The 105,431-nt window shown below is 38.7% G+C and overlaps 3 protein-coding genes across 3 annotated transcripts; all 3 read left to right on the top strand.

Moving 5' to 3' along the window:
• The first annotated feature begins 9,554 nt into the window (after positions 1-9,554).
• Positions 9,555-40,030, top strand: LOC139745414 (tetratricopeptide repeat protein 17-like). The gene is made up of 23 exons (XM_071655804.1): positions 9,555-9,668; positions 11,845-12,104; positions 13,166-13,277; positions 14,383-14,499; positions 15,796-15,905; positions 17,512-17,659; positions 18,341-18,480; positions 19,386-19,543; positions 20,723-20,898; positions 21,171-21,370; positions 23,371-23,545; positions 24,879-24,962; positions 25,392-25,616; positions 29,774-29,941; positions 30,818-30,938; positions 32,331-32,539; positions 33,169-33,346; positions 34,458-34,584; positions 35,896-36,061; positions 36,764-36,838; positions 37,532-37,651; positions 39,119-39,262; positions 39,893-40,030. The coding sequence occupies exons 1-23, from the start codon at positions 9,555-9,557 to the stop codon at positions 40,028-40,030; spliced, it is 3,465 nt and encodes a 1,154-aa protein (XP_071511905.1).
• A 14,680-nt stretch (positions 40,031-54,710) lies between these two features.
• Positions 54,711-56,828, top strand: LOC139745412 (low-density lipoprotein receptor-like). The gene has a single exon (XM_071655803.1). It carries the CDS (start codon positions 54,711-54,713, stop codon positions 56,826-56,828), a length of 2,118 nt encoding a protein of 705 aa, XP_071511904.1.
• An 8,153-nt stretch (positions 56,829-64,981) lies between these two features.
• On the top strand, positions 64,982-92,728 carry LOC139745450 (cholinephosphotransferase 1-like). The gene is made up of 8 exons (XM_071655839.1): positions 64,982-65,353; positions 67,926-68,073; positions 68,796-68,937; positions 77,507-77,591; positions 86,032-86,163; positions 87,289-87,447; positions 88,941-89,066; positions 92,135-92,728. The coding sequence occupies exons 1-8, from the start codon at positions 65,096-65,098 to the stop codon at positions 92,294-92,296; spliced, it is 1,212 nt and encodes a 403-aa protein (XP_071511940.1). The 5' UTR covers positions 64,982-65,095; the 3' UTR covers positions 92,297-92,728.
• The last annotated feature ends 12,703 nt before the right edge of the window (positions 92,729-105,431 follow it).

Raw genomic sequence — 105,431 nt, 5'->3', positions numbered from 1 at the left:
TTTCTTTTAGTGAGGTGAGTTCAGCAGTTATGATTTTCCATTCCTGTATCAAGCATGGTCTCTTCTTTAGCGACTCTACAACGATGTATCGGTTATGACAAGGTAAAATCGGGGATGTCATAATGACATTTCCCTGTATCAGCATGTTTTCCTCAACAATTTACTGTTTACTTTTCTTCTTTGTTTTGTAAGTGTGTACGAGAAATTCAAGGTAAATGGATTGGGGAAGTTATGTGATGCCGAACAGTGTGAATGGCTATTTCTTGAATTCAATATTCCTCTCTGCATTCATTGCAATTTCAATGCATCGTTAACAGGATGTTTAGGCTGGGCAGACCTTTTGAAATATATATGAATAAGTATTAGTCATCACCTGTCGTTACATACGTTCAATGTACTGACACAACTGCAAGAAAATCAAACAAACCGTTCACAATATTTCTTTTTACCCAAGGCATCCATCCTGAACTTTTCAGGTTTCCGAAATGCAGAGGAAAGGACTGTTAAGCTTTCACAAGAAACATTTAATTGTTTCTTCTGTTTCTTTTCTCTGATTGTGGGTGAGATAAAGATAATCTTGTGAGTTTCTCCTAAGCAGAAATCTGAATTGGCAGAGTGTAGTGACCAGGTATATGAGGAATTTAAAACTCTGTGATAGTGAGTAGTGAAGCCAAGTGTTTGCGTTCAAATTTCCATCATAGAGATATTTCTAGCACAGCCGTACATCAACATAAAACATGGAATGGGTAAGTTTCCAGCTATGAATTTGTGTAATCAATGAAGCAGAAAATGTGAGCATATTTGAATGTCAAGCTTTTATTGTGTTTTTCATTGTCATGGTATGATTTAGTTTCACATTTCAAGGTTTACCTTCTGGGCAGTACTGTAATGGAGTTAGAAGCTTTCAGTTTGTGTAACATTATGAGTGAATTATTCTTTTCTATTCCATTCAATTATGTTTCCTTTGGAGCGAGCGGAGAAAACCATATTTTTCTTCCAGAATTGAAATTGAATATTCAATGAAATCATGATTATTCATCCTTTCTGATTCTTCATGCAGTAGTCAGGCATTTTCTTTGCAAAATGTATCATAGTTTGCTTTCCAAATGAGCAGATTCTACTTCAGTCTCGTATTCTGCAATTTAATAAACAAGGTAGCATCAATGTTCTGGGGAAAATGTATACATTCTATCATTGCCGATTGAAATGCATCAACTCTTGGGGCAAACTGTTACTTTATTCCTTTCATACATGCAACACTCATGCTGTACATCTTTGCAGTATTCAGTGTCATCTTTCGACAAATGTTAGGCATTACAGGTATTTACAAAGCATTGAACTGGTGAGTAATTGTGTAGTTGTAACAGACACTTTAGTGTTTTCATTGATGCTAAATGTTTCCTCTCAGATAATATGTGTTCTCTTCATCTTGTTCACGCATTATATGAATATTTTGCCCATATATGTTTACAAATATGCCAACTATTACTTTTGTGAAGTATTTTGTACTGGGGTATTTTTTGGCCTGAAATACTGCAGGTTTCATGGAGAATATTGTTTTTCCCAAAGTGTATTTACTACACATGTATGTTTCTGGAAAAGTAAAAAATGCTGTTTTTCCAACAAAAAAAGGAGGGGGGCTTTCCAGCCCTCAGAATTCTGCGATGCTGTTTACAAGATTTGTATCCATGTACTTACTGGTATCACTGAGTGTACACATAGGTGCCCCCTTGCTATGGGTTCATAATACATTGCATGTGTATGTGAAGAGAATGGTAAGGCTCTTCCATTGATAACCTGTGTGATCATAAGGTGAAAAGTCCATCCTCATATTGGAATATAAGTGACTAGGCTCTTTGTGAATTTTGTGGGATACGACTTTGAAAGCAGGTGGATACAGTGTGTAGAATGTCAGCGCTGATAGAGTACTCAGATACAAATTTGTTGGATTTTTTTCTGTTTTCAGGTGGAGTTGCTGACATCAAAAGATGTACAAAGAATATCGGCTCTAGGGTAGCAAGACTTTGCATATCAATTGACATAGTGAAGAACCTCCTCACTCAATGTTGAATATCACAAAAAGTACTGATTTGAGTTTTAAGACGAGAACAATTATTAATGTAATTCAAAACAATATTTCTGCATTGCTGGCAACGTTATATTTTGTGAAAATTTTGCAAAAGTGAGAAAAGTTTTTGTTCGCTGTCTTGACAATTCATGATCTTGAGATGTGAGGTCTTGTCACTTCAGTGACGATCGGCGACATTTACGTGTTAAAAATTTGGATTAATTATCGGCAAACTTAATCAGAAGTAGTCAAATTTTCATCAGAATAAAAGAGAAATACAATTGTATGTGTACAGGAGAGGAGCCATGTTGTGTGTACGTGTTGTGTCAGCATCGCAAGTGCAGACTCCTGTGTAATCTAATTAATGTAACAATTTGTATGCAGATAAAAAGAAATGGACGAAGCTGAATGGACCACTTTAATATTTCATTCTAATTCCATGCTCGCCCTTATATCACAAGCTGACATACAGTAGCAACACCAGATGCATGCAAATTTGCCTCGATGGTATTGGAGTGAATCGGGTATGTACAGGTGAATTGAGTAGGTTGTTACTAGGTTGTCAAATTTATTTTTTTTTTTAAGCAAATACATTAGTATGAAATGACCTCTCCTGCCAATATACATGTAATGAGTAAATGCTTACATTATTTAAAGTTCACTTGTAGGCCGTGTTGTAAAAATTGGTATACAACATTGGTTTTGTGTCTAATTTTATGTTATACGTCACCTGCATAAATTTGAACACCTGTCTGCACATTCTCTGATAATGAAGATTTTCCGTGTTATTTGTGTGAATTTTAAACTTAGAATAAATCAAGGTTTCCAGTAATCAGTTGTTGGATTTTGTTGATTGCATATTTCTGGGTGTGTGTGTTGTGTGTGTGTGTCTGTCTGTGTGCCTGTGTATGGATACATTCTCTCTTTTGAATGTGGTTGGTTTTTGATGGTATAGTTTTGGTTGAGATGGGGATTCGGATTATAATTTTTTGTGAGATAATCACATATTTGAAATATTAAAGAGCATACAATTTTAAGACAAATTCAAAGTTTATTTGATGGAAATCGGTTTTGAAGTAGCTGAGATATCCAATACAGAATAAAACAAACTGGTCCTAAGAAAAGGTTGGACCACTTTTTAAATGTCTCAAGCTTTTCAAAACTTATGGTTTCCTCAAACAAACTCCGAATTTCTTTTAAAATTGTATTTTCTTAAATATTTCATGTAAATTTCAAGAATGATAAATAGATGAAGAAAATGAATAAGCTGTGGAAAAATGAATAAAACACATACAGTCGAGTGTCAAATACACGAACACACACACACACACACACACTCAAAAACCAGGAGTGAGAGAGAATAGATATGAAGAAGGAGAGAGGAAAAAAAAAAAAAACTTCATTACTAGTAATCACTTTTGAAAGAACTTGGTGGAGAAGCCCAATGCATGTACTTCCAACCATAAAGCAAACTAGTGTGGTGTGTAAATACATTCAGTGGGAGTACATAATTAATATATCCCTGCATATCAACAACCCATATGAATTCAATATTTAAGCCAATTACATAATATACAATATACATGTATAAGGTATTGTTTTGAATTGACCTAGTTTTGAATAGCTGTTCCTACCATCGTAATTTTGTGTGCAGTAGATTGGAAGCGCGCCCTCAAGTGACCGTCAGACGCCTAGATTCTTGCTGAAATCGCCATCAACCAATACTGTTCTAAGTAAAATATGAAGCTGCTGTAGTCTGACAAACAAATCTATGACTTGTACTATGGCAGTTTCATGATACGTTTACCTATATAAAATAATCAGATTTTTATGCCACTGATTATGTAAACAAGTCAGAGCAACGCTTTCTTTTCTCTCTCTCTCTCTCTCTCTCTCCCTCTTTGTGTCTATCTATCTGCCTGTCTTTCTGTCTATCTATTCATTCATTCATTTTTGTTTTTATTTCCGAGAAAAAAATATATATATATACATGGGAAATACAAACGTTAAAATGATGGTATATTCATGTAACATAATATGTCGCATGCTCATTAGAAATACAATCTTGTTTCATAAGGACTTGATGGAAATGAATCTATCTATCTATCTATCTATCTATCTATCCATTCATACATGTTTTATTTTCATTTCCAATATATATATATATATATATATATATATATATATATATATATATATATATATGCGTGGGTAAAACAAACGTTAAAATGATGGTATATTCATGTAACATGATTATATTAGTAATGTCACATAATCTGTAGAAATACGTTGTGAAATGAATCTATCTATTTACCTATCTATCTGTCTATATTCATTCATGTATGTTTTATTTTAATTTCCAAAAAATTATGCATGGGTAATACAAACGTTAAAATGATGGTATAAATGTAACATAATTGTCAATAACCATTCTATCCTTACAACACACACGCAGGCACGCACACGTTTTTTCACGTAATCCATCAGGCTATCATCAACTTAACACCTTTCCTATTTCGTTGTGTTTTTACATTTTTCCTCAGCCAATTTCGTAAAATCGTCATTCATTTTCATCTTATTCAAAAAATTCAAATTCGAATGTTAGAGCTGTGGGGGGGGGGGGGTCACTTTAATTTGGTAAACCTTTTTCTTGTTCATTTTTTCGAATTCTTCTTAGGCACCCAAATTATAATGGCCAGAAGTTTAGATACAGATGTAAGCACTCGATCTCATGTTTAGGCATGACTTTTCATATAATTATCAGGCAAATGGTGCGATGGGCTGAGTAAACAATTAACACGGTATACTAAAAGCACTTTCAGTTTCGTTTTTGAGCGATGAGTTTGTACAATACATTGAGCATTCAATTTCGTCATAGGCAATTAAAGGGTGATTTTGTCCATTTTGTATGCCCTAATCGTTGAATAAACTATACTTGTAAATGCTTAATTTCATCATTATGATCGTCGTATTTTTTTTTAGCTGAATACCTTCCTTTAGGTCAATTTTTTAATATGTGACCTTCATCATAAATCCTTTAAATCATGACCATCACATTGTTTTATTATGTGATATTTGATTTATGTATTTAGATTGTACTTCAATCACGATCACAATAATATTTGTGTTCATCCGATCTTTTTCATCGCTATATTATTCATGTCCATCCATTCAGATGAGATCATCCTTGTCTTTGTGATTTTAGTTTCACGTATTTATTTTCATCATCGATTGTAAATGTTGATCCACATAGAATACAGCTTCGTCCTAACCTGTCACTAGCTAGCACGACATTCCGAAAATTCGAATTCGCGTTAGGTAAACAAGTTCACAATAGGAGAAATTTAAAATAAATCTGCAGCTTCCTATATACTAGTATATAGGCCTTCAAGAAATGTACCTTTTTGAATGGGAAGCTGCAGATTTATTTTAAATTTCTCCTATTGTGAACTTGTTTACCTAACCCGAATTCGAATTTTCGGAATGTCGTGCTAGCTAGTGACAGGTTAGGACGGAGTTATCCATTGCCGAAAATGTACTCAGTGAATAAGAGTGCACATTAAAATGTGAAAAAAAAAAAGTGAGCTCGAAAACGGTGTGTGACCTGTGAACGGCGTTTTTGAATCAGCATTTCAAATCGTTGTTTCTACCTTTCCGATTGAGCATACCCGAAAAATACACTTTATTGTTTCTATAGTCGAATTTAGAATGGAACACCTAGTCTGCGGTACGCTAAGCATCAATTTGAAACAATGTTGACATTTTCATCAAATCAAATTTGATTATCATAAGACATCCTGAGATTAAATCGGTTTCCTACGAACGGTGGTGCTGAAATATGCATTTGTTGTTTTCAAATTCCGAAATTTAAGTCCAAACTCAGGAACGAAATCGGTCCCTTCGACGGCATGCGTACGCCTTGCCGCGACCGGCGAGTACGCGCCATACCCTCATGTATCACGGTACTACTGTTGTGCGTGCGGCGTGCTGAATGTGCACTGTGATACCGCGTACGCTGAATAATATGCATTGCTTTATGTACAACGCGTGCGCTTATTGGCCGCCTGTCGCGTCCAGGAGAGCTCGAGAGAACTTACAGATTTATTTGTCATAAAAATTTCCCTTTTTAAGTAAAAAATCTTGCTGTCATTCACATCAATGTTTGTTTCAGTCCAGATAGTTAGGCCCCTATAATACCCATTTCTAAATAAAAGTAGTGGGTGCTGCTGCCCGAATCACAGTTTAATTGAAAACTAAATAGCAGTTTGCAGTATTTGATACTAATAGCTTTCATAGTGGTCATGGCTTTTTATGGTTTTTCTGTACACTGGTCACTGTTTTCTGCTTATCACAATAAAATAACGCGTTTCTTGATTTTCAAACTTCTTTGTGAGGGAGTTATCTCGATAATCTAGCCGAAAAGTATTGATCACCACCGATTTATGGAGATTCTACGTGTAGATTAGCGGTGCGCCGCCGGCAGGGGAATACCCGCAAATTGGTGCCGTGACACTACTTCGATTCTCTGAGCTGGTATTGCAATTGTAAACTTATGCCTATATTACAGTTAGGTGTTGGGGCCTAGAATTATATGACATGAATGAATATAATGAGTTGTGTGAATAAATGAATGAATGAATGAATGAATGAATGCATGCATGAATGAATGAAGAAAGGAAGAATACTATTATAAAGGAATTTGTGTTTAAAACTTTATACGGGTCGAATGACATTATTTGAAGGGTTTGTTTGCAAAAACCGATAAGTCCATTTTTGACGATTTTGAAGTACGATCTCTGTCATAAAGTATAAAATAATACCTTTTAAATGATAATATTGGTCACTCCATAAAAAGGTATATTTTTAAAGTTGTGGTCAAAAGAAGCAAAATTTGTCTTATTATTCTCTGCATTTTTCTTGACCTTTAATCGCAAATATCTCCATTAATTGGCAAATATGGACTTCTCGGTTTTTGCAAACAAACTCTTCATTTAATCTATGAATGAAGGAATCAACGATAATGGAGAGACGAAAGCTGTTGCAAAGAGTCAGTAAACACATCACATACCAATAAAGGTACATGGTGGCGATCACTGCATGGTTCAGTAGGGCCTATATCTATACAATGTCTCTACCTCCTCGACTTCTCTGACATCCAGAACCAGTGGCGGATCCAGATCTAGAGGGGGGCGCACCGGGCGCGCACCCCCTCTTTATTTGTTGTTAAAACAAAAGAAATAAAAAAACAAAAAAATGAGATGAAACCCGGAAGTAGCACCAAAAAAAAAAATCTTTGTGCCCCCCCCCCCCCTTACGAAATTCCTGGATCCGCCCCTGATAACAGCATCATGTCGCCTATTGCGACTAGTTACAGAACTGTATGTGGCATTAGACCCCTGTTAATATCACATTTAGATCTCAAATTCCGAATTCGAATTCTAATATTATTTTTATTATCATAATAATAGTTCATCGGATCAAAAAAAGAATCCTTTAGTGATTGGTTGAAGAGATTCACGTGATTGTATTTTCAACTATTCCAGAATGTTGGCCTGTTTGACATACCATGGCATTATGTGGGCCTATGTCTATCAATTTTTACAAAACTTTTTATAGCGACAGATTCTGAATAGTACATTTTTGTGAAATGATGTCACAAGGCAATTGTGACGTCACGAAACAATTCTGACAAGCTGCTTTCGTCGGTCACTTTGTGAAATTGTTATACAAATAAAAACAATATTCTTGATATCACTGAGGTCACTGCACAACATTGCACCCACCAGGTGAATTCTCACCTCATATATTTTCTCTTCCTTTTGTCTGAATTTTTAATCCCAAATATAAAACAAATATGCTCTGTTCTCTGCCTGATTTCGGGTTTCTGGTAAAAACTATGGGTCTCGTTGTCATCTCCAAATGCACTAGCTATCTATTTCGGGCCACGGGGGCCTACGCCTCGATCGCCTCGACAGTGAATAGTACTATAAGAATCATTACATTGAAGTCACTTTTGCCCAAGCCTTTAAAGGGGATGGCTAGTCACCGATCAGTGGGAATTCTGGGGGATGATGGTTCCAACCCTTGTGGGATTCATATAAGAGTACATTATATATTTATTGTTGCGTGAAAATTATTTGCTTCAGAATGGTCTCATATTCAAGTAATGTGCAGTTTTATGTTTGTTAGCACGCCTGCGCCCAGGAATTCTCAAGGCAAAGTATTGGTCTGTTTGACACTCCTATAGATATAGGTAAGACTGTTTGGAAAATGATGCCACTATATATGACGACTTTTTCTGGACAGTACTGAGAAATGAGGGTCACCTGGCAATATGACACCTCAAAGCAATTTTGAAATCGTGCGCCCTGCTTCGTACTGTCACTCAGTGAAATTAGTATAATTGTGACATCACAACAGAGCCACATACTAAATGTCGAGTTTTACAGATTAGGCCTATTTATGGTTATCGGTGCCTCGAAAGCCTGTTCTGGGCTGCGCCCTCGGTGAATCATTATTTTGAAATCACCTCGGTGTGCCCATTTATGGTTTGAACCATGCTGAAACTCTCAGGAAATGTGCATTTGTCAACAATGTAATGAAACATAAAGTTCTGTCAATATATAGCAGGCTCCATAGTTCTGAAATCTGCATATATAATAATTCAGTAAATGTACAGTATACCTATGGATAAATGTGCGTGCATTAATATGTGTTTATAGGTGTGTGTGTGTGTGTGTGTGTGTGTGTGTGTGTGTGTGTTAAAATACATTCATCAAATACAATTTGAATGATCGCGTAAGCGCTAAATATGGTACCTTATTTACAGACATGATTACATTTGAAAGTGTTGATTTTAATGTATAAGTTTCAATTTCCAAAATGACATGCTATATTAATATATACAACATGTTATTTCTTTGAGGCACCATCTCCTTTACGCCTGTGACCGTATCATCCTCATCTTTCAAATTAATTTGTAGAGATCTGATAAACAGAAGAAAATTCACACCTTAATCTATTTTCTTGCTTTCAAAGAAATGTTTGTTTTTCTCTAAAAATGTTGCTTTTGTTGTCGTCGTGATCTTCAAGGACACATAGTACTCATTCAATTACTAATAGTAGCTGTGTGGTATAATCAGTAGGCCCTGCATGTAAATGTGAGTTTAGTGGTGAGTTTGTATTGTTTGCTGATTCACGAAGGTCATAGCCAGGCTGTCTGACAGTAGACCTTCACACTAAATAAATAAAAACCCAGCCACCGAGAGCAGTTTTTGTGCAATTAATTAACGTGAGCATGCGCTATGGTTTGATAGGCTGACAACCCCCCCCCCCCCCCCCCCCCCCCCCCATCTACTGCGTGCGCTTGCATAGCATGCATACAAAAAACACCGAACTGCTACAGTTATACACGTACACACAACACACATACAAATCATTCGTTCGATCGCATGTTGTGCATTATGATTATCAATGGGGTGTGAGTATGGCTGCCTCCCTTCGTGTTGGACAGCTATTGGTTGTCTTTTGGCTATCGTTTTCTCCTTGTCAAGCGACTACACACTGGGTTGTAACTGAAGATGGCATGATTACACAGCAGGTATGTTTATCTTGCACGGAATATTTGCGTTCAAAACAAGTTTATAGGTTACTTTCTTCATCTCCACTTGTTGCCGATCCCTGATGTACAATATGTTAGCGGAGCCGCAAAGTACAGTCCCATATATTTAAAAATGTATGAGGTTGTATTTGGTGCACTGAAGCATTGCAAGCTGCAAGGAGCATACACTCTAAACCACTAGAACCTCCATACAGCTAAAATTGAAATTCGCATATTTCATGTACTGCAAGGACTCTCTAAATTAAGATACTAGTATATGGCCAAATCGTGATATCGGTCCCCTCTCGTTCTGCGTGTGCGTCTACACTAACCGCTAACAGTTATTACCGGTACTCAATATTAGATCTAGCTAATGGAGTATGTGCAAAGTCTTGTTATTAATGGAGGTTGAAAAAAGTCCCCGGCTATCACTGGCTATGATGAAATGAATGGCGGTGAATGGAGCTGGAGTGGTGGACTATTTCGGTAATGCCAGATATATTTGATGCCCTAGAGGTGGCTAGGAAAATAATAATGTTTTTACCAGTTTAGATCTAGTGTCTGTGTAACTGCGACCAGCCCCAACGTGCAGCGCAGCGTGTTGGGGCTGTGCCGTTTTCGCATTCAGATCTTAATGTTGTACAAAACGGGTGCCGTTCCGGCGCTATATTTCCTTAATTTTTCAACAAAAACTACTAGGAATACTTACGTGGGTCGATTAAACCTAAATGATTCAAATCGGCGACTGGTTGATGCATTTCGTTACTTATGATGCAGAAAATGTTGCTTTAAATTATAAGGCGAATTATCTTCAGCTCACCGATGCTCACTAACATTGCATGCTAGCCTTTTGTCAAGGCCCTCTTGCTGTAACGGACGAGCGAAGGGACGAGCGAAGCGAGTCGCGCTACATTACTCGGCTGGGCTCTCTACACCATACAGCGAGAGGGCCTCGACAAAAGGCTACGTATTACTCGCTACATGCGTAGATGCTTACTAATGGTTATACACGTTCAAAATGGTAGCACGGCTCTCCCACTAGGGCAGGCCGCTTACTCCTAAAAATTGTGGAAAATTTTGCAGTTTCCAGATAAATTGGTGAAAAGAACCAAGGCAATGGGGTAATGTATATTTCATTTTTTATTGTCACTGTGTTTATGATAGAAATTTACCCATGATTTATTCGTGAAGTCGCCGTATGTGGCAATAGGGAGTTGTTCGTGATTCTCACTTTAGCGAGACTGCGAGGTAGCCGCCAGGACCCCGCCGCATCATGGCGGCGCGGTCTCCAGGGCTAGTGTCTGTGTAGCCCGACCAGACGCCGAGCGAAGCGAAGCATGGCAAAGCACGGCGTCAGACAAGCTCCGCTGTGATCCCCCAATCTTCGGAGACCCCTCGCCTCGAAACACAGCTACAAAACTGTTGAATGCAACTGTTGATGTTGAGCTAAAATGTCTGCATTCTTATTACAAATTTCACAAATTACTCACGTCTCTTGTGTACAGCGACAGGGCTGTGCATAGTTAGTGCCTGTGGTGGTTCTACTTGTACTTTAACAACTCGATACAAGTTGTATTTGCCCTCATTTATGTCAGATTGTATTGTTTAATACACAACATCATCTAGACTAGACTAGTTAGTAGTACTAGTAGTAGAACTCTACTTGACCATTGTTGACTGGAACCCACTAATCATCTTGTCTGACATTATTATCAAATTTATTATGATTATTATTTTTACCATCTAATCATGTTAATACACATGATATTAGTCAACAAATTGGAATGTTTATGTTTTCTATTTCTCTTATTTTATTATACTAAAGAAATATGAATTAATGTTGTTGGTTTGTTTCTTTAGAATAGATGTATAAGCTTTAAACAGTCTTTTTGTCTATTCTGTTCAATGACAATACTCTGTCAATAGATGTTAAATTTACTCATAGAAGCAAAGCAGAGTCAAACTCAAAAACAAACTTGTTGTGTACTATGTAGGTCCTAGATATTGATTAGAACTATTCTTGTCGCATTGGTAATAGTACTTTTTTAACATTTGAGCAGAATTGTAATAACTTGTGAGAGAGGGAATATCCACTGAGGGAGTTAGCTGTTGTGATATCATTCAGAACATTGTCATGTCATTGGTTGATCCTCCCCACCCCACCCCACCCCCATAGTTGGACTCCGTGTTCAACATGAGGGAGCCCTACAACCTCATCGCAATCCTGAACCAAGAGAAGCGCTCCAAGGAGGTCAGCGACCTCGAGGAGGACCTCCGCGTCCAGAAGGCCGACATCGAAGCCAACGAGGACAAGGATACTGACCTCGAGCAGCGCTTCCTGGAGACCGATGAGGACTGTGTGGCAGCTGGACGTCCGCTGTCTGAGTTTGAGTTGTACATCAGTACTGCCCTCTCCCTGGAACAGAAAGGGATCAAGTGAGTGGTCATTGTCATAATTTGTAATACACTTTGTATGCATGGCTTATTTCATCTCAGTTTCATTTTCATTTATCATTTTTACTTACAAACAAGAATTTAGATGTACAAAACATGTCATGCTAAATTCAAAGAAGAAAATGATATACATGGTGAATATACTTATATTTTAAATATATACATGTATATAATCACACAATACAGTGTAGGTTGTGAAGCCAAATGTGTGATACATTGTATTCGCTGAAATCAATAATGTTGAAAATGGACAAGAAGCTAAAAAGCAGGCTTGTAATTATGCATTTCCCTCAGAGCCGCTATCGATATGGTATTTGCTGCATTGGGCACGATTGTCACAAATGGGGATATTTTTTTTTTCTTATGTTACTGTTAAATTGTGTATCTAATTGTGTTTCAGAGCAAGTGAAATTTTTTAGTGTGCAATTTACAGGATCTTCAATTCCCAATATACTCTGGTCTATTAACTCTTGGTGCAATATGGGTTTCATAGCATACACAGGGGCAGTGTCAGTAGTTTGGTTTGCAAGGTCAAGTCATATTAATAGTGAATATTAGACTTCAAATTGAGTGTAAGTTGTCACTTGAAAAGTCTAGTAAGTAGTGTGTGTACTATAGTTTTACATAGGAACCCAGTGCTGTAATCATATGAAATAAGATTTTTAAGATATTATATGTGTATATATTTTTATTTATTCTCATAAGGGACATATATTATTATTATTATTATTATTATTATTATTATTATTATTATTATTATTATTATTATTATTATTATTATTATTATTATTATTGTTGTTGTTGTTGTTGTTGTTGCTATCATTCTTATTATCATTATAAGTAGTAGTAGTATTATCATAATCACCGTCATCATCATCATTATTATCATCATTATCATGATCTTATTTCTAGCTATGAAAGAGTTGAATAGAGATTTATATGATTAAATGTGATTTGAATCTAAAGAGGAAGAAGGAATGGCAAACCAATGTGTGTTGGAATCTCATCTTGATTTTGTCTATTTGTTATTTCTATTTTTGCAGTCCCATGGATTATTTGAAAACAAAGAATGGGGAGGTAAAGAAATTTCGCCAGCCAAACTGTTCCCGAGCGTATGAATTACCCTTCAGCATATTTGCGTATGACCACGTTAAGGTATGTATCAGACCTTGGACCAAAGATCTTATGAAGGGGGGGGGGGGGAAACTGTGGTAAAGTAAAAGAGAGGCTACCTGGAAGGAGTTGTGAATAAAATAGTGATACAGAATAAAAACCATCAATACATACATGTACTCTCAGATCTCTTAAGATATACTGTGTCAATTTGCATCACAAATTAATTTTTTTGTTGTAACAAGACTGATTTTATATTCGATGTTAAAGGACAAGTTCACCTTCATAAACATAAGGATTGAGAGAATGTAGCAATATTAGTAGAACACATCATTGAAAGTTTGAGGAAAATCAGACAATCCGTTCAAAAGTTATGAATTTTTGAAGTTTTTGTGCAGTACCCGCTGTATGAGAAGACTACTGCAGTGTATGAATAACTTAGATGTCACATGCGTACAACAATGTAAGGAAAATATAAAGAGAATTTCACAAAATTCCATCTTTTGAAAAAAGTACACATTCCCCTGACTCGTTACCGATAAATGTTATGGGTAATATTATTCCCCCTGCCTTTAGAAAGAGGCAAGTCAATTGCTCTTTTATTATGCGAAAAAAGTGAAAATATGTTGAATTTTCTTTTATATTTTCTTTATACTGTTGTACGCATATGACTCACAAGCTGTAGTAGTCTCCTCATCCAGCGGTTCCAACACAAAAATTTAAAAAAATTCATAACTTTTGCATCGATTGTCCAATTTTCCTCAAACTTTCACTGATGTGTTTTACTAATATTGTTGCATTTTCTCAATCCTTATGTTTGTGAAGGTGAACTTGTCCTTTAAATGATGTCCATGTTGATATGATTTGCAAATTATGATATGGGCTGTGTGGCTACTGTCAGAGACAGACCTTTTACACTGGCTAATCTGCGTTATGAAAATTCCAATTAATTACAGATATCCATTTTGTGACTATATATTACACATGATCAGAATATATATGCTCTACATTAACTTTTTTTTGCCATTTTTTTTTTTATTAGGGAGAGAGAAATTCCTAGAGTGAAACGTACTTTTTGTTAGTGCAGTTATGAGAAAAGTCACCCACAAAGCTCAAGCTGAACACATCTCACTTCTGTGTCCTCCAGTCTATTCAAGAGCGCCACAATATCAGCAGCTTTCCGGAACCAGAGCTCATGTACCTACTGCCTACTATTGGGAGCTTGGAGAATGGAGGTCACATGATATATAAGGCCATGACGAAGGTGAGTGCCAACATTTTGAGCTTGTCAACCAACAAACAGCAGTACGCCGTACGTGGTGATCATGTGCTTGCTTAACAATTCAGAAACTTCATGTTGTAATAACTTAACTTGTTGAGGATGGGCTGATTTTGCTACAACACGCATTTTTCCCATAGACATTTGCCCGAGTATATTCCGGACTTGTCCTCGATGGGTTGATATACCATTGCACGACATCAGCTCTTGCCCTCTGGCCTAGGGCAAGTGAAATTGTATGCTGGGCAAGTGAGATTTTAAAAGTGCTACAGTTATTTGCTCATTTCTGCAAGTGCAATTTTGACATTGATATGAAAATCAAAACCTCCCCAAATCAATTATTGCATTAGCACTGTTTTGGGGCAAGTGCTTTTGTCTTTGAGGCAAGTGGAAATTAGAAAATTGATGAGTTAACTTCACGATGTGAAAGGAAAGGAAGAGAAAATGTCAGGCAAGGTTTGTACAACTGTAGAATTCTTTACTGTCGGTAGAAATATATGACTTACTATGGTGTATATCCTGAAATAGATTTCCCTATGAAAGTGTACAGTGTCATGATCCTCATCATCTAGATAATGTACAAGCTGTTATTCTAATTAGGGTTTATTTTTCACGAATTTTGCGAATCACTGTTGGACTGCAAATTTAACAACACACAAAAATGTCGCCCATGTGCTGGTATAATAGTGCACTTACGACAGCTTTGTGTCAATTCGCGAAAACAATATCTAGTGAAAATGTCCATGACATCCTCATTCTCGAAATATATACTGTACGTAAAAAAAAAGAAAACAAACATTGTACACATTTATCAACATACAATTGTAATTTTTAATGTCTCATATAAACTGGATGGAACAGAACTGGAAATGTATGGAAGCCTGAGGCATACCAGTCTGACGTCATAAGATAATTATCTTCAGACGTTCGAAGGATTTGTCTTCGGAGGTTGACTATATTTAGTGTCTGTTGTCATGACAAAAATGCAATCTTGTGTCTCTCTGATGAGTCATTGAATGGGAATGGGGTCAACTTGTTTTCCAGTGCCTTAGATCACACATTTTTTTTTTTTTTTTTTTTTTTTGCTTTTATTTCTTACATCTAGTGGAAATAAAACACACATGAAACATATGTGATCTTCTTAAACCACATGTTTGCTCTTCCTTGGCCACGAACGAGCCGGATTATGTAATCTGCGGTGTGTTTGCACAGTGATATCAGAATGTGTTTGTTTTAATACTAACATGATGTCTCCCTATCACATCCGGTGGACTCGTCCAGAACAAGACCTCGTGGGTCCTCTTCAACCTGGCGGCTTACTACTGGAGGGTTAAGGGTCACCCAGAGCAGGTCATTGAATGCTCAAGGAGGGCGCTTCATTTTTCTCCACCGTACGTATCATTTTATGTTATTTCCTTTTTCTGGTTACCCTGTTTGAATTGGATTTATTTATTCAATACTTCATAAAAACCATATAAACAAACAGAAAATACACAACATTGTACAAATACACTACATTCAGATTCATGTCGTCAAGTATATATAGAGTTTCCTCCAATCCTAAAAATTATTCCGTCAATATGATGTGTATCTGCCTCTGTGTACCAGTATATACTTATACAAGGCTCAACACTAGCAGTGGCCCATGGCCACCAGAAATAGATGTTTGGTAACCACTTTTAACCCTATTTTAACTGGGCTATTTGAGACCAAGTTTTTACTGGGGGGGGAGGGGGGGGGTTCAATTTGACCCCCTCTTCAGATCTCGGCCACCGATTGCGCGATCGCTGCAAAGTTTTGCCTGAACATAGAGCCGGATGTCAACTACAAGATTATATGGTCATACAATAGAAAAATTTGATTTTATATTTCTTGATGAATTAATTATGCAAATTTATGCATGAAATCCTATTTTCACCTATAACTCCTTTAAAAAGATTGAAGGATTGCTAAGTTTTTGTGTCAAAGTTCCTCAAGACACATCAAACAATGTTCTTGTAAAAAAAAAGCGCAATCAAAATCAGTTTCTTTTTTTTTATTGTTTTGTTAATTTCCTATGTATTTTGTGTTTTTTCGACCTTTTGTTTTCTATTGTTTTTTTGCCAAAATTTGTTGCAGGCACTTTTTTCAAGCTTATTTACATTAGAATTGATTAATTTCAATGGTTAAAAGTTGAAATAATCTAATTTATATCAATTAAACAAAAAAGCACAATTTGCATTGGATTTGCACACGAAGTCATGAATTTGAGCTGTTTTCGGGTTGACATGCATATGCAAAACATTGCGTAACTTCAGAACGGTGTACCCGGACGTTGCAAATTTGGTCTTAAAATATGCGGGAGACTTCAATTAAAAAAGTCATGAAACGACGCAGCAAAATCTTTGCGCGTTGTGGACTCGTGGTGCGAAATGTCGAGGGGGGGTCAATTTGACCCCCTCCCCCAGTTAGAATAGGGTTAAAGAAGTAATATGTTGTGAGTAATAGTCAGTGAATAGAGTTTCCCTAATCCCTGTAATGCGAATTATGGACTGAGGCACTTTGCTACACCAGAGTGGGTTCCCTAATCAATCTTAAATTAGGTCAAGTTTGGGTATGGATTATTGAATACTGATGACAGAATTTGGCAAGTTTAATAAGAAAAGTGCCTTAGCACTTAAAGGCTTAATATCCACATGCAGTTGTGACCTTCTTTTTTTCTGTTCACTGTAAATATGTAACACTTTACACATTAACAAATATTTTACAATTGATGAAACATGGAAAGAAGCTTACAATATCTTTGAATAAATGATCTGTATACATGAACATAGACAGCTAGAATGATTGAGTGATAGATAGATAGATAGATATTGGTTTTTCTGATCAATCAAACAAATTGTGTGCCATCGGTGTACATTTAGATACAAAACAATACAATAATTCTCTTCATTAAGCACAGTGATTACATAATATCATAAGTCTGCCTGCTTGCTCTCTCTGTCAAATTTCATGCAGGATCCACAAGAATGTTGCGCTGATGAACATCGCGAACGTCCTTCATCGTGGTCATCTCTCCAACGATGCTGCCATCCTGGCCCAAGCTGCTCTCGAAGTCGAAGACGACATCGACATCGTTTACTTCACCTTGGGCAACATCTACGCTGTAAGTGCTGTGAGAATATAGCCCCCTTTCCCTGTGTCCGCAAGCCCCATTTAATATATAATAAGATTTTTAAAAATGTTGTGTACAATTAGACAATCAGAGCAAACACCGAATTGATCAGTGTTTTAAAGGGACTGTACAGTACTGGTTGAGGTGGGAATTCATGTTTTGAACATTCCTAAGTGAGATAATGAGAAACCTCTTATGAAATATGAAAGAGCGTGTAATTTTAAGAAGGACTCAACGTTTATTTGATGAAAATTGGTTTTCAAATGGCTGAGTTATCAAAAAAAGTGATACAAAAGCGTAATGATAAAAGGCGACAGGCCACGCCTTTTTTTAGGATCTCTTTGTTTCACCTTGTTTTTGGATATCTCAGCCATTTCAAAACCGATTTTCATCAAATAACCTTTAAGATACCCCTTAGAATTGCATGCTCTTTGACATCTCATGGAATGGTTCTGAATTTCTTGCAAAACGTTATAAGCTAAATCCTCACCTCGACCAGAACTGTACACACCCTTTGACACTGATCAATTTGGTGCTTATTTATGTTGATGCAGGGCAATTAGTCAATCAGTTGCAATGAAAACTAAGACTTGTTTAGATATATAGCACATACGGTATTCATATATAGGCCTGTAGCCCAGTGAATGTGGTTTCGGTATCCCTACCTTCCAGGCCATCGGAGAATACAACCGCTCTAGCGAGTGTTTTGGACACACAGCTAGGATCAACCCAGCCCTGGGGGCCGCAGAAAAGCGACAACATGCAGTCAAGTGTCACCAGAAGCTGGAGGGCGCCCTCGAGGCTCAACACTCGTAAGTTTTTCAATAGCTTCTCACTCACAGCTGTTCAAACAATTTCTCTTTTAATGTGTCATGTACAGTCTGCCTATAGGAACATGCAGCCAAACAGGCATTTGTCTTCAGCAAGTTCCTTCAATTTTATGGTTTCTTGATGATAATTATACTTAAGCACCTTAGCCTCTTCCAAGTTTGATTCTATCAATGTCAAAAGCTTCATCATTATCCCTTCCCTCTTCCTCATTTGTCCTACTAATCATCATCACCATCACCATCATCAACATCTTTATCATCATCATCATCACCATCACCACCACCATCAACATCATCACCACCGTCATCATCATCATCATCACGATCACCACCACCATCACCATCATCACCACCATTATCATCACCACCATCATCATCACGAACATCAACACCATCATCATCACTACCATCACCATCATCATCACCACCATCACCATCACCATCACCATCACCATCACCATCACCATCACCATCACCATCACCATCACCATCACCATCACCATCACCATCACCATCACCATCACCATCACCATTACCATAACCTTCACCATCACCATCACCACCATTATCACCATCATCATCATCACCATCATTACCATCTTCACTATCATCACCATTATCATCATCATCCTCATCACCATCATCACCATCACCATTACCAACATGCCCATCACCATCACCATCATCACCATCATCATCACCACCACCACCATTCACCATCATCATCACCACCACCATCATCACCATCATCATCATCACCATTATTACCACAACCATGATCATCACAATCACCACCACCATCACAATTATCACCTTCATCATCATCACCATCACCACCATCACCGTCACCACCACCACAATCATCATCATTATCTCACCTGCCACAGGTCCCTGCAACGGACCCTGGCGGAGCTGAAGGACTACCAGACCAAGCAGGAGTACTTTCTGGAGCTGCAGAAGAAGATGTGGAGTCAGCAGCGCAAGGCGGAGGAGCAGTTTGAGGCCAACCTCAGCTACCAGAAACACCGCTTCCTCCAGGAGATGGGTGAGAGGAGAGCTTTGAAATTCATGACAATCATTTCCAGAGAGAGGATAAGATGAGAGGATCAGCGAAACATTCAAATCTTCAGATACGCTTTAGGAGTGGATTAGTAGAGCTTTTAATCTGTTGAAATTGTTGCCTTATACTTTGGCAGGTGTCAATGGTAAAATGTGTAATCACAGAATCAGCTCATTCGCAATGGATCAAGATTAACTGTTCTAGTCTTGCTCTGAATAGTATCTTGCAGAACTGTTCGTGGACCTTAAATTCTACATTGAATCAATTAGCAGCACACCAAAGAAAACAAGTGGTAGCTACTATGATAGATGTTGGAGGTTGAAAAGTTTATTGAGCATGGATTCGGGGAAAAAGGAATAGCAGATAGCAACATGATTACTTGTTTTTCTTTGTTCAGAAAAAAAAACTTTCTTCCCCACGTGAGGCCCGATTCTGTGGTCATCATACAATAATTGTTTAAAGTGTTTATGTGCATTTGTTTCTCATTACACATCATCTGCATCTGCATGATAAAGCCAAAGCAGTGCCATTGTAGTTCTGGTGGTTTCCAATTAAAGTTCAAGGATTCAGATTCCTAGTGTAGATTTCTCTCACCATTTATTTTACTCTCAATCTCTCTCTCAATCTCTGTATTTCTCAATCTCTCTTTATTCATCTATCTTTCTCTTTCTCTCTCTCCTTCTCTCCCTCTTTCCCTGTATATCTCCATCTCACCGCATCTCTCTCTCACTAATCTATCTTCATATCTTTCTATCTATCTATCTACCTATCTATCTATCTTTCTATCTATCTATCTATCCATCTATCTATCTATCTATCTATCTATCTATCTATTCATCTATCTAACTCTTTATCTGTCTATCTGTCCATCTGTCTGTTTTTCTCTGTCTCTTTATCTATCTATCTATCTGTCTATCTATCTATCTATCTATCTGTCTATCTATCTATCTATCTATCTATCTGTTTATCTATCTATCTGTCTATCTATCTGTCTATCTATCTATCTGTGTATCTATCTATCTATCTACCTATCTGTCTGTCTATCTATCTATCTGTCTATCTATCTATCTATCTATCTATCTATCTATCTACCTCTCTACCTCTCTTTCTGTTCATCTCTCTATCTCTCCTGATGATAATATGACATTCTCCTCCTTTATAAAGGTGAGAACCCAAAGTGTGAAGTGAGCCACTTGGGATCAGGGACTCAGTTCTTGATGTGCCGGCGGGACGGCATTCCGGAGTCCGACATCTACGGCCTGCCAGTTGACGAGGAGAAGGAGATCGAAGTGGTGGATGAATCTTTGCTGCAGGATAACTGTGTCGTATTTCCCAATGGGGTAGGTGCTAAATCAGTTTGTACTTTTACCATCTGGGCCTGGCTGCATAAAATTTGCCATGGATAACTTTACAGGTAATGGTAACTAACATACATCACGACTGTTCCATGGCCTCACAAATCCAAGAAATCACTGATGGTTACTATCGATTGCGGAGTTACCATTAATTATACATTTACTATGGTATTATGTAACAGGGTCCTGTTCATAATAACAGCAGCAGCGTACATGTTTATTTATTATTCTGATTAATTTCTTATTTTTTTAATCAGGAAAAGAACTGTCTGAATCTGAGTTTGGAAGGAACCCATGAAGAGATGGAATATGCCCACCCAGTGGATCCTGTCTCTGTCACACCCCTGTCTGGCAGAATGGATCAGCCCAACAATGATGCGTGTAGCAAGTGGACCAGTAGTAACACTAGCTGGAAGGAATACACACAGCAGCTCCTTCCATTGTCAAATAGGGCAAGGTAAGGTCAGGATGGATTGAAGCCAGGTGTGGTAAATCTGAATATAGAGTCAAGAAAAGCATTTCAAGTTTGCATCAATTGTAATAAAGATTCATGTGTCTTAAAAATAGGGCACACGAAAAGTTTTGATATTGTCAGAAGTGGCTGAATCTTTGACAAATTATCTTTAATGCACAGGGCCTCTACCACTTTCACGGCTGTAGTGATAAAGCTTGTCTCAAGGTAGGGAACTCTATAGTGTACTAAAGTGTGGTGTCATAGACATTCATTGCTATGATACTGGTTCTAAACAACCTCACCTGGCCTGAATGTGGTTGCTACCCATGCTTGCAATTGTTTCCAACAAGACTACTGAAGTATACCCAGAGACTCTAACCCCAAGCACCTTCTGATCTGGAGATTCTCCCGCCTGAAACCCCTAGCAAACGGGAGACCCCAAGTTGATGTGCGCAAAGCGCGAAGTTCCTTGCGGCCGGGGTCCAGCTCTATAGGGTTCTAGATGCTCTCTCGTGCTGTCTAAGGCTTATTTTTCAACATACGATGGCAATAAGTGAGAAATCCTTTCCAACGGGAGACACAGAGCCAGGGCAGGAGAAATTCAATCTCAAGCGGGAAGAACGGGAGATTTGGCAAAAATGGGCTTTCGGCGGGAGATCTCCCGTCGAAAGTGGGAGAGTTGGAGTCTCTGCATACCAAAAGAATGTGACATAATCGGTGTGGTTTTCCATTCACCATCAATGGTTTACAGTTCAATGTAATGTTCTACTCTGCAAGACATGTAGCGAGACCTTGAACTTCGTGGATTTTGGTACAAATTTGGATGACCTTCTGCATCTCAGATACGAATCTACGAGATGATTTATAACTGTGACTAAAGAATTTATCTCATACATGTACTGTAAAAGTGGAAATTTTCGCGGTGTTCAAATTTTCGCGCATTTCGCGCAACCAGAAACTAGCACGAAAATAAAAGCAGGCGAATATTTTTGCTTGCCATATGTGCCTGTGCGTGATGTCTTGATTCCGCGGAATGAAAAACACGCGAAACTCTTCCGACCCGGCCAAGTGCGAAAAATGAGTCACGCGAAAATATCCACTTTTACAGTATTTCAATGTTGCTATGGGTAGGAGCAAGCTAGCTCTAAATTTTCAATCCAGCTTTGCTCATGTAGAAAGCAAAATGCATAAATTGATGTGAAGAAAAACATTCTCAAGAAAATTGGCAATGAAGCCCAATATCAAAGGGATGGTACAATTTTAGTTAAGATGGGTTATCTAGATATTAACTTTTTGCAAGAGTATTAGAACTATATGAAATATGAAAGAGTATGCAATTTTAAAAGTAATTTAAAGTTTATGTGATGAAAATCGGTTTTGAAGTGGCTGAGATATCAAAAAACAAAGTAAAACAAAGTGGTCCTAATGGAAGGTGGGTCAGATCTTTTATTAAGATTTCTTTGTTTTGATTTTTCTCAGCCATTGCAAAAGCGATTTTGATAAAAAAAGCTTTGAATTCCTCTTAGAATTGTATGCTTTTTTAAATTTCATATCAAAAGTGGTTTCTAATTTTCTCGCATAAAAAAAGTTTGAAATGTGAAGCCCCATCTCAATCAAAACTAACAGTTTACCACTGGGTGCAGTGATTTCAAAAATGTTTCAGTTATCACATTTGATGCATATGTATAGGTAGGTTGTATCACATTTATATCCTACCATATAAAAATTTTGCAATAAAACCTGAAATATAAGAAGATATCACTAATTTATCTCATTAAACCATGACCATTGAGGATTTATTCCAGAAACAGTTTTATTTCATGTATAACTATTGTTCACTTTGTGTATATTCGACAATACTTAACATTGATTATCCTGATCAACCCTTCACATTGGTTGTTTCTAACCCTAAACTCACATTCTAGAACTATTTTGAAGCACTAAATCTGGGTTTTGTTTCATCTGCAAAATTAAACCTTTAAGATTAACTTATTTTCTCCCAGTTTGGAAGTTCTGAAGACCAACATTGATTTCTCTGGGTCTGTGATGGACCTGGAGGTACCGACGTGTTCCAGCATGTTTCCGCTGCTAGAGGGCGCTACTCAGGTGGACTTTGTGGAGGCCATCACCAAGAAGGCATCCCTCCCGACCTCTGACCCCCCTCAGAGTCTCCGCCAGGTACGGACAGTGCATTGACCTCTTGACCACTCATTTCTCATCAGAATGCCTGAGGATATTTGTGCAGGGAGGGGTGCTGATATGATAATGTAGGGTAAATTTACATACATTGAATGTCATATGATACATAAAGAGAGCATGTTAAGTATAACTTTTTTGCGTGAGTGATTTTTTGCATTCGGTCAAAAGAAAATAGTGTTAAATATAAAAGGCAATAATCTTTGCGTGCTATAATTTCCCACAGGTTTCCTGTTGTACGAAATGCACAGAAACTCCACACCACGGAAATTTCCTTTTTTACAGTTTCCATGTCTATGAGGAGATCTTGTGTGTTTGTGTATGTGTGTGTGCATGCACGTGTGTCTATGTGTAACCAGGCCAGTATTATTGAACATTTTTCACTGAGGATCATATTTCTGTATCCACGGGACAATGAAGTATCAAGAGAATGGGCGTACTTGATGCTACGTTGCTGCAGCCGTATCAGATAACAACATTTCTTCTGTACTCTTCCAGGCTTCTTTCTCGGCAGATTTCATATAAGTAAAAGATATGCATTGCAGGAAAATCTTGCCAGCTATTATTTGCAGCAACGACATCCTCAGAGTTTGTGGCTTTGTTGTTATCTATTTGACATCAGATGAAAAAAAAATAAATAAAAACCCTTCGGGGATAATTTGCTTTGCCAGGTAATTACAGTAACACTCTGATGAGAGCCTGTATTTATGAAATTCAAAAGGCATGTAAAATTCCTTGTAAATACTGTAAAATGGATAGTTTTGGATGACTAATTTTTTGCACTTGGCCAGACGAAAAGAGTTTCGCGTGTTTTTAATTCCGCGGAATCAAGACATCAACCACTGGAACATACGGCATGCAAAAATATTCGCATGCTTTTATTTTCGCGCTTTTTTCTGGTTGCGCGAAATGTGCGAAAATTTCAACACCGCGGAAATTTCCACTTTTACAGTACTGTGCATTGAATGCCAGTGGCAATTTACAAAACTTTCAGACTGTGAGAAAGGTGCTCGGCACCAATTCACAAAAAATTTCATGCCGCAAATGTGTCTCGCTATAGAGTAATTTGGCTTCGGTTCAGTTGGTAGAGTAGTTGGGTGGTTAGCAGTGTGAGTAGGTGATGGGTTCAAATCCCAGGTTGATTCTTTCTCCTTCCCTGCATGGTCTTTTAGCATTTAGATTGTGCATTTAATCTTTACAAAGAATCAAAATGCCGGGTAGTGGGGAAAAAAGACAAAACTGACAAGAAATTTCCCGTTTGAATGGCAGAAAGTGATGAGAGAGTTAAATTCTTTTGATTTTGTCTCTTTGTTAGATGTTTGAAGAATTCCTTGCCCAACACAAGATGTCTGAAGAGGAGTTTGGATTTCGAGTCGCAATCGGTGTAGCAGCGCGTCAGGTAAAGTGAAAGAAGAATTTCTTGCTATTGTTGTCCATTTGTTAATGATAAATTCTAGCAATCATTGAAATGATCTTATTTGTATAAGCTCTTTTTCTTCTCATTTACATTAAAAAAAAACATTAAAAAAAACACATATTTGACCTGCTTTTCAGAAACTGCCATTTTTTGGCTGAATGAAAATAGGACCAACACAGAAACTCAAAGAAATTGAGTAATGAATGTGTGAAAATATAACAATGCAGTACAAAGGTGAACATCACCGGAAAGACAAAAGAGGAGTAGATTGTGGAATTTCTTCTGTTTTTTCAATGTTATTAAGTTGTAGGTAATGGTTATGACATCTTTTATTTCAAGTGATGAAAGTCTATAAAATGTTCAGCATTTAACAAATTTTAATTCATTGATGCATTCTTTCTCTGCAAATAGGAAATCAAGGATCGATGGCTGGTCTTTAATGGGGCCAGCATCTACTGGCGTCTCCACGGCGACAACTTCAACGCCATCGAGTGCCTCCGGAGGGCGCTGTTCCATGCCCCTGCGGACCAGATAGACTTGCCGCTGACCAACATGGCGCTGATCCTGTATGACTTGGACCTACCCGAGGACGCAACCCAGATCCTGAGGATGGGTCTGCCAGTCAGTAATCTCAAGGTTAGGTCCAGCTCTTGGAATGATACTCTATACCCAGAAGTTTTCATAGGCAGGAGACACTTGTGAATATTTTTTGGAGCCAACTTTTTTTTTTTTTTTTTTTTTTTTTTTAAAGTAAAATGCAGTCAAAAGTTTTTTGTCTATAAAGTGAATTGAATGCTAGTTATGTGTTAATTTGAAAAGGTTTCATGCTGCAAAAAGCCAAAGGGGGATCATGGGCTCCAATTTGTGAAAGTTTAAACCCTATTTTAACCGGGCTATTTGAGACCAAGTTTTTACGGGGGGGGGTCAATTTGATCCCCTTCCAGATCTCGGCCGCCGATCGCGCGATCGCCGCAAAATTTTGCCTGAACATAGAGCCGGATGTCAACTAAAAGATTACATGGTCATACGATGGAAAAATTTTTATTTTATATTTTTTGATAAATTGATTATGCAAATGTACGCATGAAATCATATTTTCACCTAAAACTCCATCTAAAAGAATGAAGGATTGCTAAATTTTTGTGTCAGAGTTCCTCAAGACACATCAAACAATTTTCTTGTAAAAAGATAGCGCAATCAAAATCAGTTTCTTTTGTTTTGTATTGTTTTGTTAATTTCTTATGTATTTTTTTGTTTTTTCGACCTATTGTTTTCTATTGTTTTTTGCCAAAATTTGTTGCAGGCACTTTTTCAAGCTTATCTACATAAGAATTGATTAATTTCAATGTTCAAAAGTTGAAATGATCTAATTTATATCAATTAAACAAAAAAACACAATTTGCATTGGATTTGCACACGAAATCATGAATTTGAGCTGTTTTCGGGTTGACATGCATATATGCTAAACATTGCGTAACTTCAGAATGGTGTACCTGGACGTCGCAAATTTGGTCTCAAAATATGCGGGAGACTTCAATGAAAAAAGTAATGAAACGACGCGGCAAAATCTTTGCGCGTTGCGGAATCGTGGCGCGAAATGTCGAGGGGGGGGTCAATTTGACCCCCCCCCCCCCAGTTAAAATAGGGTTAATGCTGTGAATGTTTCTGGTTTTACAGAGTAGACTGTCTTGTGTCCTGTCGGAAAGATGGGACAATCCTAGTTAGTTGTAGTACCCTGGTGTGGCAGGGTTGTTATTTCATTGGTCTGGGAGAAGTTATTGACTCATGCAATTTCAATCAGCTAGTTGTTGTTAGATGAAATCAAAGCCCTCATATCTTATCCAATCCAGAAACTTAAAGAGACTGTTCTTGTTGTTGTTGTGAGTTCAGATACCATATCTTCCATGGGTATCTGGTTGTGTGTTTGCGTGTATTTGATGTGACCACTACAGAACTATGTAAGAAAGCTTTTAAGCAGGCTGCCATGGCTGTACAAACCCTCTGAAGGACTTTAGACTGAATTCAGACTGAAATGAGCTACTAAATTTTTGGATTGCCAGGTGAATATCATTCTGACAATAGCTGTCATACAGCTGGCTTGCACTGCTCTACCTGTTCATATTGTTTGGTGTATGTTTAATCCAGTTGGCATCACATAGATCCTCAAAACAGCAACTCCTTGTGGTAGGTATGAAAATTAGCAGCTGACTTCAGTCTGTAAATTCTCCTCTTGAAAATGCCCGAACTAAAGACATCTGCTGGGCCCCGTTTTGTAAAAAGTTGTGATGATGGTAACTCTTGCAGGAACTGCAGTTGTCGTGGTAATGACTGGAATCCAACTTCTTGATTGGTTGTTGCTTTTGGAAGTTGATGTTCCAGCAAGCATAGGCGCCGGAAGTGGGGGGGCAGGGGGGGCGGCCGCCCCCCCAATCCAAAAAGTGGGGGGGCAAAACGCATTTTTGCCCCTCCAAAAAGCCCCCCCCCCCCCAAAAAAAAAAATGATAATAATAAGAATAAGAATAAATGAATAAACAAAGAAAATAAAATAAATATGTATATATATGAATAAAAGGGAAAAAATATGGCTACAAACGGCAGCTTTTGGACTGTAAAATGTCAAAATTTTCAAGCTCGCTCGCTTCGCTCGCTCGCATCCAGCAGTTGAGCCCGGTGCGCCTCCCCCTTAATTTCTAAAGCGAAAAACATAGCTACGACGGCAGTTGTTGGACTCTAGAATGTAAAAATTTTCAAGCTCTCTCGCTTCGCTCACTCGCATTGAATCGTTATGCCATTCTCCTAATGTTGCTGACAGTAATTGCCAGCAGTTGCGCCCGATGCCCCCACCCCTTAATTTCCAAAGCGAAAGATAAATATAGCTACAAACGGGAGTTTTTGGACTGTAACATGTCAAAATTTTCAAGCTTGCTCGCTTCGCTCGCTCGCATTGAATCGTTATATGCCACTCTTCTTACGTTGTTGCCAGTAATTGCCAGCAGTTGAGCCCGATGCCCCCCCCTTAATTTCCAAAGCGAAAGATATAGCTACAAACGGGAGTTTTGGGACTGTAACATGTCAAAATTTTCAAGCTCGCTCGCTTCGCTCGCATTGAATCGTTATGCCACTCTCCTAACGTTGCTGCCAGTAATTGCCAGCAGTTGCGCCCGATGCCCCCCTTAATTTCCAAAGCGAAAGATATAGCTACAAACGGGAGTTTTTGGACTGTAAAATGTCAAAATTCTCAAGCTCGCTCGCTTTGCTCGCTCGCATTGAATCGTTATGCCATTCTCCTAATGTTGCTGCCAGTAATTGCCAGCAGTTGCGCCCGATGCGCCGCCCCATTAATTTCCAAAGTGAAAGATATAGCTACAAACCCCAGTTTGGGGACTGTAGAATGTCAAAATTTTCAAGCTTGCTCGCTTCGCTCGCTCGCATTGAATCGTTATGCCATTCTCCTAATGTTGCTGCCAATAATTGCCAGCAGTTGCGCCCGATGCGCCCCATTTATTTCCAAAGCGAAATATATAGCTACAATTAAAACTCCAGTTTTGGAACTGTAGAATATCAAAATTTTCAAGCTCGCTCGTTTCGCTCGCTCGCATTTTATTGTTGTGCCATTCACCTTATGTTGCTGACAGTATAATTTGTCGATCGTTTCACACCGTCATTCCATAATCCATGTAAGGAAAACTTACAATGTTCCTCAATGACTGCGTTGTTGAATGTATCACATTCCGTAATGTATTGTAGTCCCATTATTGCTCTCGCACACACGCACAAGCATACAGACCGTCAAAATTACTTTATGGTTCCCCCCATGTTTCGACCCACCGTACGCCGCTTTACATATATATATATATACTCTCTAAAAAAAATCGAGTGAAAATTTTCACTCTAAAAAGAGTGAATACAAAAAAGAGTGAATTTCGAGTGAAATTGGAGTGAATTTTGAGTGAAAATGCTTATTTTCACTCATTTTGGAGTGACGTCAGGGATCACTCGAAGATTTTGGAGTGATCCCTGACGTCACTCCAAAATGAGTGAAAATGAACATTTTCACTCAAAATTCACTCCAATTTCACTCGAAATTCACTCTTTTTTGTATTCACTCTTTTAAGAGTGAATATTTTCACTCGATTTTTTTTAGAGAGTATATATATATATATATATATATATATATATATATATATATATATATAATAGATATGTGTGCGTGTGTGTGTGTGTGTGTGTGTGTGTGTGTGTATATGTGTATATTGTGTAACATATGCATGGTCTAATCTTGAGCCCCCTCCAATGTTTGCCCCCCCAATCCAAAACTGCTTCCGGCGCGCCTGCTAGCAAGAGTTGCTGTCCTAATTTTTTTTCATTAAATGGGGCCCAGAGCTGTCACAGGAAGCTTCCTGTTATAGATGTGATGGGGCAATTTTTCATGTAGTACTGTATAAGCGTTATTTTCGCTAGGGTTTAATTTTCGCAAATTTCGCGCATCAATGTTGCATCAGGAATTCAACAACACATGAAAATGTCGCCATGTGCTGTGATAATAGCACATTTACGAAAGCGTTGGTGTCAATGCACGAAAACAACATCTCGCGAAAATATCTGTACGCAAAAGTAACAGCTTATACAGCACTGTACATGGCAATTTAGATCTGTAAGACAAATTTTCGCAGCAATATGGACCTGTAAGAGAACTTTTGCAAGTGGTTCTATTTACAAGTAAAAAATTTTGCTCATGAATGTTAGCAGCATTGCTAATACAAATCTTGATTTGTTGTGATCATACCCACCAGCCCCCAGCCCGTTTTTTACTGGCCTGTGGCTACGCCTGGGTGGGGAAGTATCGGCAAGCCCTGCAGGAGGTCTCCCTTGCTCACACACTGGACAAGGAACTCCTCGGAGCCAAGGACGTCCTTGATATCGTGGAGTGTTTCCTCAAGGAGACTGGTGGTCAAGACAGAGTGAGTGGAACTTCAATTAACTCTTCATCGTTACCTGTTAAATAATGCCAAGTATATCTGTAATGAAGCTTGTTGAAGTTAGCAGCTGGCGTTAAAGGGATCGTATTGTTTTGGTTGAGACCTAACTTCAGGTTTCTGAGATTTTTGGTGGGATAATGAGAAACCTTGCCAAATATGAAAGAGCATGTACAATTTTTGTAATTCCAAGAGGGATTCAACATTTATTTGATGAAAAATGGCTTTGAAATGGCTAAGATATCCAAAACAGAGCAATCCTAATAAAAGGTGGGACCCACCTTTTATAAGGATCGCTTTGTTTTACTTTATTTTTGGATGTTTCAGGCATTCCAAAACCGATTTTCATCTAATGAAATTTGAATTCCTCTTAGAATGCTGGCATGCTCTCTATGATTTCTTAAGTGGTTTCTTGCTATCTCACAGAAAGTTAAAAGTTACCATCCCTTTAAGCTTGAATGAACATCGCGGAGGTTCCTATGAGCATACTTTCAGTTGTCAAGAGGTGAAAACTGTCTTACCTCCCCTTGATCATGGTAGCGTTGGAAGGAAAACTTTGAAAGCGGTTTCCTCAAAATGGCGATTTCCTATGTTAAAACCACTCAACATACGCTAATAAAATCATCAATATCTCCGCAACCGAGTGCTTTTATGAGTCGTGTTAGATATGAAATTAAAGTGGAAGAGTAAGGGAATAATGTCATGCCATTTTCAGAAAATTAACCTCCCCCGACTTTCGGATCTTTATGTTGAACATGTAGTGGGTCACGTATGATCTTATTCGCAGAGAGTAATAGGAAAAAAAGGAAAACCTCTGAAATGAAAACTTGTTTTTTTTCTCTACTCTCTTTCTGGTGAAAGTACAAGGTGCCAGAAGACGGCATGACCCCCGAGGCGAAGACGGCACATCGCAAGATGGAGTTTGAACGTCATACTGTCTTCATTCACGACGGGAGACAGGTCACGAGGGAGGAGGCTCAACGTAAGGATTCAACAAATCAACCAAATTCCTTTCACCTCTTACTGTCCTTGTCACCAGGGGGACATTTCATGAAGCATTTTGTCCGTCAAAGTTGTCGGACAAATTTGCTCTCGGCCAATCAGATGCAAGGATTTCAGTTGCTTGTAACAGTTTGTCAGAAGAATATCCGACCAAAACGTTTCATGAAATGCCCCCCAGGATGTACATCTTTGAGGGAAAAAGTTTTAAAATGATATGTTTGCACCAAAGATTTCATCAGTTTTCCTATTTAAAGATGAGGAAACATGAAGAGACATGAACTAAGAGATTTTGAATTCAGAACTTGAAAAATATCAAAGTTTTTCGTGTCCACAGATATCAACTTTACATTTTCTATTCTTCCACTTTTTCGTATTATTATTTTTGTCATTGTTATTGATTACTTCTGCCAAGGGGGTTATGATTTTTCCGGCATTGGTTTGCTTGTTTATTTGTTTGTCTGTCTGTTTGCAAAATTTAAGTCAAAAAATTGGGAATGGATTTGGATAAAACCTAGAGGAAGAGTTGATAATCCCATACGGAAAAGATGATTAAATGTTGGTAGTGACCCAGAAATTTGTATGAATTTTTGAAGGATTTTGTATCTTTTGGCAAATAGGGTCATTGAACTTGGGAGTTCAAGCTGCGCGTATTTGAGGTTTGCATACGCGCACTAAAGTGCATGCTCTGCTCAAGGTGCCGCGCAGGAAGAAGTTGGTGAGGTAATCAAGGCTTCTTTATATTGGGAAATTGGTCGTGTACATGGGTGAAAATAAGCTGCTTGGCGGAGGTCTGTGCTCTCTTAATGCTTTTCTAGTTATTATTAATGCTGTTATCATATTGTTACATGGATTATTACAGTTGTATATTTTTGTTTTTTGGGGTTTTATCGTTCCATATTCCATGTTTCAACAAATAAACCATAAACATGACCAAAAAATTGCATTGGTTGATTTGTCAAATACAGCAGTTAAGACAATTAAACATGAGTATGTGCACCCATGATTTTTTTTTTTTTTATGAAGGCTTCTACTGAGCACTGATTAATTCAGTGCCTATTTACATTGATGTAGGGCAATTTGTCAATCAGTAAAAAACAAAAGTGTACACAAGAATTTCATTAATTTTAATATTGCCTTCATTATCAACATTGTTATCATCTTTGTAGGAATTTATGTTTTATTTTTTTCTCTGACTGATCAACTCCGGTAGAAACTTGTTTAAAAAATCCATTTGAAAGTTAATATAAATAGTGGACTCTTAGATTATAGTCTGTTCCTGTCTATATATGGGTCATGATGAAAATAGACATGCTATTATAATGTTGCTGTATTCAAGTTTTAAATCCTCACATTTTCAAACTTTCCTTCACAGAAGCCCTGCTTGAGAGGGGCCCTCTTCATGACTTGACGTTTACCACCGTCACCACAGAAAAGACGGAGAGCGCCCCCACAGTCAAGACGGAGAGCGAGGTCCTCCCTGCGTGTGTCCAGGGTCCCCCTTTGGATGGTCCCGCCCAGACAGGCACCGCAGATGGCACGGCTGGTAACCCCGGGGTGCAGCGAAATCCTGCCAGTAATGGGGTAAGAACTGACGCACAAATTTGTAGAGAGATAGATACGACAGACAGAGAGAGAGAGAGAGAGAAAGAGCCACAGCCATGTATAAAACAAATAATGAAAAGTTCCTATTTGTGCAATGGAACAAGATTTGGCATTCAACAAAAAAGGGAAGTGCTGTATTTAAAGAGACGAAGCCAATTATAATCATAACATCTTCCACCCATTTCACAAGTATTGTACCATCACACTTAGACCATTTACTACAATAACTGTACACACCATATTTTAGCAAGTCTAAATTTTTGCGAATCGGGACTTCCTGACGATTTCGCAAGTGGTTAAATTCGCGATTTTGGAGTCCTGTACTGAACGGGGAAATGTATGCTTGCACATCACATTCATATCGGGATCAGAGTCAATATTTTTGCATATCTTTATATTCACGAATAACACCTGACTCGTGAAATTCACAAAAATAAAAACCTCATGATATGGTTGCGGTGTACAGTATTTGTATGTAATGTAGAAAACGGATTCAAAAAGGCAAATGCAGCAACTCATCTTCCACCCTGTGTGAGGTTTTGTACCATCAAACTGGTGACCATTTGACTTCACACTTTTACAAATGTATGTCATCACTCCCCATCTAGGATACCTTCAAATCTTGCAAAGCTGGCTCCGTTCCATCCACAGCGTTTGGACCTCAGATACCAGCTGTCCCCGCCCCTGATGTGGGTAAGTTCCAACCCCCTCCTTCCCCAACACTCTTCACCCCTCCCAGCCTCGACTACCACCACTGCTGCGTACTCGCTGCCTCCCACTTTTTCCGTGAGAGGAAAAAACAGATATAAGGAAAATAATGATGATAGTATAGAAATAGCACATGGCACGGCGTGTGGTAGTGTGAGTGCAGTGAACACAAGGTTTCTTTAGATTGGAGCCGCCTCTGCGTACGAGTTGCTTGGCAAGTATGCAGTGTGCACCATCTAAGGATACCGAATGTCCACTGCACTTACAGAGCAAGTTCGCTATTTCTTTTATATAGGAGTGAGTTTTAATGAATAACAAATAAAAAGAAAATCTAACATTAGATCAAATACGCGATGAATGAAAGACAAACGTCAACTTGATAACGGCAGTCTAAAGGCTACCTCACACTGTGCAATTTCTGGTGATACAATGTCACCTCCTCACCTGCTACCACTACTTTATTACTACAGTTAACTACTATTTCTATTACTGCAAAAGTGGATGTTTTCGCACAACTAATTTTTTCGCGCTTGGCCGGCAAGGAGAGTTTCGCGTGTTTTTAATTATGCGGAATCAAGACATCAACTACTGGAACATATGGCACGCAAAAATATTCGCGCACTTTTATTTTCGCGCTAGCTTCTGGTTGCACGAAATGCGCGAAAATGTCCACTTTTAGAGTACTACTTCTACTACTACTACAACCATTGCCATTGCCATTACCACCATCACTACCACTACCACTACCATACCACTACCACTACCATACCACTACCACTACCACTACCACTACCACTACCATACCACTACCATTACCACTACCACTACCACTACCACTGCCACTACCACTACCACTACCATTACCACTACCACTACCACTACCACTACCACTACCACTACCACTACCACTACCACTACCACTACCACTACCACTACCACTACCATTACCTCCACTACTACTACCACTACCACTACCACTACCATTACCACTACCACTACCACTACCACTACCACTACCATTACCTCCACTACCACTACCACTACCACTATGTCCCCTACTACTACCTCTACCACTGCCTCTATCACTACTACCACTGCTACTACTACCACTACCACTACCACTCTTACTACCACTACTCCACTACTACTCTGACAGCAACCTTTCTCTGACCTATCTCCCCCTGTCCAGACGTCCACAAGCTGCTGTCCCAGACTCAGCTGCTGTGGCCTACGGTGGAGGAGTGTGGCACGTTCCGACGGCTGAACCTCAAGGCCTTCTACTCCACCTGGGTCTCGGTCTCCGCCAAGGATCTACGGTGAGTCCTTTGAGGGGAAGAGTCTGGCTCGGTAGTTGGACCACAGGGCCTGATTAAAGCGGGTTTTGGTTATGGTATTAACCCATTCCTTACAGGAACCGGGTGTTCCCAAAATGTAGACCTAAGTACATGCATTTGTGGCCAAAATTCATATTTATTTGTGTTGTACTTCCCAGGAAAATGGCTTTGAGAGAAGATTATGGTTTCCTCTATCAATATCACCATCAGTTTTCTTTTTGCATGAAAAGTATGTCTAATATAGTATCAAATGCCTTTTTCCCAATGTAGTGTGCACTTATTTTGATGTAAAATTTGTATGAAGACGTACATAGCGATCAAGGCTGAGCTCAGTAAATTTTCTTTTTCACTGATCCCATTATGGAGCCTCTTTTTTTTTTATACCAAAAGAGTTTGTAAGCCCATCAGTGCATACTCTATTCATACCTCTCACCTGATCTCTATTTTGCATTGTTCGATGGCACATGTATGTAGTTGACTGTGGAAAGGGGGTATGTGTACATATCGCTTGACTGCTTGTGCGCAGGTTGGTCTACCTGCCAAAAGAATTTGTTTTAGAGCATTGGGGTTTCTTAGAGAATTGTGGGAGAAACAGGTTAATGGGTAAGATTGCTATTGGGGCGACAAAACCTGTATCTTAAATATTTCGGATGTTCAGGAGAGCGTAAAAAAACAAACAAACATGGCAGCCAAAGCATTGTAGCGAATGGCATCACCTTTCCATTGGCATGCCATGGGGGCTTCATTTTGGGGATAAGACAGCCAGAATTTGGACAGGACATCACATGAACAATCATTTATCTAATGATCAACCAAAAAAAAAAAATATGATTTTCACCAAAATTTGAGATACAAGCTACACATTCGTCACCTGATCAATAATATGCAGTCACATGACCACGTTACCTGTCAAAGGCAGAGATGATAGAAGGAGGGGGAAGGAAAACAAATAATCATGGGAAGGTGATTTTGACAATCGAACTTCTAATGTTTCCTGACTTTCATTCTTATTTTTTTTTCATTATCCCTACAAGAATATAGGTCTAATTATATATAAATTTCAAGATTATTGAGTCTCATTTTCATGAAATCATTCAACAGATTTGAAACTCCCAAATTCTCTTTCTTTTGTGTCTGATATTGATGAAGCATCCATTGTGTTTGTTTGATATTACTCTATGCACTGAATTCTACCCAAACATTGTGTGGATTTTCACTTTGTAAGTCTGCAAGCCACTACACCTCATTGAATTTAGGTTAGTTATAACGAAGAGACATAATATTCACCCCCAGGCTTGACGAATACATAGACTTCACAACAATGCTGACACGGGAGGAGCTCGAGATTCAGCCGTACTGCCAACCAGACGAACCCATCAGCATGCACACCTTGGACCACATCCCAGCAATGGCTCAGCGCAGGGACTTAAATTATGAAGCTGAACAGGGTCTCAAGGAGGTTCGAACAACTTACAAATGATAGCCGGAGCCTTTCACATATGAATCATTGCAATCAAAACCGAAACCCTAAACCCTAAATTGCTTTATTTGGTCATTATGAATCAAGTATCTTGATTTTTCTGTCCTTCTGAATCTAAGTCTCTAATCCCATACCAAGCGTAGGTGTTAGAATGTCCATTTTGTAACTGATTTCATTGTGCCCTTAACCAAATTTACTACTCAGTTGTGACTGTTGCACTACCTTTATTAAATGTAGACTTGCTTTGCCATAGATTTTACTAAAATGGCAGTAAAATAATAAGTGAATTAATTTATGAATGACTAAGCCTGATTTGCTTGTATAGATATCATTTGCATGCAGTCATCAAGAAATACAAAATAGAAAAAATTAAGAATTTTTTTTTATCATATACACAAATGACATTCTCATTGAAAATTTAAGATGTATAGTTTTTGGAAATTGTAGCGTACAGTGATTAATGTTAATATGTTGTGTAAAGTAGTCTCCTTTTAGAATGGAGAAAGAATTGAGGAAAATTGAGAGAGAGAGAGAATACAACCAACGTGAAAATTGGGAGGGGGAAGAAATTAAATGATGATATCAAAGTAGGGGGGAAATATTTCAATTCATTATGCAAATTTCATTTGCAATATGAATATCTTTGACTAATATTTCGCCCCTTTGATTTTGTTCTGTCAGGTGATGCAAACTATTCACGGAGGTCACATGTCAGTGGACGAAGTGGGAGCTCGGGTTGCCATAGCGCTGAAAAAGGTGAGTATGAGGGATGGTGGATGTGGTTACCATGGTGACAGTGATGATGATGGTGATGATGATGATGATGATGATGAAGATGGTTAGGGTGATGGTAATAACCATGATGTTAACCTTTTAACCCGTTGAGGACAGGCTGATTTTGCTACAACGTGCATTTCCCATAGACACCTGCCCGAGTATACTCGGGACTTGTCTGCAACGGGTTAAAGAAGCCGACAATGAACAAGATGATGATGGGACACATGTTGTGGAGAATTATAGAAATATGCAAAAGGTTTGCAGATAAGCAGCAGATATTTTCTATCACCCGCAAAAACCGATCTGATGGTTTGAGTGACCATAAACTGGCCTTTATATGGGACTGTAAATGTGGCTATAGTTTACTGTGACAAGGGGGATTTTGGGAACTCTTTGTTAACCATTAGTGTGCTTTGCATGCCAGTTTGCAGAGAAAACTTCATAGGGTTGTACACACTGTCCAAAGTTCCTGGCAGAGAAAGAGTTAAAGAGAACTCTGCTCTACTGATCATCTTTAATGGCAAAATTATGTTCAGATTACACGAAAGCAATCTTCACAAACTAAGGAAGGGGATGAAATGCTTGTATGTTTGATGGAAAATGGTATTGATGAAACTTGTCAATGTAATATATGTTCATGTATTCAAATATTTTTCTCTTAATCTCGGTCAGGACCCAGAATCGTGGGTTGCCACCAACATGGCCGCCCTCTATTGGCGAATTGAAGGAAAGTCTGAGAACGCCCTCGACTGCCTCCGCCACGCCCTGCACTATGCGCCATCCTCAATGAAGGTAGGAATACTCAAATCATTGGTTTTGCAAAACTTGCAAGTTTGGTTATACATTCTCCCTCCCCACCCCCAATATCCATGTCTCTCTTTTCAGATATCATACAACATTTTTAATTAACGAAGTATTATGTACATGCATCTGTAATCAAATTTGATGGATATCGATAAAGATGTCACAATTTTGTATACCCATATTTTGCCAAATTCAGACGTGATGACATACTTGTTTAGTCATTATACATGTACTTTCAGACTGATGTTGATACCCCCAAATCAGGGAAATATGTCTTGTATTTTCATATGAATTAAAATATGTCATGATGGGATAAACAAGTGCAAAGAACTCAGCATGTTTATGGTGTATGTACATTTGGTGTTTTTTTTTTTTTCTTTGAAGATTTCAGAGCACAAAGACAACTTCAACAAAACTTAATTCTTGTCATCCTTTGCATAATAAGCCACTTCTTAGTTAGCTTTCAATATGTGCACAGTGGTACAAATGCCCTTGCCTTTTCTCTCAGTTGGTTACTAGGCACTTCACTTGTTGGTAAAGCAACAGATTGTATAAAGCTTGCCCAGTGCAGCAGTGTGGAATTTTGTTGTGAGAGAGAATGGTCTTCCATAAACCAGGTGACCAGAATGGCCCATCAATCACCATGTATTGAAGGATCCATTTCATTGTTTGCGTGAACCGCATTAACAAAACTTTTTTTTTCCCATGAATATTGTAAAATATGGTCAAAGGCCATGATCAACACTTTATTACTGTCAGGTGGATGTGGTGGCAACCACCATTTATACGGATTACATTAAAAATTGTTAGATCACAGATGCTTATTTCTGTGAATATACAAACCAACATCTTGAAACAAGGACCTTTTTCTAATCTTGCATTGTGGAACTACGAACTGGTGAACTAGTTTAGACCTCACTTTAATGACACATGTCATTCGAAATATTCAAATGTTTTGTCACCAACAAGACCGACTCAGAATAGACTTCTGACTATGGGTGCGTTCGAGTGCTCTAAAGCGAATCAAAGCAAACTGAACTACAGCGTACTTTACTGAACTGTGCCAGATTTGGAGCGTTTGAGCGCTCTGTTGAGAAAGCGTACCTCATGAGTTATTTTCATGAGGTCATGCATTTTGTAGCAAAAGGGTCATTCACCTGGGGTGCTTGAACTACTTACAGCTGTCCCGAACAAAGAGAATGATGTCTTTGCATTATGATATATGCACATGATACGGGCATGCTTTTCATGCGAACTTTTGGTGCGCTTTTGATACCCTTTTGGAGCACATCGGGAAGTGGTCCACTTCTGGCTTGGTACAGTTCAGTACTGTACACTTTAGGAGCATTCGAGTGCTCCTCTGACGCAGTTACGGTATGGTACAGTTCGCTTTAAGAGAGCGCTCTAAAGCACCCTATTTGTAATGAACCTCCAAAATGTGCCTCTCATGTGTAGGATTTGGCTCTGGTGAGCATCGCCAACATCTTTCACCGCGTCGGGATGCATGATGATGCCGTGACGGTGGCTCGGATGGCGATCGATATCTCTCCCCAACTCGTCATCAATCACTTCACCCTTGCCAACATCTACTCCTCCAAGGTAGGCGTGGTTGAGAATTGTTCGTCCTCATCATGGCTCTCCCCCCCCCCCCCCCTTGTCATCACCTTCTTCTTCTTCTGCTTCTCCTTCTTTTCTTTCTTTTGCCTTTCCTTTTCCTTCTTTTCTTCCCTTCTTTTCCTTCTTTTGCTCCGTATTCGTCTTCTTCTGATTCTTCTTCTGATTTTTCTTCTCCTCCTCCTCCTCCTCCTCCTCCTCCTCTTCTTCCTCCTCCTCCTCTTCCTCTTCCTCCTCCTTCATCTTCTTCATCATCACCTTTTTCTTTTACTGCTTGATTTCTTAGAATATTTACATGTTGCTATTTTTGTGATAGTTCTGTAGAGCACAGAATTGCTCCCCCCCCCAAAAAAAAAAAACAAACAAACATAACACCTGACACCAACACCACCAAATATTCCACCAGTAGAACTAGAACTAGCGAAGTTGCAGTGATATTGCATTGATATTGCACATATTCATATGATTTGTCATGATATTTATGTTGAGCTTTTTTTGCAAGTAATTTGAAGTTATCATTGGACAGTGATATGATGCCAAACCGAGTCAGAAAATCTTTTTCCTCTCTCTCTCTGAATCCACAATTTCTCAACTTTTTCCTGTCACCTGTTTTAGGGTCAGTGGGACCTCGCTCTAGAGTTTTACCAGTCTACGCTCAACTTGCAGCCAGACTTTCAGCCAGCTGTGGAGCGGCTGCGCACCATCCAGTGCAACGTCCTGCAGCTTACAGGTGGTGGGAGCCAGTCGCCATAGTAACAGAACCCTCCCGTACGGTTGGCACAGTTTATCTTAACATAGCAGTCCTTCACACCAGAACGTATCACTGAGTCTGGAGGTTTGACTTGGTGTAACTCAGTTTACGTGAATGGCCTCTGTTACTTCGTGAGAAATGCTCACTTTAATTATCATCATAGGTACTAGTATGTAGCAATAATAGACATTAAATCCTGCGAAACAGAGTAGAGAAAACTTTCAATTCTTTGGTGTGCTGTTTCGGTTGGATTCTCTGGACCATCTCTCCAAGTTCCTTTGATATTGCGTAAGTGAGGTGGGTGCATTTTAATGGCAAGGAATGTAAGACTATCCATACAGCATTGTCATGTCAACTGATGAAACAGCCGACACTTCCTCTGTTGTCTAATCAAATCAACTGAAAGGCAGGTCGTGTTTGGCAGTAACTTTTCACTTGAAATCCAGGTTTGTTTGTTTTTTTCAATTTCTCCTCCAGAGAATAGTGTGAAAAACAGCTAAGAGCACCCCAACCAAAAGATATTTTGCAAAATCATGAGATGCAGTGAGATACTTGCCCCTTTAATTCCCTTTGCTTTAAAATAGGCACAGATTTTGTCTGCTAGGGCAGAGACTATGAATGTGTGTGGGAATTCCAGTTTGGATTTCTCAAACAATTTTTTTACACTCCACATTCAGACTATGTTCATATCTTGGCATATGTATTGAATTTAATGCAATGCAATTTAGTTCATGAAATTCTTTTAAAGAAATTATAATCATGGTAAAGTACCAAAAAAAGACCTCCCCCCCCCCCCCCCCCCCCCAAACACACACACTTAAAGGCACATGGTCCCGGTGGTTTAGTCAAATGCGTACGCGGGCACATGATGCAAGTTTCCTATAGAGACCTACGCTATGGACTCCTCTTTAGCGCTTACGCTGTGACCCATTTTCCCGAGTCCGAAGAAGTCTGATCCACTGTAGTCAGTGGTCCAATCACAGTTCGGCTCATGATTCGGCTGAGAGGGATGACAGCTTTAGCAAACTTCTTTTGTGAAGTCATAATAAGAAGCACATATGCACGCACCCTGGCATTACGACAGACTGCGCGATTCGCAGAGAAGACAACGAAGGTAACATTACTTAGCAACACCTATGCACTTTACTCTTGATGACAGCTCAACTTTGGTAATCTTCGCATCAGTGCTAATGGTGATCGGCAGCATCATCAACAGCCCCCTCTACACTACCGGGACTATGCACCTTTAATAGCAGTGATGGCTTACAATATTGCAAAATTGGATTCGGAGTAATAAGGATGATTCTACAGTGAATTTGTTGGCATTGGGAAAATGATAGCCTTTGGAAATGGTCTAAGCTGTGGCTTCAAAACTGATTGGGCAAGAAGTTTTTATCTCATTATTCAAAAACACTTGCCCGACTTTGAGTTTAACTTGCCCTCGTTAATTGGGCAAGGGCTTATGTAGCACCTTGCATTGGCCCACACATTACTTTTCTTGTCCTGTTCTTTCTTGTCTAGACTCCAAGAGTTCTGTCAACAGGTGTGCTTGTTTTTGTTTTTACTTTTTACTTAGTATGCTTGATGAGCAGTAATCTCATCTTGTTTGGGTTTTGCTTTGTATTTTCACCAGTAATGGGATCTGTCATCATTACAGCTGAAATTTGTCTATCTTTACCTCTTTCTCTTCCATTTAACTCTTATGCGTCAGAGAAAAAGATATGACAGTTATTCTATGTGTCGCCATTCTTCAATAACAGCTCTGACTTTTACATCTTGTTCTCATTAGTCTCATGGCTGTCATCCTCACACTGTTTTCAAAACTTTAAAGGGATGGTACAGTTTCGGTTGAGATGGGGCTTCAGGTTTCCAACATTTTTTGATGATTATTTGAGAAATTGAAAAACCACTGTATGAAATGTTACAGAGCATACAATTTTAAGAGGAATTCAAAGATTATTTGATGAAAATTGGTTTTGAAATGGCTGAGTTATCCAAAAAACAAACTGACATCCTAATAAAAGGTGGATTCCACTTTTAATTAAGATCGCTTTGTTTTACTTTGTTCATGGATATCTCAACCATTTCAAAACCAATTTTCATCAAATAAATGTTAAATTCCTCTTAGAATTGTATGGTCTGTAACATTTCATAAAGTTTTTTGAAGTATCTCACAAAAAGTTAAAAGCTGAATCCTCACCTTGACCAATACTATACCATCCCTTTAAAAATGCAACATGTCCATGTCAGTATAGACATACACATGGAGCATCCTGTGATACAGGAAAACCCTGTTGCAATGAGCTGAAAGAGAAATCTTTTATTCAGCCTGTTGAAATACTAACAGTGATTGATCAAAATTGGAATATTAAGATGCATGATCGAGCTTCAGAAATGTGGTTCTTGTGGACATGATTGCTACACCAGTTGCCAGTTTTTGTTTTTGTTTTTCAGAACAAAATGTGCCAAGTACAATTTGCCAAGTTTGTGGTTGTGCTTTTAATTGACATTAGAAACCAAGATTTAAAATTTTGGGAGTACAGTGAGGCTAATTCTGAGGGTTTGATATTCGTCACCAAGCCTTACAGGATGAACACACACACACAGTCACACTCAAATAGATTTAAAGTACATGGACACAGTGACTACCGGAGTCTGTTTCTCAAGGAAAGCTCAGAAATTTGCAACATTTTGACCTTTTAAGTGTATATGCGTGGCTCGACACTAAATTTTTTGTTTGGTGGCCCGATGGGGCCACCAAAATCCTAAATTTCAAATTTTTGGTGGCCCGAGAGAAAAATTTGGTGTCCCGAAAAAAAAACAATAAAAAACATTGAAAGTCCTTTTTTTTTTAATGAGTCAAATATTTAACTTTTATGATAGTAAGAATTAGAAGTTGGACATAATTATCTACTCATAAATAAACTTCAACAAACTTGCAACGCTCACTCTCAGGCACTCATTCAGTCCTTTTTATCCATCCTTTAAACAAATTTAACTGCTAATTTCAGTCACAAAAAGTTATGAATTTATTGACATACTTTTCAAAAAATTTTGGAGGCCCGAGGCGGGCCACCAAATTTGTCCTTTTTTTAAATTTGGTGGCCCGACTTTCATTTTTGGTGGCCGCGGGCCACCGTTAGTGTCGAGCCCTGGTATATGTATGTATTTATGGCATCATGCGTTCCTACAGGGTACTTTGATTGATCTTTTTAGTTTTGAATGTCATTTGTAGAAATGCCAGAAATCATATTGCCAAAATGATGTCCTGGGATTTAATTTCACCACTCACACACCTTTAATTAAAAAAGCGTTGTTCAAAGTAAATTGTCATGTTGCTTTTTGTAAAGATTTACTTCTTCTGCAATCAGTGTTTGCGCTAAGTTGATTTAAAGCAGCACAATTCAAACATAATGGCAATATGAATTGAAGTGATATTTGTGTAGAGACGTTGTTTCTTTTTCAAACTGCAACTTTGTTGAGTAAGTAAGATTGCACTCACATGCCATAAACTTCACTTTGTCAATATGGCACTAATGATAAGGTCAATTCGTAAGGACAAAATGTGGTACTGGTAAATATTATATTTCAAGCTTGTTTGTTTGTTTGCTTGCTTTGCAATGGCATCATACTGCACAAAATGCACCGAAATTGTTACACTAGAAAATATTTCACATTGAAATTATAAAGAGTGCCTATGTTTGATGGCATATGTTCTGTAATATAACTTCTATGTCAGGACCCAGTTGAAACCTTTTCAGAATACACTGTATTACAAGAGTGCAATCTACATGTTTTGAAATATGAAGAGTATCCAGACTTCGTTTCACAAAAGAATCTAAGGTCTCTTTAACACAAGGAAATGATATAACACATTCATTAATCCAGGACAGAAGCAGAGCTGTGCGTACAACATTGTACTTGATATTGTTCGATTTTATGAGAACTCATAAAAAAGTACAGATTTTAATGGCACAAAATGTTACAGGGCTACCCAAAGTTGGGACAAGTTTTGGATTTGACTCTCATATGCATGTGCTCTAACTTTGTGATTTCAAGCTTGGGACATTGCTTGCAATGATGAGATATTTTGAAGATAGGATTGAGCACGCTAGGAGATCTGTGCAAAAGTATTTTAAACCCATCGTGGACGTGCTTATTTTGCTATAAATATACGCATTTCCCATAGACACTTGCCAGAGAAAAAGCGGGGCTAGTCTCGAGTTTTATCTTTTTGCAGATAGGGTCAATGAACTTGGGAGTTCAAGCTGCGCATATTTGACGTTTGCATACGGGCACCAATAAGTGTGTGCTCTGCTTGGCCAAGGCGCCACTCAGCTGGAAGCTGATGACGTAAACAAAAGGCTTCTATATTGCGAAATTGGGTGATTTTCAGCGTGTGTGCAATGGGGCAGAAATGTGCTGCTTGGCAGAGGTCTGCACTCTCTGAGTGCTTTCTAGTTGCTTCTGTCGCAATGTTACCGTTTAAAACAGATCAAACTTCAATACAAGCAACTACCGTTATAACGAACTTTTCAGCCCGGCAGTCTTATTTTGTTGTATCTAAATTTCGTCATGGTTGAGCAATAAAGTATAAAGATAATACAGTGGACTCCCATTATAATAAAGTCCTTAGGACCAGCCCTTTTCTTTCGTTAAATCGAAATTTCGTTATAACCAAACAAATAAACAATATAAAAACATAGAATCAATACTTTTGCAACCTGGATTTTTCTTTCATCGTAACCGGAATTTTTGTCGAGCCCACCGAAGGTATGGGGAGACTAAAAGATCGCCTGCAGCGTCTGTCCATCTGTCGTCCGTCCATAATGCTACAAAAACTTAAATAACTCTCTACTGAGGACTTCAATTTCGATCAAACTTGGAGGGAAGAGTGGTTATACAAAGTTACACATTTTACCAAACATGAAGGGCACCTTAATGTCAAAGGTCACAGGCAGAGGTCAATGAACTTTAGGGCCCAGTGTTAAGTTATTATAACAGCGCATTTCAATTATGGCTCATAACTTTTGATGTATGTGTCTGTTTGTGACCAAACTTGGATGGTAGATGTCCCGCGAGGAGTTGAAGGTCACCACAAGGTCAAAGGTCACAGACAGGGTCAACAAACTTTTAGGGCCCAATGTTAAGGTTTTACGGCACATTTCAATTATGGCTCATAACTTTTGATCCCTTTGTCCATTTGTGACCAAACTTGGATGGTAAATGTCCCTTGGAGAGTTGTAGGGCACCACAAGGTCAAAGGTCATAGGTGGGTCAATGAACTTCCGGGAGTTAGAAAAACAATAATTTCTTCTACGCGAATGGGCGAGACACAATTTGGCACTTGCCTTGTTTTATAACCATGTTCGTTATAACGGGAGTGCACTGTATCAGGTTTCTTGTTACATCAGGGTAAAGAAACAAAGAATTATATGGAGTTAGGACCTGTAAAATCACCTTGTTATAAGAGGATTTTGTTATATCCGACAGCTTTAAAACAATTCAGGTATCACTGTATCAGACTTACATGTAGGTCTACAGTAAACAGACTCCATTTCTTGGGAAGCACCGCAGCCATGCTCCATCTTTACAATGCAAATTATGCCAATTCGACCACATGAGTAGTCATCATTATGAATATTCATTGCTCCCAGCAGTGTACTTCATAGCATAACACACCTGTAGAATGTAACACGTGAATATTCCACAACATGAATATTCATTACCACCAACTACATGGCATATGTGACAATACAATTCACCTGAAGATTCCAACTTCATGAATATTCCACAACATGAATATTCATTACCCCAACTAAGTACCCATTTACACACCTACAGTGTAGGTGTACGTGTGACTGGACAGGAAATCAATGATGCAGTGAGAATTGAATGTCGTATTATATAATGCTTGAAATGAATCCGTAAGAGACAAGACTTGAGGATTATAGTCTTTGTCATAGTATCAAATACTCTAAATTTTATCTTTACTCTTCGTCTTGTAATGGCTTAGGGAATCTCTGTGTGTTTCAAGTACTTTATTATACACGACGGTTACGACGTGGAATAAAATATAATTTTTCATATCGCCTAAAGAAACAAACAACGTGCTAATTTCTCTGGATTGTGTAATGTGTGCATGTGTCTGTGCTGTTGCTCTGTGTTGTCAAAATTATGTGGCACAGTGGTTGTGCTGAATTTGAAGAAACGAGAGACGTGGACTGTTCAAAGACTTTGAGGACATTTCTAACGATCAAGTAGCCAAATGTATGAATCGTAACCCATTTGTGTAAAATGAGATTCAACATGAAGGCATTTGAATGAAGTGATTAGTTGAAATGTCAGTCATTTTTTTAGCAAATCTACAGAGACTCCAACTCTCCTGAAGAAGAAATTTTGAAAGAAATTTTGAACATGGGCGCGTGCCCGATGCGCCCCCTCTTGATCCACCACTGGTGTGGGTGGGGATGAAGAGCTCTGTGTGCGTATTCTGGTATGTGTGGAACGTGTTGGTGTGCTGCTTGACCGGTAAGCACTGTTGGGGCACCCATCCCGCTTCGCCATGAATATTCATCATCTACATGTTTTTATACCATCGGTACGTAATACCGTTGAAATACATGATTTTTACATTTCCCTGCAGTGTTGTTACATTTCCCGGCAAAACTTAACATTTTTTTCGTCTCCAGGCGAGACGTTTTTACAATTCCCGTTGATGCATTTTTTGGAGATTTTTTACATTTCCGGCGATACGTTTTTACATTCTATATGGCACCTATCCAGCGTTCTGGGCACTTAATCATACTGCCTGATGAATATTCATGATGAAGCGGGACGGGTGCCCGAACAGTGCTCACCTGCTTGACCTCGTAATATTGTGCATGCTTGTGCGTGCGTGTGTGTGTGTGTGTACCCTGCATGGTACAATCTTTCTATCGAGCATTTACACTCATGCAACAAAACAGCATGCAAGGCAAAACAAAAGAGAGAAAAACAAAACAACATAGAACAAAGCAACGCACGTCAAGCAATCGTCAAGTGTACACTCAAGCATTGCATGCAGTATTGCACACAGAAGTACACACACTGACACACACACACACACACACTGGCACACACACACACCACGGACAGTAACGTAACGGGTAAATCATCAAACTCTGCATGAATGTCTGCGTTCTCCATATTTTAGGTTTTCCCGTTCAATTTTTATATTTTGTCTTTCGATTTAGCTTTAAGAGCTTCCAAATTCACAATACTTGTGATCGGCTCGCTAAATCGACATTCAAATTCTTTTTCGTTCATTCGAATTCGTTATTCGTGCAAGAGCCTCTTTAAATTGATCAGGCGAATTTGCATTAAGAGCATGCGATTTAAGGAATGAGCATTCAAATTCGTTTTCTTTCCTTCGAATTTGTTATCCTTGCAAAGACAAATTTGAATAAAGCATCCAAAGTTCGAAAACAATCTTACAATTTAAGGAATGAGTTTTCAAATTCGTTTTTCTTTCATTCTCATTTTGTATTCGGTGCAAACAATTCTACGAATGCGTCACCCAAAATTTAAGTAAAAACAAACGATTTCAAGAATGTGCTTACAAAGTAATTTTCTCTCGTTCGAATGTATTATTTGTTCACAAGAAAATTCAAACAAATCATTCATATTCAAATAAAAAGCATTAAGGTTAAGAAATGTTCATTCAAATTCACAAGCCTACTGCCTAGACGTCTGTTCATTCATTCAAATTCATGAAAGGGCAAGCATGTTTTAAATAAGTGCATTAGATTTAAGGTGCATCTTTCCATAGTTCCAGACATAATAATGATAATATGTCATGATGTTGTATACCCTGGACTGTCAGTCCCATATGAAAATAAATAAAGGATGTAAAGACCATTTTTCACACAAACTATAAGATTAAAAATTAAACACAAAAAACACAATTATGTCTATATAATTATAATCCATTACGAGACATAGGCCTAACGTCATGTTATCGCTTTGAAAAAAAAGACGGCAGAAGAGAAACTGCTGAAAAAAAAGAAAATATATAAATATATATATTATGACATAATTGAATATAAATATATATATAATCAATGTATAATCATGCGAAAAAAAGTCGCACTCATGAATACATATTATAGAGAAATATGGCACACAAAGTCATATTATATTTATCAATATATTCAAGACTGTTTCTCAAAAACATGTGACAGACACCATTGTACTTACAGAGATAAAGAAACACACAACAATGTAAACCACAAAATCTGTTAAAAATTATGAAAGAACATATGAAATTAAATTGAAATCCACAAAATGAAATTGAATGCCCAAACTGGCTCCTCTGGGGTAACTTTCTTAATTTGAATGCACGAATTTTGAAATCTAATGCAAGAAATGTCAAACCGTATAAAACGTAAACGAAGTCGTAAGAAAAAATCGCTTATTTGAATGCTCTAAAAATAAATCGGATGAGGAAAAAGAAAATTGGAACCATCTTAATTGAAATAATGTTGCCCTTTAATGAATTTTGATGCTCATAAATTAATTCTCGAAATGAATTCCAGTGACTTGATGTAAAATTCGAAAGAACGATATTGATCGTTAAGCGATAGCGTCTGAAATTGAATGCATCTATATGAATTCGAGTGAAACAAAATAAATATGAAATTGAGCGGGAAAACCTATATTATACTCGTAGTTACATCCAGCGGAAGTGGTTGCAAAGCCAATTTGTTACAAACAACAGTGCTGTTTGTATACTCGGGCTGCATGGGGATTGGCCATGACCAAAGTGTCAATCAAAGGCAGAGTTATACGGAAACGCGAGTAAAACCGCTTTGAAGGACGCCGTGTCCCCTCTTAGATTTTTTTGCAATCACGCTTTCAACCCAAAATAAATGCTATGTCGCTATTTATGTCGGGTGGGCCTGGGCGGGCTTTCGGACTGCCAAGAGATATTTTGTCCTATTTTCGAAATGGAATTGAATAACTATGCTAATTGATAATACTCTTATCTGCACTACGGAGGCGAAGCTGCTGTCGTAGGTCCCTGCCAATTACCATATTTGGTTGGGTACAGCCAGTTGTTTCTATTATTGGGTACCCTTCCACGCACGACCCTTTATTGTATCTTTGCTACCCTAACAAAAAAGTCCTGTGGTACTCCCTGTGGTACTTGTCGGTACCACACAATGTACCACACACTTGCAATGTTACCACAGGAACTGTGTGGTACTGTACCACAGGCTTGTACGGGGTACTCCCTGTAGTACTTGTCAGTACCACACAATGTACCACATAAAATGTTACCACAGGAACTGTGTGGTACTCTATTACAGGCTCATGTGGTACTCCCTGTGGTACTGGTCGGTACCACACAATGTACCAAACAAATATATGTTACCACAGGAACTGTGTTGTACTGTGTCACAGGCTTGTGTGGTACTCGCTGTGGTACTTGTCAGTACCACACATATACAACACAAGCATATGTCAGCACAGGCAAGGGACTGATGTGTGGTAAAGGAAAGTACAGGACAGTACCACAGGACAGTACCACACGAATTGTCCTGTGGTATTTTGGGACGTATACCACAGGAGAGTACCACATGAATTGTCCTGTGGTATATTGGGACGTACCACAGGGCAGTACCCGCAGGACAGTAGCCTACCATAGGAAAGTACCACAGGACAGTACTACAGGAAAGTACCACACGAATTGTCGTGTGGTAATTTGGGACGTACCACAGGACAGTACCACAGGAATTGTCCTGTGGTATATTTTGGGATGTTCCACAGGTCAGTACCACAGGACAATACCACTGGAAAGTACCACAGGGCAGTACCACAGGGCAGTACCACAGGACAGTATACCAGTACACGAATTGTCGTGTGGTAATTTGGGAGGTACCACAGAAGAGTGCCACTAGGACAGTACCACAGGGATTGTCCTGTGGTAATTTGGGACGTACTACAGGAAGTACCACAGGACAGTACCACACGAATTGTCCTGTCGTATTTTGGGACGTACCACAGGACAGTACCACATGAATTCCTGTGGTAATTTGGGACGTATACCACAGGACAGTAAGAGGACAGTACCACAGGAATTGTTCTGTGGTATTTTGGGACGTACCACAGGGCAGTACCACAGGAATTGTCCTGTGGTAATTTGGGACGTACCACAGGACAGTACCACAGGAATTATCCTGTGGTAGTTTGGGACGTACCACAGGACATTACCACAGGAAAGTACCACAGGACAGTACCACACGAATTATCCTGTGGTATTTTGGGACGTACCACAGGACAGTATCACATGAATTCCTGTGGTAATTTGGAACGTATACCACAGGGCAGTACCACAGGACAGTACCACAGGAATTATCCTGTGGTAATTTGGGACGTACCACAGGGCAGTACCACAGGACATTACCACAGGAAAGTACCACAGGACAGTACCACAGGATTATCCTGTGGTAATTTGGGACGTACCACAGGACAGTACCACATGGATTCCTGTGGTAATTTGGGACGTATACCACAGGACAGTACCGCATGAATTGTCCTGTGGTATGTTGGGATGTACCACAGGGCAGTACCACAGGACAGTACCACACGAATTGTCCTGTGGTATTTTGGGACATACCACAGGACAGTACCACAGGAATTGTCCTGTAGTATTTTGGGACGTACCACAGGACAGTACCACAGGACAGTACCACGCGAATTGTCCTGTGGTATTTGGGACGTACCACAGGGTAGTACCACAGGACAGTACCACAGGAAAGTACCACAGGATAGTACCACAGGACAGTACCTCACGAATTGTCCTGTGGTATTTTGGGACATACCACAGGACAGTACCACAAGAATTGTCCTGCTGTGTTTTGGGACGTACCACAGGACAGTACCACACGAATTGTCCTGTGGTATTTTGGGACGTACCACAGGACAGTACCACAGGACATTACCACAGGAAGTACCACAGGACAGTAACACAGGAGAGTACCACAGGACATTACCACAATAACTGTCCTGTGTTATTTTGAGACATTACCACAGGACAGTACCACAGGAACTATATCCTGTGATATTCCTGTTGTATGTGTCCCGAAATACCACAGGAAGATCCTATGGTACTGTTCCACACAGAAGTACCGCACAGCAAATTAAATGCATTTAGTATCACACAGTCGAGTTACTTTAATATTTGAAGAAAAAAAAATGAAAAAAAGGAACACAGATGAGTGTTTAAATTGTTTGCACCAAAGAAATGGCTTTATATGGTGTTAGAGTAATAACTGTGTATTTCATCCATCCTCTGGATAATTATGTTGCTTCGAGAAATCAATAAATTCTATTAAAAAAATTATTAAACAAATAAAATTTTTAAAAAATGATATAATAGGCCTAATGAAGGCCCAACCACATGAGCAATTAGGCCTACATTATCTCATGACTTCAGAAAGTTAATGACAAAGCGGGCAGTTGCAGATTCACATACGAGTAATCATTACGCTCTCCATGTTGTAAACTAACAACCTCCCACTCCCCCTCCCCCCCCCCCCCCCCCCTGCGAACACGTAACGGCCGGAGCTTAAATTTTGATAGATCTGCGTAGAATACTTTCAACCAATCGATCTGCAAGATGATATAGTCCATGATGTTGTTTTTGTTGTTGTTGTTGTTGTAATATTTCTTGTGTAATATCGTTGTTGCACTTTCCTTAGAAATGTGCCTTGTTTGTCAGTCTTCATATCCACACACGCACACGCACACACACACACACACACACACACACTGGCACACACATACACACACCCTTACAGACGCGCACACACAGCAGCATACATCTTCAACTTTTTTTTTTGTTTTTTGTTAATAATATAAATTTAAAGATAGCTTAATCTATATGCACGATGTCTCAAGAATCTTGTTTCTTATTATACCGTTAAAGAATTACACATTCTACCATAGCCAAACCGCTACGTCCGTTATCATGGGTTGGTCTTCCGGCTTTGGTTCCGTTATTCCTTCAATCATAATCCTTGTGTTATTTCCTGTTCATATATCATTGTACTTACCTTTCTTAGACAATGCTATGTAATCTTGGTGATTTGATACTGTTTTGTCGGGTTTGATAATGATGCAAATGCATTCAATTCAATTCAATTTACAGGAAAATCGTGTTCTTTTGTTATCAGCAAAGGATATGAGACAGCATACAGTTCTTGATGAATGGATGTTGTCATTCATGCTTGTTTTTTTCTCAGCCTTCGATTAAGAGTATAAATCTATAAGCCTACAGTGGCGGATCGTGGGGGTGGGGGGGGGGGGGTTGGGCACTTCCTCCCTTTAAAAAAAAATAAACGAAAACCCTTTATTTTTTAAAGACAGAATTAAAGTTGTGCTGAAGGTTTTTTGTTTTGTTTTGTTTTGTTTTGTATTTTGCTTGTCGGCTGATTAAATCCGAAAGAGGCAACAGAAATATTTGACGTCCCACCCCCCACCCTTTTACGGAATTCCTGGATCCGCCACTAGCCTAAATATGTATATATACTGTCTTCTTTCGTATTATTCGTTGGAATGAGTTATAGGCCTATAGGGACAGACTTCCACACAAACCTATATGAGGACCTATACAACCCATACAGGAAGGAAGAAAAAAAAGAATAGCATGCGTTGATACCCATCGGATGTTGCAATATCCTGATGATGGGTCATATTCACTTTTTTTTCACATCACATGACCGGTTACTGCATGGCATTTATAACGAGTGCTATATACAGTAATACTTTCACTTCTGTGTGTTACAACGGGACAGGCTGATATAGGATTGCAGGATATGTGGTCATGTACCGCAGGCTTTCACTGTCGAAATTGTGCAGGAAAGTCTGGAGTGACTAAATTCGATCAAGCGAGCTTTGAACGCGAATGAAGTTGAACATACTCTGTCTTCTCCAAAGGTAAGTTTTCTGTTCCGTTTTGCAAATCGCATTTTCCCTTTAAACACTAACAACCACCAACATTATCTCACATAATCAACATGTCATTGACACAATGTCGAGCAATGTTTTAAAGAAATTATGAAGGCAGTTTTTGTGAGCAGATTATCATCAAGTTATATGTGCTGGAGATGATATGGATTCATTAAATACGCAGATTTAGATTGTCGTCACGTTAGCGGTGGTATACCATACCTCATGATGTTATGATGCAGAGCAGCTCCCGTATGTAATGTGATCAAGAGAGACAAGCATGTTGTATTGCCGAGTTGACAGTTCCAGTCCAATACTGTACGAGCTGAAATTTTCGCGTACAGATATTTTCGCGAATTGCTACTTGAGGACATTTTCGCGTGTTGTTAATTTCGCGGTTGCGACGGTCTAACTGAACGTAAGTACTTGCGCGTTGTTATTTTCGCGTGTTGTTATTTTCGCATTTCAAAGGCGATTCCCGAAATTCGCGAAAATAAAACCACCGCGAAAATTTCAGCTCGTACAGTATCACAGGTGCAGACAAATGAAAAAAAAAAAAATATGCGTCCCTTTAAGCGGACATTGAATCACATGTTTACAAAATGTGATGTCATTTGCTTCGGAGAGGACTATAGTTAGGAAGAAAAACAAAAAGAAAATCTGCTCCATTCTCGGGTTCGTAGACAAATAGATAGGATAGAAACCCGCATCCATGCCCTGTCTATCAAACATAACACCTTATGTTATTTAAAATGCTTAGATAACCCTCTTGGCACGTCAAAGCTTTACTTAAATATGAAAAAAAAAAATAACAGCATTTGGGGGTCGATTTACTTTGAGTATGGTCCCCTATGATGTGAGACGTTTGATGATTTTAGAGATGAATATGTTAACATCCGCGAAGATTTCTTTTCTTTTTTAGGAGCGTTAAGAATATATTCTTGCAAAAACAAACCAAACTAGAACTTGGGGTTCAGTTTATTGTGAAACATAATGTTAGATAAGATGTTAGATTTTTGGCCCCTCTTCCGGGTTTTATCAACTAACCATTAAAAAGAAAAGAAAAGAGGAAAACGCCTTCAGCGCAAGTTTCTGATGCCACTTTGGGGCAACTCTTGCACAAAAAAAAACAAACAAACAAACAAACTTGAACTTGAACTAGAACAAATAAACAAAAACAAAAACTAAACTAAACAGCCTTGACAAGTTGGCGGGGCTGTTTTGTTTTGATTTTTGTTGAAAACTTTCATGAAATGATGGCCAGGCAATAACTTATGTAATATCAACTAACTGACAAATTGCCCTATTTCGACATGATGAGCCACCATTATCGCCGTTTTTAGGACATCATGTCAATTAGTTACAAAAAATAAAAACAACAATTCGACGCAGGATTACATTAATAATGTGAATAATGACATATTTGTTTGTCTCCCTCCTCATTTACCCAGGCGATTGAGTAATCTCTGCACTTGATGGTACGGAAAGAGAGTTACGGTCGTCAAGCAGCTTCGAACTGTGATACCGCTGCAGTACGTTAATGACTGGAGAGGGCTTAATTCCGCCACCGGCACGGCGTTATTTTCTCTAAATTCTGTTGAAGGTCGCCCTCATCCTCTCAAACCTACAGATAAAGTTAAACCTACAGATACATTAGCTTCATCTGACCTCTGCGCTTGGGATATAGGCATGATAGGGTTGGACATGGAGATACCCATTTATCTCGTTTTCATCGCAGCAATGCTTTTGAGTCTCTCAGCCTGCAGCGAAGCCCAGGGAGAGTGCGACATGGATGAATTTCGGTGCATTGAAACCTCTGCAGGGGGCTCCGCTGCTGTAAGCTGCATCCCAGTTAGATGGCGGTGTGACGGCCAAAACGACTGCAGTGATGGGTCTGACGAAATGGGATGTGAGGCAGTCACTTGTTCGGCCTCACAGTTCAGCTGCGGTCAAGGAATGCAGTGTATCCCCAAAAACTGGGTCTGTGACAGAGACAGTGACTGTCCAAATGCCGCAGATGAGCAAGACTGTGAAGAACAGACTTGTAGTCCGAATTACTTCCAGTGCAGCAGCGGGGAACGGCGCACCTGCATCCCGACTCGATGGACATGCGACGGAGACCGCGACTGCCCAGACGGATCTGACGAGAGTGAAGAACTCTGCGGAATTCCTGAAAGTGTGTCTTGCTTAGACACCGAGTTCCAGTGCTCGAATGGAGAATGCATACACAAATCGTGGAAGTGCGATGGGGACATCGATTGCTCTGACGGTTCCGACGAGTTAGCGTTGATTTGCCAAACCTCTACCTCTAGGCCTACTGATGAGTGTTCCATGAACGAATACAGATGCACGAGTGGAACCTGTATATCTGCTACGAAGGTGTGCGATGGGACTCAGGATTGCGGCGACGCCAGTGACGAGGCAGAATGTCCAACCCAATCTGATTGTGACGACCACACCCAGTTTGCATGTCTCAACGGTGACTGCATTCCCACGGCTCAAGTTTGCGATGGTGTAGCAAACTGCCCGAACAGCGAAGACGAGCTTGTCGAGAGCGTGTGTGATGTAAATGAGTGTGACGTCAACAATGGCGAGTGCGAGCACGTGTGCGTCGATCGTCCGTACGGACATGTCTGCAACTGTCGAGAAGGGTATTCGTTGGTAAACGGGAGCCGTTGTGTGGATATCGACGAGTGTACCGACTTACCTGCCGGCATCTGCAGCCAAATCTGCCAAAATCGGATGGGATCCTACGATTGCCAATGCGACAAAAACTACGACTTCCAACAAATGGATCGTCGTGGTCACTGTAAGTCGAAACCCGAGTTTGGTAGGCCCCAGCTCATATTGGCCACCCGCCAAGACATTCGTATCTTTGATGCATCGGACTTCAACATCGATTTCATTACAGAATTTCATCTGCAAGCTAAGGTCGTGGATTACGATGTCTCGCCAAAGAGTCTCTTCTGGGGAGGTACGAGTGGTATATACCAACTAGAATTTGTTCCCGACAAGATGCCCTCACCGCGTTTGGTAACATCGAATGTCAGAATGGATGTAGAAGGATTAGCAGTAGACTGGGTGAATGACCTCCTCTACTGGACAGATATAGGACTTCATGAAATTTCCGTCTGTAACTATGAGGGTTCAAAGAAGACCACGTTGTTCAAGACGGATTTGATGGACAATCCTCGGGCCATTTCAGTCGACCCCGAATCAGGACTGATTTTCTGGACTGACTGGGGGGAACATCCAAGAATTGAGCGCGCGGGTACGAATGGTAAGGGCCGGCGCATTATTGTCTCAAGGGACATCGACTGGCCGAATGGTCTTGTTATTGACCATCCCCTAGAGCTGCTATACTGGGTTGACGCCTACACGAGAAGTATCAACATGGCAAATTTCGAAGGTGGCAAGCGACGTGTCATCCTAAGTGGAGAGGATCGAGTCAGTCATCCGTTCGACATAACAGTGTTTGAGGATTTCATCTATTGGACAGACTGGTCTACATACAGTGTGCAGCGTGCAGACAAGTTCACCGGCTCGAACCAGACCGCAGTCATCACTGAAATCAACGGCCCCATGGGCCTCGCAATCCTCCACCCGCTCCGTCAACCCGACAACGATGATGCGGCCCCCTGTTCCCATGATAACGCGATGTGCTCCCATCTCTGCGTGGCAGCTCCAAGGGTGGACGGTATGTCGTCGTATTCCTGTCTGTGCCGGGAGAACGTGACGCTCAGTGCGGATGGTCACACCTGCGAAGGGGACACTGCTCATAAAGGCTTAACTCCCAATATAGTTTAAGTCTAGGCGCATTGATCAACCCAGCGGGGTCCAACGTCCTTCTCTCTTTCGATAGATGAATAACTTTCCATTACCTTGTACGTGGTTTTGCGTGTTGTAGAGATGACGCTACCTCATATTACCTTTAGGCAATTATTATCCATTATGCTTGGTGATTATATGCCACAAACGAACCACAACATTTTCATACTTAACGATAAGATGTGTATAGGCTCAACCGTTTCGCGTAGCCTACCTTTTATCTTTGAATGTATCTGATTTCATCTAACGATTTTCCAACTTTCTCGTGTAAGATAAGATGTTCTTTTAATATTTCAAGGAATGCTTGAAATGTCACCCGAGTCTTAACCATTCGGGTTATTTTCTATTTTTAAAGGTTTGTCAAAGGTTTGAGTAACCTTTTTTTTCTGATATATCATCGTACTCGTATTGATTGACTGGCAGGTCTGGGGCGATCGGGAATTACCGCTTCACCGGCTTTGCCCCCTGCACTCTGTAACAGCAATGAAAGAATGAATGAATGAATTGTTTAATGAATGAATGAATAAAAAGATAAATCAATAAGATGAATTAATTATTCAATGAAGCATCAGGGTCTTTTACCCTTATGTATATTTGGTTGTGATATAATTCTCTCACACCGGACCCGTATTTTAATGTCATTTCAGATTGACAGAATGTTTGATTTACAATATTTCAAAACGCTTTTTTTTCTGCATAAATGCCTGTATAAGGCAAACTCACTAATCATTTAAAATGTAACTAAAAATTGTTGTATTAGATAGAAAGTGTCCTCGTTAATATAACTTTTTAGAATGTAATTCAAACTGTTTTATTGTTGTCTTTTTTTTTAGTTCAGAGTTCTTTGTTAGGGGGTTTTGTCGAGGTTTTTGTTTCTTTTTAAAAGAAGAGGCAAATTCTGATTGTTTGTTTTCCCGGATTTTACATATATATACATATATATATATATATATATATATATATATACTTGTAACATACTTTGATAAAAGTAATGCCCAAAATCAGAATGTAATGGAGCTTGTTGAATGTCGTTCTTTCTTTGTCATCCTCAAAACCTACCTTTTCAAAACATGATGAGTATAGGTTGTTAAAAGAGGGAAATATAACGTGTCCACAAGTACAGTAGTAGAATGCAGAATTGTGTTGTTTTGTGATGGACTGTCTTGTCCTGCAAAGGCTTGGAAACGGATAACGTGATAGCAACATCAACAGGGGCCTGTTTAAGAGACACAATTCATTTACTGAAAATAAAGTTAATGTTTTTGTTTCCACAATAAAAGGCAAATACTCCAGAACATACTACAAAACACATTTAAATGTCTCTATTCATTCTACATTGTATTTGTTTCTCCCATATGATAAAACGATATTCATCAGTGTATAGGACGGGAATTAAAACTTGTAGGCCATATTGATAATAATAGTGATCGACGTAGTATGTGAGGTTAATACATGTCTGAAAACAAAGTTGTGCACTATTCTAATATCACAATTGAGTATCTGAATATAAGAACGATCCAAGTCCATGGAAGACCATTTCGAGTAAATTTTAAAAGACTTCATATCTTTTTCATTTGTCCAATAATATTCTATCTAACTGTGATGGGAAGGCAACATTGTATATACAAATTAGAACATTATGGCAATTAACATTTACATTAATTGAGGAGAGGCCATTTTGTGTGATGGACTTGGGTCGTTCTTTGAATCATATGGACTTGGGTCGTTTTTTGAATCATATACACTGTACATGATATTCTGCTATAGAGATGAGAGAAGGACGAGAGAGGGCGCTATAATATGAATGTAAGAATAACCGAAGTCCTTCATTTTTACATTCATATAAGATTTAACTCATTCATTTGAGGCACTTCCGGGGGTAATTGGGCTTTATCATTTGTACACAAGATGAGTCCATGCATGAGCTACAATTTCCCATGTCAAACTGAATTTGGCCAAAAATTGGACTTTGGTCGTTTTTATGTTCAGGTCTTCAATTAATCTGCTCACTTGCATGCATGCCTAATAACTTGCTATGATGGGAAGGTTTTATCAATCTTCAATGTGTTACATGAATATCAGAAGGTTATCATTGCTTCTTAAATCGTCAGAAAACGGGGCAGAAATTTTGCTCGGTCGAAAGGGCATCTGTCTCCCGGTCCAAATGACCAGAGTTCGATTTGCAATTGTCTTGAGCAACGGTATGTGTAATCATCCCGTCCCTTCTAGTAAGACTAACAGAGCCAAACATTGTGTCCCTACAGTATAATGTAGACAAAATGTGGAGGTCCCGACCGGGCGTGCGTGAGAGAGTCACAACTCTTGCACTAAGCAAATGTAGCGCTTTTTATGATTTATAAAACCATTAATTTTCAAAAACTTATGCTGTGTATAGTTTACTTGAGACTATGTATGTTATATATAATATTATATATATATATGAGTGTATGAATATAAGAACGACCCAAGTCCATGGAAGATCATTTCGAGTAAACTAAAAAAAACTTCATATCTTTTTTATTTGTCCAATAATATTCTATTTAACTGTGATGGGAAGGTAACGTTGTATATACAAATTAGAACATATATTATTATGACAATTAACATTTACATTAATTGTGGAGAGGCCATTTTGTGTGGTGGACTTGGGTCGTTCTTTGATTCATATACATGATATTCTGCTATAGAGATGGGAGAAGGAAGAGAGAGGGCGCTATCATATGAATGTAAGAATGACCCAAATCCTTTAACTCATTCATTTCAGGCACTTCCGGGGGTAATTAGGATTTATCATTTACACACAAGATGAGTCCATGCATAAGCTACAATTTCCCACATGTCAAACTAAATTTGGCCAAAAATTGGACTTGGGTCGTTCTTATATTCATATATATATGAGACCATGTATATATTATATCATATCATATTATATATATATATATATATATATATATATATATATATATATATAATATATATATATATATATGATATAATCATGCAAACATGTTGAGATTTTATTTATAAGCTCCACGAAAAAAAAAATGAAGAGACAAATAGGTACTGCATTTTTAGCCAATAAAGCATGAGTGTATTCGACTCAAATTCTCGGCGTCCTACACCTTCTTCAGGAGTATTGTCAAGACTCCTGAAGAAGGTGTAGGGGGCCGAATATTCAACAATATGGAAGTGGAAACAAATAAAAAGTAAATACTGATGATATAAACAATTTAATTAGAATAATAATCATTACAATAAGAAATATACACTTGAGGAGTTTGTTTGCAAAAACCGATAAGTCCATTTTGAAGATTTTGAAGTATACGGTCTCTGTCATAAAGTACAAAATAATACCTTTTAGATGATAATTGGTCAGTACATATAAAGGTACACTTTTGAAGTTATAGTCAAAAGAAGCAAAAACTTTCTTATTATTCTCTTTATCTTTCTTCACCTTTAATCGCAAATATTTCCATTTGGCAAATATGGACTTATCGGTTTTTGCGAACAAACTCTTCAATTCCTTGATTTCCTTGATTTACAACATTATAAAATTACAACAAAGTTTTGTTTTGTTTTGGTTTTTTAATGACTCCCCCAGGCTTGGAAAGGCGTCAATATTGACCTATACATGTCACGGATTTTATCATGACATCCAACCTTCCTCCTTCAATCATCTATTATCTATTACATAATTATATATCATTAATTCATTCTTCAATTCAATCATATAATCATACTATATGCGTATTATACTTTAATCATAATATTATACCAATAATTTATCTATTCATGTTATCTATACATCTATATCTATCTATATGTACAAAATAATACATAATATATATAATAATATATTAATATATATATATATATATATATATATATATATATATATAATACTATTTAGATCCAACCACAATTCTGAAGCACCAGGGTAATGATGTTTTTACCATAATACATGCTGACGTGAAAATCCAAGCAATCGCATAAACAGCATGTAGGCCTACATGATGTGCAGGTCAAAATGTCGCGACCTGGGGGTGTTGGGATTCATCAGCGGCCTGAATAATTCGCTGCCCCGGCAAAACCCGGGGTGCATTAAAGGACAAGTTCGTCTTCATAGAGATATGGATTGAGTGAATGAAGTGTTATTACTAGAACACATTTGTGAGAGTTCGAGGAAAATCGGACGATCCGTTCAAAAGTTAGGATTCTTTAAAGTTTCTGTTCGGTGACTGCTGGATGAGAAGCCTATATACTAACAGTTTGTGATGTCATATGTGTGGGATGATAAAGAAACTAAAAAAGAAAATTCAATGAGATTAGGCACCCTATTTCCACTTTTCTGGTATATAAGATAACACACTTCACTTGCCTCTTTCAAAAGGAAGTGGGAATGTTCATATACCCTTAACATACGTCAGTGACAAGTCGAGGATATGTGCACTTGAAGAGTTTTGTTCGCAAAAACCGATAAGTCCATGCGTATGCCAAATGGAGATATTTGCGATTAAAGGTCAAGAAAAATAAAGAGAATAATAAGATACTATAATACTTTATGACAGAGACCGTATTTCAAAATCTTCAAAAATGGACTTATCGGTTTTTGCAAACAAACTCTTCACTTTCTTCAAAAAACTAAATTTTGTGAAATTATCTTTCTATTTTCCTTATCGTCCTATGTATGTGACATCATACACTATAGCGGTCTTCTCGTCTAGCAGCGACTGCACAGATATTTTAAAAATTCATAACTTTTGAAAAGATCGTCTGATTTTCCCCAAATTTCACTGTTGTGGTACAATCAGTAATATTGCTGCATTCACTCAATCCACATGCACTTGACGGACGTGGGGTGGACTCATGCCCTTTAAACCACGAAGAGCTTCCTGGTCTGGTCAATGAATTACTGAGTATTATGTGCTTCAGAGTGAACATTCCTCAAGAACGGCCGAATTCAGTCGATAATTGCCATTATAATTTTTACTTTACTATCATTATTATTATTATTATTATTATTATTATTATCATTATTATCATTATTTTCATTATCATTATTATCATTATTATCATTATTATTATCATCATCATTATCATCATCATCGTCAGTCATCATTCAACTTCTCCTTCTTCGTATTATGATCATTGATATTATTATTATTTTTATCATCATCATTATGATGTTGCTGTGTTTTACCACGAAAGAGGCCGAATTCAGCTCTGCATTGTCCTAAATGTTTGAGCATGATAAATGGATGAAAATGACCACCACCACCAAAAAAAAAAAAGAGATTCCAATTGGCATTCGAACGTTAAGGCCGTGTCACACCATAACGCGGGCTTGTGGCGAGGAGGTAGGTTCCAGCACGTAGAAGATTTTCAGCGGGCGAACAGGAATGTTTGCAATTTTCATTCATGCCTTGTCATACCGTACGGGGGAACTTCTGCGGCTTGACTAGCGGGGAAACAAATTTACTCCTAGGAGCTCTCCGCAGTTGGTCCGCACCTGACAGTATCTTGCGCGTAGTTGCCCGGAGGTGCTCACACAAGTCCGATTTAACCGCAGCCAAGTTTTGAGCATGACCAAAACTTTTTCCGGGTGAGTCGCGGGAATGCCCGTAGAGGTCCACGCAGAACGCCAGTAGAAGACCCTTAGCGGCAGTACTTCTCAAGCAATTCCCACGCAGGTACTTCGCAGTCCCGTATGCAGCCAAGATAATGAAATTCTGTGAGATTTCAGCCATTCCATCAGAGGAATTCCTTCACTATATAAGTTGTCAGCCCCCACGCGACTGGTACAAAGGTCACACAGTATACTCGCAAGTATAACGCGTCCAGCAAGTAAGACACATGCGCTGACTCGCGCAAATCCTTTTCCGCCCTCAGGAATGTCCGGTATGCTAGGAAATCCCTACACGTAACAAGCCCGAGTAGCTTGCCCGGAAAGGTGTGACAGGGCCTAAACACGGTTGCGGGTAAAAAAAAATATGCGTGCGCACCTCCGGGCGACTACTTTTGAGATACATGCTAGGTACTGTCATGTGCGGATCTACGGGGACCTCCTCCGGGTAGTCAAAATTGTTCTTTGCAAGTCGCACGCAAGGCTGGTGTGACACGGCCTTTACCAATTAGAGTTCTGTCCATCGTTGATTTTTCCCTTGATGCGATATTCACTTCTACCAATGGGACAAACCTTGAGAGGGCGCAAATTCTCTGATTCCGGGTCATGACGGGCAAAAGAGATCGTATACATTTTACGACCATGCAACTGTACATCCATTGGATGGATGTTCATAGGTTTTACCAAATTTAGAACGCGCAGTAGTAATAATAGATAATAGTAAAGTAGTAGTAGTAAGTAGTAGTAGTAGTACCTTAGTAGTAGTGAGTGGTAGTAGTAGTAGTAGTAGTAGTAGTAGTAGTAGAAGTAGTATGGTAGTAGTAGTAGTATAGTATAGTAGTAGCAGTATTATATAGTTGTAGTAGTATACTTGGTATATAGTAGTGGTAGTAGTAGTAGCAGTATAGTAGTATTAGTATAGTAGTAGTAGTAGTAGTAGTAGTAGTAGTAGTGTAGAGATAGTAGTAGTAGAAATAATAGTATAGTAGTATATCGCACAGAACCATGCACCTTTCAGTGGGTAAAGCGTATAATTGGAGCGATGGTGAGCCGATGATATGGGTAATAATTCACGTTTTAGGACTATATAGGGTTAAAGTTTACACGGATTAGGATTAGGGTTAGGGTTAGGGCTAGACTGGGTAATCTCCGTTGATTTCGGTGTCCTGTATAGGGTCATAAAGTGAGTTACCTGATCCTAACCCTAGAGCATGATTATCCTCGGATGAGCATCACCTCCAATCAAATTTTATGCTATACCAAAATCACAACGTTAACATGCCTTTTAAAACAGGGCCGGCGGAGCGTTTTCAAAAGTGTTGGGGGCACTTCCGGGTTTCATGAGGTAACAAGCAAAAAAAAAAAAAAAAAAAAAAAAAAAAAAAAGGGCCTGCGCAACTTTTGGTGCCACTTCCTGGTTTCTTCAACCGACAAGCAAAAAAAAAAAAAAAAAAAAAAGAAAAAAAAAAGTCTTCAGCTCATCAGTCTTTCTCCTTCCACAAAATAATGTTCCACTTCACACTTCAAAGTCTCTATTCAAAGGCAAAACATCTTGTTCCAATTACGCACTTCCGGGGTAAAAAATGGGGGGGGGGGGGGGTAAAGTGGTGACACCGTATGTATTCCTTTGTATGGTGCAAAAACGTGGGGGGGGGGGGGGCAGAGCCACCCTCCCCCCCCCCCCCCGGTTCCGCCGGCCATGTAAAAGTATGTGACAATCTATGTTGGAGCGATGCTCAGCCGAGGATTATGCTTTAGTATTTGGGTAAGGGTTTATTCAATTTATTACCCTAGGACACCCAGATTAACGTTACCCTAGCTGCTCTAACCCAACCGACCTTAAACCAAAAATCCTTACCTGAGTTAACTCATAACCCTAATCCTAAAGCATTCATTATTCATGTCCTCGGCTGAGCATCGCTCCAAAATATGATACTGTTAGAAATGAAGAAAGATGACTAGACTTGTGTGGTTTACATATTAATTTGTGTCTTGTTTGGCTTTTTTTCCTTGCAGTTCTTTTCGTTGAAAAGCAATCCAGCAGCGTGCACATCCAGATCCAGATCCAGATCCAGATCTATGTTGTTGTCATAGCAATGAAAATGATTTGGAAGAACATAGCAACAAAAGAAAAGCTGATAGTCATGAGTAGTAGGGCCTAATCTTAAAAAAAAAAAAAAAATGTAGTAGAAATGTAGCCCTACAGCTCAATCTAGCGGTCACTGTGCTCAGTTTCATGCAAAGAGCTTTTCTCCCAGACTAGAGAACACTCATCTTTGGTTTCATGATTATCGCAAAAAGAGCTTTTCCCCAGTTTTCTGGTGGAGAGGAGAAAAATCTCTTTGGATTATCGCAATCAAAAATTTTGCGCCCTCTGTTGGCAAAATATCGCACAGAGGAAAAAGGGACGCGTATTATGCATTGCATGTGTAGTTAGCCCGACCCCACTGAAGTACGTGCATGCATATATGTGCATATAGGATTGTGTGCAGTGGCAGCTGTTCGAGTCTTGATCATTTCGAATGCACGGACGCGATCACAGCCTTTAAAAGTAAATATTTCACCTTTCTATCGGGCGATTTCTCAAACATCTTGAGCGACTATACCTGCTTACTACGACACTATGACTCCAGCTCCAATTCTAGACGGTTTGAGGTCCATGGAGGTCCTATCGCAGCAGGAATTGAAGAGGTTGAAAGAGCACAAGTACAGCTCCGAGGGCAAGTCGATTATCGAGCCGGTGATGCAGGTTTTCTGGTGCTGGTTAGTGGAGCAAATTCCCCGAACTCTCGCCCCGAATACGATCACCATTATCGGTTTGGTAGCAAATATAGTATCTACACTTATTCTTGTCTACTACTGTCCATCGGCGACTGAGGAGGTAAATATAAAATGAAAATTTGACCTTGTGAAGGGTTGACCCTGAAAATAGCCATCTCGATCAGCTGCAGCAGCAGCGCAGCGGAGGCTGATGGCGTCGCGTGGGGCACGCCCCCGGCTCATCATCAGGCCTAGGCTAAGCCCTGACATTTGGGCTGGTCCCAGTGCTGTTTGCGTGGAGGAGCATGCGAGCGAGCAGCTCAGCGCTCTCAATGTAAGTTAGGACTCTGAAATGATTGACCAGGAATTCATTTTCTGGACAAGAATATAGAAACAAAATGCCCTTGATACTATTTAGTATTACTAGAATCTAGTATAGCGAGGTACCCGCACCTCGTCAGGGGCCCAAATACCGTCACCCCGCTTAAAATTGTTTTAAGCGCACTAAACAAAAATTTATGCCCGGGACTGTGTTCAGTATGCTTGAAACTTGGCAGGGCCAAGCAAATTTTGGTGAAAACCGAACAGTTTTTCGCGAAAATCGGAAATTTTAATCGGAATAGGACCCTACGTGTTATAACTATCACCACTGTCCCCGCACGCATCTTTTACGTGTATGTCTATGGGAGCATCACGGTCACCCGCACACGTCTTTTACGTGCTTTGTCTATGGGAGCGCGGGTGACGAGTTGCGGGCCCCTTCCTTAGCGCACAGCTATTTCGCATCGTTCGCGTTTGACGACGATAGCTGCAAGTTTTCGATATCGATCAGTGAGCTTGTGATTCCATTGGAATTTTCAGCATTTTTCCTGTATGTGAGTTGGATTTCAAAGAATTTCAGTGGCGAAATGTGATTCAAATATGCGCAAACGTTAACTATGACGAGGTGCGGGTCACCCAAGTATACTAACTGTTAGTGATATGATCTGCAAATGAATTGGTTCCTCAAGTAACGTTAGTCCCTTTACAAATGGGCCCTGGCTTTCTGTCCAAAATTATGTTTATTGCTGATTTGGTGAAGCTTGAAGCACAATCTGTGAGAAAGACAAAGTTCTGTTCTTTTTTGATATATTAGAAACCTGTGCACATGCGCTGTTGTTGTTTTGTGTTTAGTGGCATTTTCCATTCTCTTCAGAATATTTACACCAAATTTACGCTAGCTGTTAGCAGTGTAGCCTTTTGACAAGGCACTTGTTGCAAGACATTGTGTTGCGCCCGGTTGCTCTCTCTGCTGGGTGCATTTCACTCGAAACCCATTTGCTCACCACAACACAGCGAAAGGGCCTTGTTCAAAGACTAAAAACATTGCGACTGCTCATGCATATATTCATATCGCCAATGCAATGTGCAGTGTGCCACGAAGAGGTTGTTTTGAAAAATGAAGGAAAGAATGGAAAAATTTCAATGCATGCAAAAGCGCTGCACTCCTCATTAGGTTTCTGTGTACACGTAGCCTGCAGTCAAATTTTTTACGACATTATGCGATGGTCAAATTATGGGCAACTTGCTTTAAATCTCAAATTCTACCAAACAAAATTGCGTCAAAATCACGTACAGGATATGCTACAATTGTAAATAGCCTATTTCCAGTTACTCATGTGAATTCGCTTTAAATCGGCTGTCGAAAAGCGTCAATATGAACGCTGACCTTCAAGTCAATGCTCAAAACAAGCTTACTCTTCAGGGGAGATACTTGTTGTAGTGGCATACTCTGCCTGCCCAATCTAGAGCAGAAGTTAGCCATCTACAATATTATGCCAATTTGACTTTAAAAAAGGGAGCGAAAAATCAAGATGCAATGATCATAGCAAGTTGAGAGAAATTGGTTATTGCGATGTGTGTATGTCTGTCTGTCTGTGGTCTTGTGCGATCTAGCTTCAGGACTGTATTTCTCATTTGACTTCATTCAACTTGCCGCTTAAAATCATTGTGTGCATTGATTTTCTGCTTATGGTTACCTGAGAAAGATTTGTTGCATATCATTAGACGGCTGTGTAAACTGTTTCAGATTGTGCAGGCAGCATTCGCAGCAATGGCTCGTGAAGAGCGGTGACATGAAAGTCAACAGCAATAACGACACTTTCCAATAACCAATTTGGTTCAAACTATACAGTTTCAAGTGAGTGAATGAAAATAGGCTATTTAGCATGTTCTGTGATTCTGGTGCAGTTGAGTCTTGTAGAATTGAAGATCTGGATATGAAACTACTGTACATTAGTGCCCAGCATTTTACACCGAGAACTGGCATAGTGGAAAGTGTCCCAAGCAAGAGTTACACTGTTGCACAGTGGATGATACACAGTGTAATTACACCAAGCCACAGTGTCACATGAAAATGTCTGGTTTTACAGTACATGTACCTCTTCCCAGTAAATTTTGATGACTCATGTACAATACACATAAAGAAAGATACCACAAATAGTACAAGTTAGTAATTTACTTGCCATTTTACTTGTCCAGTGAATGGCAATGGTGAATTTTACTTGCCCTGGACAGGCTGCCATACATTGTCTACTTTGGGTTACAGGGATTACAGCATCCCATCTGCACACAGTGAATGAAAAAAAGTTATGCATTTTGAATCTCTTCCACTTTCTAATCCCCCTTCAACCAATTTTTCGCTCCGATACCAGGCGCCAGCATGGAGCTTGATCTTCGCAGCACTGTGTCTCTTCATCTACCAGTCCCTGGATGCCATCGACGGCAAGCAGGCCAGGCGCACCAACTCCAGCACGCAGCTTGGCGAGCTCTTCGACCACGGCTGCGATGCAGTGTCAATAGGTAAAATTCAGCACGTCAGGAATTATATCAGACAAGAGCTCTGTTGCTGTGCTCATATTGGAGGGAAAAGATATTTCTAAAGCAAAACCCTTAATACAGTATAACCAGGTGAATTTGCAGGTCCCAGCTACATGTATTTATATTTCTGTGTTTTTTGAAACCTTGAAACCTGATTCTTAATCTTGGCTAGCTGCTGTACAACAATGATATGCACGCATAATCAGAGATTCTAACTCCACTTCTAAAGAAGTATATTTTTAAAAAAAAGTTAATGAGGCAACTCAAAAAGATACCAACAAGAACATGAAGCAAAAATTTTTGATATTTTCATCAGCATTTTGAAAGATAAACAATAGCAAAAAAATTTAGGCGATACCAAACTAAGATGTGCACGTGAATGAGAAAATACTTATTCTTTTTTTTTTCCTTTTTTTTTTACTTTGCCATCTTTTCTGATCACAGCTTACTTTTCTACATACTGCTTTGATCTGTAGAGATCAATTGCAATCAATATCAAATCTGGCGTATCACCTAACTTGTCTTCGTGACAAGTTTCATGTCTCATTGATATTTGTGTAGGGATTACTTGATAAGGAGGCGTGTTTTACTACATGTAAATGTAAAAACCTTGCTATGTTTTGAAATGACTAACTGCATGTGAATGAAACAATGAAAATATTTTGTTTTCCCCGTGTCTTTCGCTCCTTGCCCCGATGGATTAGTCTTTGTCACAGTCTCAGCATCGGTGGCCCTGCAGCTAGGCTTCAACCCCAGGCTTAACTTTGTGCTGGCGGCAATCTCAATGTTTCTCTACTACACAGCACATTGGCAGACCTATGTTTCTGGCACGCTCAAATTTGGAAGGTGAGTAAACATGAATACAGATTAATACACAAGACTTCTTGAAAACTTCCATATAAATCTGGCATGTCTAGATACAATTTTAAGATAATATAAAAATCATCCCTATTCGAAGAGTGATTAGCCCATTGAGAATCGGGTACTGTAGGCTATTTAGCAAGTATACATTTCCCTCATCCTCTTTAAAAATAAAGATGTAAAACTTTTGTTTTCAGAGACGATTTGATGGAAAGCGCCGTGAAACAACTAAATAGGTGACAAGAGCACTTTACAAATGTAGTTACTGTTTTGTTCTTTGGAATAAAAGTCTCTGATTTTGAGGGAAGAATTTTAGCTGCCCTGGTTAACAAAAAAATGTACATGTAGTACTGAACTTGAGATCATACACGTACTGTATAAGGTGTTATCTTTGTGAGGATTCAATTTTTTTGAATTTTGTGAAATTCAGTTTGGATCGCAAAATTATCTCCCTACACGAAAACATTGCCATGCGCTAGGGTAATAGTGCATAAAGATATTACAATGGCGTCAGTGTCATCGCAAAAATAACATCTTTGCAAATATATCTTTGAGCTCCTCATTTGAGTAAATATCTGTACGCAAAAATAACAGCTTATAAAATACAGTAACACATGTCAGACATTTAGTGGGCATAGTAACCCAAAAAATGCAGTACATACCTGTACATGCATTATTTAACTCATTGAGGATGAGTCCCGAGTATACTCGGGCAGGTGTTTATGGGAAATTTGTGTCATAGCAAAATCAAACCATCCTCAACGGGTTAAGATACTTTTGTATACAGTGTGTTTTATAACCATTTCCTTGTCTTACAGTCTGTTATATCAAAGCTGTGGAAAAGTTTCTTTGTGCACCTGACTGGGCATTGTATGTGTTAATATGATGCTTCCTGTTTACAAAGACTTGTAACACGCTTGTTGTTGGAAGAGTCGTGCAAGCCACATGATTGTCAAGTGTTCTGAGATGAAAGTTTTCAAACTGTGTGATGTTTTAGCTTGAGAGGCAACAGTTGATAGAAAGTAAAAAGTTCAAAAGAGAATGACCTTTAATATCGTATTTGATGAGATGTATGCGGATCAGTGATAAGTTGAGTGAATGTTAGGCCAAGTAAAAAAAGAAAGTAGTTTCTCGTCCGGGTTTTTTGAGCAAGGCGATGAGGGAGGTCCTTACTATTTGATATCTTACTATTTTTTCAAGGATCGTCAAAATGAAAGTAATATGTGTTTCTCGTCCGGTAATTCTGAGAAAGGTAACGAGAGAGGGCTTTACAATTTCCTATATTCAATTTATGAAATGAAACATCACTCTGGTAGCTGTGTTATGAGACCAGGTCCCAAGTGTACGTCTTGCCTGCACTCTGTGCATTTTCAAACAAATAGATATATGTGCCATACTTGAAATGAAACTTCATGCATGCAGAAATACATTTGCTTTTTCTTTCCACTACAGATGTCAAGGGAAAATGACCATCTTAATACTGGTATTTAGTGTTGTAATGGCTTTTCTGATACCAGTGTACTTGCAATTCTGATGTATTGTGCTATTAATTGAAACAGGTATAAAACATGTCTTTCAACAAATGTACGACTGAAATAAATTCCATGATATTCAAAACACTAGCTTTATTTATTGGTGTTTGTGACTTTTTGTGTCCACACAGCTGGTATGTATATCTGCAGTTCTTCACAGTACAATTGTAGCACATTCAACTGGAAACTGGCTTGTACAATTGCAGATGGATGTCAAAATGATACTGATATGGCATTCTAGCATTAAACGTTTAAAGATGTTTCTTCATGTTCTAAAAAGACATTTGATAATCACTCATTATTTGGATGATGAATGATTGTATAACAGTACACACTACAGATGATACCACTCACGGCTGTGTCCGTGAATTTACATCGTGAAGAAAAGTATCCCGCAGAAATACGAGACAAACCAGAATCCGTGGAAAAGTTATTTATTTTGTAGATACACCCATTTAATAATTCTACATTTGCTGGAAAAGCGCATTCATTTTCTCTGCAAAATAGAATGTATCGCCGTGACAGACCGGGGGATGGGGACCCTGGACAGCTACAAAACACGCACACTTTGCCGATATACGGTGCGGCACGGCCACTGCACTGGCACCAGGGAGTCCTGCTGGCACCGTACCTTCCGACACTGCACACACATGCACATAGTCACAATGACATGAAAATGTATACAAACTCGATACCGTACAATCCTCACAAGCATTTGTACAGTACAATTCATCCGCTTAAAATATCAGAAACGGGGAAAAATACGAACAACGCGCGAAATATGCGTGGAATAACAGCGATTGTTCGCAAAAATGTTGCCGCTATCGCGTTCACGACGTACCGAGTGCGCTGTACATCACAGCCCAGTAGGCCGGCCCGCCGCGCCGCCCATCCAACTATACATAACAGTGCAGTTCGACTGCTTTGTGGGTCATTCCTTCTTGCCGATCGGCCGAGCTCGCAGTGTGAAATGCATGCGTTATTACACATACGCACTACACACAGAAGCTACAGCTGTACTACAGTCTACAGCTAAGTAGAGGACGCAAGGCGTAAAAATTAGAAATGAGACGTCACGATTGGTAGGTGAATTGTCGATCTTTTTTTTTTCGGCGGCCGAAAAAATAGTAAATATCAATAAAGTCGATGCGGCAACTGAAAATCGATGCGGGCGGGGAGCGGGCTGGGACGAGAATTATGAATTTCTTGGTATTTTCAGCGCCATTTTGAAAATAGTAAATAGTAAAAAAATCGATGCGGCGGCCAAAATCGATGCGCGCGAGGACGAGAAACTGGTTTCTTTTTTTACTTGGCCTTAAAGGAATTGTACAGTGTTGGTTGAGACCTAATTTCAAGTTTCTATTATTTTTTGGTGAAATAATGAGAAACCTTTTATGAAATATGAAAGAGCATGTAATTCTATGAGGAATTTAATGTTTATTTGATGGAAATTGGTCTTGAAATGGCTGAGATATCCAAAAAAGAGCGATTCTAATAAAGTGTGGAACCCACAATTTATTACGATCGCTTTGTTTTACTTTGTTGTTTGATGTTTCTGTCATTCCACACCCGATTTTTATCAAATAAACATTGAATTCCTCTTAAAATGGTATGCTCTGTACTATGTAAGTGTTTTTTGGTATCTCACAAAAAGTTAAAAGCCCAATGCTCATCTCCACCAATACTGCACCATCCCTTTAAGGTGGGAGGTGTGATGTGTGAGACTAAAATAGGCAAGAAGGATAGAAAACTTACTTCAAAAGAGGACTAGTGAATAGTAAGGATGAGAAAGATGCAGAAGAATGATCTAGATCCAATTGTGTACAGCTTTATCAGTGATCAATGTACACACACAGCCACAGAATCTCAATGAACGTACACTTCTGTGCACATAATAGGGAGCTTTAGATTTTAGACGCGCGGACGTTCAAAGGAAAAAAAAACATTCTAAGGAAAAAAAAAACAGTTCGTAGCGCGCGTAAAGTCAATCTATTTTTAGCTTGCTTCGCCTGAGTTTTTCACTACGCGTACTGGGCTATTTTCATGTCCGCACAGTTTGCAACGTACAGAGCCTCCTCATGCACTGATCATATGGGGGCGTGATTTTATTTTTCATACGTTGCGTCCCAGCGTAATCTAAAGCTACAATGTACTTTTCCACACGACGCAGGGAGAGGAGAACGTCCAGCGCAAGCGTCGGCTCAAACGTCCGCGCGTCAAAATCTAAAGCTCCCTATTATTCATTGACCAGACAGTACACAACAGGGTTTTCTAATGTACAGTGCAGAGGGCAGTAAATGAATCAGGCCATCCCTGAAACCCTATGCTATTGCATCATCTAATGCCAAATCTGAGTATGTATATAGTGCACAATAAAACAGTACTTATTCTCTAGTAGTATACACAGAAATACTGCTACCAAGTTTGCTGGGCAAGTTCAGGTGGCATGAGAGGTTATGCTGTGGACAGGTGGCCGCTACTATATGTGCAAAGTCTTCAACATAATATCTTCTCGTTTGAAATGTATAATAGATAGAGGAGTTGGCAATGGGTGTATGAAACACAGGTTGCCCCTTCTACGGTAACAGGCAGTTCCAAAGACCAGCTTAATTACATCCCCCCCCCCCCCCCCCCCCCCCGAAGACTCAAGGCAATGATTTAGGCTAGTTCAGAGTTACTTTATGTGTGTGAGGAAATACATGTAGAGGCCACCTGGAGAAAAAAAAAAAACACACAGAGTTGCCATGAGCAATGTCATGGATATCATGTCAGTGATATATTGCAGTGAAAGAATATTTCTAATTGATATCAAGGGAGCTTGCTATAATATAGATTAAAGCAAGTTGGATTTATAAGTGGATGATATCTTGCTTTACAACTACAGTATTTCATATCAATTTTAACCGCAAACCGTCAAAGCCAGCAACATACCAACAACATGTTACAGTTCAAAGCATAGACAGTCATATGTACATTTGTAAGAAAGGACAATGGCACGGAACTGAGAACATGATATAACAAAGTGAAAACAAACCAACAAAATGTCTACTACTTCCAGTGCTGACTAATAACCATCTATCAATCTGACCACAGTCCATGACATTTCAGTTGTTTTATCTTTTCTTTTCTTGTCTGAGTTCCACCAAATGTGGGATCATGATTGTGCGTCACTGTGACATTTTGATATCTTAACTTTAAAGACACATATCTCAAATAGTAAAATGAAATGTTTCACTTATTGTCCAGGTAATGGCTTGAGAAACTTGACAAAAATAGTGATGAATTTATAGTTATTTTGTAATTCTCAAAGCTGTAAGATACAAGTATAGTGAAGAAGTTTTATACATCCTTTCTTCAATTGCTTCCTACCTGCAAAACTTGCCTGAAGTAAACAAATCATTTTTAGGATAGTAACAAAAATTAAATATGTTTATGAAGGTGAACTTGTCCTTTAAACAGAATTTAAAAGTTTTAAAGAATTGTTGACCACAAAAAAATTATTTGATGAAAATCAGTTTTGAAATTGACAAGATATCTGTAACCAAATGAAACCAAAGAGACCGTGATATAAGGTGGGTCTCATCTTTTATTAGGGTTGCTTTGTTATGGCTGTCTCAAACCAATCTTCATCAAATGAACTTTGAATTCCTCCTGGAGAGAATTATATGCTCTTTCATATTTCATTTGAGGTTTCTTATCATCTTCAAAAAAACAAAAAAAGTTGGAAACTTGAAGCCCAATCTCAACCAAAACTATACCTTCCCTTTAATACAGGACTGTTTGTTCTGCAAAATCAGTGATTCAGATTTTGTGTTTTTTAATCCGCTTATTCTGAATATCTACACTGTCTTCATACAAGTACCCTCACCCCAACACAAACACCAAAATATGGCAACTGTGGGTTAGATTTTATTCTTCAACAAATGACCATAAAGCAAAGTGGAATCCTTGTTCAAGGTTGCATCCCTTCAGTTGAGGTTTAGAAACAAAGAAAGCAGTCTCACCCACAGTAAAATGTCTTTGTGATCAAAATCAATGATATTCTGTATAGCCACGCAAGCTGTGATAAAGGGCAGATACTGTTGTAATAGGCTATAAATGTATTTTTGCCACTTGTCAGAAGACAAAACAAACACAAAGGAATTCTCACATCACAGGGTTGCTGAAATATGGAATGGATATTAGGCAGATTTTGGACAGATACAATGTACATACTATGTACGTTATCAATGAAGAGCAAGAAAGACATATGTGCAGTATGTATAGCAGAGATGCCAAGTTCAAAAAACTTTTGTGAGTGAGATTTTTATGACTCGGCATCTCGGCGCTCGCGCGCATGCGCACACGAACGAGGAGGGTGTCCCCCTCCCATGGTAGGGAGCTTTTTCAAATTATTAGCTCTTAATGATGCGATCTGGTGCATACTTAAGTGACTATTTTTTACTAATTTTGAAAGGCAAAAGGGAAATATACCTTCAATTGCAACTATCACTTTAATCCTTTGAGCAATGCTCCTTATTTTTGGCCCAAATTGCAGACTTCACCAGATGCGTGAGATCGTGAGACAGACCCTAAATGCTTGAGTCTCACGCAGAATGCGTGAGACTTGGTAGCTCTGTAATGAGTCAGGACAAATATCCTTGGCTTGCAGAACAGAGCACTTTTATGAACACTGTTAAACTAACATTGAATTGTTCTAAAGTATCATTTTGGTATGATGCAGGAGTTACTGTATACGCCATATATATATATTTCACGAGTCTAAATATTCACGAATCGGGAATTCCCAACGATTTTTCACGAGTGATTAAATTCGCAGTTGTGGAGTCCTGTACTGAACGAAGAAGTGTACATGCGTAAGTCACATTCACATCGGGATCAGAGTCAATATTTTCGCGTGTCTTTAATTTCGCAAATAGCACCTGACTGGCGAAATTCGTGAAAAAAAAAAAAAAACACCTCGCGAAATATTTGACGTATGTACAGTACTCAGAAACAGATTGGAATTCTGCTTCTCTTGCTCACGATGATTGATAAATTGTGCATTGTAGACAGCTGACAGTTGGTGGATTAGTTAACCCTTTCTATGCCAGTAGGTCAAATGTGCACAAATCCCACACACAAATCCATGGACAGAAAATAAATGTAGCACTCAAGAATTAAAATTTAAAAAAGACAAAAACATGCATGATACACCTGCACATATGAACGCATATTTTTGTTGGGAGCTGTATCATTTTAACAAGATTTTTTCCACTTGTATTTCATAAGCATGACACCAGAATAAAGGCTATCATTGTACTTTTTTTTTTTTTGCTATACCCTACACAAACACCTTTACACTCAGACACAGACACACAGAGTGTGTACAGGTCTATGAATTGTTAATACAAGTGTTGACATATGTAATATCACTTGGTCAAAAATTGCTATTTGTGTTGATATTAATAAATAGGTTTATTTTAATGTGGTTCAAATTGATGTCAGTATAAAGGGGTCATATTTTCAGACAGTGGTGCATACGGCGGCGTGAGTAAAATTGACAAAAGGCTGACCTTCCTGGGACATATCCATTTCTGCTTGTCTTTCAAGGAAGTGGAGCGGTTTGCCGCATAATTTTCTCTATGCCATACCTCCATACAATGGATCACTATTTTGTTTGTGTAGATGCCAACTTTGTGCAGGCCTGTCATTCAACACCATCATGCTTGTAGTAAGAGCATAAACTGGTCAAGGATAAACAATAAAGGGCTGCAAGTTGTGTGAGTTTCAAAGGTCCAGAGTGCTGTGATACTTCTCAAGTGTCAAGCAAAGACAAACAAAACACACCAAAACTATCAAAGATATTTCTATCACTTGGCTAAATGAACTGATCTCTGTACAAGGAACATCATAGTTGTTTTGAAAATAAAGAATCTTGAGGAAGAAATTCAAAAGAAGAAGAAAAAGAAGCTAGCAACATCTTTTATTATGATGGAGATGAAATGAAGTTTTGTAAATTGAAACATTAATTAAAAATTGGTGTACATTGTAAGTTTTGTGTGGTACTCGTAGGCCAATATCATGGTACAGTAGTCATACAATATGAAAATTATTCTGCTGCTTAACTGTATGGACATTCAGACAAGAGAATATACAGTACATTTTAAGAAGCAAATGCTCATACATCGTAGTACTTGCCGAAAAGTGAGTTTTAGTTGCCCGGGGCTAGTGAATTTATAATAACTAGTCTTGTTGAAAATCTCACCCTCAAGTTTCGTTTGTTTTGGTGTTTATTTCTTTCATTCTCATAACACCTTGTCAGCGAGTACAATGTACAAAATGTACCTTCATGTTCATGCAATTATGCATTCATTTTGTTTGTTTGTTTGTTTTTGTTATCTATATTCAAGGGCAGAACTCTGGAAAAAAGTGTTACGTATGACTTCTAACAAGGCCACCCAGAGTAAAATATGATATCAATTGACAGAAAGAATTGATGTCACTTGACCAAAATGACTGAAGCCTTCATAAGAGGCAATGTTAGATTTTAAAAATACAATATCATAAGGATCTGCTGACACTCACACTGCTCAGAAGCTCTCTTTTCCTTAAAAATAGTAACTGTAAAACGAGAAATGTTCACACACATTTTAACCCTTTGAGGATGGTCTGATTTTGCTACAACATGCATTTCCCATAGACACCTGCCTGAGTATACTCGGGACTCGTCCTGATTGGGTTAATTTTGTAAATTTTTTGAGAGCCAAGATTCGAGAAATTAAAATGCACAAAAAAGTTCTTGTAATATGCATTGAATGCCAATGACAATTCACAAAAAAATAATGTCACGCTGCGAAAAAGGCCATTCGCACCAATTTGCAAAAATTTGTGGTTTTACAGTATTTTGCTTAAAATTCTTTTATCTACTGCCTTGATCTCACATTTGCACCAATGCCTCTATATCATAAGTTATATTTTCATTTTTTAGCCCGACATAAATTTATCTTTCAACAAAATTTTTCTGACTTTCCCTGATACAGAGTGGACGTCACTGAAGGTCAACTTGTATTCTGTACAGTCTACATCATTACTGCAATCCAAGGAGGAGATTTCTGGAAAATGCAGGTAAAATACTGTGTTCCCTTTTTGTGGCTGACCCCTTTTTATTGATAAAGATGTTAAGATATAGAGCTTTTGTTTAAATCCATTTACTGAATAATCTACTTACCTCCTAATTTGTACACATCTATTCATTTGTGTATTAATGTATTTTTATAGAGTATTACCTGTGTAAAGTGTATTTATACTTTCATATTTATGTATTACATTTGTTGCTAATTCATGTATTTATTCACTTGTTTATTCTTTATTCTTTGTTCTTATTTCAGGCATGAGATTTCTCCGCGGATCCGCGGATTTCCGCGGATTTTGAAATTCTGGTTAGAAAATACACAGTCGGGAAAATTTCCGTGATTTTCCTCTTTTTCTTTTTTTTTTTTTTTTGCAGCCACCATATCTCGCCGTGTGTGAATGGTGATGAGTGCATTTTGTCAGTGGGCAGCTGTGCGATGTTGCATGTTTCATGCGTGAAATGGATGTGAAACGTGCGTGTCGATCAACTTGTAGCTACTATACTAGTGTACAGTGGCGTATCTAGGGGGGGGGGGGGGCAAGGGGGGCACGTGCCCCGGGCGCCACTCCCCGGGGGCGCAAAAAAAACGAAGAAGAAGAAAAAAAAAAGGAAAAAAAACGAAGAAGAAGAAAAAAAAAAAGAAGACCAAAAAAAAAAAAAAAATGATGCCGCCGACAAAATGACAATGTTTATTGTGTTCACACAAGAATTCCATGTTCTGTAAGTAAGCTGAAGTACAAAAATTTTCGGCTCGCTCGATGCGCTCGCTCGCCAAAATTTATATAAAAAAGAAGGTAAGAACAAAACGTGATGATGACATGGACAAAATGACAATGTCTATTGTGTTCACACATGTCACTTTATATTTAGCAGGCAAATGTTTCACGGAGCAGCGGCTGCCATTTCTTTCGTTCTGAAGCGATTGCCAATTGGATCAAAAGAAGGCACCAACGGTTTCGAACATACGGGGGGGGGGGGGGGGGTTGGGGGCGCAAAAAAGCCCCCAAACAACCCAAAACAAACAAGATAAGAACAAAATGTAATGATGACGCGGATATATACAAATTTCGGCTCACTCGCTCGTACTAATTTAGAGTATTTTTTAAAGTCTTCAGTTTGGGTCGTCACTATATCTTGTAAGAATTGTAAGATTTAATAAGCAAAAAATGACAAGAATTTCATGTTTTGTAAGCTGAAATACAAAGTTTTTCGGCTCGCTCGCTGCGCTCGCTCGCCAAAATTTATCCCCCAAAAAGAGATAAGAACAAAACGTGATGATGACGCAGAAATATACAAATTTCGACTCACTCGCGCGTACTAATTTAGAGTATTTTTTAAAGTCCTCAGTTTGTTGGTATAAATCGTTATCGTCGTCACTATATCTTGATTAGAATAGTAAGATTTAATAAGCAAAAAATGACAAGAATTCCATGTTTTGTTAGCTGAAATACAAAAATTTTCGGCTCGCGCGCTGCGCTCGCTCGCCAAAATTTATCAAAAAAAGAGATAAGAACAAATCGTGATGATGCCGCGGAAATATACACATTTCGGCTCACTTGCGCGTACTAATTTAGAGTAGTTTTTCTAAGTCCTCAGTTTGTTGGTATTAATCGTTATCTATAAGGCCGTCACTATATCTTTATTAGAATTGTAAAATTTGATAAGCAAAAAATGACAAGAATTCCATGTTTTGTAAGCTGAAATACAAAAATTTTCGGCTCGCTCGCTGCGCTCGCTCGCCAAAATTTATCAACATTCATTACATTTAAATCACCCTCAAAAAGACCCCTTTTAAGTGCTTGAAAAAGTACATCATGTGGACTGTGTTTAAAGTCCCTACTGGGATGGGGTTGGGGTGGAACACTTTTTCAGAAATTAGGGGCGCAATTTTCGCGCTTGCCCCGGGCGCCGTTTTCCCCAGATACGCCACTGCTAGTGTAGCTTGCAGTGTGGTGTGATATGATGCACACGTGAGGCTGTAACTGCGTATTACGTGTATCATTACTATCAAGGAGCTTCGGCATGCATGCTGCCGCAGCATTCAGCGCGATGCGTTGACCGAAAGATCGGTCTGTATCTGTCCGTCGGGCGGGGAATGTTCCGCGGAGACTGCGTCTGGCTTCACGGATCTCCTCCGTATACGGAGGACAGCGTTATGGCAAAATATAAAAGAGTCCTCCGGACAGACGGATCTTTCTGTCTACGCGATGCGTAGACCTCCGTAGGGATCCGTGAAGCCAGACGCAGTCTCCGCGGAACATTCCCCGACGGACAGATACAGACCGATCTTTCGGTCAACGCGATGCGCTGCTTTTGTATCCCGCTGATTACGTTGGCGTGACCTAACGTTACATTTGTCATCGTGATTTTGTGGACCGGTGAGAATATTTCTTTCTTCAACGAGAAAATGTTTATGGACTTAACCGGGTCTACAAATTTTTGTACCTCCTGTAAGGTATTATAGGCAGTCTAAGTTAGCTGTTGCATGGACGTAGAGACGGTCAACAGTGCTGAGCTGCATGTATGATTTATTTTCAGCTCTCTTACATACCATGGTACATGATTCTCTACTAGACTACATGGACCAAGTACAAGATCAGCAATACTTTGCCTGGTCTGCGCACTGTAAACTGTTAATGGACTGAGGTAAAGACAGCCAACAATGGCAATGCTAAGCTGTGATTTTTTTTTTTTGTACCCGTATGAACTGAATCCAGCAAGACGTCACCTGGGTGTACATTACTGTGATTTATTATGACCTCACATTTGAGTAGGTCCTAGGTATTCAACAGTTAAGCATACTATTCCTTCCTTTAGATTTTGCAAGTGGGCAATTCCATGAGAAATGTTCACTTTAGTGAAAAAATGAAGTTTTGAGTTTCACTTAAGTTCTCAAATATTCTAAAAAAGTAACATATATATTTTCATTTTTCACTGGTCGCACCTTTGTTATTACAAAATTTGGTATTTTTCTCAGTCAATGAAAATACTGTATGATATGTTGCAATGACACAAAAATTTGGCTATTTTTATAGAGTTTAGTGTTCCAGTCTCTAAAGAAGGCCAGATATGTCCTAGAGGCCTTGTTCAGCTTTTAAATTATAGTCCAGTGTATATATCAATGGAAAATCACAACCAACTTCCTTAGCATTCATCAGTTTTTGACCCATTGATCCTCAAAGTTGTGTGATTTCTATAACATTTGAAGTGTCATGTCCGTTACGTTTTTTACTATAAGTTTTCATAGCCAAGAGGAAATTAGTGTGAAGTTGCTGGAAATTCATTTTCTATGTTAGGATTGAATCCCCTTGCATGTGTGGAAACCACTTTTCTATACCACTTCTAGTTTTCCTGTAAATGGCGTAACGGACATGACACTTTGCGTAACGGACATGACACCTCATATAAGACAAGTGGCAGAAATAACACTGTGGCCCAGTGAAACAGGGTGGTGATTAGTTTTAATTGCTTGAGGATAGTAGGACATTTCTATACTTCAGTAAATAATTAAGTCTCCACATCACTCAATAAAACAAAAACAAGCAGACTTTGCTTTCTGCCACAGGAAGACTGTTGATTTCAGATGATCTTGGTACCCTGTTACACCGGTTTGATCCATTCCCACCTGTTGTAATCCTGACTGATAAACAACAGCTGTCATTCCAAGGAGTATTTAGACAATGGAGTTTTCACTGTTGGCCTTTCCTTTTATACTTAAAATGAGCACTTTCTACATATAAGAACATTGTAGACCACATTTAACACGTATCCACCATGGAGTCAACACAACAGCTAGGAACTCCTGCACAAATGGATCCTTGTGCATCCAATGAGCATGATCACTGATGATACAGCAACAAAGTATCCAAATGTCACCAGCATCAATGTCTTCAATGATGGTGTTGCCTCATGATTAAAAAAAAAAAAAGTTTGTACTGCATCCATACAATCAAATGTACCTCTCTCATCTCTATGACTCTATAAATCCACACCTTCAGTGGCACGTTAATGAGATATCACTTGCCAAGAGGGCTGAGAATGGAATTGTTTGCTTTATTAAGCATGTTGAAAGTCATGAAGCTCTGTCGTCAGAGAAAGTCGGTCTGAATGCTGCCTATCCATTTCATCAATACAACTAAACTAGATGTACAACCTCTATGCCAAGGGATATACCAGTTGGTATATATAAATGACAGCACTCAGCATCGTACAAAAAGCACAATTTTGAGATGCTATGAGAAATGGTTATCCACTGTAAGGTACACTGTATAATCAGTTACAACCAGTTGGTAGGGAAAGCATCCAGTATTTTAACAAGTCCTTCTCACAAGCTGGTGAGAATAATGTAACCAGTACACCACTCTGGCAAGCCTTAAGAAGTGCCTAAGCAAGCAATAAGTTGATTATACAATTTGTATGAGTTGAATTTGCCGTAAAGAAAACAAGAAATACTTTTGTTGCCCAGGTGACCACTCTACTTGGAAATGGATAATATGTTGTGAAAATTCTCAGAAAAAAAGGGGGCTTGATCATTCACATCTAGCCAAGAAAAGAAAGCATTTGTTGACAATGATAAAGAACTGGTACTAGGAGTGGAAGTTTCAACAATAGTCTATCCAAGATTGGATAACAGAGGATGATTCTATTCGCCAAATGAAAGAACTTAGCAGAAATGAAATAAACATACCTTATTTCTTTCAGATGATCACACTAATTTGATAATCATACCAAACAGTTTTGTGGTCCTCTTTCATTGCACAAAAGTTGATGCAATCCTGAGTGCATTTTAATGATGTTGTATTCAAACTTTTTATTTCATACAGATCTGGTTCATTTTGTTTTCTTTGCCTATCCACAGACATGGAGACATGGTCTTCTGTGTTGTACATGTATGCCATTGTGGTACTCTGGGCATTGTACTCCATGTGCTTTAGAGTAGCTGTTAGATCACTGAAACCTGCAAAGAAAGGACTTTTTGATGTTTTGTTCAAGAACATAATGTAGTTAGCAGAGTGCAGTTATTTTAATCTTTTTATATTTAAACAAAGAAGTGAAAATATGGTTCACTTTACAAAGGTGTCATGTCCGTTACGCTAGTGTATAATATTAAGTATCAAATATTAGGCCACTAAGAAAAAAATAACCATAGTATAAGATAGTAATATGTCCTGTTTTGCTCTGGTGGGTGGTAGTAACTGGAAATTACTCACTAATTGTAGCTAGCTGGTGCAGGAGCGAATTTGTTTTATATTTGTTTGTTTTTTAAAAATATAAAAAGACTAACCCCCGTAAAATGATATAAATATAAGAAATATTACATGATTGCAGTTATGATGTGTGTCCCTATGTTCTAACCTTACTATGCCAACAATTGAATATCTGCTATACCTCGTAATAAAAAAATTCTCTTAGCTTACAAAAAGTGGACAAAACTGTCATGTCCGTTACACTTGAAGTGTCATGTCCGTTACGCAATATTTTAAACTATCAAAAAAGAATGAACAGTAAAACTACTCTAAATTAGGACTTTATGAGTAAAGCATGACCTAAAGGTTTAATCAAGACCAAAACCAGCTGCATCTTATCCAAAAATTCACAGGAATTTTCATAATGGTAAGTAGATCAAAATGCCTTGTCCATTTTGTGTCATGTCCGTTACGCTCGCTAAAAATGCAATTTCTCAACAACCACTTGATAAATTTCCATGAAATTTTCTGTGTATGTTACATATACTTAAATGTGCCTGATAAACTCAATTAGAATCTTTTGGAGACTCCAAATTTCACTGTGTGATGGTTTGAATCCCAAAAAAGTGGTCTGAATGTCATGTCCGTTACGCTGGAATTGACCAAGTGTCATTTATGAGTTCAATTATCACATTGTTTCTCTGTAAAATGTACCTCATAACAATAGTAAATTTCAGTTGTAAAATGCATTAAAATGAGTTTTTTCGTACCTTGAATTTCAAAAAGTCCTCACCGTGGCAGGGGGGACACCCCCCTCCCACACCCTCCCCCCGCTCGGTCGCTACGCTCCATCGCAGCTTGCTCGCTTCGCTCCCTCGCAAACTCTTCTCCTCTTTTTTCAACTTTTCTCTGTCTCATGCCTGTTATTTATCCATTTATTTTGCAATCATTCATGTATGTAATAACTAATTGATTAATTTACAGAGCTGTATTTGACTGACGAGTACACAGAGATATTAGGGTTCTGGGCACACACACTGTGACAGCGTTGAAGTACCTTCACAGCTAGACAGCTGGTGTTGATTGATGAGTGGTGTTCTTATCCCAAAAGCTGCTTGATGTGCTCGTGACTACAGTGTACCTGCATTTTAAAGTGATTTAGTGATTGTTTACAGCAATGATACGAATGACTCGGGCGGTATCTAATTGGATGGGATGACTAACATGTGTATGGTGACTTGTGGTCTACTGTAAAAGTGGAAATTTTCACGGTGTTGAAATTTTCGCGCATTTCGCGCAATGAGAAACTAGCGTGAAAATTAAAGCACGCAAATATTTGTGCTTGCCATATGTTCCCCTACTTACTAGGGTCTTGATTCCGCGGAATTAAAAACACGCGAAACTTTTCTTACCGGGCCGAGCGTGAAAAATTAATCGCGCGAAAATATCCACTTTTACAGTATGCGTGGTGGGAATTCAAAGGCATAATCTACCATTTGCAGATAAAACAAAACTCCAGCATTAGTGCTTCAAAATACTTCTAAAATGTGAGTTAGCGATAGAAACAGTGAATGTAAAAATTTGAACCAGTATAATTGATGTTAAGTATGGTTAAATATACGAAATGTGAACAATAGTTATAATAAGAATGTTTCCCAACTACTAAAGCAGTCTACAGTTACGATTTATTGAGAAAAACACTGATATCTCATTTTAGGTTTTATTTTATATCGTAGGATGTTCTGTGACACAACAGACCTACATGTACACTGCACACATGTTAATATATGCATTAAGTGTGATATCTTGAAAATTTTTGAAATCACTGCTCCCAAAGGTAAACAGGACCTTTAATGTCTGAAACAAGATTGCATTGTGCTATCTTATTTTAGAATATCAATAAAAATGAAGAACCCAAATTTGTGTAAATTTGGGGACTGTTGGCCTGTGTGGATTCACATTTGAATTTATGAGTCATGATAGATGCTGGTCAAAACAAAATATAAATTTCTGGTCATGTTATTCTATATTGAAAATTATTGCCTTTTTGGGGTTTGATGTACACGTATGCATTGTGAATTTTCTTGACACAAGAGAGTGAATTTTCTTGACACAAGAGAATGAGATTGAGACGAGAAAGGCATTCATCCCAATAAATTTTGTAAGTGATAATGATGATAGTGAAGGTATAATGATTTTCTTTTTAATAATATATACTTGTAATTTATGATTTTATTAACAACAAGAGAAATGCAATGATAATGATGACAATTTTAACTAAAATGGCTGTTGTGTTACTTACAAACAAATTCCACATGCCTTATTTCAGGTACTTGAGAAATTTGTATTTGAAGTGCATGCAACTACCATTATAAACAAAGGTTTTAGTAGTACTAACTGGCAGTGATTTCACTAGATAGGACACACAATATTACTGCATAACATACATTTTCACTGTATAAAAGATAATTTGTCTTTGCACAGTGCAAGTTACAGGTAGCTGTTTATTCAACTAGGATGATATATGGTCCCCTTGTCTGGAAGTGTGCATGGGATTGTGTGTGTGAGTGTATGGGTGTGCATGCATGCATACACTATGTGTCCAAACACAGATGGGAGTAGACTCAAGAGTTTCACAAGGCTCCAGTTACGATCTACAAGAAGAAAAAAAAAAGTGATCTCTTTAATTCATAAATTTTGGGAAAATGAAATGCCTTCAAAGTCTCATTTGCCATTGAAGGTAACTCATGACTTCACCCTTTAATCTGGTTACCCAACCAGAATATAAATTTTCAAAGCTTTGTATGTCAACCCCTCCAAAAAACAAAACAAAACAAAACACACACACACACACACACACACACACACACACACACACAAAACACAAGCAAAATTACACTCAAAACCTTCAAGTGACTTTCATATGTCATGAGAAAATATCTTCATAAATGCAAACAGAGACAAACAGACACATACAAAAACCAATAGATACAAATGAAGATAATTTCTTCATAGCATTCACATATGATTATCCTTCCCTGTCCTTTTTTTCCACAAGTTTGTTAAAAGTTTCTTCATTGTTGTTTTTGCCTCTTTATTGCTCCTGAAGGCTTCTTTATTGTTTATGCTTTCACTTTTAAAGTAGTACGTTTTTGTAAAGTCGCTACATTTTGATTTGTAGATTTCTTCCTGGTCTTGTGAGTTTGTTTTGCCATTTTGTCATTGTTTGTTGGTTTGTCCTTTACAGGTGCCAGTCCTTGATATGGAGCTAAAGGTGGTGACATGCCTTTTTGGGTTGTCAATTAGCCTCATGAGCATCTACAACTACGGCCGCATCATATTCGGCGGCGGCAAAGGTCGCAATGGCTCAACAGTTGCAGTAAGCCTCCTCCCTTTCCTAGACGAGAGAATTGCAACTAGGATAATGAAGTTATAAATAAGAGTTTCCATCTATCTATGGAAATCCCCAACTGTAGCAGTGTGTAAATCACGACTTAAAGCATATAAATCTTTTCATTTAACTATCTATTATCATCAAGTACATCAGAAGCTTTTGCAGCACAGAAGACTATATGTCTGTAGGTTTTGCACTCTATAGATTAATATATCGTTATTATTAGTATGATTATCATTATTATGAAAAAAATGAATATAAAAACCCAAACAAAGGCTTTACATGCTTTCTCAGGAATTTTTCATAAAGTATAAGGTTCATCAAAAAAGAAAGTAGAAATAAAGCATCATAAAACAAAGTAGGAGGTGTGGTCTAAATTTTTTTCATTAAAAGCCAAAATTTGTGGCCTCACAAACCAGAGCCTGTGGTGCACATGACTCATGTGATTGCAAACTTGTAAACACTGTGTTTAGTATAAACATATGGTGTAGTCATTAGTCATCAAGATATCAATACACAGTATAGCTCTCTTCTTTTTCTCCACGTTTTGTCACTGTTACCGCAGTGACTGTTCAAGAAAGCTTTCTCAAAATAGGCATAGTCATGTTCCTGAAATATGTGCTCCTAGGTGAAGTTGACATGAAAAAAGAGTGAAAATAATGAATACAAGATGAGTAAGACCATTAGGAGCTTGATAGGTAGAAGTTATTTAGCATTGGGTTAGAGTTATGCAACATGATGTCACTTTGACCCCACTGTCATTTGAGGGTCAAAGGTCATCCAAAAATTGCAGTAACTTCTGGATACATGTCTGTATTATGGAATGGACATCTTGTGAAATTTATGGGGGGGGGGGGGAATAATCCATTTCCTACGTATGATCCAGTTGGACTGAGGCACATTGCTACAGGTGGGTTCGCTGACTTTGCGCGTAGGTCAAGGTTGGACATGCAAATTGCTGAATGCTTATGAAATTCCTGGCAAATTAAGCAAGGTTGATTAAGGGAGTCAAGCGAGGGAGCTTGGGGGTCGGGAGAGATGCCTGAGAAGAATTGTTTGTCACAGAATCAAAAGATGAACAGGAAACTTGTTTTGTTTTTTCTCTTTCAGGACACCAGCGTCATCGCACCGTTCTTCCACATCGGATCCGTCATCCTCCTCGCCTTTGCCATCTGGCAGAAGTCCAAGACGGGAATCTTTGAGCGGCAACCCTGCATCTACATGATCGTCTTTGGCTTGGTTGCAGCTAAAATCACCATTAAGCTGGTGGTGAGTTTCAGCCAAACTCTTCGTAGCAGCCCGTGTGTGCAGTTACTTGTAGTGCTGGATGTACAATGTACTTGTATCTTTAATAGAAACTGGCTAAAGATGTGCTTTTGGATTGGTTAGGTACAAATGTATGCAGTAGACCATCCAAATCTCTTTTTAGTACCGGTAGTTGCAGCAGCAGTAGCAATAGTAGTAGTGGTAATGCAGGAGAAACTCGGTATAACGAACACTGCTATAACGAGATATCGGTTATTACGAGGAAACTTTCCTGGTCCCAAATTTCCTTCCACACAAATCTATGTAAAATGCTACTCTTTTAGCGAGATCGGCTATAACGAAATAACTGCTATAACGAGATAAATTTTGTGATTTCCAAACAAAGAAAAACATAGCCAATCAAACCTGTTATAGCGAGGTAAAGCAAAATGTCTTCTGGTAAAGCTTTACTTCGCCCGTGCTATCATGTTCCGAGATTGTAAAGCTCGATCGATGCGCCAAAAACTGTGTCTTGTACACACATATTTCTTCAGTGCACTCCAGCTAGCACCGCATGTTGTACGTGTATGTGTGTGTGTGTGCGCACTGATACATGCAGAAAATGTGGTGGGACGGGCGTATGCATATACATGACATCATCATGACGTTTAGTAGGTGTAAGACAATCTGATGCTGTGATTGGCTTTCTATGTAGGGAATTCCCCATCTTCACACACGCAGTCATAATGTACCATGGTACATATTTTATACAGAATGTGTCACATACACACACACAGCATTGTGCAGAGACCATATTCAAGCTTTCAAAACACAACACACGCTTGCCATAACCACATACCAATCCACAGACCATCTTGACACAATCGCAAGCTATCCAAATTTACAAATTCAAACATATGCAATTAAGAAACACATTCTTTATATTGGATTTCATTGGCGAAAAACGTCTTCCTACCCATAAAGGTGAGTAATTCCCTCACACACATTACCAAGTTATCAGTATTGATTGAAAGATGATGGGTAGTCCCACATGTGCAAATTAATGTCTTTATGTTATGCTTTCTTTTATGCCTACTGATATAACGAGATATCAGCTATAACGAGGAAAACGACTCGGTCCCGACCATCTCGTTATATCGAGTTTCCACTGTATTAGTAATAGTAGTAACAGTGATAGAAGCTGTACTAGAAGTAGTACGAAGTGTAATAGCAGAAATAGTGGCTCTAGTGGTAGTAGTGATATATTGAACAAATGCTGATAATGATGATGTTGACTATGAATGCAGTAATATTGATGATTAGTATTGATTAGTACTATCATCATAATCACCATATTCTCAATGAAGCAAAAACTATGTTAAGACATTTCAAAATGAACAATTTAGAAACCTTGTTATAATTTCATCATGTCAAGTAACATGTTTAAAAACTGAGAATTTGGTAGAACAAATCTTTTTTTCAAAATCCATGTTCCTTCTGTGTTGTTATTTTCCCAGATTGCACACATGACAAAAAGTGGGATGAACTTCTTAGACACTGCCTTCATCGCCCCAGGTCTTCTTTTCATCAACCAATACTTGGACACCTTCGTGTCAGAAGACCGAGTGCTCTGGCTTGCCCTGGTGAGTTTACAATGATCAATCCCCTTCTTGTACACTCTTATATCCTCCTCCTCCTTCAAATCCAAATCCAAATCCATATCGTGATTCCGACATGTATTTGATACCACGTATTCTTGTTGTTGTGTTTTTTATGCCTCCGCCACGAAGTGGTGCCGGAGGCATTATGTTTTCGGGTTGTCCGTCCGTCCGTACGTCCGTCCGCTTTCGTTTATGCGATAACTTGAGTGATATTGACTGGAATTTTACCAAACTTGGTCCAAGTATAAAGTATGATGAGGCAATTACTTGATTAGATTTTGGGTGAAATCTGCCAAAGGCCAAAGGCCAAAGGTCAAGGTCAAATCATGAAATTGTATCCGTTTACGCGATAACTCAAGACTGGATAGATCAAATTTCACCAAACTTTGTCAGAGGATGATGTATGATGGGACAATTACTTGATTAGTTTTTTAGTGAAATCGGACAGAGGTCAAAGGTCGAAGATCAAGGTCAAATCCTAAAATGTATCTGTTTACATGATAATTCAAAACTGGATGAAGCAGCTTTCACCAAACTTGGTCCAAGGACGATGTATGATGGGGCAATTAGTTGAGTAGATTTTAGTGACATTGGCAAGAGGTCAAAGGTCAAAAGGTCAAGGTCAAATGCTAAAAATGTTGCTATTTCCCCCATATCTATGCAATGCCCGAAGGTATTTTCTTGAAACTTAGTGTAGACATTTACTACTGCGTAAAGATTCTCCAGAGAGAGTTTCATGTCATAAGGTCAAAGGTCAAAAGGTCAAAGGTTAGGTGAAAATGTTGCAATATCACTTTTCTCGCAAATGGTTCAATGTATCTCCATGGAACTTGGTACATACGCATGTACTGACTGGCAGGGGTTATCTAGGGAATTTAGGGGTCATGGGTCAATAGTCAGGGGGTCAAAGGTCAAGGTCAACTCCTCAAAATTTTACTATTTTCCTCATATATTAGTATATGCGATGCTTGCATTATTAGTTTTAAAACTTAAAGGACAAGTTCACCTTCGTGGACATGTGGGTTGAGTGAATGCAGCAATATTAGTAGAACACATCAGTGAGAGTTTGAGCAAAATCGGACAATCCATAAAAAAGTTATGAATTTCTGAAGTTTCTGCTCAGTCATGGCCGGATGAAAAGACTACTATAGCTTGTGATGTCACATGAGTACAACGATATAAAGAAAAAATAAAGAAAATTCAACATTTTTCCATTTTTCTCGCATAACAAAAGAACACTTGACTTCTCTCTTTCAGAAGGCAAGGGGATATCATTACCCTTATAACATACGTTAGTCGAAGAAATGTGTACTTTATTCAAAAAGTAAAGTTTTGTGAAATTCTCTTTTTATTTTCCTTATATAGTTGTACGCATGTGACATCATACACTGTAGTAGTCTTTTCTTCTAGCAGTGACTGGGCAGATACTTAAAATATTCGTAACTTTTGAACGGATTGTCCAATTTTCCTCAAACTTTCACTGATGTGTTCTACTAATATTGCTGCATTCTCTCAATCCTTGCGTATATGAAGATGGACTTGTCCTTTAATATATACATGCATTACCTAATGGAGATTCTCTGGGAAATTTCCAGCCAGAAGGTCAAAGGTCAAAGGGTGAGGGTCAAAGGCCAGGTTTTAATGCCCCCCCCCCCCCCTCAAAAAAAAAAAAAAAATATATATATATATATATATATATACATTTGTATATATATACATATTTTGTACAGTAATTACACTCTTTCTTCATACCTTGGAAATTACTCAATGCATAAATTTATAAAAGGGTCAGTCAGAAGTCAAGTAAAAATTCTCAATTCCCCAAATATGTGTACCTGCGCTCTTAGACAATTATAGCAAACCCAGTTCAAGGAAAGTGAACATTCAAGATATTTCTGACAAACCTGTCATTTCAATATTTTGCCAGTTATGTGAAACTGTCATCACACATTGTGAAGACTTTGTACTATACACCAATTGGGAGAATCATGCATTATGGCGGAGGCATCAGTCGCCATTGCGACATTTCTAGTTTTTATTGCAACCTTTGTAAACCCAATGATGAAAGTGGAAATTACTGAAATGAAATGACATGAAATTCAAATCCAAATCCAAAACCAGATACATACCTAAATCCAAATCCAAATCATGATTCCAACACGTTATTGATACCAGGTATTCTTGTTGTTTGTTTGTTTTTATTGCAACCTTTGTAAACCCAATGATGAAAGTGGAAATTACTGAAATGAAATGACATGAAATCCAAATCCAAGTCCAAATCCAAAACTAATATCAGATATGTACCCAAATCCAAATCATGAGTCTAACACTTACCGTATGTGATACCATGTATTCTTGTTTTTTGTTTATTTTTAATGCAACCTTTGTAAACCCAAATCCAAATCCAAATTCTAATCAAAATCCAAAGCTTTGACATCCATGTGCAGTAGAATTAGTTCACTTCTGATGTGATTGCAATCAAGAAATTTAATGTTACATATTGTTTATTTCCATTGTAGCAGTTAAAGGGATCGTATAGTTTTGGTTGAGACCTAATTTCAGGTTTCTAACATTTTTTGGTGAGATAATCAGAAACCTCTCGTGAAATATGAAAGAGCATGTTTTTTTCTATAAGGAATTCAACATTTATTTGATGAAAATTGGTTTTGAAATGGCTGAGATATCAATAAAGAGCAATTCTCCTAAAGTGTGGGACCCACACTTTATCACGATTGCTTTGTTTTACTTTGTTTTTGGATGTTTCAGTCATTCCAAACCCGATTTTCATCAAATAAACTTTGAATTCCTCTTAAAATGGTATGCTCTGTACTATATAATAAGTGTTTTCTTGGTATCTCGCAAAAAGTTAAAAGCCCAATTCTCATCTCCACCAATACTGTACTTTCCCTTTAAGTTATTTCAGGAAGGTGTGATTCCGTGTGAGCTTGTAGGAACAATCAAACAATGTTCCATTTGTCTGGATTTGGGGAAAAATGTTTTAATTAGAAATATGTCCCTGTTTCTTTTTTTCTCTCTATCTTAATTTTTAGGCGTGGAGCGTCTTTGACCTGTCCCGCTTCTGCATCGCCCTCTGTAGGCAAATCTCCCAGCATCTAGGAATCTACACATTCGACATCACGAGCAAGCCCGCCCCCTTGGATCAACGCGTCGGGGTCACGACACGTCGCCAGGCAAAGCTCGCCACACGATAAACGGACCGCGGTGTGGCAATTCGCAGTATTAAGAAAGCAATTCCAGACGCACATGCCAGTTCGTAGGGACGATCTCTTCTCGGGTTGTTTTTAACCTCCCCCTCTTTCCTCATTTCGTTTGTTTTTTGCTTTCTGTTCTTTTTAATGCTTGTTCTTCAGTGTAGCTGTGTGTGTGATGTAACCTGTTAAAATGCGCATGACATTGTGAGTCCCATGTACTCAAGTTTGTGTTGTTTACGGTCATTGTGATTTTGTTACTTGGGGTAGGGTACTTGCAAAAAATGTTCACAGGTTGTAGTATATCTTCTGACAGATTGTTGTTCTTGCTTATTTCCAGGGCCCGCAAGATGTACATCAAAGATAGAAAAGAGTGTAGAAAATGGCAGAACTTATTTAGTGTACTGAGCAACTAATATTTCCTCAAAGCGAGTAAAATGCACATGATATTTTTGAGAAAAATTCCTCTATAGATATACATGTTCAACCTTGTTCTATTCACATAACGTATATGTGCAAGTCAGTGCTTCCTTGTGATATAATATATTGTACTGAAAATAGATAAGTGAGTTAAAATAAATGAAATAAATAAGTATGAACTATCAGGAAGTAACCAATTTCTCCTCCCTTTTCAGCATTGTTTATTTCATATAATGCATGCAAAAAGAGTTGGTGATTTATCAAACCTGATTTCAGAAAATGTTGCCAGTTTTTGTCATTCAATCCTCAATAAAAGTAGGTCTTGATAAAAGAACGCCCTAACATCATATTGATAAAATCTGATGTACCATAATACTTTTCTAGAAAAATCCAATAGCAATGCCTTTGGTCACTAATTTGGTTTCATTCTGTATGTCTGTTAATTGCACACTGTCTCCCATGAAATCGCTGCAGAAACTGTTTTTGTCTTTGTTGCGTATGTTTTGTCCCTAAAATCAGTCATAAAGTTAGAATGTAGCCATCGAAGCATACTTCAGCAGAGAGTGTCGTGCACAGCTTTTTGTTCAGTCCCACACCGTCTGTTTTGTGTCAGTGTTCATGTGTATCTGCTTGACAATCTGTTGAGGGAATTGTGGAGACTGGTCTTTGAAATCCATGCTGCATGTTATTCTGTAATGTGACTATTAAGATAGCTTTTATCTGCCTGTATAATGAAAACGTGAATAGATTTTTGTAGAAGGGAGGTCTCGATAACAATGAAGAATAACGCATGTAAGAGTTTTAAAGTTGAATGGTAGTTGACCCCGACAGAAAAAGGAGAATTCCTTTTTAGAGATGTAGTGTTATAGTTCAGCAGTCAGTGTGTCTTTGTCTGAGACATGTAAGGTAGGTGGTTCAAATCCCCAAAGGATCTTCCAATGGCGGCGTTACATGTGAGCTTGTTTCAAGATTGGAAGATATGTTTCGAGATGAGATGTTCCCCATGTGGCCCTTAAACTGATGATGCCTTTCACTGGGTTTCAAACTCAATGATCAAAGAACACTTTCCTCTTTGCTACCAGGGAGGGTCAGATGAAAGATGGAGGTGTTGACAGTGTTGTGTCCTGTACTCGTATACAGTCAAACCTGCCTTAGCGGCCACCTGTCTATAGCGGCCACCTGTCCATAGCGGCCACTGAAAAATCCCCCCGAGAGAAAAGCCTTGTTAAAGACCCTGTGTATAGCGGCCACCTGTCTAACGCGGCCAGCGGCCACAAATTTTGTTTCCCGCGGTAGATTTTGACCTGTCTGTAGCGGCCACAGAGCTGGTAATTCAGCGTGTTTTTCTCATTTGTGGCCGTGCCAGTCATTCATGGGCAACGTTAAGTGATCGCCACTGCTGCATTCATCACTTATTCAGTCATAATAATGCGCTAGTGTTATGCTTTCTTCACGACTGTACAACATGCTACTGTGCAACAATTTCATGAACACGGGCATTGTTCAATGCATGAAACACATGTTTGCATACGTACGCATGTACATGTACACTAAGTACTTATAGATGTATACAACGATGATACATGTACATATACATGTACATGTACATGTCTAGGCAGTTCACACATATAGCTGGATTACCTGTCTGTAGCGGCCACCTGTCTATAATGGCCACTTTTTTCGTTTCCCTTGGGTGACCGCTACAGACAGGTTTGACTGTATTTTATTAAACCAATGATGAAAGATGTCCATACACTGATGACATCAGACCAGATCTTACATACATGCTCGTTTGCTTTTACCAGGGGAAAAAAAATACTGAGGTTTTATAGTCAAGTGGTATAAGCACTTGACCTGAGACCTAAAAGTTTGAAGGTTCAAGCCCCATCATCTATATGTATGTCCTTCGGCACAACATTGATTAACTCAATGCCCTGGCATAACCAGGGTCCTGACAGTTAGTCGATATGTTCAAGTGTCGGTATAATGGTAGTTGGATAGGGATTCCTCCCCCCGCGCAATGAGTAGAGATGGTGTACATGAAATATATGAAGTCACCTTTCTTTTTTTTTCTCTTTCTTCATCTTTTTTTTTTATCATCAAATATTCTATCGTTGCTTAGCACTTCACCTTACATTGAATTATGTGTTTTCTATTGAATTCATCAACACTAAAGCTGTAAAATTGATAGATAACGTGTGAAAAATACCTCATGTTTGAATTCCATTATTCCCTTTTCAAAACACTCCGCATCCGTGTTGTATATTTGGTGCCGATTCCGAGATCTTTACTGCGATACAAGCAGAAGATGAGTAAGAAACAACCCACATGGTCCTGAAACAGGGTAGAGGTGGTGATGATGACAACTTTTGCTGATTTGCTGTCATAATTTTGGCTGAAGAGTGCAGGGAAAAGCATTGAAAGTTTTCAATGTTTCAATATATTTGCACTTGTACATGAATGTCTTGAGTGCAGACAGGTCATTTAAAACCTGTGCACCTTATTTGAAATAGAAATAATCTACAGCAGCTGTCTGCTTACAGCTTTACAAAGGCTGATAGTTTGTGGTCTCTAAAATTTAAAATGTGATGGAAAGCACTTATCAACATTGTCAAACCACTGCCAAGTTTTGTGCATAGACAGAGTGCGAAAGTACAGTATTCATCGCATAATCGGGCATCTGATAATCGGGAACCTCGCTTAAATGACATACGCTTCCCAGAAACATTTCCAATGCACGTTATTTTCACTGGATAATCGGGCAGGGACCTCTGATAAACGGGCCAATTTTTCTTCAAGCGATCTTTGATTTTGTTGATACATGTATTTAAAAAACATGCCTCGCTCACACAACTCAGGCTGTGTACGTTGTTTAATCTCAGTCATACACTTTGAGGGCAAAGTCCAAATTCCTCGTCTCTGAGTGTTTCAACTTTCAATACACTGTGATCTGTGCGTACGTCACAATCTTCCTCAGTTGTGAATGAGCTAGAGGGTCGCGCCGAGGGGTAGCGTGGTAGTGTATTCATGCACATGTACAGTACGTCAGTATGCATGTGTGTGTGTGTGTGTGTGTGTGTGTGTGTGTGTGCACTACATGTACATGTCGTATGCCGTTAGTGTATGGTGAATGCTCATCGCGAAATCGGGCACCTCGCTTAAAGGGGCCGTGTTTGCTACTCCCAACCTGTCCCGATTATGCGATGAATACTGTATGACAATCTCACTTTGCAGTAGAATATCAAATTCCTCCATTCCTGAAGTAAAGAAATTTGTCTCAACATACGTTTAAGACCTGTTCTTTGCATGATGCTAAAAATCTTGCATTTGTTAATCAAAGGATAAAGCCTGTACCTGCCAGACGAGTGCTAATGCTTTACGTAGCTGCACCTAATCTCTTTCAGCAAAGTATTTGTAGATTGATAGCAAATCTTTCTTTGCAGTAGTTGCGTTCCTAATCAAGGACTGTAAACACACACATCTTATGACAGAACTCCAAGTAGATGAGGCAAACTTGAACTTACGTTGGAGTGAGTAGCAATCGTTCCGCATTTTAGGCATTTTCTTGTAGTGCTTTCTGTGATATATGCATATATGTGGATAATATACCTCAGCCGTGCGATGTGTTTTTGTATTAAAAGCAGAAATATCCATAAGAAGATATGGTATAAATGATGCATGATCTAGAACATAGGGCACTCCACGTGATTATGATATGGAGGACAAATGTATGAGAATCCCAAAATGCAGCTTTTTCTTTCATCTGGATCAAATGGTCAGTTGAAATGGCATTGTATCTTGAATAGTGCATGGCACAGCATATTCTGTGTGATAGTAAATATGTGCATATTTGCACATTTGTTTCTCATGTGTATGAATGCATGGTTATAGTGCATGACTATGCTCTAAGAAATGAAATGACAATGAAAACAGTGATTGTCCCATTATGCCAATTAGCCAATTACAAGTCATGTTCCTATTAATACATTTATTCACTCTGTATGCCCATTACACGTCTGGCGCAGACTTCTCTATTTAGGAATCGAGTGAAATACATTGTAGAGGTTTCTGTCAAATCTTCCGATCAGTGACTGAAAAATGAAAAGTGGAGATGTGGTGCATATGTGACCCTGCATCACAAAACAAGCAGAAAGTCACCAGATATGAAATTTTAGTTAAAAGCATATCTGAAAGAGCAGACTTTAAGCTTTAAAATGATGTATAACTCAAACCAAATGGACTCTCTTAACATATCTGAATATTGGAAAGAAGGCACACACTCAGGAAAAGTGTGAACTGAGAAAAGAGGCTCTGAAGTACAGTGTCTATTCAAGCGCTTAATCTTTACCAAACCGTGCTGGTTGTGCGATGAATGGGACAAAAAAAGAAAAACAGGAAGTAAACCACCAGAGTAACAACAATGAAGGGATTATCAGATTAAACTGAAATTGAACATGCCTTAATTAATGCCAACTTTCAAAGCAGTAGCATCATCCTTTCAAAAGTTATAGGAGTTGAAAGTGAAGAGAGTGTACAAGGTTTTCACAAAATGAAAAGGGGACTCTAAAGACACACTTAATCATAATATTCTGCCAAAATATGTTCGAGATAAACTGCTGGAAAACACTCTTTCCTGCCCATTTTATGATCCCAAATTTTAGCATAGTGTAGAAGAAGACTTGCACTTTCAGAAAATATGAAAAAGTCCAGATTGGCTCGGTTGACCCATTTCACCTATTTTCAATCCTCACGCAAAATCGGTGTGTGCGACTTTTTGTTCGTTTTGTGATGCACGGTCACATATGAGGGTATTTACAATGGTGTAACGTGCATGAGGCACAGCCGAGTGCGTGTTTCTTCATTGTGCAGCCACACACAGAACACACAGCTATTTACTGAGTATGCAGGTTTATTGTTGGGTAGTTGCTTTGCAGAGGATGGCTGATCCAGGTACAGGTATGCCTATTGCTCTGGCAAACAGTTGGAATCAGAGACTCCAACTCTCCTGTTTTCGACGGGAGATCTCCCGCCGAAAACCCATTTTTGCAAAATCTCCCGTTCTCCTGCTTGAGATTTAATTTCTCCTGCCCTGGCTCTGTGTCTTCCGTTGGAAAGGATTTCTTACTTATTGCTATTGTATGTTGAAAAAATAAGCCTTAGATAGCACCAGAGAGCATCTAGAACCCTAGGAACTTGGCGCTTCGCACACATCAACTTGGAGTCTCCCGTTGCTAATGGTTTCAGGCGGGAGAATCTCCAGATCAGAAGGTGCTTTGGGTTGGAGTCTCTGTGGAATATTCATTGCACTGTGAACCAAGAGTTGAAACATCACAATTTTTAATGTCAGATATTTTTGCAATGGCAATTGGCCTGTCATCACTTGTGTTTCCTATTAGCTTGCAGTCATTAAAGGGAAGTATCAGATTGTTGTTGTATTTTAACCTGTTGAGGACGGTTTGATTTTGCTACAACACGCATTTCCCATAGACACTTGCCTGAGTATACTTGGGACTCGTCCTCAACGGGTTAATCAAAAGTGAGTGAAATAAACAAGTATTGATCATGAAGAAAAATCAGTGCGGATGGACTAAAGTGCATTGTAAGGTTGCCACGGTAACAGTGGAACATCCAGTCTGTTTTTACATCCCTCTGATGCATAAATTCACAGTCAAACGTAATCTTTTCATTTCAGTGTGTTTCTGCATGAAGTTTTGGTGGCATTATGTTCAATGTCAGCACATTGTAGTTAACATGAAACTTTGCTTCGTTACTCCACATGCACAGCACAAATGATTTGAAGTTTTATTAGTCAAGGATGATGTTGTGTTGTGAGCTAATCTCTCACTGAGCCTTTCTGGCAACTTCATGTATTCCTGCCATGGCAGAGCTTTATATATGCTTAGACTACAGATCAAATGTATTGCAGCTGTTTTTAGATATGCTACGTGCCGAACGAGATATGTGGAATGCATCACAACCCAAGTACCTCATTTGCTGTGTATGGTAGTGTAGCTGCTCAGGATCATCGCCAATCTTGCATGTTGTGTTTGGTCCAGTCGCTGTGTCCTGTCGGATGTTGACTGTAATCCACCTGGGTGCAATCGACCGATCAGGAGATGTCACTGTTACAGAGCAGGCACAGATCCAGCAGTTCCGTGTAGGAGGACACAAAGCAAGGCGGCATAATGACTGGGCCCGAGTGAGCAAAGCAAGCCAGTGGGGGGGCTTGGTCTGAGAGGGGGGTGTGTGTCCCCCCCCCCCCCCTCGCATGGTAGGGAGATCTTATTATGTTGGTTGTCGCGCGATTTATGCATACTTTTGGTATTTAAAAAAAAATACATTGAAGTGCGCCCCCCTCGATACACTCGATACAAGGAAAGAATATTCTTACAATCGTTCGACAAAGATTACAAATTGTGAAGTTTTGGTGGAGTATGGAGAAGTCTGAAATATAAGAGAAAAAAAAAATGAGGTTGAGTCAATTCATACCTGCATAATCATGTTCCAATGAGCAACTACAACTACAACAATTGGTAAATTATGCTGATTGAAATATTGCAGCAGCTGTTGCATTTTGCTTTTGCTTTTGTGTTTCTGCCATGTTACAACTTCAGGGAGTTTCTTTACGGAGCGATACGAGTGACCGCATCTAAAATAGTTTCACTATTAAACTGGTATTTATCTATCAGGTGGACTATATATACTCCAGAAATGTGTAGGTTGATATATTTTGCATCACATATAGGTCACTTTTATCTTATGCTAATTTGTCTGCCTTTCTCATCATAAAAAAAGTGCATCCATATTATTTCATATCTGATTTGTACTCCTTATACTTTTATATTGCCATGGCTATTATCTCCCCTGATCCACTGTACAGCATGCTGTAAAATGCTGGAAATATTCTATACACGATGTCACTTCTTGGTTGACTTTCCTGCCCCATTCACTCTCCATCTTCACCCTATAAAGAGGATGGTGAGATCATGTTAGATTATGATTCCAGGATTTAACCCTATTCCAACTGGGGGGGGGGGGGGGGGGGGGGGGGGGGGGGTCAAATTGACCCCCCCTCGACATTTCGCACCACGATTCCGCAACGCACAAAAGATTTTGCCGCGTTGTTTCATGACTTTTTTCATTGAAGTCTCCCGCGTATTTTGAGACCAAATTTGCGACGTCCGGGTATAGCATTCTGAAGTTACATAATGTTTTGCATATGCATGTCAACCCGAAAACGGCTCAAATTCATGATATCGTGTGCAAATCCAATGCAAATTGTGTTTTTTTGTTAAATTGATATAAATTAGATTATTTCAACTTTTAACCATTGAAATTAATCAATTCTAATGTAGATAAACTTGAAAAAGTGCCTGCAACAAATTTGGGCAAAAAATAATAGAAAACAAAAGGTCGAAAAAACACTAAAATACATAAGAAATTAACAAAACAATAAAAAACAAAAGAAATTGATTTTGATTATGCTACTTTTTTACAAGAAAATTGTTTGATGTGTCTTGAGAAAGTCTGACACAAGAATTTAGCAATCCTTCAGTCTTTTTAATGGAGTTATAGGTGAAAATATGATTTCATGCGTAAATTTGCATAATTAATTTACTAAAAATAGGAAACCAATATTTTTTTATTGTATGACCATGCAGTCTTGTAGTTGACATCTGGCTCTATCTTCAGGCAAAATTTTGCGGCAATCACGCGATCGGCGGCCGAGATCTGAAGGGGGGGGGGGGACCCCCCCCCCCCGTAAAAACTTGGTCTCAAATAGCCCAGTTAGAATAGGGTTAACAGGATTTTAATTTCTGCGTATTTGGAATCACAGATATTTCTGGTTGAAGATGTAGAAATATGCAACTTTGTTCTCTTATTGATTAGTGAGCCTGAGGAGGTAATTGTTGAGAGTCAAGTTTGAAAATGGTGGGAGATTCTTGTCAACAACAACAACAACAGCAAAATGTGAGAGCTGACTATGGCATGATATGTAATCACATTCTGCGCTTGTACATCCTTAAATGTACTTTATATGGATAAGCAGGCACTGTAGTTTATGAAGTGTAAGGTAGATTCATTGCTGTCTTGATAACCAGTAAACCCAATAAAAAGGGCAGTCGCCCTTTTACCAGTACGTATTGTGACTCCTGAATTAAACCAAGAATTTTTTTTGTGGCATGACATCTTCGCGAATCGGAGTCGCCAGCCATTTTTCACGGCATGAAATTTTCACGAGTTGCCACTGGCATTTGATGCATTTAGCGTATAGACAAGAACTTTCACTTGCATTTCATTTTCGCGAATACTTGGCTCAAGGAAAATTCATGAAATCAAAAATGTGAACATTTCTGGTTTTACAATATTGGCTGTAACCCCAAAACATTAGAAGATCAGATCATGTTTTCCACAAAGGACTCATAACTCAGACCTACCAAGTCTCAAATGCCAAGTGTGAGAAGCACACCTTAAAGGACAAGTTCACCTTCATAAACATAAGGATTGAGAGAATGCAGCAATATTAGTAGAACACATCAGTGAAAGTTTGAGGGAAATTAGACAATCACTGCAAAAGTTATGAATTTTTTTAATTTTTGTGTTGGAACCGCTGGATGAGGAGACTACTAAGGCTCGTGATGTCATATGAGTACAACAGTATAAAGAAAATGTAAAGGAAATTCAACATATTTTCACCTTTTTTTCGCATAATAAAAGAGCACTTGACTTGTCTCTTTCTAAAGGCAATGAAAATAATATTAACCATAACATATGTCAGTAACGAGTCCAGAGAATGTGTACTTTTTCAAAAGATGAAATTTTGTGAAATTCTCTTTTATGATTGTCCTTATATTGTTGTACGCATGTGACATCATACACTGCAGTAGTCTTCTCATCCAGCGGTGACTGCTCAAAATCTTCAAAAATTCATAACTTTTGAACGGATTGTCCGATTTTCCTCAAACTTTCAATGATGTGTTCTACTAATATTGCTACATTCTCTCAATCCTTATGTTAATGAAGGTGAACTTGTCCTTTAAGGGTCTTTCTGATACTCACACACCTGATAAGTTTTTTGTTTTTTTTTCCTCAAGCAGTACGAAAAATGCCTACCCACCCCACCCACCTCCCCCCCCCCCCAAAAAAAAAAGAAAGAAAAAAGAATAATGATAATACAGGGGCGGATCCAGGGAGGACCGCAACCGGCACACGCCCCCCCCCCCCTTTATTTTTTGTTGAAACAAAGGAAATAAAAAGAAAAAAATGGGGGAGGGGTGCGTGCGCCCCCCTTTAATATTGTAAATGCGCCCCCTCTTTACGGAATTCCTGGATCCGCCCCTGTAATAATACAATTGTATTTCTAACCTTCAAAGCAGTCACAGCTTGGGGCAATCTTTGTTTATCAGAATGAATGAAAATGTATTTAGTATGCACCAGATCGCACAATTCATAGCTTTAAAGAAAGGCTAAAGCCCCTCACCATAAAGGGGGAGGGGGAGGAGGACATACAATGTACCCCCTCTGCACCCCCTTTGCTTTGCTCCCTTGGGTATCACTTTCAAATGCAAATTGTCATGCCTGTAGCTCTCAGACCTTGACCTCTCTGAAAACTTGATGATTTTATTGCCGTTACAAGCCTTGATTCGATGATAAACTAGTGAATATTTGGGAATTTGATTTTTGACAAACCTTGGGATAGGGGACATTGCTGCTGTACATTTAGGCAGAGACAATAATATGCATGAATAGAGTTTGGGATATCTTGTGAAGAAGGACAGCTTGATATTCCGTTTTTCAAGATTTTCCAAGGTATCAATACATATATCAGTGAAAGGCTTAGCAATTTTAAATAATACGTACAGTAGTGATATGATTATGATGTTGATATGGCTAAGTACTGCTGTATTTAGTTGTTGGGTTTATTACTGGTATTGTTTTTGTAATACCAGCATCAACATTATATGTGACCCTGCACCTCAAAACAAACAAAAAGTCGCCAGACATGAATTTTTAGTTAAGACCACATTCTGAAAGAGCAGACTTTAAGCTTTAAAATGATGTATAACTCAAATCAAATGGACTCTCCTAACCTATCTAAACATTGGAAAGAAAGCACAAACTCAGGAAAAGTGTGAAATGAGAAAAGAGGCTCTGAAGTACAGTGTCTATTCAAGCGCTTAGTCTTTACCAAGCCGTGCTGGCTGTGCGATAAATGTTACAAAAAACAGGAAGTAAACCACCAGAGTGACAACAATGAAGGGATTATCAAATTACACTGAAATTAAGCATGCCTCATTAACACATTCTGTCCATAATTAATGCCAACTTTCAAAGCAGTAGCACTACCCTTTCAAAAGTTATTAGAGTTGAAAGTGAAGAGTGTGGACAATGTTTTTCAGAAATGAAAGAGGGATTCTAAAGACACACCTAATCACACTATTCTAACAAAAATGTTCGAGATAAACTGCTAAAAAACACACTTTCCCGCCCATTTTATGATACCAAATTTAAGCATAATGTAAAAGAAGACCCGCTCTTTAAGAAAATATGAAAAAGTCAAGATCGGCTAGGTTGACCCATTTCACTTATTTTCAGTCCTCACGCAAAATCAGTGTGTGCGACTTTATGTTCGTTTTGAGGTGCACGGTCACATATGGAGTGGCTTAGTGTTTTTTTAAAGGAATTATGTAACTAATTCTTTTTCTGGAGGAGAGTTTAATGACTGATTGTTTCTTTTAACCTGGTCTTGTAAATAATCTTGAACATTGATGAAATAAAGTGCATGTACTGCTATGTCAAATACAATTATTGCTACTTGATATGTGACATGATGTGATGTTTCTCTGTCTTTGTTCTGTAATAGAATCCTCTGAAAAAAAAAAAAAGAATCTGGTCATCTTACAGTGTAGCTGTAATAAAGCTTGTTTTTGTGAAAAGCATTGTTTAGATTGAATCATGTTTTCCTTTCTTGCGACTGCTGAAATAATTTATGATATGACAATACGAACGATTGCATAAACTGTCAAACATTTATTATACTTGGGCGAAGAACTATTTACCGTAATATTTCCAGTTTGAAAGTTCCATTGGTACTTGTATTTGTGATTTCAAAAATCTTGCAGCCTTTAATATACCAATTTTACCTGTCGATTATTGTTTACAAAACAGTCCTGGTATGTTTTGATAGTATAATGTATACTGTATAGTACATCATCTTTAATGCACTACACTAGATGATATGCACACCAAATACAATATCTGTAATTAGCCAAAGTGCTTTTTTATTTCACCATGTGCATGATGAATTCATGGGATAACCTATTACACTTTCTGCTTCCGTGCGTAAATGAAGAGTTTTATCGCAAAATTCAGGTAAGCACCTTTTTTTAAAACATTTCAAAGTAAGTCCATGATCAGATAGAGCAAAACAAAACCTCTCCAGTAATAGGCTTACCTCACTTGTAACATAACAAGGAATATTTTAAAAGTTATGATTAAAAGCATCCCTTATTTTCTTACAATTTTTCTTGTTTATTTGGCAGCTTTAATCACAATTATCTCAATTTAACAAGAATGGAGTGAGCTCGTTTTGCGATAAAACTCTTCTAGCAGTGAAAGGAAAGGAGAAGTAGATGGCACAAAAGACTAAAGATACCAGGGTACATAGTAGAGCTTGAAAAAGAAAATTTGGCATAATTTTAGAGGAATTCGGTGAAAAGAGGGAGAGGGAGAGGGAGAGAGAGAGAGAGAGAAGAAAAAGAGGAAATAAATTAGAAGAGCAAAAAAAAAAAAAAAACGTTGAGAGAGAAGACAAACAATAGTGTGGGTTGTGTGAGAAGCAGGGAGGTTGGATTTGCATAGAAAAGTGGAAGAAGAATAATATAAAAGAAAATTTAAGAGAGAGGGTGCAGAAGATGTGTAAGTAGGGGAAAAAAGTATAAGTGATCAGCATAAAAGGAAGGAAAAAGGGGAAGAGGATAATATCATAGAATTAAGAGAGAGAAAAAAAAAAACAGATGGGCTGAAGATGTTCTGAAGAGATGAAAGTAGAGAGCTCGCAGTACGGCAATCAGAAAATGGAGACTCATGATTAATTTCATTCCCCCCCCCCCCCCCTCAGTAAAATACCACAATAAATTATCACATTTTTCTTCAGCTTGGTGCGCAGGTATAATTGTCTTTAGTACCACGACACCTTGTTAAAAAGACAAAAACAAAAACATATTTCTTCGTGCCGCAGAAGGCCATCCGGACACGAGATAGAAAAACGTCCCTGGATACAGCTGATTTAGGACACTGTGCTAGGTACATAACTTGTGCATTATCTTCAGCGCAGCTCTATGGCGCATGAGCGCCACCTGCTGCTGAAATGAAGAACATTCAATTCACATCACACAACAACAGCAACAAGACAAGCGTGGTGCACCGAACTGGCGTGGTGCGGTGTACGTGCGTGCTTTCAATAGCCAGCATTGCTGCCGCACTACTCACTCTCGATCGCATAGCTAGAACAGTGAGTGCTCGTCGCTCATGAGAGTGTAAAAATGGCGGACGGCGTGGACATAGATTTGTACGCAGACGATGTTGACCAAGAGTTCAGTCAGGTTTGACAGCTCCTTGCATCTTATTTGCTCAATTATTTCAGTGAATCTTTTGTCATGCAATTGTACTGTTTCTCTAGGTACATGTTACATGAAGTGAAGAATTTTGAATAACG

Source organism: Diadema antillarum, unplaced genomic scaffold (genome assembly GCF_040938485.1).
Source record: "Diadema antillarum isolate AM-2024a unplaced genomic scaffold, OU_Dant_1.0 seq00001265_RagTag, whole genome shotgun sequence".
Taxonomy (NCBI): Eukaryota; Metazoa; Echinodermata; class Echinoidea; order Diadematoida; family Diadematidae; genus Diadema; species Diadema antillarum.
The sequence above is the reverse complement of the archived record's forward strand: the minus strand, read 5'-3'. Positions and strand labels throughout refer to the sequence as shown.

Excerpts from the sequence above, each read along its gene's own strand:
- LOC139745414 (XM_071655804.1), top strand. The coding sequence starts at position 9,555 with ATGGCTGCCTCCCTTCGTGTTGGACAGCTATTGGTTGTCTTTTGGCTA. Across the intron at positions 18,481-19,385 it reads GCCCTCGAGGCTCAACACTC|GTCCCTGCAACGGACCCTGG; the intron begins GTAAGTTTTTCA and ends CACCTGCCACAG. Across the intron at positions 32,540-33,168 it reads GAAATCCTGCCAGTAATGGG|GATACCTTCAAATCTTGCAA; the intron begins GTAAGAACTGAC and ends CTCCCCATCTAG.
- LOC139745412 (XM_071655803.1), top strand. The coding sequence starts at position 54,711 with ATGATAGGGTTGGACATGGAGATACCCATTTATCTCGTTTTCATCGCA.
- LOC139745450 (XM_071655839.1), top strand. The coding sequence starts at position 65,096 with ATGACTCCAGCTCCAATTCTAGACGGTTTGAGGTCCATGGAGGTCCTA. Across the intron at positions 65,354-67,925 it reads GTCCATCGGCGACTGAGGAG|GCGCCAGCATGGAGCTTGAT; the intron begins GTAAATATAAAA and ends CTCCGATACCAG. Across the intron at positions 77,592-86,031 it reads GAGATTTCTGGAAAATGCAG|GTGCCAGTCCTTGATATGGA; the intron begins GTAAAATACTGT and ends TGTCCTTTACAG.